Source organism: Anas platyrhynchos, chromosome 8 (assembly GCF_047663525.1).
Source record: "Anas platyrhynchos isolate ZD024472 breed Pekin duck chromosome 8, IASCAAS_PekinDuck_T2T, whole genome shotgun sequence".
Taxonomy (NCBI): Eukaryota; Metazoa; Chordata; class Aves; order Anseriformes; family Anatidae; genus Anas; species Anas platyrhynchos.
The window spans coordinates 1,590,413-1,734,591 of NC_092594.1; the positions used below are offsets into that span (position 1 = coordinate 1,590,413).

The 144,179-nt window shown below is 36.3% G+C and overlaps 2 protein-coding genes and 2 long non-coding RNA genes across 6 annotated transcripts in view; 2 read left to right on the plus strand and 2 right to left on the minus strand.

Moving 5' to 3' along the window:
* Window positions 1-12,452: 12,452 nt before the first annotated feature.
* LOC140003100 (uncharacterized) lies at window positions 12,453-16,957 on the minus strand. The gene is made up of 3 exons (XR_011811081.1): window positions 16,825-16,957; window positions 15,855-15,952; window positions 12,453-12,584 (listed from the first exon to the last, which is right to left on the minus strand). It is a non-coding gene; the product is annotated as an uncharacterized lncRNA (long non-coding RNA).
* Window positions 16,958-17,033: 76 nt separating this feature from the next.
* Window positions 17,034-64,945, plus strand: LOC140003099 (noelin-3-like). Of its 3 annotated transcripts, none has more exons than XM_072041907.1 (4): window positions 17,034-17,265; window positions 56,802-56,948; window positions 59,770-59,925; window positions 63,781-64,559. In XM_072041907.1, exons 1-4 carry the CDS (start codon window positions 17,197-17,199, stop codon window positions 64,027-64,029), a joined length of 621 nt encoding a protein of 206 aa, XP_071898008.1. In that variant the 5' UTR covers window positions 17,034-17,196; the 3' UTR covers window positions 64,030-64,559. The 3 variants fall into 3 exon arrangements, with proteins under 3 accessions (XP_071898008.1, XP_071898009.1, XP_071898006.1); XM_072041905.1 differs by lacking the exon at window positions 17,034-17,265 and adding an exon at window positions 52,029-52,174 and having other exon boundaries at window positions 63,781-64,571; XM_072041908.1 differs by lacking the exons at window positions 17,034-17,265; window positions 59,770-59,925 and adding an exon at window positions 52,014-52,174 and having other exon boundaries at window positions 63,781-64,945.
* On the plus strand, window positions 64,363-100,337 carry LOC140003086 (uncharacterized). The gene is made up of 22 exons (XM_072041885.1): window positions 64,363-64,386; window positions 67,030-67,083; window positions 68,007-68,060; window positions 68,164-68,217; window positions 71,185-71,238; window positions 77,524-77,631; window positions 77,826-77,879; window positions 78,175-78,228; window positions 79,461-79,514; window positions 86,131-86,184; window positions 86,602-86,709; window positions 86,795-86,848; window positions 91,102-91,155; window positions 92,096-92,203; window positions 92,757-92,810; window positions 92,900-92,935; window positions 93,043-93,096; window positions 93,834-94,083; window positions 96,171-96,283; window positions 97,092-97,160; window positions 97,825-98,058; window positions 98,587-100,337. Exons 1-22 carry the CDS (start codon window positions 64,363-64,365, stop codon window positions 98,731-98,733), a joined length of 1,845 nt encoding a protein of 614 aa, XP_071897986.1. The 3' UTR covers window positions 98,734-100,337.
* A 40,797-nt stretch (window positions 100,338-141,134) lies between these two features.
* The window catches only part of LOC140003059 (uncharacterized), an 8,990-nt gene continuing 5,945 nt past the window's right edge, over window positions 141,135-144,179 (minus strand). The window contains exon 4 of the long non-coding RNA XR_011811008.1: window positions 141,135-142,540. This is a non-coding gene — a long non-coding RNA (uncharacterized lncRNA). The remainder of the gene's footprint in view (window positions 142,541-144,179) is intronic.

Genomic DNA, 144,179 nt, shown 5'->3' on the forward strand with positions numbered 1-144,179 from the left:
GAAAATATAGCCCCCATTTTTAAAAAGGGAAAAAGGAAGGCCCGGGAGCTACAAGCCTTCCTCCCTTTGTGGGGGTGCAGAGCCTTCATCACCCTCAGGTGCGAGGAAGAGCTGAGGCAGGGCCGGGCTGGGTGGGCAGGGCCACTCTGGAAGGTTCTGTGCTGGGGGCATGATGTAGGGGTTCTGGGGGAGGAACACCACAGAGCTAAGGGGACACATGGGGCTGGGGGCACCTGGAGCACACAGTCAGGGAGAACTGTACTGTATCCAGTGCTGAGGACTGAATCCAGTTCGTGAGTTCTGGGTCCAGCTCTGGGCTCCCCAGTACAAAACAGACCGGGATCTCCTGGAAAGGGTCCGGCGGAGACCACAAAGGTGATACGGGGCCTCGAGCATCTTCCCTAGGAGGAGAGGCTGAGAGACCTGGGGCTGTTCAGCCTTGGGAAGAGAAGACTGAGGGGGGATCTCATCAATGTGCTTAAATATGTGAAGCGTGGGAGACAGGGATTTGGCCAACCTCTTTTCAGAGGTCTGTGGGGACAGGACAAGAGGCAACGGCCACAAAATGGAGCCCAGGCAGCTCCACACCAACAGGCAAAAGAAATTCTTCACAGAGAGGGTGCCGGAGTGCTGGGACAGGCTGCCCAGGGAGGCTGTGGGGTCTCCTTCTCTGGAGATATTCAAGGCCCGTCTGGAGGCCTACCTGGGCATCCTGCTGTAGGGAACTGCTTTGGCAGGGGGGTTGGTCCCAATGAGCTCTCGAGGTCCCTTCCAACCCCTACAACTCTGTGATTCTGCAAACTGTGGGGGAGACGTGGGGGGAGCAGCTTGGGGTGGGGGACATGGGGCTGCACATTGGGGGGCACATGTGAGTGACAGTGGGGGTCTGGCGGGCACACAGGAGTTGAACTGGTGAGGGGAAAGGGGGTCATATAAGAGTGGGGGTGTTATAAATGGCTCAGTCTTCAAAGTAGGATTCTAATCAAAGTTTACAATTTATTAAAGGAATAGAGGTAAGCAAACAGCGCTGGGTGCGCCGGGAGTCTCCGTTCCACCAGGACGCACACCAGTTACATCCAGTAGCTGATTTTTATGCTCCTAGGCTAATACATATTCATTACTACTTCTAAAAAAAACGGGTTATTATAATTAACTTCCGGGATCCAAACCCTCCTACTGGAGCATGCGTATCAGTCTCCAGTGGTCCCCCCTGGCGGTCTCTGGGGGTCTTTCATGCTGAAGGCACATTGTCTTCCTCTCAGTTTGTTTTTTTTTTTCTTGTCCTTCCCCTTTGTACTCCTTGGCAGCATGTCAAAAGCTTACACAGTGTCCCCTTGTCCTTGCCTCCCCAATACCTCCTTAATCACTACTTTCAATAACATCCTATAGAATACCCATTTGCATTCTTTTTGCCAGCTACAGTCAAAGGTTGTTGTTTTTTTTTTCCGTCTCCATATCAGAATAGTAATTTTTTTCATCATCCTCCACAAAATGGGGCATGAGCATATCTGACAGCTTTTTAGGGTATTTACTGTATTTTCAGAAAATTACAAAGCTCACTTAGTCTTCACATTCTCTACTCGTAGCACACTAGAGTTACATTCTTTCATCTCTACCACAGCACTGTCATTGTTACAGGGAGCTGGTTTAGAGCCTGCAGCATAAGTATTTTGTGAATCTTCCAACCAGGCCTTCAGACTGTGCCTATGCCTACATCTGTGGGCACTGGACTTGATGCTCCTTCTAGTTCCTATTTTCCCACTAAGTACAAAGAAATGACATATGATTTTATCCCCATCTTCTTTTATTGTTTGTTTTCTGCTATATTTCTTACTTTACTTCTTCCTTTCGATGATCAACAATTCTTTTAATAATTGTCAATGATGATGGGAGAAAAGGAGAACTTTGAAACAATTTACACCTCAAAAAGTTTCCCAGCTGAGATATCAGTAGCATCAAGGGAAATGCACTCTGTTCCCTCCAAAGCATTCCAACTGACATAGAATACAGTATCCATCCATTAAAAAATAATCAGAAGACTTCATTCCTACTAATCTGCCAGTCTTTTCAAAATAAAATGCAACATATGGTAACATACAGCAAACACAAAATCACCTAATACCACCTCAACATCATTCAGGAAAGATGAGTAGCATGTGACAAGAATGCCAAACATACTAGATAGAAACTGTACTTGGAAGAGGGAGTAGTTTCAACTTAACAACAGCACAGGAAGCCATACTACACTGTGTATATGGGAAATGTTGCAGTTTTGGGGAAAGCATGGAAAAAATCAGGATGCACTAAAACATCCACTTTAATAGGCATTGCATCTAAGACAAGCTTTCATTTAAAACTGAGCAACAGGCAAAACATTTAAAGCTTTGATACATACACTGAAGAAAACGTCAACCAAAGAATACATCTTGTCTTGTCCAGGTCTGAAATGTTTCTGTTTATCATGCTTAAAAAAAAAAAAAAAAAAAAAAAAAAAAAAAAAGCTTGATTTAGAAAAAAATAGTTATAAATAACTGGATTCATTACATGGATTACCATGTAAGTGGTGTTATGTGTAGGGAATTTAAGCTTGTTACACAGATACAGACAGCTGCTAAGACCTATTAAGTATGGGCATACACCAAGCCTGCCAGCTGAAAAAAGAACAGATTGAGAACTACTTTTTATGAATAATAATCTTAATTTATAGGCCTGGAAGAATATTACACTTAAAAAAGGTAAAGCCTTTTATCTGCAGCTGTTCATCATCTCTCAACACACAGCTAACAGTATAGAATATGAAATTTCTCAGCTGATTATGGAAGATTAATATTCTAAGCATCTATGAATTTTTTCTCACTTTAAAAGAAATACAAATATGCCAGATAATATAAACAAGAGTGGAAAGGGATCCAGAATTCATTAATAAAGGCTACGCTCTCTCTCTTTCACATACACACAAAAACACAACATAAGAAATTCCTGCAAAAATTGACAGTAATGAATAGTAAATTTTCAGAGGTATCTACAGTCCTCCTTAGACTAACTGGATGAAAGGGTAAACAAGTGTCAGATTCATTTCAGTATTAGTGAAATAAGTGTAACAGTACTTTAGTTAACAGAGGCAGAATGTGAAATAGTTCTCTTTTCTTGCAAAATTACTTACATTTCCATACATTTTTAGCTGCATTCAAACCTGACAGATTAGAGAGCACTTTTAAGTCAATATTTAAATTATACGTAAGATATATTGCAGTCTCTTCCATATTTCAACCTGAAAATGTTACTGCCTGAATCACTTCTCTTTAGCTATTATTATTACATTCACATTGTATGTGCATTTATGATCTTTCAGACGTAACACTTCCTTGCAGATGAGAAAAACATCTGTATTTTTATGTTTTCATAAGAATATACTGGAATCACTTTTAGGTTTCTCAAAAAGTTATCTCACAGCTTTCCGATTTGTGGACCTCTGATTAAAATTACTCTTGCACTTCGGTCAATAGTTTTAATGACCATAAGCTTTAATTTTTCCCTTCTATGTTTTGGACTTTTTTTTTTTTCTGCACAGGAAAAAGTTGGGGACTAAGAGGTGCAAAATTATTAAGTTTATATAATTGTTTTTATAAAATACCGTTCATGTTTCTGGAATTATGACAAAGGGGATTTTCTGCATATTGAAGTTACTCAATTAAAAACAAGTCAATGTGTTGGATTAGCAGGGTGTTGGGAAAAGACTGAAACAGTTACCTAGCAATTGATCAAGGAGCCTTGTCTTATAGAACAATACCAGCATAAAAATAGCTCATAAATCTGAAAGGCTGATTACTAAAACTGTTGTGGGAGCTTTATTTTTCAGAAGAATATTGAATTAATGAGAAATAATACAAAGGGGGAGTTTAATTATTCTGAATAGAATAATTTTTGAACCTAGCCTCTCAGGACAGGTATAATTATGTAGGTTATATATCAGAAATGACTTTTATGCATATTTCATTAAAAGCCACATTTTTTCATGAAGGATAGTAAGCAATAAGCCCTGTTCAAACAGAACTCTCTCTATAGTGCCTTAAATGAAAGATATTTCCTTTGTGGCTATGTAGCTGTTAAGATGGACGGTCAATAAACAAAAACCAGACTTGCTTATAGGTTATTGTTTTCACTAAATAATGAAGTTGTTTTGTTTCTCTCTCTCTCCATGGCCCCACCATCCTTTTGAATATACAGCAATTAGATAGTGGGCATTGTCATGTATATCTAAACAATGAGATTTTAGTTCTGAGTTGATTTGTAAGACTTTTGGTTTATTTTTACAAATGCACATGAAACAATGACGCAGCAACAATTGAATTATAGATCAAAACCACTGAATTTTCTTCAGTGGCACACACTTCACTGTTTTCAGAGAGGAAACATTTTATATCCCCTTTTAGTGTTTCTCTACTTTAATTTTTAACTCGATTTCATCATAAAAAAATATTTACCAGATTTAAACATGTAAATGCTTTTGCTGGAATATATACAGTCTTTTCATCATTGTTGCCACCGTCTCTAAGCTGAAAGACTGAGATTTTTTTTCCACGTACAAGCAATGGTGGAAATGTTTGGTCCATTGAGCATCAGAAAAAAAAATCAATTTAAATTACAATTTTCTGTTTAGAATTAAAATGCTAATGTGCATAGTACAGGATCAGAAAATTTATCAGGTACTGTCCTACATAATACTAAAACTTGGATCTCTCAGCTCAGTAATGGACTGAGGAATCCTAGTTTATCCAACACATTCAACTCATGAACTGAACTGCACTTCATCGCATGCCTTCAGAACTAAAGTCTATGTTTTGATTTACTATACTACCATGTTCACTTAAGAGTACAAAATAATTGTTTATAATATTTACATTTAGCAGAAATAAATTCCTGGATATTCCTGTACTCGTGCATTCACATACACTCAAACCTATGTATAAATAACAATAAAGACAAAAGTATTCTTGTTAAATTATGAAGAACCCATTTCTATCATATTTTGGTGTGGGCCTTGACTCTGGTACTTTTGTCTGAAATGTTTGATAGAGCTCCTGAAGTATTCCTCCAAAATTCAAATTACATTTACATTTATTCCATGGCTATTTTTGTAGCTGAAAATTTTTCCTCTTCTATAAGCACTAGTTTCAAGAAAAGGTAGTTAGGGTTAAATTGTTGGCCAAACAGGAGGAAAGAAAGACAACATGCAAGGGATATGGTTAACTAAGCAGAAACATTGTTAATTCATCAGGGAACTACTCATCACTGCCTCATACAGCAAAGGTTGTGGATTATTATTCGATTGTTTCCCTTGGCTAAAGAATTGTCATTGGTCCCTTTACCCACTGCTAAGACTGCACAGTCCTCTGACTACAGTGTGATAACTCTACTTCTCTTCTTTAACGCCATGTTCTATAGCTTATTAATGCTCTGGATCCCTTCTGGCCGAGCTGGGACAGCCTGATAAACAGACATTTTGAACTATCTTCCTACCAGACAAGGTGGTGCAAAGTGGCCAACCTGCACGAAACTGGACATGAGGGTATAAGCTTCCTGTTCCCCAAAGAGTCCAACACAACACAGCTGACAAAAAAAAAAAAACAAAAAACAGCCAACCTCTAAATCACAAGGTGTAAGGGTGGAAGCTACACCCTTCTCTCAAGATGGAGAAACAAGCTTTGTACATACTCCACCTTGTGTGCAGAAACTTACTCCCTATATTAGCAACCCGTTAATCTGCTTCCTCACTCAGACAACTCAGAGGAAAAAAAGTGGAAGGAATGTTCCTTATCTACCCCTTAGATCAATGACTTTTATTTCTTCTTCCTAACCCTGCAAGTGCATGCCACGTCTTTGTAGATCTGAAATCACAAAAGCCCCTGGGCAGGTTCCCAAGCAAGAGAGGACATGCCTTCCAAAGGACCCCAGCACCCTCCCAACAAGAGCAGGCTATAGATAGTCAAAGGTGGGGCTGATGAAATCACCACCTTCTCCTAATTTTTTTCCCCGTAGGAATTCATGATATTTAGCAAATCCCACACTAACATAGCCCTGTGGTGATTCATATACAACACAGCTGGAAAAGGCAAGAAATCTGAACTTCATAGTTGCAAGCAAATTTGGAAGGTAAAATTTGGCTCCCTTAGGGCCATTAAACATCTATAAAAGAGCAAGTATATGAATTCTCATGTCTGCTAATGCAAAGGTCCTAATGATATATACTTAGGCTTATGAGTACCTTTTGTGCTTTCCATTTTGCTAGTGATTATAAGCCTCTTTTAGATTAGTTTTCATATACTGTCTGTATTTAGGGTATTTAATCTGACATAAAAATTACTACCTAGTCTGTACAAGTCAACATGACACACTTAGAGAGCAGAGCAAATACAAATAAGGAGCTCTCATTTAATCTTTTATTTAATTTGCAGTGATCTAGACCACTGTGATTTGAAGGAGTACCAAACCACCACCAACATATACAATTGGAAGAAGAGTGCAGAGACCACTACAACTAGATCGTGCCTGACCTTGCACACATCTGAACTGTGAATGGACAGTACACAGTATGGACAGCTCATTGCAAGACTGATAGGAAATGAACATTTTTCCAGCAATTATCCCTCTGAAATGAATAGGAAAACAACAGCAATAATAATAGTAATAATGCCCAGGATCTGTGCATAGCACTGTTTCTCACTTGCTAAAAACTATCCTCAACTTCTTGCAAATGGTTAGACTCAGTCCCATTGTTCCCAATTTACTAACTTTATAACTGTTAGTCTGAGCCTGTTAGCCTAGGAAAGAATCCAGAAGACAAGAGTGCATTAGCTATTATGTAAACCAATTAAAAATGGGGAGGCTTATGCACTTATCAGCTTGGCACCACAGGTAAAAAGCAAGATTTAAGTAAACCTACACCTGAGGCTACATCTTTGACAGTTTAGCTTGCATGTATTTTCTGAGGCTATTTTACGATAGTAATACAGGGGATGTGTGTTCATGCAGAGCAACTGCTTCTTTCTCCAAGACATCTTGAACAGCTTTTGTACCCTAACAGTACACAATTCTTTACACTATTCTGACTATGGCTCAGATTTTTTTTTATCACTCAAACCTTTTGCTTCAGTCACATTCCCTCTTTTTATACCATTCACAGTCCCACCCCTTCTCGTACCTTAATTCTACTTCCAGAATCACAGAATTTCTAGGTTGGAAGAGATCTCAAGATCATCGAGTCCAGCCTCTGACCTAACACTAACAAGTCCTCCACTAAACCATATCACCAAGCTCTACATCTAAACGTCTTTTAAAGACCTCCACGGATGGTGACTCCACCACTTCCCTGGGCAGCCCGTTCCAATGTCTAACACTACACATATAAATACTGCTACTACCACTGCTACATATAAAATTAATAAGTATCTGCAGTGTAAACATCTTCTACATTTCTATTCAAAGGTGTGTTTTTTTTTTTTTTTTTTTTTTTTTAAAGAAAAAAAAATATCTTTAAGTGACCAGGTCAGAAAATATCAGGAAAAATTTCCTTCTATGTGATGTGCTCTTAATTACCAAACAAACAATATTTTTCCTAACAAAGGTTGAAAGTCCTTTACCAAAACTATGAAAACTGTTTCATTTGGTCTTTTATGTGTGTACATAAGTTATACATATATATACACACAAAACAATAATTTTTATAGAAAGTGTTCAATCAGCCCGAGTCTATAATCTGAAGTCTACTGAAATATTAACAGCAAAATGTTACATAAGTGCTTCTAATATCTCCCCTTGCTAGCCTGGATAGCTATGACATCTTTACTAATCTTTGTTGTCCTATGCAGAACTTCTTGAGAAAGCACCTACACTGCTTATACCTGATTTTTATCTTATATGTGTCTTTGATCCTGTTTTGACCTTCTTGTTTTAGTCAAGTCTCAATGAACTTAATATTCAAGCTGCATTAAAATCCTGAGTATGTTTTCAAAAGCTACAATTTAACACTTTGGGAAAAAAAGAAAGACTATTATAAAACTTTTAGCATGATATCTGCAGAGCTTTTATTGAAAGAGGGTAGTCTCAAGTAGTTTTAGTTTTTAGAATAATGTTTCAAATAATTAATTTTCTAAATCTATGTAGACAAAACATCTTCTCAGTTTAGAAGACTGAATAATAAAATCAAGAGCCTCTACTTCATTGTTTTCAAACAATTAAAATACGTAGAATGCCCACCAATTTCATCTAGGTGAAGACTTTTTTTTTGTGAAATTATGTTTCAGAATATACCTAACCACATTCTTACAGCATCTAACTAAGAAAAAAAAAATATGTTCTAGCCCAGTCAGGCTACTGTTTCAAAAGTACTGTTACTCCACTATCTGAATCATAATTCAAAAGTGTTTAAATGCAACTGAATACTACATTCTAATATAGTTAGAATACTTATATAGTTATAAATTTTTTCTTTAAAAAGCATCACTTTTTCTCTGGACAATAATTTATAAGTATTTTGTGTTCTATTAAGCATAAGCCTTATACCTTAATAGCATAAGTCCTATGTTCCTTGGCAGATGGGAACAGCATCTTCTCAACTAAAGATTCAGGGTTATCTTAACCTTTGTCATACTTATTAGAAGTTTATTTCTCTGTAACCATTGTGTGTCTCCTCTGTAATATATAGCACTGAGATATTTAATAAATAATATATACACATAGAAAATATTCTATTAACACATCAGGTACTTCAGTAACTTTCCAAATAACTAATTCACTTACAGAATTTTAGGACATTATAAATTTATAGCCTTTTATCATTCTCTTCCTGACTCAACTCACAGTTCTGCCCAATCAGGAATTTTTCCTCTTTCCCTATTAAGCTTAATTGCGTATAAGTATCAAATGTCTATGCACAAAAACTGACTATAAGAATTAGGACAGTTTTAACCATTTGTATAATGTAAACAGAATTTCCATTACAATGGGGTTTATAAGCAAAATATTCAGTAATACTGATCAGTGCCAAGAACCTATTGATTGTAAGCATCTCAGCATTTCTGAGGGACAGGTATTAACAGAATCTAACTGAAAGCTTGCAGTGGTCCACACTGTTGTTTGTTTTGTTGTGGGTTTTTTTTTTAGCCAAATGATTTAACCAAAACTGTGAACAGACTTAAGCAATTCCTAGTCTATAGGCAATTGTTGTTTGTTGTTTTTTTTTTCTTCATGTTATTCTTCTAATGCTACATTAATATTCTGAACTGTAGCATTTATTTTGTAACAGGCTCAAACATGAGAAAGCAAATATTTGCTTTTAAGTATAAGGAAAATTGAAGCTATTATTTAAATAAAGCTTTCCTTCCCCTCCAGTATTCTTTAATTGGTTAAGAAACTATTACACTTGTATAAAAACAGGAACACTGATTTTTCCCTTGTATAAACTAAATGCTGTCAAAGATACCATAATAGTTTGCTCTTGACTTTTACAGAAAATTCAGCTAAGCTCACGCTCCATATTAACTACAGAAATCAATTGGCTGGGAAAATAATATGTAATATATATATGAAAAGCATTATTAGAATTAAAAACTTCATTAAAAATTTAAGGAATTAAAAGGAAGTGCATAGTAATAGAAAGTCCATAAGAGCTACTTGTAAAACAACTTCCCAAACTCAGTAATGGTACAAAATTGTACCTGTTTGTTGAAATGTACTTTTGAATGAAATGTTTTGTATATATTTTGATTATTTCAGGAAGAAACAAATGTCAATTCCCTATGAAATTGAAATTCCAAGTTTCAGCTTGTTCTCTTTAAATGTAAATATTTATTCTATAGCAATAGCTGCAATGCAGTAACTTACAGAGAGAGATTCATAACTCCCCATTGCCTTTTCTTCACAAAACTTCTATGAGGTTACTGACAGATGAAAAATTTATGTTAAAAAAAAAAAAAAAAACAACATTATGTCTCCCATTTCTAAGATTCATTTTTAATAATGATTGCAAATACTGAGGCTAGAAATGGTGCTATTTACAAAAAGGATATTTAAGTGATAAAATGCCCACATTGCACTGGCCACTGTCCAAAATTCACCGTAGCTGAAAAATTCACATGTTGTTCCAGATTTTCTGTTCAGTATCTCATTATTCCTGTCTCTGCAAGGCTATGAACACTAATATGCAAAGCCTCTCAATGCCCTGTCTGTATCAGAAAGACAAGTTTGTTTGTTTGTTTTACCTGGCAGTTTGTCTTAAACAGTTATCATATGCTTTCGTTGATCTTATTCAGGGGTTGACAGTATGGCAACTACACCACACTTGATCTGGCAGGACACAAAAAACCTGGCCGAATTCAAAGCACACAGGCATTGCTCTTAAAAAGTCCCACACAGACATTTGTTTGGTCACGACATATGTATTTTGCATGGCTTTGCATGAGCTTTGCATAATCCTCAGGCCCTGATTCTGATATGCACAAGTGCAAACATGAAACCCTTGTTTTAATGTTTTAAATGCTGCAGTCCTGAATTGCACTCCTGTGGTTTGATATGTTTTCCTTCTCCCAGTACAGTTCTACCCTAGGAATAAACTGATATAATTCCACAATTAATTCCTACCTGCTGTGACAGTGCCCCCTCAGGGTAAAGATGATATTTTTACATTAACAGACAGGAAGCTTCCAGTGCGATTGACCTCAAAGACACTGACAAATTAATTACTTTGCTAGTCAATATGGCATGGCAGCTTAAAGATACGAGCAGATATCCAGCCGACTAACATGCATGCTGCCATCTGCTGAATATGACAGCCAGGGATTTGTACTACTCTGGAAGACAAGTAGTGTAGAGCCTTCCAAGAAATATGCTACCAAACCCCTCATTCACAGCTTATTTAACAAGTCAAATAAAGACAGTCTTCTGGTTCTGAAAGAGAACTGGTAGTATCTTAGGATTTTTTGACCTACATGTTTAAAATGGAAAAGGAAACTATCTTAGAGTATTCATTAAAACTTTGGTTTTGAGCCCACAGCTTAACAGCAAGAGCTAGGGTATATTCAAAAAGCTCATGAGATTTACGGGAACACTCATGCAGTGCAGATGTTCATAAGGGGTTCATAGTTTATACACCTCACTTGTCAAGCTTCAGTGTCACCCTGATTTAAAAAGCTGTCCTCTGGCTTGACTTAAAAAAAAAAGTAATTATGAGAAAACTTGTTACCATTTTTACAGGCTACCATTTTTTCAAGAAAAAAATTAGATATCTCTTATCACCATTTTTTTTTTTATTTCCATAATCTTTTTTCTTTTTGATTTTCAACAAAACCACATCAGATTAGAAAACTGAGTGATTTGTACCCTACTATTCCTGTAAATAATATTATACCTCAAAATGGCCCCAAACTATTTATACATAAAACTGTATGTAGGTAAAACTGTTTAAAGCTATATAGCACATATTATATTGATCCATAAAAATATACTCAGAATATATTCATTGAAATGAATAGAATCATTTAATTTGTTCCTCTGTTCCTGCTGTGAAACTGGGTAGGAGTAAAATCAAAACAAAACTAGAGCCAACAGTAAAGATGTATTTGGGGTAACACTGGATGAATGAAACAAACAAACAAACAAACAAAAAAGTAAAAGTTATGGTTTCCTAAATTTTGTATTGTAATAAGAAAACAGAAAACAAATAACACCGTACATTGTGGGACGCTGAATTTGCTGAGCTGTTCAGACAACCCAGTACATCTGTCAGTGAGCACAGCAAACACTGCCTTGAGACTTGCCTGGCACCAGTTTGCAGATGTCTTCATTCACAACAAAGTGTATCACCTGGATAACCTCACAGATGAAGAATAGTAGATACCATTTGATAACTGCCAGGAGACATATCAACTCACTTTACAGAGAGACTTGCACTAGAACCTGACAAATGTTGTACGAAGTAAACTGAAAGACCTTTTTTTAAATATTTCTCTTAATTCTTTTCCTCACATTTATCTTTAAAAAGCTGTCTTCCTTCTTAAACTGATCTCAAAAAGAACACCAATATATACCTTTCCTACATCAGTATTCAAAATCAAGCTCTACAGAAGCACCAGGGGAATGCCTGTTAAGCATCAGCTTACACAATGATTTTTTTCTAGATCAGTTACATTCTAGCATTCAGCTGGAATTAAAATATCTAATACATGTCAACTAAAAAATTATCATTAGAGTACCTTACAGTACCTGAGTTTATGTCATCAGCTATAACAAGCATCCTTGGCTATATGGGACAGAACCACAAATACTGCAATAGTACCGCAGAGAGTTCTGTACTGCTATATTCTTTTTAAAACAGAAACTGATTAAAAATCAAAGCAATGGCTTACTGTCTTACAGAAAAAAAAAAAAAAAAAAATCTTAAGATCATTTGTCTTTGTGGCAAGTCCTGTTCAAACTATTCTTTCTCCAGTCCAGCAGAAATCTCTGCACTGAAGAGATACATAGGACACTAGATGCACTGACTCTTCTTTTGGGGGAAATATAACAGGTATGAAGATAACACACATAACCTGAAAACAGATCAGAACACAAAATTCATCTGAATGTTTGCATTATAATTTATAATTATGACTGAATATTTCTTCTAAGTATGTGTGCTTTTAAATAATTATGAGCTGGTCAATACATAATACATACATACATATATATATATGATGGTAAAATCTACACAGGCAAATTTAATGATTTACAGTAGTCCAGAATTCTGTCCAGAGACCTACAATGTCTCTCTATTTCATTTAACATCTATGTACTCTTCACTAAACTCAATGAATTAGTGCTTTACTGAATCCTCTACTCACCCAAGTTTACAACACTTTAAGCAATCTGTGTCTCTAATGTTTATTACAAATGTAGTCACCTATCACAGAAGTTCAGCTTCTGCATCGATAGTAGTTTTTGTTTTCATTTTTATCTCATTTTCAGCTCTTCGAATCAAAATCTTTTCTTTAATGTGAGATGTAATAATGCTCTCCAAGGACATTTCACCTTCATTAAAGTCAACAGGGTCAGTATTTAACCCCTCTCTTCCCAATTTCCTAAATTCTTCATCCTTATCATAAACATAGAGAATGCCTCAAATTCCAATTTTGGACTACCTTCCTGAATTGGTGGAATATTCAACACCCACAAAATAATCAGTGAGAGTGTAAGATAGACAGATTTTATAAAATATTTTCTTTTCTAGAAAAACCTTTGATAGCACTGCAATTAAAACCAGCTTTCAGACATGACCTGCCATAAATAATTTTAGTAGTATCTTTCTAGGTATGTGTATATATGCCGTCTTTTATCATAGTTCCAGTCAGTACTTTTGAGCTGTCAAATTCAGATTGCAGAACTTGGAACATATTTATATATAATTCAGTACCTACCTCCAATTTATCAACTTCAGTTTCCAGTGTACCCAAGTGAACAAGTATCTGTCTTTATTCCAAGTGCTAGCAATGCTTCTTGCAATACGGTGTCAAAAAGAAGTTGTTATAACTCTAGCCACACACTGAGAATATCCTTCACTGTCTAGACAAGCTGTATTCAGCTTGCCACCAATTTGCTAATACGCCGTCATTGATGCCTGCAGGAAAGCTTTTGATATCTCTTTTTCTTCTTTCTCAAGACTGAGTATTTTACCCTGACTGCCAACTGTCTCCATACAAAGAATTCAAGAAGAAATGCCATACAGATAGAATTTGATAGGTTTTAAGGATATGAGTAAAAGCTTTGTTAGAAGGAAATGCTCAGAATGAGGTATTCCCTTGCCACTATAGGAGACACAGCAAAAACAAAACCTTCTCATATTAGCTTGAATTTTGTTTAATTTTTCAGATATGTTTTAACAAACTCAATTATTACTCAATTACAGGTAGCAATTGTCAGTAATTTTCATTAGTCTGATTGCAGTCTTTTCTGACTCAGAAATTACTTGTCAGGTTGCAGGAGGATGGACGAGTTAGTCTATTAGGTAGTTTCTTTTTCTCTGTAATGAACCATTAAAATCAAACAGAATAGAATGGGGTCTCTTTATGTCATCCTTATGTATTCTTTTAAAACACATTTTGGTGCTTTTGCATGTACCAAACAAATTAGTTTCTATAACAGGTGAAAAGTATCTGAAGAGTTCAGGAGATCTGATGTCTCACTTTTTTTCGGGGGCCTTGGGAAGCTTTTGTTTTATTTTTAACTTGTACTCTTCAATATTTTACTGATTTCATAGACAGATGTTCCAAGCAGCATGAGGAAGTGGGCAAACATAGAGCTTTTCTGAAGCTCCTCAGAAAGTTTGCATGCCATGATTAATAGTTCATACGTTTTGCCAATTTCATCTACAATAAAAAAAAAAAAAAAAAGAAGGAAGGGAGGAAGGAAGGAAGGAAAAGAAGAGTGTAAAGTGATAAAGTGTAGAGGAAGAAAGAGAAGGGAAAATTAAAGAACTAGTCACTGACATATTCTAGTAAAATTCTAAATACCTTTATATCTACCTTTGTGGTTTTAGAATCTATGTGTGTTTTTTCTTTGTTTTGTTTTGTTTTTGTAAGAAATGGGCTATTTTGAAAACACCATTCACTTCATCCTTTGGAGAACTGTCAGAGTTTTGGTGTTTTGGTACTGTTACTTTACCTTTGCTTGAAGCCACATATACGCAGCTATCCCCTTGATCGGCTCTTATCCTTATTTCATAGAGAATAGAAATGGCTGAAACCAGTCTCCTTTCTGTATCTTTTTGTACTTTCTTTATAGATGGAAACTCTAAAATAGGGTATGTATCAGAGGGTATTCTCTTTCCATTGTAAATTCATAGAATTTCAATAGAAACTCATTCATAAATTCTGCAGTTTATTATTATTTTGATCCACACTTTGCAGATCTACCTTACATAGAAATTTAAGACCATATCTTTGAAAAAGACAATTATGACTGAAAGAAGTCTTCTCTAAGTCATCTTACCATAAAACATACATTTTGATTCACTCACAAAAGCAAACCTGATTATTTTTATCCTGTAAAAAATTCAGAACGCAGAAAGATAATAAATCACTGTAGGGAAAACTGGCATCCTTGATCCAATTATTATGCCACTGATATACAATCCTTTCAGATAGCATGTGGGCAGAACAGATTCTGTTACATGTATCTTTCAGCAGAACTCCTGAAGACATAAGACACCAATCTTGTAGATTTGGAAACAGGTTAGAAAACAGTGCCATTTTCATACTCATTCTAATGAGCACTTAACCAAAACACTCTCCTGGGCTTGAGAACTCACCAACATACTGTACCTAAAAACATCCTTAAATAATATTTTGCACTGCTATTTTGTTTTTTATTGTGATGTTTTTCTTCTTTCTTTAAGAATATTTTTGATCCTATTTTCTTTGTTAAGATTACACAGCACCTGAAAATCCATGACAGCATTAGCTTTTCTGTGGTAGCTGCTGAAAAAGTACAAAGGGAAAATGTAGACCCCAGAAAAGTTAACATCTAATCAAGACCAAAACCAAACCAAACCAACCAACCAACCAAAAACAACAAACACATGCCAACAGTAAAGCTGATACATTTTGCCATGCAAAACTGGAAAACTTATTTGTATCTCACAACAGAAGCGACTGGTCTGTCTTATTAGTTTCCCTGAATCAATTCCCTTCTCTCCTCTTTAATCCTAATACCAAGCCTGATACAAAAGGAGCTTCTTTTCGTTTCACTTCCTACGACCCCAACCCATAAAACCAAATCAAACCAAAACAATGGGGACGCAGACAAATAATCCTCTACCTACTTACTGTTTCTACTGCCTGCACACAGGAGCTCAGTCCCCAGTTAGCAGCTGTTTCTTCCTCTACTTTCATGGGAAGATGAAAAGGAAGCCTCCTGCAGGTTCCTAAAGAGAGAGGAATGGTGCTCCAATCACACTGTAATAGGAAAATATGGAAACTTTTCCTTTTCAATCAGCCCCAAGTAGTAAAAATGTGCCAATCCCTCAGAAAAGATGACATCTTTTCATGAGATGACATCTTTTCATCAGTTCCAAGTTTATTTCCTCTCTGTGAGTACTTAAATTACCCTCAGGTTGGTTTTGGTGAAGAGAAGGATGTCTGCTACCACTGAATACTGGAACTGCTGTATGTGTTTTAATAAAAGCTAGTAAATCTTACACCGCATCCAGGACCCGGGGCTCTTTCAAACAGAACAGCAAATACTGTTAAGTTCACAACAGCATTTAGAATTGCTGCTATAGGATAGAGCTGTGCGGAGAGAATGAAGAAATGTTTCCTGGTCATCAACTACTAGGATGAAGCGAGCAGGAAGACTCGCTTTTTCTGATGACCAGCTAGGCTTAAGTTCTCTGGCCAAATCAGATTATCAGATTAAAAAAAAAAAAAAAAAAAAAAAAAAAAGGAACTCAGTATTGTATGCATATAAAACAGGTATTTAAAATTAACGAATACCAGTAACAGTTGTAGGAGAGAAGCCCTTGAGAAAGCACGGAAGGGGACACCCCAAGGCCTCTGGGCACCCCGCTGGGGCCGCTTGGTACCGGGGCTCTGCAGCCCCTTGGGGCTCTGGCAGCCACCTCAGGCAGCCCCCGGGTGAAGCGGAGCGCGGGCTCGGGCGGCTGCTCTCCAGCTGCACCTCAGGCGTGCCCCAGCCCGTCTGAGAACCACTAACGCATGAAACCTAAGGTTATGCTGACTATGGGTCGTGAACTTGAGCGCTGTAAGGGCAACTAATTAAAGCCGTAACCCATTTTACCAGCGCTTTGTTACAGGACGGAGCCGCCACAAGCTCCTCCGCGCAGGAGCTGCCCCGCGAGGGGGCGCCTGAGGGCGGGCGGGCAGCGGACGGGCGGCAGCCATGATGTCGCATCCTTGCCACCGCCTCCCGGGCCCGAAGTTTGGCGGAGGGGCGGGCCGGGGCGGGCCGGAGGCGGGCCGGGGCAGGGCAGCGGAGCCGCTCCGGCACCACGGGCAGCGCCGTCCTCGCTCGCCCGCGGAATGAGCGGCCCCCGGGCGGCTGCCGCTGCCGCCGCCGCTTCCACTCGGGCTGCGGCGGGAGGCGCGGTGCCCGCGGGGGGAGCGGCGTGAGGCGAGGCGAGAGGCGAGGCGAGGCGGCCCCGGCGCCAGGATGCGGGCGCCCGGCAGCGTCCCCAGGCTCCTGCTGCTGTCCCTGCTGGCCGCCCTGCACCCTGCCCAGGTAGGAGCCGGCCGGGTGCCGCGGCCGACGGGGCTCGGCGGGCCGGGGCGGGGGGGATCGCGGCAGCAGGAGCGGCCCCGGGCTCCCCCGGGGCTCCCCCGGGGCAGGTGCCGAAGCCGCGGCGGTGCGGGTCTGGAGGAGGTGGCTGAGGAGCAGCACCGCGCTGCGCCGCTGAAATCGCCGCGGTGGGCTGAACCCGGCGGGCCTGCGGCGCTGCGGGAGCTCACACCTTGCCAGCCGCCTCCTGGTGCCGTGCCGCCTCCTACCCGGCAAAGTGAGGAGAGGGAGAGGATCGCGGGGCACTGCGGGCAGCCCCCCAGCAGCCCGCTCCGCTGTGCGGGTGAATGTCCCCCCCGCGGCACCGCTCGGGTGCCAGGCAGCCCCGCGAGACAGGATTTGGCTCTTCTGACAGTTTGCTTTTCCCTTTTAAATAATTGACATAGTCGTATAAAATACGCACGGAATTTCCAACAGCGTGAAAAGGGTATTCCTCCTACGAAAATATAAAGACAGAACTTAATAAGCAATTCGGTGAAAAACAGATTTACAGCTGCAGTAATCATAAGATACGGTGACAACATAAAAGGAGATGATATATGATTAATAACATTAGCTAATAATGAATTATAGCCATCTGATATTAAATAGCAGCTATTTGACAGCATCGCTATCGCTGTGTTCTGCAGAGACTCGTATCAGGCGGGGAACAGGAGTTCCTCAGCTGTGTGAGCCCGAGCACATGGCCACATCGCAATCACAGGTTTCCAGTCATTGCTCTGTCTTCTGGTACACTTAGATCTGTTGCAGGCAAAGAGGCTGCCTGAAGACAGGATAAACACAATTTGTATCACTGTCTATCCACAGAAGAGTAAAACCACTAATGAAGTGGATGACCTTCAGCTGGCAGAATTTTGCTTAGTTTAGGTGTCAGAGATATGCCCCATAACAACACTGGGAAGAAATGTTCCATCATAGGTGTCTGTTACCATCGAGCACTGAAAAGCAGGATGCACCACTGGAATGGAACTGCATAAATTATCTCTGAAACTTTGCTTCTAGTCCTTTGTGCTGTGGCACACTGTGCAGAGGGCAGAAAAATGGCCTTTTAGTCATTGCTGTGTGTGACATTTTCAGGGATATTAAAATGTTCATTGCAGGCCCTTTTAACTCCGTGAAGAGGTCATGAGCCAGAAGCTCTAAAGTCCTTAAGAATATGTAAAAACAAGAGCCCCTTAATCCAAGTCTGCTTTTTATCAGAGATAAATTGGGTTTTCAGAAATTAAAACAGGAGAACAAATGGTTATTCAGATCCTTGATTAAGATACTGCTCCACTTTAAGCATATGAAAAGGTGCCACATATAGATGACAGATGATAGTTGAGTTTTGTTGATGTATTTCTGTGAAAAATGATGTATGCAAAATGACTACAAGGTCTGTGGGTTTGGTTTTGTTTGTTTGTTTTCAGCAAATAAATACAAGTTATGATTGAAATCACTTTAAAAATGGAAGCAATCCTCAGGTATTTAGCTTACTTTATGCTAAATGGAATAACAATGTTCTGCCCTGCAGGTTTGGAAGCAAATATATTACGTGAAATTAGTATTAGGAAACAATGAGGTGATTATTTCCTTCTTTTACAAATAATTGTGCAACATGCTCATGACTAGACACAACTTTTTAGATGCCCTTGACACACACAAATGAAAATAAATCATGACAGATGTTTCAAAGCATGCCACAGTACATTCCTATTAATGTTCTGCATAATATCTAAGTAATAAAGAAATAATTTCTGTAACTCATCTATTACTTTTAAATATTTCCAAGAAAAAAAATAAGAAAAAAAAAGCTTTGATTTAGAACTAGCTATCACTGACTTTAAAGACTGTTGTCCACAGGCACTCTTACTATGACAGGGGTTTTATGCTAAACTTACTGTGTTATCTACTCATTGTAAAGTATTTAAGTATTGCCATCTTATGGTAATATATGCTAAAAATATGTATAGTTTATTCTTAAATTTCTGGCACATTAAAATTTTATTTCAATTGCAGTAACTTATTGCCCATGTTGTATTTTTATGTCTTTTTTTCTGCTAAGCTTGATGTAGAATATTGACCTGCTCTGGAAATTAGCCTTTAACAAATGGAAGACAGCTCACTAATGATTAATTTTAAATACTCTTAATGCTAATTGTAGAATATCAATTTTAAGACACTTATTAAAATGTCACATCTGTTAATTTGATTCTAATTTTGCTCTGTATTTATACTGAAAAATACAAGGAAACTATTCATTATAATGTGTTTCAGTAAAGTTTTATTTCCAGCAGGATGATTAGATATTCAGCAGGAAGCCAACTATATAAAAAGACTTGGAATATAAAATCTTTCCTTTCTCCTACATGCAAAAGCAGTATCTTGAAAGAATGATCTATTAAGTACTAGGAAATTTCTAAGAGTTACTGCTAGATGGCATCTCTGTGCTGCTTTTCTGCAAGCCTGGAGTTTTCTGAAATGACCTTCATAGTATACAAAGTGGATTTCTTTTGTAAGTGTTATTTTGGTGGCCATCATTTGATCGCTATATCCAAATAACCACAGCAGTATAACCAAGTGAGCATTTTAGAGTAATGTAATGCTGCACCAGACAGGGAACAAGCTCAGCAGGTCTAGATGCTGTTTTTTAAGTTTGATTTTTGAAGATTTAAACAGATCTGAAAATAGGTATTTTTCAATGCAGTCAATAAAATTTATGTCTTTAATTTTTATAATGGTTGTATATCCTACACCTGGTGGGTTTCTATTCTTTGAACTTTGCCAAAAGAAGTGTTTCAAAGGAAGACTGGTGGGTCCAGTCCCAAACAGGAGCTATGTGTAGTATCATTAAGGACAGTTGCAAAAAGCATCTGTTGTCTATGTTCATTGCTTGCGATAATAGGATCTTTGGGAGCATTAACATAAAAAAAAAAAAAAAAAGCAAATTTGAAAAGTTAACTGTTTTTGAGTGCATTCGTACCTTCTGCAGTTTGATCTTTGGAACAGCCATGTTTCTAGATTTCAAAAATCCACAATTTTCACACATCAGCAGACTACGCAACTAGCTGCTAAAATCCTTCTTTTTCCCAGAGACCAACAGAACTTGTTTGTAGGAAGAGTGCATTACTTTAACACTGCTTCAGAGTATAATTTAATTCATCTCTACTGTGAGAGTGTATAACAAGGATATTATGTACAAACAAGGGTTACCGTAATACACAATTTTTGTTGGAAATACTGAGTCATAGTACTATAATACAGCACAAAATTGTGTGGAAATCTCATTATCTTTTTGGAAATTAATTGACACTGTTTTCCACAGTATTAGTCATTAGTCAATATGAAAATCGTATAGAATTATTTAACCTACAGGATTTAAGAATGCTCTAAATAAAGAATTGCTGAATATATATGGTCAACTCTTGCCTTAACATTTCTGAGCAATGTGATTCAAAACCCAGTGAAGAGCAGTCCAGAGCTGTCTGTGTCCCGTGTCTTCTCCCAGATACGTTACTCTCAGTCCAGTAACTTCAGTCAATGGGTAACAGTTTGCAGAAATGCAGTTTAATAGCTGTCGAAACAACACCCAGCTATAACTCTAAAAATGTGTTTCTAGTTGCCTACAGATTGAGCAATTATAAATTTCCAGTTCAAATCCTTGCAATTCGTAAGAGACCTATTAAGAAATGAACAGGAAATCCTCAGAGAAGCCCCAGTTTACTTTGGGCACTGAAATACCCTTTTTCAATACTTTAGTATGACACAAATGCTTCAGGGCATCACTTCAGCGTTCTTACTGGATCTTCACTGAAAACCAAGTAAAATTTAAAAATCCTTGTGTAAATCTTTGCAGCAATAGTATTTTGAAGACCATCTTTCACCAAAACGTCAATCTATTGTACTGCTTCACTTCACAGGGCAGTAGATTTCTTGTCTAAGATGAAATTGAGAGAAGTGAGGACTTTGTATGCCTGGGTATAAATACAGAACTCTTTCCACAAAGGAGAATGCCAGCATGCAGGAACACACAGATAGCTTTACAGATAGAAAAACATTCAAGAGTTAGATGTTTTTATGTACTTCAAGAATGCCCAAAGAAGATCAAAGAGCTTATGTTGTACTTGTTTAGCATAATGAGGTCATGTGTACTACTTTCCACATGGTCAGCTAATAAATGTGCACTTGGTGCACCTGCAGAACAGAACAATTTGCTGTTCACCTGATCGATCTGACCGTCATTTTTCAAAAAAATCTTTTTCAAAATATGACAGCTCCGAATCTGCCTCCTTCAGCTTTTTTTTACTGACTTTTTATTTTTCTAAGAGGTAACGATCTTAATGTGTTCACAAGGGGATCTCTTAAGAACCCTTGAAGTGCACAACATCAATCTTCATATACTTAGTCTTGGCATTAATGATGTTTTTGGTGAGTTTGCTAAGAAGAAAAAATGGATGATAAATATCTTAGCCATTCCTTTATTCAGTCAACTGGGAATTTTTCCTAATACTAGAAAGAAATACGTTTTCTAGAGGACATAACTCCTCTTACTTCAGTACTAAATTATCTTTACCAGCCATTCAGAAAGTCGATTCTTCTGTTCATCATATTTGCTCTGGGACACACTGCCTATTAACTGCAAAGAATGGCACATCTTACCCAAGAAGTAAGAATATTAGTAAAACAAAAGTGCAAAGGTGTACAACTTTGCGGAGAACTCTTATTCAGAAATTGATAAAAAGTTGCAACTTTAACAATTCTGATTATGACACATTATTTATCTGAAGGACACTGATCCACCACTGATGGCCACTTTATACCTTTCACAGGCTGAGATAAAATTAATTCAAAATGAAGGAATTCAGCATGACAAGTTAAGGGAGCATTTGCCTCTGGGAATTTAAAATTCACATTACAATGTCTGGGTGATGGTGAAGCCTAGGACAATTCTTAGATTGTTTCTTAAAGTTGAGCACAGTGTTGAGAGATGTATCTCAGAAAAAAAGGAGTGAACTCAGATGTTACCTGTTATGTCGGAGCATAGAGAAATCAGAGACACTTCACTCCGAGCATGGACTGCAGCTTCAGTTATTTTCATTAAGTGGTTCCAATCTTAAAGGTAATTGCACTCCTGTCAGCAGCATAATTTATCAGAACACTTGAAACTATTTCCAAAATGTTACTGTTTTTAGTGTCTTTGTTTTATTCCTGTCATTAAAGGTGTTTAAGGTCTAACCTTGGTTTATCTGAAATTAGAGAATTCATGTCTCTGCCTGAAAGGACACCAGAATACTAAATTATAAGGCCCTTTGTTACTGTGTCCTGCTTTTATTACTCACTTCTCAGTATTTTTAAACTTGTTTTGTGGCAAACTGGACTACTGGCCAGCAGATAACTTGTTTAATATGCAAATAAAAGAGGCATGTAACCTTGTTTACAGTAACACAGATTATTTTATCCCTGTTGGGAGCAGTTCTAAAAGATTTTTTATTAACAGGGAAATACCGTGTGTTGTGTGTACCGGACAAAGGAAATCGTTACCATTTGTCTAGCTAGCTCTGTGTAGACTAAAACTAAATGACCCGTGGCCTTCATTTTTACTGACCACCTTCTAGAAATAGTTTCCTAATATTTTTTCTCACAATACGAGTGATTCATATTAATGAACTCAACATACCACGCAACTTCCATACTTAGAGGAGGTGACAGTGAACACAAAATGTTGGTGGTATAAGCAGTTAACATTAAGGACAGAACTCTGTTAATGATGTATAGGGTATAGGTATATAGGGTATACCCAGCAATTTGATTCCTTGAAGTTTCATTGTGGTATCACACGTACTATATGCTTTTCCATACCATCCTATACCCTCTTCAATTTCATGACAGAAGCTGACCTATCACAAAAGCAAAAGAAACAGCCAGGCATATTTGTCATAACTCACTAAACAATCATAACTTGGAACTTCAGTTATAGCCAAAAGGAGGCTGCATAGGAAATACCAGGCCTGCAGGTAGGAATTTTGTAAACTCTTACCTAGCTGCTTCTGTATGCACTTTATGTACTTTTTTTTTTCCCCACAGAAAATAAAAATGTAATATGAAATTATTCACAAAACATCCAGTATTTATTAAAACTTCTTCCTCAAGAAAAAAAATAAAATAATTTTAATATTCTGACCCCCTTCTGAGCCTTTCTCACTTAAATTAAACCACTTCAAGCAGCCCCAAATAACACAAATGTAATTTTTTCATCCTTCAGTTCCTTCAAGAACAAAGTCATCTGCCTGCTGCACTGCCATCTAAACAAACAAATCCTTGCAACTGTGGAATGCAGATTTAATCTTTTTATTCCTTCTATTTATTATTTCACTGAAAAACGTATGTTCATCAGCAGAACAATAGCTTAAGCAAATGCTGGAAGCAAGTAACCCACTTCACTCCTGTGGTTTGGGGAAATACTGTTAACATCCTCCTGCAGCTGTTAAGTAACTCATAAGGGAAGGGGAACAGGTAGAACAAGTGGAAAAGATTCTGTTCAGAGGACTGCATCTTCGTGAGCTCTACAATTAAGTGCCTATCACTACATTGTAAATAATGTTAAACTATTGGTGCATGTTATTAAAAAATGCAGTTTAAAGATATTTTAATGAACCCATTGCTTCTTTGTTTGTTTGTTTGTTTGTTTAGAACTCCTGCTTTAGGAAAATACTATAAAATGTGTTTCAGTGTATTGCTTTCAAGGTGATAACTAAGCATTTAAATCATTTTCCACATCCGAAATTGTAAATGCTATTTGAGTTTGGCCATTAGTCTTAAAATTGGTTTTATAGATATACAAACTTCAATGTATTTAGAATATATTACTACATCATTATTTACTCAAATTAAACTGTTCTGTGCAAGTCCTAGCCTCAGTACTGCAATTATTTTTTTCTTATTCATTTTTTCATATAGCCTTTTACACAGTATTCTAACAAATCCACCTTCTAATAAGATTCTGAGCATTTTCAATATACGGTATTGAGACTTCTCCAAGAAAATATGAAGTAAACAGTGTAGCTGTAACACCAAGATACTTTACCAAGAAACAAACAATACATGGAGTACAGACTGCGATTCCAACAACTGCATTAGCTTTCTCAGATTAGATGTAATTTTGTAGTGAAACTTACCTGCTTTTCAATGTGAGCTATCAGTAATTTGCTTTCATTTTTGGCTGCTCTGGGTCTAAGTGAACCAGAGCTGAAGTGAACCCCCTGAACTGAATAGGCATTTCATCGTTCTTATTTTGTAGAGGTAAAGACAGCCCATTAGTTGTAGCTTAGTGGCAGATCATTATTTTCAAATTATCTATTGTTAACATCATTGAATCCAAGTTCTTAAGAGCTGAAGTTCCCCAGCAACACCACACTGCAAATTGCCCCAGGCCCAGCATCACCTCCTGACCCATCCCTGTTCCACCTCTGCTTCACCAAACTCATTAGACCTTTCACTGTCCATTTTAAGGCACTAAATCTACACAGCACTGCCCTTTTTAGAAGGGAGATATGGTCTTCTTTTTCACTATTCTGCACTATTCTCAACTTTTTAATAATTCTAAAGATACACAGGATCGTACTTATGACATTCATTCTGTTTGCATGGTCATAAAATTTCCAGAGGCTATGGCATGTGAGCTTGGCAGAAAAATTACAAAGAAATTGTCTTAAAGGCAAGATCTCTCTTACATATCATAATTTACTAAGCCATGTAATGCTGGAGGGTGTTTTTTTCCTTTTTTTTTTTTGTTTTGTTCTTTGCTTTTCTTCTTTTCTTGCATATTAGCAAGAGCTGGCTAATTCTTCAACCTTGCCACTGCAAGAGTACATATATAGTACTTGTACTAAACATGACCACAGATCCTGCTGTCCTCTAGTTTTTACAGTAAAGGTCCTTTCAGCTCTGTGCCCTGAAGGTAAGTATCTTAACTTTTGAGTGTGATATGAATTATCATATAGATGATGGTATGAAAAATTCAGGTGACTGGTTTGCCTTTATAATGAGATTTCAGATCAATATTATTTGCTGTCATCGCAGGTATTTATGCCTGAGATGCATATCAGGCAGAGTAACGAACAAGATCCTTCCCAAGCATAAAGTAGGGAACTTTTCATATCTAATAGGTAATTCAGATCAGGAGAAATCAACAACCAATTAAGTCTGGTATCCTATTACAAAAGTCACATAAGCTCAGACATGACAAAAAGCTTCAACTAAATTAATAAAGAAAAAAATGTTATTAAGTAATAATCACATTAGTCTATCATTAAGATTACTGCAGAAATGAATGGCAAAAAAAAAAAAAAAAAGTCAACAAAATCAGAACTGCTAAGCTTTGACATTCCTGGAGAACTGTGACCTTGTGCATTATTTACAACACTCCCTGCACAAATAGTCCTCAAACTGACAACAAATGGAGAGCTTGTTGGAAACACCTTATTCGGAGAAAAGATTTCTGCAAAATAGAGTTGAGTCTGACACCTCAGCTTAGCCAAGGAATTATTTTAAAATATAAGTTTCATTGTTCAAAGAATGTTCAAAATTGTGGTTGTTGGCTTCTAGGTAAAATTACATGTCCTATGGAATCAGCATCATTCGACATACTTTTCTTTTGAATTACCCTTCCTAATACACACATTGATTTACTTTTTAAATCAGTGTCTATTATTCAGATACACAAAAAACCTTGTTCAAAGTGTCAGTTACAACGTTATATTCACTTTATTCAGTTTGGGCATCGTTGCTATTCTGGTAACTGATTTATATTGAACAGCAGTTACTCAACGTGCTTTCAGACCAGTAACTTTGCTTTTGTGGGTGTCACCGGGAAATAGTTCGTGGAATTCTGCACCGGGCAAAAAGAAACCCCTGCAGAAGTCTCTGATACAACCACTGTACAAGAAGCGACTAGGCAATAGTGAGAGCCTTGAAATTTTGGGGGAAATGAAAGAAGGATCTTGATGTAATACTGGCAGTAGCTGTAGTATTCGGATTTGCTAAGCTTTAGATTTGACAAGTCAGAAAGCTACGCTAATGGTAAGGTTCACCTCTGTTGTGTATACAGAAGAAAAAAATTACCAGATGCTACTGGTATTCAGATTATATCCACAGGTGACTGTCAAAAATAGAATAAATTGCTCTTGCTTATAGCTCTCTTCCATTTAGAAATGAGATTTATTTAGGAGTATGCAGTTGAAGCTATATCTCTATATGTTTATTTCTAAACAATTTTGAATGATTCATTCAACTTTGAAAACTCCCTTTTTTTACTAACATTCCTATAAAATCTTGAGCTAAAAAAAAGATCTTAGATTTCTTACTGAACATTCTGACTCATTCAATAGAAGATAATTCTGACACACACCAGAAGTAGGAAATCAGTATTAAGACTTGGAATCCATCTCCTGGCTAGTATCTGAGGGATAAACCCTGTTCCTTTTTAATACCCACGGGTATGATGTTTAACATGCCTTTCAGCAGCTACACTTTAAATTCAATCTGGTGCTCCATCAAAAAAATATTTCCTTTTTATTTGTGAGGGTGATCAAATACTGGAACAGGCTGTCCAGGAAGGCTGTGGAGTCACCATCCTTGAAGATGTCCATCCTGACTGGACAGAGCCCTGAGCAACCTGCTCTAGCTGACCATGTTCCTATGAGAGGCTGGATGCTGCAGAAATGAAGACATAAGGTTAAGCAGGTTAAGTTACTGAGTTCATCTCCATACAGTGGAAATGAACAACCAGTTAATGTTTTCTCAAATGCTTCCACAAATCGGTTTCCAAATGAATGTAACAATAGTGGTAGATAATAAAAAATAAAAATAAATTAAAATTTAATAATAATAATAATAATAATAATAATAATAATAATAATAATAATAATAATAATAATAATAATAATAATAATAAAAAATAAGATAAAATCCTGATATGACCTAACTGCCCAATTCTTCTGTTAAATAGAAACAGTCATGTTTTTTCTCTTTGGGGATTTTCCTGAAGCACATGCAATTAAGTATTGTCTAATGCTTACTTTCTCCTTCTCATTAGTATTCTTGGACATAAAACATTTGCACTGTGTGATTTGACTGTTTTAATTGACCCTAACTCTTAAGCACTAATGTTATCTTTTCACTTGCTAATTATTTTCGCTCTCTCCAGAAATTAGTCTCTTAGGCAATATTTTTCTTGTTAAAATATCATTGTTTTCTTATCCACTGTCGTGTATTTCAGTTCAGGTTCTGAAGACTTGCCATATCATCTCATCTTTGGTTTCCCAAACATTCATAGTTTTTAGGAATATAAACTACTACTACAAGTGATATCCTTCTTTTCTATCTTTTTTTTTTCTTCTTCTTCTGTGCAAAATATGCTATTATTAGTTAATTTCATACCAAAGCCCTTAGTTTTCTCCTTTCTTCACCTTTCAGAATGCTGTTATACTCCTTGTTTGCAATCGGGATGTTTTCTGACCAGCTGTGTTCCTTATAAGCCCTTTTAGCTGCTAAGCATTTGCTTCTGCTATATTCAGTTGCCTTCAAAGAATGGCCTCATTTTCTAGGAATCTTTTTGATCTTTTTCAGTTTTAGGAGACCCCTAAGCATTTTGTTTTGACAAATTCCTCCAGTTGTCTCCAAGTCACTTAATGTGCTTAATTTATTTAATAAATTTATTTTAATAAAAATTAAAACCAAATCTTCTGAGCTACATGTAAGTGCAGCTAAGAAAGACATCCCAAGATGTCAAGAATTCATGTTGATTCTGGTTCATGCACCATACTTGTCTAATTTTACTTAAAAAGGACAAAACAGACTGATCTGATAACTTGTTCCTTGGACTGGAAGGACATTCAGCTATCCTTGCAAGGGCATGTATCCAAACTCTGAAACTGTTACTCCAATTAATATCAGTTAAACTAAAATGTCTCATGACAGGCGGGGTATCGCTGCCCCCAATATATATATTTGTTGCTGTGAGGAGGCCATGCTTTAACACAAGCCTGCTTAAAATAGCAGTGACCGTAGGAGGAGGAACTTATGATCAGCATACCTACCACCACCCGTTTAAACACGAGCTTAACAAATGTCTTAAATAATCTCCTTGATTATTTTAAATAGTGCTTAGGGTTCCACCAAAGGATTGACTTGCTCATTGATCAGTCAGAGACGACCTGGCCTGTGAGCAGTGAGACATCTTTGCAGCTCCCCTCAGGTTTGTCACCCACTGAAACCAAGGTCCAAGGGCAGCCTGATGAAATGCCCGTAACTGTTCCAATGTGGCATTGTAGCCATAGCACATACCCAAGGCTCACAGCTTGCAAGCACTCTCAAAAACCCAAGCTTAGGAAGTCAGTTTAGCAGAAAAATGCATTCAAACACTTCTTTGCTACTTCAGTTGTCACATGGCACATAGAAATTTTTTCTTCTGAAGCATGTTGTTGGAACAATGCCTGCATTATAAATGCCAAATATATGAGATATCTGACTATCCTATAGGGCAGACTACAAGATCAATCTTAAATAGCAGGCTGTGATGCAGTGATAGCTGGTGATGGGAAGAAGGATGGCAGGTATAAGTTAGCACACTGTTCTGAACAGTGGGCACACTGTGAAAAAGGCACTAAGTACACTGAACAGTGGAAAGAATAGTCCTGCCAAATGACATAGTGTGAGATTAAAGTAAATAATTCTGCTGGAAACACTGAAATTTTAAGTATCTGAAAAAACGTATCTTCAGGACTGTTTTGTCTTTCATAAAGGTACTCATCTATTAATAAAAGAGCATATTAAAAATAGGTCTATACAGTACCAAAGTAAATTGGAACTGGGATTTATTTAATTTAAAAATACGTTACTGTTTGGCCAGCAAATAGCCACAGTAGCAAAGCTAGGTTCACTTCTCACTTCCAGATCAATCAATCCTGAGTTAGAATATGTTACTGTGTCTATTACTAGTCAGCCAGCCCATGCCCATCAAAGATGATCTCCTACTGGACGAGCACATCAGTGCAAGATGCCTATAAAAGAAAATGAGGATGAACAAGATGAAGTGATTCAATGTTTTCCTTTCCTAATGCAGTGTCCACAGTAGATAGGAAGAAAACCAGAAATAAAATCTTCCACAAATACTCATTCCAGTTTTAAACAAGCATAGCTTAAAAATATTTGTGCTCCTTTTTTAGCAAGCAAAATTAATGACAGAGGAGAACGTTATGTGAATATTGTAAAATATTTTTGACAACGAGTTTATAATTTGTACTTGCATATGTACAGTTTTGCCTGCTCATTAAAGAAATATCAATACATTTTATGGCTTATCAACCCAGAGTAACTCAAACTTTAGTATTCAGATTTGTGAATTATTCATAGAAGCTACACATCAGGAACTATTTATGGAAATGTTGCTGAAAATAGTACTCTATGTTTAGACTGACTCTAGTTAAAAAGGAAGCTAATTTTGTTAAATTGTTTAGATCACAGTATCTTTATATTTATTTTGAGTATATAGTGCAGTCTATTTTTAACTCTGCTGGCAGTGTGTTTCTCAGCACTTCTTAGAAGCCTATGATACAACAACACTTCTACTACTGCAATTTTTATTTCCCAGTTATTCATACTCAGGTATTGAGTATAAATACTCAATATTCCCTACTACTGTTTGTAGCAGAACCACCCAAAGTTTATGTGGAAACAATTACCTCTCTCTCATTCCACTATCTAACGTTTCAAAATCAGAACCTGTAAGTATCACTTAAGTAACACTTACAAAGCAATATCTGTTTTTACTCACTGCTGGGAAGGGAAATGTATTCTCCTAAAGTTCTTGCTAAAAAGTATTTCCATACCATTATGGAAGACAGCAGAGAAAATAGGCAAGGGGTCTCTGACTCATTGCGTAGACTCAAGGATAAAAAGGGATAGAAAAGGTACAGTCACTGAAACCTTGCAGGAAAATATCAAGTACTATTCAGTGGCAGGGAAGAGTGAACGAGTAAGGGGTAACTGCTTTTTCTTCAAAATATATCTGAGAAGTGTGTCAAAAAACAAACAAAGCAAGGAACAAGCTACAATCTATTTGAAATAGAATCTTACACAGTATGATTTACAGCTGCTCCCAAGTTTTTATCATTCTCTTTAGCCATCACTTTAAAGTACCTTGCAACAAGGAAAAAAATGTTCTTTCCTGCTACTTTTCTACTTTCATGCCACAATAGACTTTGAAGTCACTTATTCAAACCTTTAAATAATGTGCACAATTACATAAATATGTTTACAAGGATAAGTGGAAATAATTAGCTGCTTAAATTTATTTTTTTTTCACTTTTATTTGCTTATTTTTTTCTTCTGTAATTATATAGATCTTTGAAAGAAGTGTCTATACGGATAGATAGCTGGATATTCATGAACAGAAGGAAAAAAGTCTCATTAGGTGTTGTCATAAATGAAAACACTACTTTAAGATGAAATGGCATTTTCTTTGCTGCTACCAAGACATGAAATAGCATTTCTAAGTCTTAGTATTCTCTCACATTGCACTGACTTAAGCAAACATTAAGGTAATACCTTAATACCACCAATATTTACAAAATATATATAATATATATATATATATATAATTTATATATATATAATTTAATATTAATATTTAATATTAATATTAATATTTAATATATATAATTTATATATATATAATATATATATATATAAAATTCTTACTTATTTTATATCTTACTCATTTTGTTTATTTCAAGACCATTTTTCTATTAGATTTTCACTAAAATATGTATACATACAATTTCAAAGTTGTGAGCTTCAGTACTCGCAGAAAAGCAAGAAGGCAACTTCTATGTTTTCTCATCCATCTAGGAAACAAATACCATACCATGGACTTACTATATAACATATATTTATGTATTATTATTATATGTAATATTATTATATAACTATTATATGGGATATGTAAGTGAATATATAATTATGAATGGATACGGTGTGTAGATTTGTCTTGAACTCAATCTTTAAGCTAAAAGAACTTGAACCAAATCTTTAATCATGTTCCTGGGAGATGCTAACCCATCCTCTTCTGTGTCTGTCCAATTTTTTTTTCCTCCTGAGGAAATCCTACAGTAGGCAGAATAAACTACAGATAACTTCCATATGAGAAAGTGTAAAGAAGACTGCTATTTTGGGATCCATGGGGGATGCATATAGCACAATTTCAAAGTCATAAGTTTCCTTATGCTGTAGCTACAAAAGGCGTGCGTTGGAGTTAAGTTAGTCTGAGGTACAGTTGAAAAGCATTAGAACACCTAGGCCAATGTTTCTGCTTGAGGATCGATAGTTGCAAACAGTATCTGCACTGCAGCAGGCAAATAGAGGCAAAGACCAGGGATTGACTTATGACCACAGAACATCAGACAGGCATCTGATTCTAAAAGTTCTGTTTACCCAAGGGAGGCAAAGGCCTGAGCTGTTTTACAGCTTTTATTTATTTATGCTGGAAAGTTATAAAGACATTGTATCAGAAAAATACAATCACACTGCACTCCAAAGCAAGTCCTTGGGGGAAAGAATGATTTTATTTTCCTATTTCAGAGCTCTTTTTCTTTTAGTGCCTGAAAAAATAAAACTTTTTGAAAGTTTCTCAAACTTCAGATTGCTTAGTTACTTTTGCTCTGGGATTTCTGAAGATTCAAAAGGGGGACTGACGGGGAAGCCCTCTTACACTGAGAACTGTAAAAGCCAACATATGAGTGCTGCAGGAAAGGGAGAATGGAAATTAATTCCTTCATTAACACCAGATGAAGTGACTGTGCCCAAAGGGAAGAAGCCAGGCACAGCAGATCAATGCAGACAGCATACTGCTTGAATCATTCTGTGACTTTGGATATTTCCAAGAACAGACCAGAATTTTACTAAGGATGCCAGAAGCTGTAACCCTTCTGATAAGCCCTTTTGCTTTGGCCGTTCAGGTTGTATGTGGTACAAGAGAATAACATAAAATCATCTTCTCTTCTCTCCGGCCTCTGCTTCTAGCTGGAAGGTGCTCCAGCCCAAAAGCCCTGTTAGCAGTCAGGCAGGCAGAATTGTACCAGTTGAGGGTCTGACCCTAACCAACCTCTGCCATAATTTTGTGGTGCTACCAAGTCCTAAGGTGATCCTGCCATCCCCAAGCCAGTAATTACTGGTTATACGTGGAATGACACCTACCCATCACTAAAAAGCTCAGGGAATGGTACAGAATCAGGCCACCATTTAACCTCCCAGCCCACATTCCCTTCTCCTCAGTAAAGTAATACTACACTGAAATAAAACGATGTTCTGGGAGGCATTTCTGTCACCCATTCTAGCACTAAAGAGCAGTCTGACTGTTTCATGTGCGGCAAAATTCTTGATCATCTTTTCTCTTCTGCTTGAAAGATTTTTAACAAAGAAAACAATGCTACCATTTGTGACAAACAGTTGTCCATTATTACAGGTTGCTCTGAGCTGACCAGACATGTATAAAGATTTTCTTCCCCTAGACAGTAAACAGAATTGTTATGCTTTGGAAGGGATAAATCACCCAGAGTGTTTTCATTCTGTGTATCTGGTGAGCCAACAAGCAAAAGCAATGTCCAAGAGAACAAAATTCTAACATCCCATAAACGGGTGTGTAAACAAGGCAGTATTCTGATGACAGCTCTCAGGTTTGCTCCCAAATAGCTAAAGACACAGCAGGGCTCTGTTTTTAAAGACAGATGAACTTACATAATCTGCATTCATTTAATACTCAGAGGCACCACTGATGATCACCTTAAGGTAAGCTCAGAGTTGTGTTTCATACACAGAAAAGCCTACAATGCTAGGCTCGTTGATACTGAAGATTTTGCTCTTCCTTTTTTCCTGTCAGTTATCATGCAGGCACTGTTTCCCTATCTGCTAACACTAGGACTGAAAATCCATGAAATACAAATATGGTGGTTTTGAATCTCAATTTTCAAAGACTATTTGGAGAACAGTGCAATAGCAGGATGAGAAAAATGGAATGGGATCTTTTGTCTCTCTACACAGTGACAGGCAACACCATTTCTCCTACCAGGCACACTTGCAGTCAAGAAAGTACATTTAGTGAGAGACAATATGGAGCAAAATCCTCAATCCTTAACTGAATAAGAGTTTAGAGATTTAGCTCTCCATAACAATTGTTTCACATTATTAATATCTGACTGCCTTTACCACATTTAATAAGGTAATGGTGTCATTAGTGACTAGTATTTGCATAATTTAGAAACAAAGCGCATTTAGGTGATGTCTCACACATGCCCATATATTCTTCATACACTATGAAGTAGTGTATAGACATGCTGAGAGTCACACAGAGCATACATTTTTATCATGTTTAGGGCACTCCTTCTATCCCAAACCTACAGCTTATGGGCTAGATTTCATCACAGGAGTACTCCAGTACAACCAACAAACTTGACATTTAGTTCTATCACTATTGCAGTCACTCCCATGCTTCAGGAATTTAACTGTAGCTCCATCCCCATGACAAGAACACATTGTCACAATGTTCATGTCATATTGGAGGCTTTTAGAACTGCTTTTTTTTTGGGGGGGAAGGGCGGAGGGGGGGGGGGTGGCTGGACTGACCATTTTGAAATACTATGACATCCTTAGGTTAAAGTTGATATTTAAATTAAAATTATTGTTACTACCAAAGAGAAATTAAGGAGTAATTTGTAAGTGAAAGTCAATGAAATGGTAAGAGTTCAGTCCAACTTATTCTGGTCTTAAATGCTTAATGTCTTTCTGTGAATTAAAATTTCGCTGAACAAAGAACCTGAGATTGGATAACCTACAAGTAACCCATATGCGGTAGCTCTGTGGAGTCCCTTTGAGGAAATCCCATGGTACTGGGGAGGTTGGCTCATTAACTGGGCTGCTGGGCCAGCTTCCACCTCCCTGGAGTTCCCACAGCATGCCTATCATGAAATCCTACTGTAAAATTAGTCTGCTCTTTACTGACTGAACCTGAGAAGTTGAAAGTGCAGTAGAATTATTTTCCAAGTGGCACAAATTGATCCCTTATCCTTAATGAAATTTGTGTTCCAAACCCTTCAAGCTTTTCTAGTGTGTAGGGCACAATTCATTTCCGGATGATCTAAGAGCACTCTTCCTGTCATTATAAGATTAAGCCTTTGGAAACTATATAGGTCATCTATATCTAAATTACACTGTCAGGATGCAGTTCTTAATGAGCATTACGTTGTTTTACTATTACATGAACAGCACAAAGAAATAATTGTTTCCCCCTTTCCTTTCAATGGCATTAATTATAGCTATTAGTGATAAGAAAATTTATTATTCTTGTCACACTGGCTCATCTGCAAGGGCAGGTATCTTGGGGAGAGAAAAGGCAAAGCTATATCTGTTCTTGAATCCCTCCCTGCTCTGTAATTCTGTATAGCTCTCTGTGGGAAGAACAGGACTCATTCTTCCTTATTTCCTTCAGCAGGCACATAGCTGATTTCATAATATAAGGCTGAGTTTTTAATGCTTGCAGTGTTTAACAAAATAAGGAAGAGAATACTGTTTGATTTCAGATGAGAGTTTTCAGGAATATATATTCCTTTATCAACTGGAGGAAGGAGGGAATCATCCAGAGCTGCTTGGATTTGAGTGTTTCTTCCTGTTTCTATTCTTACTCCATCTCTGACAACTAAAGGAGTAATGTGGAAAAAATATTTGTAAAGGGAAACAGGAGGAATCCTTCCTTTGTTCACTCTGACACTTCTTTGGCATTTATTTTATCTCAGTTTGGCAAAATCACAATGCAGCTGTTTAGAAGTGTTATTTAGTCCATTATGAGCTCTGCATGAAGTATTTTTAGAATTGATTTTGTTGAGCCTTCTCTGTTTTAGTAGTTATTTCTAATTCATATGAGTTACATGAATCTGAGAGCTCCATTAACCTTCATTATGCCATCTCTGCAGCTCATAGCCTGAGCACACATGCAAACACAAAGAAAAGATGAACACAAACCAGAAAGTCTTAAAGGGATAAAAATGTAACAACTGGTTTGACGAGAAGCTAAGAGGCATGGCTAACTTACATATACTAAGATAACACAGTCTTTCTATTTGACTTTTTCAGGTACATTTTCTCTTAAACTCTGAGCCCTGCATCATCCTAGAAATACAACTGAACTGAATTATCTTTGAGTGCTTTATGCTGACAGAGGCTGTCATAAGACCTTTTTCCTTAAATTGGAAATGAGCAAATCTGCCTCAAACTAACAAAGACTTCAGGCCATGCAGATCTTTCCTTTTGCTCTGAAGTCTCTGAAATCACCTGATGGAATTTATCATCTACGAGTTACAGAGTTGTCACTTGCAACTTGTAACTATGCACTGGGGTATGTGATGGAATGTGCCACTGGGAATGAGCAGATCTAAAAGCTGGTGCTATGGAAGAGAGAGGAAAAACAGTCATGCAGTCAGTGCTGTAAATTGTGTGTGGCCTGAAGTTCACAAACTTTATTCTGAACACACAGCTGGCACACCCTGTGCTCCCTTTAGGCTTTAAGTTACTTCCAGTTCATTATTTTCTTCATTAGTGTTGCCTGAATTATAAAAGAAGATATACCATATTTATAGTTATACTTTATCCTATGACTCTATTTTAAATACAGTAGTGACTCTCCATTTGTTTCCCACAACAGTTTCTTAGAGCACTTATATTTCAATTGATATGAAGCTACTTGTATTAAAACAACCTCAGCCACTCTCACAGATGCATCCTCCCTCTTACGGCACCGTGGAAGGTCTAGGGCAAGAAGCTGGGGTGTTGCTGCCCTCTGGAAGTGCTCTTCTCACCTGCACAGCACAGGAAACACATGTGCCTGGAAAGGTCTACCTCAGTGCTTCTGTTTCACTAAACACAAGTACACATCTTTGAAACCAATGTTATTTGATCATGTGACATTGAAATACCAATATATTGAGTGATGATAATAATGTCCTATATTTTTAGAAATTCATATTGTGTTTTACAAAACGCTTTGGGAAGTTCCATACACAGTTTCCTCAATTCTAAGTATTCTTTTCAGTTCCTGTGAGTAACCCATAATTTATGTTTATGAGCAGAGGCAGAATTTGTATTTCACATTCTGGAGCATATTCTGTTAATTAGAAGATATCAAAGACTGTATCACAAGCAGGGAAAAAAAAAAAAAAAGCAATAATAGTCATGGCTCTGTATGGTGAAATAAGAGGTTTTCTGCCATAATTTGATTCTTGAAATACAGTCAACTTGTAGCAGGAAACTCTCCCCAGTTTTTCGTAGGAGTGAAAGAGGTTTCACTGGGTACTGGTTGTAGGAAATGTTATTCACATTTAAATTTATGCTTCAGTAAAACTAAATCTAACTTGGGTTGTTTGTTTTATGCATGGAATAAAAAACATCAAAAAACAACACTATACACAAGACTTTTTAGTGACACATGCACACTCCTTTACTATTGATAAGGAACTCAGAAGAAATGGTAACACTGTTCCTTTTCCTTCTAAACTGTATTTTAGCACTAGAACCTGGCATTTGCGCTGCAGTTTCCTAAAGATTACAGCTTTTTCACGAACCATTGACACATATCCAATAAAAGACCAGAGGAGGAGGACTAACATAATAATAAATCACTTGCACTACTGAAGTCTTGGTGTTGCCAGGAGAACCTGCTTGTCATAACATAAATCAGAGCTGACTGAAGCACACAACACCAACAAATGATCATCTTAGAGGTCCAGGAAAACAGTGAGCAAAAGAGTCACATTATTATAGCCTAGAGACCTCTTCATGCAGAGACATCCTTCCTCAGCCGGCTCAGGACAGCCTGAGAGTCCCAAAGCATCCAAACAAACCAGAAGGTGTCTGTTTCTTGAATTATGTCAGCCCCAGTTCTTACTCTTCTGTTTCATTCTGCCTCAATGTGAAAGGGTTCAATTTTCAGCTACAGTAGTTTTCTTTTCGTAGATTGTTAATATATTACCTAGTGGGAATATTATGCCAGACTGAGGAAAAATCTTATTAAAAAGGGTCACTATAATAACGAATAAAGAATATTACCTCATTTGGCTTTCCATAATTACATTCCACCAATTGCTCTAAGCCCATACACCTACTGCCTCTCTTGTTTCTTTACCCTGACTGCCTCTAGCTGAAAAGAGGGAATTATCCATTAAATCTCAGGTTATTCTATTACTGCATACATCTCCTTCCATTTTAATTTGCTATTTTATTGGGATAGCTCTGTTTTCCTTCTTCCCTATTTTTCATGTAATCTTGTAAGTCTTTGCCTACGTAGTATATTTTTTCCCCTTTTACAATAGATGGCAGACTGTGTCCCAGACCCAGAAGGCTAAAACTGAAGTACAAATACAGCCTGTGAATTTTCTTAGTTTCTTCAAAATTACTGAAGACTGACTTTGTGCATTAATGTAACTGTCCATACAGAATGCTGGAAGGCTTTTATCCTAATAGCTACATGCACAATGCATGAAACAGCAAACCGTGTTACAGTTGCATTGCAGTTCATATGCCTTTGGCTGTAAGTAATATGGGGTTTATCATCTGTCCTTCAACATCTGATAAGCCATATTCTCCTTCAGGGATGCTTTTCTTTTCCAAAACACTGATATTTGCCACTGTCAATCCTTTCAGTTTCTATTTCATTTGTAAAGGGTCTGTGTGGTCATTTTAGCCAATTTTCTCCGGATTATCTCAGTGCTGGGTAATATGTTTAATTATCTTCTCTACAATTATCTAATACTTAAAATTTTAAGTCCATGGGTAGACTGCAGGGCCAGTTTTCTCTCTTCTTCTGTTTAGCAAGCTCCTGAAGAATTGTTTTGTCTAATGAAGCAGTACTTGCATTTTGTGCTCTGAAACAATGTTATTTCCAATTCATTACATAAGGAGAAATGAGGCATCTTGTGAAGTAAGCATTAGACTGTGAGGTCAGAAAGTCTGCATTGCTAAGACAGATTGGTCTTTGGGGAAATTGGATATTTCCACCCTACTAAAAAGCCATTATAATTACATTCTTGTGACTGCCAAGCGAGCTGCACTAGAGACTCCATTCATTCCCTCTTAAATGCATACTTAATGCATCTGACTTCTAATACCTCACTTCTAAGTCAAATCAAGAGATCCAGCCATTCCTGTGACGAATCTATTTGATCTCCTGATTCCCAGCATTCACTCCTGTATTGGTGTCGTTTGGCTCTGGCCTGCTTACCAAGTCCAGGACAACATAAACTTGCAGCAACACAGGAACAAAGTCTTCTGAATTAAACGCTAATTCCCCAAAGGCACAAAGTACAAAAAGAAAGAACAAAAACAATAACTGGCTTTTGTAGCTAGACAGTATTTGTAACCTTTATATTTATATTTGTAACTCTGGCTTTACAACTTTATCCCTAAAGTAGAACAGAACGGAGAGAAATGGTGCTGAAGTTCCTCTCATCTTCTGTATAAACCAGTCCTTTTCTACCTCCTCCACTCTACCTCCTTGCTCTGATATTTTCAGGTATAGAATTGCCTGTGATCCCACAATTCAGGCTCAGGAAAATACTCCATTTAAGGCTGCAGGAGTCAGACATACTTTCTTCTATACTCATAATCAAGTCATTGTTATTTCAGCCCACTAAAAGCAGTTTACCTCAGCCTTACTTTTACTAACATTTCATTTCCTAAAAGTTTCAAGTTAACTATACGCATTGAGAAGGGATAGCATCAAACACATGAGCTCCATTAAAATACAGTATCTTATTGTATTTCAGAATAAATACTTACAAATTCTACATGTTTTATTTCCTTCTAGGACTGACAATCATCTCAAGGGATTTAGAGCCATGACATTTTCCTGTAAACATCTGGAAATTTGTAGCAGGAATGAAAGTCATCAAGGCACACTGCTTGGGATTCTGCTTTATGTTTTGTTATTCTAAACATACTGCACAGTCCAAGAATCATTTTTAGGTAATTAATCATACCCTCAAGGAACTACTAGGGAAGTCCACATAAGGAAGGCTTGGGCTTTAGGAAATCTAAGTCTATGCTTTCTTAATACGGGTATCCTCAAGCTACAACACCTTATTAACATATTGGATTTTGCTAGGAAAGTTGGGAAATCTGGAGACAGATTTGAAATTGGAGAGTCATGTGAAAAGAGATCTAGACCTGGGAATCTGATTCCGAAATCAATTGTTCTAAGCACAAAGCAAACTGCAGTACAGAAAATTAATCCATGTTACAGGAGCATGTAAATGAGCCAAGCAAAAAACGAACAAAAAGTCATATAATTCATTAAACTAACTGATAGAGTTGGATAAAACAATTTGCTAAGGGAAAAAAATCTGGCAACTTATATTGCTTAGGAAACCATAACCACAAGTTCTGAAGAATCAAGAAGCACGCATACTGCAATCAGCTTCTATGCAGCTCAAGCATGTATTTTAACAATAAGCAAACATGAAAGACTGCCAGCAGCAAAACATTCAGTTAGATTTCAGGATAAAACAAGATTGCTTGAGTGTCACCAGTAAGTGTGTGTTTGTGGTCTGCTTTCCCAGGCACTAACCCATTCCCATAGACTCACTTTTGTGTTTATAGTGTGGCTATATCCAGTATCCTGTTGTACAATGACCAAAGAATTTTTCAAGTCTCTACCTATTTGTCAAAAGAACAGAAGTGTCTAAACTGATATTTATTCTCATCCCTTTGAAATGAGAAAGTTTTTCAGCCCAAAATATCTATTCATATTATTAATAAACCATTAAATGTATGTGTAATGACCTGATTTGAAAGCCTTCCCCAGATCATTGCCATTTGTAACCTAGGGACTGGCTTCTTTAATGTATTAGCAATTAATTCAAAGGTAGCATTCCAAAATGTTTGTTTTTATATCAAACTTGTTTAACAAGATCTTCACTGATTGTTTTGAATAAACCTCATGCCACATTCCATGTGACCAGCTATCACTTGAATATTTGCCACACAATCTGGTATTTCACCCTACTAGTTTTTGACCATCTCCACTAGTTTTTCTCCTCTTGTTGCTAGTTTTTTTTTTGTATTCTAATAACTGTAACTCATCATCCCTTTTCACATCTATGCATATGGCATTTGCCCACGTCACTTTATTCTTGCAGTTCCCCTTGCCTGGAAAAAAATCAAGTAGAACAGATTTGCTTTTGTGTCACCATGATAACACAGCTTTTCTTGTTTAGTGATCCATAAGAGATTTGTTTTTACATATTTTTTAAATGATCTGTGTATCTTTGCAAATTATATTTATACTGCTCCTGAAATTCCATTTTTTCTGTGCTCCTCTATTAATTTGATATACAGTCCTTATTTAATTACTATCTCTATTTGCATAATAGAAATCATTTACCCAGTCCCAATAAAGTGCACTTCTGTTTCAGTGCATTTTCAAATGGCTGAGCTTTGTGCTTCTGTGTGCTCTAATGCTTCTGTAGTCTTTGCAAAGTAACTATTACCTGATGAGATTTTTTTTTTTCTAACTTCGCATTGCTGGAGAGAAATGATGGAATGGTTTAAGTAAAAGCACAGAGGTGGCACCACGGTGGCTATACCATTGTGGTATAGTTTTAGCTATTCTTTATAAAGTATAGATGCACATAGTGACCATGTAGCGATTATCCTTTTCCTAAAGCAACTCTTACAAGTTGGTACGGTTGATACATATGGTATTTAGAGAACAGCACCTGATTTATGTTAACTAAACACACTGCTCCAGGACTTTATAGGCTGCCATATATGTGTTTTTAAGATCAGAATTTTTATTTTTTAACCTCTAATCACTATGAAATTCTGCTGGGTGTTACACTGGGTGACAGTTCTCTGAAGAATTCTGTTTAATCCTTCAGACAGCATAAAGAAATACGATATTTTTACTTGTGCTAAACTTGGTGAGCAAAGCTACTCGATGTTCTATAGTAGGGGATCTCAACTTCTCAGTCTCTTCTATTAAGAAGCAATATTCATCACAGGGTCATGGAAGTAACAGTCTTCCTTCTGATTCTGCCTTAAAATATTAAGCTGATGATTCCTTTGTAAACATGTACTGTAATTTCAAAGCAGCCTATTTTCCAAATATCACTATTTAAAGTCACTTGCATTTTGTGACTTCAGAGAAAGTACTTGAAGCCCACCAAAGTCATGAGTAAGGAACAGCAGCGAGCACCACTCTGGCTTCCATGTTGTAGCAGTACTGTTGCTGTAGCCATCACAGCATAATAAGCATGACAGACTTTGTGAGGAAATCTGGTGTTCCCACTCTTTGATAATAGAAATCATTTACCCAGTCCCAATAAAGCGCACTTCTGTTTCAATGCATTTTCAAATGGCTGAGCTTTGTCCTTCTATGTGCTCTAATGTTTCTGTAGTCTTTGCAAAGTAACTATTTCACTAAGAAAAAAAAAAAAAAAAAAAAGTGTTCAAGGAGTTCTTGGGAACACAAGCTCAGTTTCCAGTCCAAAGTAGCAAGAACCACTCCAAAAATTAAAAACAGTTGAGAAGTTTGAAGATTGCTCTTGCTTCTGAGACAACTTCTGCTACTGCTTCAGCTACTCGCCTAAAAAAAAAACAAAAAAAGAAAAAAAAAAACAAACTTGACTGCTTCTCCTAATTGTATCAGCTCGTCTAATAAAGAACATAATAATTTTCTAATGAATGTTACCAGCACTTAATCTAAGCCTCTGCATACCACCTACTTGGATTCCTCAAAATTATTCTCACCAAAACAACTTGAAAGTCACAACAGTTATTTGAATGACCTTGTGCAATTCTGAGTTATTCAATATTCTGAAAAATTATTTGGTTAAATGCAAAAAAAAAAAAAAAAAAAAAAAAAAAAAAAAAAAACAGAAGTTAAACATTTTAAACATCCAATAGTTTAGATATAATAGCTTTTTTAAAAAAAGGTTGTTCAATCTTTTTTTCTTTTTTTTCCCTGAGATTTTCAGAAACTAAGAACAACATTACACTTCATATGTTTAAATACAGATACATCATCAAAGGTAGCTACTACTTCATTCAGGAGAATTTCAGCACCAACATTACTAATGAGCTACTGCTAATTAATAAACTATTACTGAGCTATTACTAATATAGCTCAGGCCACCCAAAGCTCTTTTTACCTTTTGGGAAGGCTCAGGAACTCCATGTTACATTTATGATGCTGATGTTTGTCCACCTCCAGCAGATAGTATTATAGCCATTCAACAGCTTACAGAGATGAACAGCTTTGGGCTGTACCAATCCAAAATATTTTTAATTCATCATACTATAAATGAAAAAATGTGCATGTTGCTAACTTTATCTACTGAGTTTCCCTTTAACTCATTTCATGCGATAAGTCATCTGCATCCTGAGCACACTGAACAACAAATCAAAGATCTCAGTGTCCAGAGGCACAGCTTAAAAAAGTAATTAAGTAATTCATCCAAGCCAAAAGAACTGTCATGTATCTCTTGTGCAAATCATGCAAGTCACGCTTTTCCTTTAAACTGACTGTGATTATTTGACTATAATGAGCAAAAGCTATTTGCAAAGTGACTGTCATTTAATTAAGTTACTCCAGAGCTAAAATTTAGCACATTTTAAAACTTCATTTAAATTCTTCCATGAAAACCTGGCATAAATTCAAGCTGGGTTTTGCTGAAGTGCTTTTCAGGAAATGACTTTTATTATCTGTAAAACATGCATGTTGTAGTAAAAGAAACAGAGCTCTTGATGGAGATAATTTATTAAAATATTAATAACAGCCTTCAGCCTGAAAAAAAAATTGCCCACTGCAAATTTAAAGTCTGCAGAACTTTGTTTGCTAAATAATCTAACATAGAGAAACTGCAACAGCTAAGTATTTGTTTATTTTATTACTATTCACAGAGCAAATTTCTTTAAAATTACGTACTGTCTATGCATCATGCAACTTTTCTTGTTATTACTGACTGATCACTTAAGTAATGTATTAATATTTCTACTTTCCTTGCTCCTTTTACTCTTTTCTTCCCCTAACTGCAAGAAACCTTATGAGAAGTACACAGGCAGCAAAAGTTTTCCTAGAGCAAACATGTTTTCAAGTTGGAGAAAGTACTTTCATCTTTTTTCCCCCCCTACATTATGTTTCATTAAAGAAAAAACCCTACTTCTTGCAAATGGTCCAATGACATTCATCTAGTGTGAAAATGATGAACATCATCATCCCAAAGCACTAGCTGAGGTGGCCTCCATCTGTCCTTATTTGTGACAGACTGACTATGGGTTATATTCATAAGAAAACCAATGAACAATAATTTGCTAGTCCATCAAAAGTGAAAAGTCAGTAAGAAAAGAAGCATCTGTGAAATGTAGTTTCTTCAGGTTCCCACTTCCCACTCAACCACTGCAATATTTTCTTCAGCTTCTTCCTATTTCTGTCAAACCAACTCTTTTTATAGAGATTTTAAATCATTTTATTATAGTTATAAATCTAAAAGTGATTTCCAGAACTAACAATGATGGACATGACTGCTTTCTTATTGCTATTTAATTGCTTTAACAGCACCAGCACTTTGACAAATTGGCTAAGACATAGCATTTTTTTTTCCAGTTTCATTTTAATAGTCTTTACATTTATTGTTTAACCTCTTGGTGCCTTTACAAAATTATTCTGTATATGGTGATGTATTCAATGCCAGAAAACGTAAACCTTGGCTTGGAATGTAGTAACGCAAGGCAAAAGCTCAGAACAGAATTTTTGCTTGGCCAGGACAGACTATTGTAAAATACAGAAAAGAACGGTATAGTTGCAATCATTTCTACATTATGCTTATTAAACTGCAGAATGGCAAGTCAGACCTCTTTACTGGAAGAGTGCCTTACCCACAAATTGCAATGTACACAGGGTTTTTGAGTTCCCTTAAAATAGAGTATAAATATCTATTCCCTCTTTGTATCCATCCTTCTTTGCAGTTAAACTATTTTCATAGTCCGAATGTTTGTAATCCTGTAGTACATAGGATTATAGAAGCTTTAAACATTTGCCATTTTGATCCCCTAGCCACCACACTCCTGCCTTTGAGCAAACAGTGCCAGCTCCCTGTAATCACCGACTGCCAAACACTGCAAGCACACATCGACCTGAAGAAGGTTCAGTTATACCAGCCACTTTCACAGGGATGGACTGCTGTTCTTAGAAAATACCTTCCCTCTGTTTTCTGACATGCAGGTGAATTCAGAACCATCTAAAACACTGAATTTACTAAATTATAACAAATTCACTCATTTTCATGGCACAAGCCCTACTCCAGAATTATATGATCTACCTGCACAGCGAATTTCAGCCTTTGAATATCTGAGAAGAGCCAAGTTCCTTTTTAAATTTACCTTCTGTGAAAGCCAGCTTCCTCAGCTGCCAACATCACTGAGGCTTTGTTCACTCCCCAGCAGAATAACACGTATTTTGAGAACGGGAAAAATTACAAGTGGTTAAAAGCCTTAAGCAAGAGGATTACCGCAGGAGGGATTATGCATAAATCCTTATATGCAGCCATAGCGGTTTTCAAAAGAATTAAACTGCAGTACTGTGTTGAGCCCAAGCAACGCCAGGTCCAGGAGCATATCACATCGCACCCAGTTGTCCTGTGTCCTGTCGCTCACGACAAGAGGAGGGACCTCAAGGTTTTCCAAAGCATGCAGATTCTCAGCCTTTGCTGGGGGGAAAGGACTCTGCACAATCTTTCATCATTCTCGACTAGGTAGATGTTAGTCCTCACTTCTAGCAATTCACACCACCCACTAAGCCCCCTGCAGACGCACTGCTTCGTTACTCTGTGCACTTGGGGGTTGCTAACTGCACAACACAAGGGAATAGGTGAGAAAGAAAATGAAAATGCTCTCCAAGAACAATGTCCCTTCATTCAAAGGGACTAAGAGCATCCTGAAAAATAAACAAACAGATAACAAAGGCCACTTACTTTAAAAAGAATGTCACCTCGAGCACCAGTATAAGGATAAGGATAGAACAGACTTCTCATAAGCCCTCCCCTCATACTCCTCCCGTCAGTGGAGATGCCTGACCAGAGTAACTACCATGTATGTAGGCAAAGACAAGGCTGGTGTAAGAATGTTCTCCAGAAAGGCCACACGCCTCTCGATCCACTCTTGCAAAGAGCCTGGACATTACTACTTACAAGTCACACTGCCGAGCCAGAGGTTTTTGTTGAACATAAATGGAGTTAGATGAAGCAGCTCGGGATTCCCCCGGGTTTCTAAATTCAGAGAACTAGAATTGAACTGAAAGGGCAAAGATGTGCTTTCACTGAGCTGAAGGTGGACTAAGAACTGTAATTGCTATTCAAATTTTGAGAATTTGGGTTTATACACACATTAGCCTCACTTGAATAATTACCAGTGCTCAGGAACATGACTAATGCACTTTTTTTTTTTAAATCCACATATTGCTGAGCCACCACCAGAATACATTACATGAAGAAAAAGAAAGTACACGCTACAGAACAACACCACGGTACCATGGGAAGCTGTGACTTCCATGCATGAGCTTAATTCCTAAACCTAACCTGTCAAAGTACTAACTTAGAGTGGCTTAAGTTTCCTGACTTTGCTCTGCTTCAAAGGAAACTATTTAAGAAATCTGAGACGTGACTGTGCAATCACTTTGATCTCTGTCTACATAAAATGCAGTTTTAGGCAAAGCTTTTATACAGAAGTCATATATTTTCATACCAAATAAAACTTTTTTTTTGTAGCATTTACCCATGAATACAGCTTTCAATTCTAAGAACTGTTTGGGAGGCTAACATATTTTTTCACACACATTTATAAGATGATATGAGGGTTAAGTGACTGCTACTGAATTAGCTATTTCCTCTTTCTTACAGTCACTATTCCTCTTCCTCCATCCAGGATATAATTAGACATTTTTATGCATTTGTGTGTGTGTTCCCATATTTATGACTCTCAGAACATTTACTTTGTTAATATTCCTAATACTGATGTTAATTACTTTTATTATACAGAGTTTATCATACTTCAACGTGACAACATAAAGTAGGGCTGTATTCTCATTTATATTAGACCCTGTTTAAACCATATGAAAATCTAACAGGAACTCAAAGTAAATTGAATATCATAGACTAGAAAAGCCTTATACCTCTTATTTAATAGCAATAAATTGGGGCATTCATATGCTATCCTTAGTAATACCTTTTACACTGCAAATAATTTATAAATGAATAGTACCAAGCTGGCATACAAGTATCTCAGCTGACAACACTGAAATTGTTAGATTTAGACAGTTCCATATAAGATAAAAATATGGCACGTGCAGTCATTCTGTATAAATAATTTAGCTTTCACTCTAAGATAATTTGGCTCCAAAAAGAGAAAATTACTATGCCAGTAAAATAATAATAATAAATCCCAGTAACTTGTTTTAAAAGAATAGTGCTTAGATTTTAGAAGCATTATTGCTTTCTAGCTCTTGTTCATAAGACTATTTCTTAGTAGCATATCAAGAACTGGAAATGTGAAATTGCACTTTTTTTTCTTTAAAACAGAGCTTCCGTGAAACATAGGAAATAAAACAAAAACTTATGATCTAACTAGATGAGAACAACCCTTCAGTTTTTCTATGGTTTCTGAAAAGGTCTTTGTATATATGATTGCAAGTATGTTTCTCATGAAAATTTTCTATTTGCTTGCCATTTTTTAATTTCCCCAAACGTTTATGGCAAAATAAAGCTAAAATTATTTCAAAGTTTCTGTTCTTTAACAGAAAGGTTTTTTAAAGCATTCCTCCAGTTCTAATAAGAACACAAATAAAATGTAGTTCCAGTGAGCACTTCCACTGTTTAGGAAAAATGATATTTTAATTGTTCCCATGGATGGGTTCCTTTGCATACCACTCTGGAGTAGCTATTTGACAAATGGGTGCATGGCATAAGAAATATTGCCTATGCTGATGCTGCACAAGTCAAGTCCATGTTTAGGGGAAAGGTGTAGCCTATGTAAAAAAAAAAAAAGTCTAGCAGCAGCATAGGACACAGCTTCTAAATACTTAAGGTCCTAGAAAAGCATTTTTGCAGCTTTCCAGTGTAAGCTACACTACCATCAATCCCTGGGCTAGGGTTGCTTTAGGAGACTCGTATCTCTCTACAATCTGCAATCACGTCACTGCACCGCAGTGCAAATGTGCTTTAAAGCCCTTATGCACTTACAGCAGATCTAACTTCAGCACCGTGGGGAATCCAGATATCACCTGCATGGTAATTTGCAATTATAGAACCAGAAAGAATACTAGAGGAGAATCTCCTGGTATGCTACCTTTAAAGACATATCTAGCAGCAATACTGTGAACCACACATCAGCAGGTTTTCACTTCAGCAGGCAGACTAGTTGGAAGAAAATAAAATTCTAAAATATGTTAATGAATATTCTGTATGTAATGAATATAATGAATATACACAAAAGCCAAGCAGCATATCATCTGTAGAAAAAATCATGTGCCCCCAAACAAACAGCATTCTTTGTGGGAGCTGACAATACATGGGATTAAGGATAATTAGCAGTAATTACTCATCTGAACTTCAGAAAAGTTACTGTCTTTGCAATGTAGTTCGTCAAAGGTTTAAGTCAGGAAGGGACAGACTATGGTCTTTTGTGGATCAGAAAATGTTTAAAAGAAAAACAAAACTATAAACAGCTGCAGCTCAATGTGGTATAAATGTAGCATGACTGTTCTAGGAAATGTGTTGGAACTGGGGGTATTCGTGTGCATATTAAACCTCTAAAGAACACGGGAACAAAAAAGGTGATAAAACTGGTGAACAGCAGAATCTTTTGCGGTTAGTCAGATCTAGAGAGAATGCTGAAGTGCTTCAGAAGAACCTATATGAGAAAATTATACAACATGGAGAAATGATAATTCAGCTCTGAATTAAAAAAATAATAATAAAATAAAATAATTACTTGTGAAATTGTCAGGCTGGCAAGTAATTGCAAGAATTCAGCAAAGAGACTGACTCTCGATGTCATTCAGAACAAATGGGGATACAGGAAAGGGGAAGAAATTTATAGGACATTCATTATTTCAGAGATAAAAGTAACCATTGAAATTATTGAATAAATATAAATTGTATGTATAAGTATAGGGACATGATAATATGTCTACATAACTATGGTGTGCACATGTTAATATACCATAAGGGCTTTACTCTACTTTTCTCTTATGCACTTGGTACACATATCTTGGATTATCAGGCATTTAGAATGTGTGTCCTACCGTCTGCTCAATGCCCAGCCTCTGACAAGCTGCTCTAACAGTTTTAACACTGCAAAGTTTGTAAATACCTTTACACAATGCAGGGGCCTCTTGAGAGCAGATCTTTCTTGTTCCTTCATCCAGTAGTCTTAATGATTTCTCATGGACCATTAAGTTTTCTTGTTGAAGAAAACTGTCTCAGATGTTTTCTCTCCGTTTTTAGGGCCTGGATATTGTAATCTGAATTCTGCACCTATAATCATATTAGAGAAAAAATGATTATTATGTTTCTGTCTACATTTCTTCATGATACTACATTGTATGCTATGTTGTAGGCTGACTGAAATCATGGCCCTGGGCAATTGCACTTGACTGAAATTCACTCCCTTCTAATCTTACGTAGAACTTTAGAGGTGTTAAAGGTCCAACATCGCTGCTGTTCTGGTCTTCAACATTCTGATGACATGGCACTCACATATCTGCTCTATAGCCTTAGTTTTCTGTATTTGTGATTTACATTTTATGTAACTACACCCTAAAATGGGAAAGAGAAAAAAAAAAAGTCAATGCTGAAGGTTGAATTCAGTGATGTTCCATTACATTTTCTGTCTCTTGCTGCTCTAAGAAAATGTTATGCTTGATCCTTCAAGTCATGTTAAAAAGATCTTATTTGTACTTCTGCCATACTACTTTGCACAGCAACCTCATGCTCAGAGGGGAAAAACGGAGCCTGAACACAAGCCCATCTGCTCCACAGGACAAAACCCAACTTTGAGCCACAAAGTATCTCCATAGGTACAGGAACTCTATTTTGGACACTCAAACACCTCCACTCACTCTGCCCTTCTGCTGAGGTAACGCCTGACCAGCCTTTCAGTCTCATTGATGATTTTTTTTTCGTTTCTACTAAGTAACCAAAAGATGTTCTGGCTATTAGATCAAGGTTATGCTTACCAAAAATGCATTTTTCATTGGAAAATAGCAGACTGGAATTAAACACAGCATTTCTTAAAATTGCAGTCTAATCACAACTTTTGGTAAGTATACTTTTCACAAAGGACATAATTAAACCGCAGAACTCCATATCAGTAGATGATGTGCCACCCCAAGTTACCGATGAGTTAAAAAGTGATGAGAAATTCACGGAGGAAAGCTTCCTGGAAAGGCCACTGAACACAGTTACAACCTCAGGCCTTGTAAGCACCACACTTTGCTGGAAGGCTACAGCAAGAAAAGTATTGCAGTATGTTTGCTCTCTTACGCTCCTCTATTAAGCATCTGCTGCTGGCTGTTGCTAAAAAAAGGAACTAAATGAATCAAGGAGACTGATCCAGTGCAACTCTTTTCTTTTTTTTTTTTTCCCTGGGATTTTGTTTATTTCAAACTGAACAAAAGAATCACAACGCTTTCTTATTCAAACATCAGAATTATTTGCTATTGACTCATAATCTGAAAGCAATTTGAATTCTTTGGAGAAAATGGCCCTTGTACATTATTTTGTCCCAAAAGTTTTGCCAAAATATGTGAAATAAGTCAAAATGCACACAAGTGTGTGCATTCAACATGCATCAGATAATTAAAACTACAACAGGTTTAACACTTTAACTTATCCTTTTCAGATAGATCTTTTACTTTCATGTCTATATATGTATATGGAAATTAGCAAAGAGCTTATTTTTCTGTGTAGAATCTGCATATAAACAAATAAACTCATTCTTTCAGTTTTCAAGTGCACCTCTTCAGTGAATTCAGCGTGTTTTTGTTTTGAGTACCTGAAACATTTTGCAGCTCACCTTACTGTGTGACTCCCAGAAAATATATAACGTTGGGATGCGAGAAATTTCTCTGTGAATTCATTCCATTGCTGAATCCTTGTGCCTGAAGACCCCTTGTAAGATTAGATAATAGCCCTCCACGTGGTTTTCTGTTTCTTTTTTAAAAACTAGTTTTCCGTGTGTCTTTGTTAAACAAGAGATTGAAATCATCCCAAATGAATGTTGGAAGAGAAAATTTAGCCTGACTTCGGTGTACAAGACCTAAGAATCTGAAATATTGTTTGCAGGACTGATACTACAAGTTTAAGTTTACACGTAAACTATAAGTTTATACTTACAGTAAGTATAGGAAGTTTGCATTTGTGATGGCACACTGCTCTAAAATGCAACCCTTTCCATTTTATTACAGGTTTCCTTCATACAAACTTTAAAAGTTCTTTAAGAAAAATATACTCCTTTGGACACAACTTCAGAAACAAACTAAATCCATAATTGCCTCAGGAAGCACACACAGTAGTCCATCTCTGCAAATTTTTAAGCAAGTTCTTTCTAAAATAATTGCCATTAGAAATCCCTGCTCAGCATTTCTTCTTTTTAAAATAACTCTTTAAAAAAAAAAAAAAAGAAAGAAAAGGAAAGCTACCTCAACACAATGATTTATATACTTTTTTCCCCCACAGTTACTAAGTTTCTGAAAAAGATTAATTGCTACTGAACCTGGAGATCAGTCTACAGCACTAGAGAACATCAGATTTAACAGCAGATAGAGCCAAGAGAAGCCTCCAAATGCTATATGAGCAACCCACAACTTATTTTCTATTCCTAACAACAGTGAATACACACTGAGTCTGCCAGCCCTGTAATGCAAAAATTTTCAGTGTAAAACATGCACAGTAAAAAAAAATAAAAACAAAACACTAAATACTATCTTAACATGTATCTTAACATGCCTTGCAAATTATAAAGTTGCCAATGTTTGTAGTTTATGTGAGATCAACAAATCAAGGGGTATTTGGGGAGGTTTCTGGGAATGCCTGCCTTTGTCTTTTCATGGGCATGCTTACAGCTCTCACCCTTCCCCTGTCCCCCGGGACAAGTATAGTTCCTGTATCATCTTTTGAAGTATACCTGAGCATATTTCTACCAAAACAGCGATGGGGAGTAGGGAGTTTTTTGTTTGTTGTTTTGTTTTCTTTGTTTCAGTTTTGTGATTGTGCTTTTGAATTTCAGACAGGATGACTAAATGTACTGTTTTAGTCCATTCTGCAAGGACTAAACTAATGAAGTGCTAATTAACTTTCCAGCACCTATAAAGAGGTAATTCACTCATCCCATCTCCCACTGTAAACTGCAATGGCTATTAGCATGTAAAGGACTGCCAAGTCCTATAATAAGTGTTACAGTCATAAATAGCAAATAAATACTGATAAGCATTGTTAGTAAGAGCAAAGAAAGAGACCAAATAAAGATAAGAGTGTTCTTAACAGATGATTCAATCTGGGTACCTTGCTCTCCTTCCCCGCTGAGGCTGTCGTGTGCTCCTCTCAGCGCCAGCCTGCACTGGGATGATAATCAGTCACTATGAAAACTCATTAGCTCCACAGCAATGAGCCCTCCACTGCTGAAGCTTGGTGCTGTTCTTAGTACCGTGGCAATGATCTCTAACTGGATGTCCCAAACTCTCCCATCTCTGGTAGGACTAAATACCACCAGACTACCCACTTCAGTAAGTAGCTGTGATGTGTTGCAATCCATCTGAATGCTGAGCAAATATAAGTGCCAGCAAAAGCTTTACTCTGTTGCCTCTCTGTGAATCTTTTTAGAGTACTAATCTTCCTATCATCACTTAATGCATGCTTCTTTTTGGGCATCATAAATCTGCACATTGGTGAGCATGTTGTGGTCTTACTATGAAAGAAAAGATTTTAAAATAGCATCCTTAAATATTTAAGAACAAATGCCTTCATCTTGAGGGTGAAATGCTAAAAATAGCACAGCAATGCCATTTCTTTTGCTTCGATATTTTGCCTGTTTACTGCTCCAGAAAAAAAAAAAATGTACTGCATTATTAAGGAAAACAGGTATCAGAAGATTTCTTTTTAATTTTTGTCTGATTAGTGCTATACATAAGCTATTGACTACAATATTCAAGGAGCCTGATCCTTTCTTATTTTTTCCTTTATTGGAGCATGGTTAAGCAAATAAATAGCTGATAAAATAAAATTGGTACTAGGAAGCTGGGTATCAGAACTTTAGAAAGGTAATTGTACAAATAACAAATATCAGCTTGTATGTTTGATGCTCATATCCAACAGCCTCTGTTAATTAAGACCTACAGAAAAGCTGTGATTAGCTATTAATGAAAAGTGTAAAAATTAAAGTAATAGTTTAGCTAGGAACACTATCCTAGTTATAAGTTATCTGTAAGTTAAACTAGAACACATTTTTTCTAGATGGTTAGTAAAACAATTTTATTATAACTGCAGTCAGATGTTTGTATGATAGTGTGTTATGTAAAAGATATAGTTAACTGTTTGTACAGTAGAGCACAATATACAGAACTTAATTTTTCAGTTGTAAATAAAAATGCATTAACTAATCAACATTTAATTAATTGAATATATGCACACAGGAAAAGCATTACTGCAGAAAGTCACTTCGTTTAGACTTTAAATACCACTACTTTAAATTTAATTATATTGTAAGAAACAATTCTTATAAGTTTTAGAGCATCAAGGTGAAAAGACAAGGAAAAGCTCCAGTTTGTTTTCTATAAATGGAGTTTATGCCCACTGACCTACAATACAGTTTGCTAGTTCTTGTGGCAATGTGATATTATAAGAAATAAGGTTCCCTATCTAATTTAAATCCAAGTTTAAGGTTGCAATTGAGTGGCAAAGAGGTGCACACTTGTTGTTGCAACATGTAGGCATATGTATATTTACACACTAATATATGATTATATATATTGTCATTTTCAAATTCCAGGTAGTGTAAACTGCCATGCCTCCCTTGGCTTCATCGGAACACTGATGTTACAAATGCCTCCTGAGTATTATTTTAGTAATGCTCTTCAAACTCAAACATTGGAGTTATATGCACATTTTGGGTTTCAAGAGGGCTAGCAGGAGTGCCTGGAGAGCTGGGGACACAAGCACAAAAACCCGATTATCTGAGCTTGGCAACATCTGCCAAGTGGAAAAAATACCATCTTCAATCAGGTGGCGTGTTGTTATAGAACTAGCACCACAACTCTGCTGCCTTTTTCTAAACTTCAGCTTCTAGCTGAGACTTTATGGCCCAGGTGCTCAGCGATGCTGTGGTCATCACTACCTGTTTTTTAATTGGCAGCAGTCAATTAAAGTTAGCTGTCAAGTTAGTGTCATCCCCTGGCAGCTTCTCTAGTGAACAGTGCTGCGCAAGCGGTTCTCCAGAAGTTCTCTCCTATACACAGCTCAAAAATTGCACATCTTGCACCAGGAAAAAAGAGCAAAACCTCCCCATCTTTATTAACATTTTCTCCTCCCCTTGCTGGAAGAAATGTAGGGTCAGGGGAAAGACCCCCCTCTTCAGCAACGTTTCACTCCCAGGACCAAAATCCTACGACTGACAAGTATTGTTCTATTTAAGCACTGATACTGAGTATACGTGTTTCCATTTGCCCAATTACTAGTAACAATGGAGGCAGCTATAGCAGCTTTATCAGAATGTGAGTGCAAGTGAAAAAAATTAATCTTTGTAAGGTAAGTAAAGTGACTGTAACTCAGCAGCCTGCCAAGGCAGATTAATATGGCTCTTTGTAGAGACTCTTCTGTTTTCCCCAGATTTCCAAGAACTAGAATGATTTGTCTTCATTGCTGCTGTTCACCACTCGTTATTTCTTTTCTCGTTTGTTGACTAAGGCCTGTCAGCAGTAAGCCTGCGTTTGGAGACTAGATTCAGCAGCTTTCAAAAGGTTTTGATGCATTCTAGCTCTTTCCATGTGGCACAGCAGTTTCTGCTTGAGATAGGCATTAAATGACAAAGAAAATTAAAAAAAAAAAAAAAAGAGAGAGAGAAAAAAAAAGCTAAGTGCACCTACCTGCACATGCTTATTTTTCTCTGTAATTATTCGTATTACCCATCCTAGTTAACAAAGGTACCCCAATAGCATGCACACAGGTAACAAAGAATACCAGAAAAAAAAATGTAGCCCACACTGGAGCTGGTGTCTCAGCACTCATTTCTGCATGGGCAGCCCATCACAACGCATTCATATTATGCCTGAAGGTCTTTCACTGTGAAAAATATTTTCCCAAATAGCTACTGCATTTTTTATTTTTTTTTAAATCAAGATATACGTTAAGTGCCATAAGAAAATATCAGCCAAATTAATCAATAAACATTATTTTCTCAGACAAAACACACCAATACATATTGTTAGCATATACAAATACCTTTGACAACACAGCGTGGACTGTAATTGCTTTACTACAGACCATGCACAATCCTGCTATCGCATCCATTCTCAACTGCAGAGAACTCTATTCACTTGAATGCAGTAAAATCTGTTGCTATCAACCAAAAATAGCAGGTATCGCAAATATCACAGTTTATTCATAAACTATACGGAGTATTTCTGTTCTGTAGGAATTATAATTGCAAGCTTTAGGCTCCTGAACTTCAACAAGAGGTTGCTCTTGTATGGGCACACTGGGCAGCCTTTCTACAGAGCAGCATGGAAACTTGTGAACAGAGCTTACACTTCAAAGGGTCACCAGCTATAAGGTTTCAATTGTTCTAGCTTGCCATTTTAGTAGCTGCTCAAATCTAATTTAAATTATCTCTCCAGTTGTAAGTTTGGTTAGATTTTATTCTTCTCCATGTGTTAAACTAGATCACCTGTGCCCTAAAAATTAAGGCTGCAAGAGCACAACAATTTAGCACTGACCTTTGGATATGCCTTTCTGTCAAACCCAGGTTTGACTGTCCTCTGTTTAGTCATCTACGCTATGATACCTTATTCTTCCTTCCAAAACAAGGGAACAATACAGTTCTGAATTGTTTTAGTTAACTCCACAGTAAAAGAGGTCACTGCTGTCTTCAATGACTTCTTCAAAATAGACACTGTGGGGGACAAAAAGTCTATGCTCTTCTCTAACATTGCGCTGATACTCAGAAAAATATTGCTACCTTCCCGTCTGACCTCAGTCTACAGAGATACTGCACCTTTTCTGAGGCACGGAACTATGCAACTTACTCCTCACTAAGCATCAATATCAAAGCTTGCCAATTTTAACAATCACTCTTTGTGCTGACACCGAGTAGAATTTCAGAATAAAATTAATTTATTCCAACTTTATCCAGACCAAAAATATTTCAGTGTCATCCATTAGCAACTGCACTGTAAAATTCAGCAGCCAATATAGTATTATTAGAAAAGAATAATGCAGAATATTAGCTTGAAATTACAGCCTGAAAACAGTCAAAATATTTCTGGTGCCAATTAGTTTTCATTCCCTCACCTGAATTTGTTCGATCATCTGATTATGGTGCTTTGTCTCGTTCTGATCTTGTGCATTTCTATAAATCCCATTAAGCAGACAGTTACCTACTCTTGCAAGGTATCACATGAGTTTTAAAGGCAGTGTAGTGTTGGCCTGCTCTGAAATACAGTTTTTTACTTTGCTCTTGTTTGTGGTGGTGGTTGCTGAAAAAGAACAGGTTCGGAATTCCTAAAATTCTGTGCCAGTAAAGGACAGTGTGATGCCTTTCCTGCCCTGTGCCATGCCTGCCATCACCCCCGATCATCTAAACTAACCTAGTACTTTTCAGTACTGCCCCTGTCTTCCCTTTGGTGTACGTGTAGCTGAAGTCAACCAAGAAGAGTTTTCTGTGCTGCAAACCTGCTAACACACCTCCAGAACCGCTTCCCAGCCAATTCCCTATTGCGTGAGTCACACAGACTGTGCTTTCTCTTTGGGATTTTGTATTTGTTCTTTTCTGTCTTTGTTGTTTCCATTAGTCTAAAGTAAAAGTCATTCAAGCTGAAAGGACATATTTGTTCTCTGTTAATGAAAAGCCTTACCGTCCCTCTGCAAAGAATTACATCAACCACTTGTGCTGAATCACTAACAGGAAACTGCTCTCACCCACACTGGAAACAATGCTCAGAGACTCTGCTGCAGATGTGCAACATGGCAAAACTGTGCAAAATCACCAGCCTAATTAGTTAAGAGGATAATGAGTGATGACTAGGAGGAACCTCACTGCAAATATATAATGCAAACAATAAAGAAAAATAGGTGGTGTTTTCAAACAGCAATTAAATCTATTCTGTTCCCTTTATTTTTATTGTTGTTGTTGTGTTACAGACTCAGATTAGCCCCAAGGAAGGGTGGCAAGTTTATAGTTCAGCCCAGGATCCTGATGGCCGTTGCATTTGTACTGTTGTTGCACCTGAACAAAACCTATGTTCAAGAGATGCCAAGAGCAGACAACTTAGACAGCTGCTAGAGAAGGTAAGTCTTCCCAATGAATTTCTCCTTTTGATCACTGAACTTCCCTGGAAATCCACTCCTGCCTCTCTAAGTTTAATATATAATGGTGCCCTGAAGCGTTATCTATAAAAACATTCCTTCAGGGTATATCCCCTACCTGTGTTTTCACCACTTATCGTAATTTGTCTGTTTCCCTCATAGCACACCTCTGTCAACCCAAGCCACTTATCTAGCAAACTGAAGTTGCGTTTTCTCTTGCTCATTCCCCAAACCCTTTCTTACACACATACAGGACTGACTTTCCCTGTGTCAAAACAGTTACAAATCCCACCTTAAACTTCCTCGTTGTTGTGGGATTTAAACTACAGCTCCTGCTTCAAACATGTAAGTCTCTTGAAGGTCATTCCTTGTCTCTTATCAGCAAATAATGAGATACAGACATGACAGCACCATCAAAGCAGACCGTACAGATGAGAAACAATTCTAAGTTATTTTTATTTCTTATTTCCTCAGTTAATACTATTTATTTCATTCTCCGGTGGTGCAAATTTTGTCTAAACAACCCAATTCTTATTCCCACTATTATCCACTCTTGTTTATATATTAAAATTGGTAAACTGTTATTTTGTATGAACCGAAAAAAACACTGCAACCATGAAAACACAAACTATTATTCTGCATTCCCTGTGTAGGTAACCAAGTTTATAGTTACTGTGTAACAGCTAGTAGTTCATACCCTGAGGGACTGAGACAGAGCATTTGAACAGCAACAGCAGAAAGCAACATAAAATGTAGACCCCCCCCAAAAAAATGCATTTTTCAGCATACAATTTTCAGTATTTTTTCAGCTATAGAAAAATCACTCCAATGCTAAATCCAGCAGATGTTCCCTTCATAAACCTCCATGAACTTCAGGAGGGACTTAATTTCAGTTTTTGACAGAGTCCATAGCATGACATGTAACTAAGTAGTTTTAGAAACTTCCCAAAAACAATCCCTTTCTCAGAAGAAAGTTTTTCAACTTATGTAAAATGTAAAGGAGAAAAGTAGAAATGTAGAAAGTAGAAATGTAAAGGAGATGGGAGGACAGGCAGTCATGTTTGCTCCTGATACCCATCTTCAGTTATTTCTCCTTGCCCTCTCCTCCACAGAATATATTAACAGGTTTTAATGAGCTATTTTTCCATCTCAGGGTCCCAAGGAAATAAAACATCAGAATTTTTCCAAGCTAAATACGTTGGTGAGGGTAGAGTCTCCTAGAATGGGGTTCACACCACCTTCATATTGTTCCAAAACTGATAAAAATCCCAGCCAAACTCAATTAGTTGGCTTTCCACTTACCATCTATGACAGGAGGTAGGAACGATCAAAATTCAGGATAAGACCTAATTCAGTAAACGTGTTAGCTATGACCGCCAAACAGCCAGTAATTTTTAAGCCTAATTAATGTTTTTCATCTTTAACAACAAGCCTGCCCTCTTACTCACCATTCCTACAGATTTCATGGTACTCAGCAGATGCAGCTTGAGAACAGGTACAAAATGAAGTCACAGAGAAAAACCTGTGGCTTTGTGTGTCAACAAAAATACCTACAGACCTGTGGACCATGTGTGTCACCACAAAACCGAAGAACTACTTGCTTGCTCAACAGTTGGAAAGCAAAGAAGAAATAAAAACGTTACTTTTTCACTTAAAAATACTTCTAGGAACTGCCAATGGTAACCGTCCAAAAGCTGATTTGTACTATTTTAAGTATATATTTTTCTGAATCCCCGCAGTCTGTAGGTTACAACATATTAATTTCAAATACAAATATTAGTTTAAATTTTACATGCTCTTGCAGACAACAGGAGTACTGCTACTTTTGTGGTTTATTAGGAAGGTCAATTTTTTTTTTTGAGACAAAACTTCAATACAGCACTTAATATTCTTTTTTTTTTTTTTCATAGTCCACTTTTTTCCCGTTTTAGTGGACGGAACACTTACTGTCAAATAATAACTGCATTTGCAAAATGTGTCATGTTTATGACTGGGAAAAACATTGCTTTTATAATAGGCACTGCTAGATAATTATAATTATCTATATATAGATATATATATCCATATATATTATATAGATATATAATTAACTCCAGATGAAAAGTCCTTGCCTCATTTTAGTGAAAGTGCTAAATGAGGTCACTTGCAGTACTACAGTTTCCTGAACAGTCACTTATCTATAAAAAATGATTTTCTACTATTAAAACAATTGGCTGAAGTTTCTAATTTTATACTTGTAAAACCACAAGCAAATCCCAATTTAATGATGGCCCCATCCCAGCTTATCTCTGGACAGTCTCATGTATTCCTTATAGTGAATTATTATACCAATGCCTACTAGGTATGAAAATCACACTCTTCGTAACAGCCCAGAAATTTTCTCCTAATCTTAGTCCTGTTCCTCAAGTGGAGGAGGAAACACATGGTGCATGGAGCATCCTGAAGAACAGGCAGCATCTACTACAAAAGACAAAGTAGCCTCTAACAATTAACAGCATTTTTCCAGCCCATTGAAAATGGTGCTGAAAGGATCCCCCTCTCTACCTCAAAGAAACTATCCAAATACTCTGTGGCTCTAAGATCTCAGTCCCGCTAGCCCTCTGTTAGCGCTGTTCCCCAATTTTTGTACTGTCATGCAGTTATGGAATTTAAAACCTATACTGTGGTATAAATGGCTCACAGCTAAAGCCTTGACATAAGTACATTTTATTGCCTGACATTTAACTATCTGAGCAGGGAAAAAAAAAAAAAAAAAAAAGTAAAGCAACAAAAAGTGCATTTAGAGAGTGTTCTTCTTTAACAGGTTCAGAATATGTCCCAATCTATTGAAGTTTTAAATCTACGGACTCAGAGGGATTTCCAGTATGTTTTAAAAATGGAAACACAAATGAAAGGGCTGAAGGCCAAGTTTCGGCAAATTGAAGATGATCGGAAGACATTAATGACAAAGCATTTTCAAGTAGGTTTTATTTTAACAATAACTTTGAAAGCCTGCTGGAAGCGATGTACTAAGCAGCAATGCATGGACTGCTAAGATCTCAGCTTGAAATGTTCATACAAGAGCAACATTAAAATGAAAAGCGTAATAAGATTTCCTTTATGATAATAATCTTTTGCTCTGTTCAATTTAATTGTACTAGGAAGTAACCATTAATTATTAAGATATTGGAGATATGTCACTAGAAACAGATTCCTGTTTTTCCTGTATCATTGTGCATGTCATACTGAGAAATTTATATTCATTCAAGCTCCAGTGATAAATGGGCAGATCCAATGGAATTAATAGCAAGTAACTAGAGAGTTCTGCACTTTTACTGCTGCCTGACATTCACTGCAGTTGAAGGGAAGAAAGCCTATAATAAATCAGGTTGTTGTAATTTTTATCCAGTAGAATTAAGATCTAATTTCGTGTCTGAAGGTTTGCTATTCTGAGTTTGGGATAGGGGAGGAGGGCAATCATTCCCAGTCGCATCTGTATGATTAAAAAAAGACTTCTAAGGAATTTTAATGACAAGAAAAAAACACAAGCCAATCTTTTTGTGAGGAAGGAGAGTTGCAAAGATTACAAAACAGCTTTGTGTATTCTGAGAGGAAAAAAAAAAAAAAACAAAACACCTATTTGAAGTACTTTTAAGGAGAAAAATTTACAAAAACATAGTTAAGTTCTTCAAATATCAAGTCTGATAAACAGTATTTCAGGTTGCAAGACAGCAAGGTAGAATCTAAAAAATATATTACAAAGCTTACATTAACAAAATTTATATTTAAACCCTTCATGAAACACAAAATGGACATACTTTTCTAATCAGCATTAAAGTTACATACCTAAACAATTACATAGCTAATTTATTTTCCAGAGACACTGAATATTCTGGACTTAATAGCATCAGGAATTAAATACTTTAATGATCTGACTACCAAACATTATTCTTTGTCATCACTCTTCATATAGGAGGCTGAACACATTCTTCTAGTAATTTTCAGGTAGTAAAGCTCTGCAATTTTTCCTTTTATCACTCATTGCTACAACACATTTCTATAATGCCATTATATATTCTTTATCCTCATAATAGTTTTTCTTGAACAAAATATCAAAATTTGACTGTCTGATATGTGATGTCAAAGGTAGCAGACTCCTGCAGTATTCTAACCTTTTAAATATTCAGCATTTATATTGGTCAGACATTTAACCTCAGTTTGATAGTTTGCCAGGAGCATAAAGCAGATTTCCAGCCAATCAAATGATAGAGGAATTTAGAAGGTCAACATCACACAACATGCTGCTGGCTTTCTGAAATTCAGCCTACTAAAATTCCAGTGCTTTATCTTACCTGAGACACAGGAACTTCTTGATATAACAAAACCCCTCACACCAGCAGGTGCAAAGCACCAGAATATGCCTACCACCCATTCATTTTGCAGTACAATTTAGTTCCTGTGCCACGGATCACAGCAACAAGTTAGGAACGTCAGCAAACACTATGGTTTTGGTTTTGTTTTGTTTTTCATGAAAACGCCAAAAACATCTTTATATCATTTACTGAAGCGGGATGTTTTATGCTATGGTTCCATGTTTCTGAGAGCCAAATAGAACAAATTTGATCCAGGTCACACTTGAGAATATGGTCATATTTCTGTCAAATCAGCATTCATGCCAGGCAAAAGATATTTGGTCCCCCCCAAAAAAGTTACAGCAGTTTGCTCAAATGATACCTCATCTGACATAAATTCTGTCAGGAATAAGTTACCTCCACTAATTCTCCTAAACTCATCATCTTGCTGAGTTTTGTTTTTCCATCCATGATTTACCCATGATTTTTGACTGCTTACTGCCCCTAGAACCAAAGCCTAAGTTCATCATTTCAAAATCAAATATAAACTTTTGGCTTTTTGTGCATTCCACATCACAAAACCTAGTCTCGTTATCAAGAAAGACACAACTGTTTGTTTTTTACAGATATATTAGGCTCAAGATGAATTTTTAATAAGGATAGTCAAATAAAAAATAGTTTTAACTGTAGACAAAAACTCTTCATTTCTTCCTGTCCACCTCAATAATTCTGCTAATATTCTATAATTGGAAGACCCTTTGAGAACAGAGCCAAAGATACAAAGAAAACTTCTGATGGTTTCTAATCCATTTATAACAACATATCTCTGTAATTTAAAATGCCACTTCCTAGATATTAAGATAACCTGCATGCAAACTATTCTTTCCAACTCCACATATAGGCCTTTATTTTGAGCAAATAATAATTCCAATATGAAAACCATTGTTAAAACTGCATGGATGAGCTGAGCACTGAAGAGACGTAAAACTCTCAAGCTGTTCTAGAACACGTTTGAGAGGTAAAAACTCAGAGGCAGATCTTCAAGCAAATCTAATGCCAACCCTGACTATCAGCTTCTTTCACATCTCCTCAGTAGAAAAGCATTCTGTTTGACATTATGTTATTTATTTTGAAAATGTTTTACCATGCTTATTGCATCCATTTATACGAGTGATGTAACAAACTGTACGTATCTCCGTGCATCTCATTGACTATACTAACTAATGACCACATTTGCTTCTGCACCTCTTCTTTGTGCTTGGGCATCCATTTAGTTCTCTTCTGCTTTCCCTTTTAATCTGCTGACTATTCCATCTATTCCTTCAGGACTCCATTTTCTAATCTCTTCAATAGCCTCTCCCTGTGTGTCCTCATCCATTCTCAGTCTCTACTATCACCTAATATTAGTGCCTAACAAGTCTCTATTTCCACCCTTTTTCTTGTTTTGTCCAGGCTTGCATCTCCTCATGCCTCTGGCATTTGCTCACAGAAGTCCTGCTGTTTTCTCAAAATATAAACAGATATGCAAATCAAGGGCAAACCTACAAGCTTTTCATAAAGCAAAACCTTTTGATTGCAAGGATTATTGAGGTTATCTACAGAAAAAAAATAATAATAAAATAAAAATAAAAAGAAAGAAAAAAATAACCTCAATCTAGACTAATTTAGTAAAGATTAAGTTTACTGCATTTAAAAGAATTATTACAAAAACAAAATATAAGCAGTCTTTATAAGTTACAAAGAGAAATTCTCAATGTACATGACAAAAGTCTGAGAAAGGGGCAACCAAGAATTCCCAAGTGGAGCCTTGCTTTCCTTAATTGATATTTAGGAACAGGAGTGGTGACAAAATACCAATTGCACATAGCAATAAAATGATTTGCTACAGTCCAGAACAAAGAACGCCTGAGGAAGTTCAAAGGCACCTAGTGATGTAGAAGTACCACAAGTACAAAACAGTTTAAGAACCATGGATTTTTCACTTCAGAAGAAAGAGGTATATATCACTGTGTCCAGATCAGAACTAAACAGGGTCCAACAGATATTTAGGAAAAAATGAACTCAGTATTTCTAAGGAGTGAAATAAAAATGAACAGCTTACCCACTATAGATCAGGTGTGATGTTTTTGACTGTCACCAGGTGTTCAGGTCTAATCGCCTTTTCTCAGGAAGATACAGTCCATGGGGGTTTATATCCTCTGGATGGAAAGTCAGACCCTCAACAGGTCTGGTTCAGATCACTGGAAGGTAATCATATACCTCAGTAGAAATAAACTATCATCTCACACATTTTGTCTACTGCTTACTGCCATTAATTCTGAGATTTCTAAGACTTTCACAGTACACTGAAATAATAGCTCTAACTAAAATCAATAGTCATTTTTGAGTCATTTTAATAATCAGGCATAAATATTACATAACAGGGAATAAGAGGATTTAATTCCTTTAAACTGCTCTAATACGCATTTGATTACCTTTAACAGGAGTTGAAAGAAAAGATGGATGAGCTCCTGCCACTGATCCCAGTTCTGGAACAATACAAAACTGATGCCAAACTAATCACCCAGTTCAAGGAAGAAATTAGGAATCTGTCTACTGTACTCACTGGGATTCAAGAAGAGATTGGTGCTTATGACTATGAGGAACTACACCAGCGGGTGCTCAGTTTAGAAACCAGGCTTCGAGACTGCATGAAAAAGCTCAGTAAGTTTACTGTTTCTTGTCAGATTTGATCCCACAGCTGTACATTTTTGGTTTTCTCTATAGCAGGATGAAGTTTTCTTTTTTGATGAAAGTCTGAGCTATATTCAGGAAAATTAAGAAAACATTTAGGAAAAAATTCTTCACCAAAAGGGTTGTGAAGCATTGGAACATGCTGGCCAGGGTAGTAGTTGAGTCACCATCCCTGAAGGTATTCAAAAAATGTGTAGATGTGGTGCTTACTGGCATGGTTTAACGGTGGACTTGGTAGTGCTAGGTAAAAGGTTAGACTAGATGATCTTAGAGGGCTTTTCCAATCTCAATGACTCTCTAATTCCATACTCTGATCTGTGCTACCCTAAAAAATGTCAAGAGTAACTCCTCTTAAGGTTAGTCATACCCCTCAAAATTTGCGCCAACGTATTTTAGATAATTACCTACCCTACTTTATACAAAAGGAACTGAGATGGAAAATTATAAAAGATAGCAACTTTAAATCTAAGAGACTTACAACTCATTGGGGAGATACAAAGGTTCTTTCTAAAAAGTTCAGACGGGCTTTTCTATTTAAGTCATTTTTGGTTAATCAGTGTGAAAAAAACAATAGTCAGAAGTAGACTGGAATCAGTTTGGCACTGTCCATGATACAAATCTTGCTATGACACCTGAGAGCCCACTCCAACTGCACTGTCTTTAGACCTGTAATACCAGCATTAAGACAGATATGCCACTTTCCCATCTGGAACACAACAAAATTAGCATTATATCTAATTTAGTGGAGTGAAGCATGATTTTTTTTTTTGAAAACACAGCAAAAATCCATCATGAGCACTGCACTAGATTTACATCAGGCAGCCTCCATCTTTATTGCTCATGTTGCTGGCTTTTGTTAGAAAAAGTTGATGTTCAGCATCTCCAAAAATCAGCACTAGCTCAGTATTAGCTACCAAAACTAAAAGTCTGAAGTATCGTTAAGTGTCAACCTTAACTTCCATTACGCAAGCAGGGTAATTGGTACCCACCCACTTTGCAGCCATGATGCAAAGTCTGCCCTCAGAATGCACGCACTGACTTTGAGAAACCTGATAAAAATAAATTAGCTTAAAGAGAGGAATTATTTTTCTGATTCTGATTGTCTTTTATGTATGTGGACCAAAATGCTAATTGTATGAAGTATCACTGAGAAATTAGGAATTTCTTTTATCAAGTAATGCAGTTCTCATGGTAATAATGAACTATCGAGGAGTAATTTTTTCTTTCTTATATATAATATTCCATGGTAATTCTATTACACTTATTTCAATTAAATTCTAGTGATAATACTTAAATTGGTCATTAAGGAAAAGTATTTTTGTTCATAAAAGTGAAAATGTGTTATTTTGAATATTTATTACCTTAATTATGAATTTCGTTGCTGTTCAAAATATATTTTATAGTATTTTTAAAGAAGGGTATTTCTGACAAAAGGAGTAGAAAATCAAGAAAATCTGAAAAACTCTACTAACATATTTAAGTTACCTCACAGTTTATGGCAATTTTACTTAAATATTGAAATATAAAAATAGCAAGCACCTCAACAACATCTTGCCAAAAGGAACTGAAAAGACTCCCAAAATGCCATGTCCAATAATGAATGAAATAGCAATTCAGTGAAATCAGTAGGAAATTTTCAGTGTTACAATTAAGTGTTCATTGAATGGCTTTTGATAATATTTTCAAAGACATAAATATCAATTGAATGTTTAATTGCCTTTGAGGTTTCATAAATATGGCCTCTGCAAGCAGTGTAAAATGTGCTTTAAATTTAATATTTACAGAAACAATTAGAAGAATCAGTACCTGAGATTGCAACTTTTAAAACAAGCAATGGATATACCTACATACATATAGATAGATAGATAAACAAACAACAAACAAACAAAAAACCAGCAGTATCTGATGAGTTAACATTGGCTTTTTCATGTTGAATGTTTAATAATAAATAAGTTTTCACAACAACCACAAGGCACTGACAGGTCAGCCAAGTTTTCACTGTAATAGACAACAGAGACATACATCATTTTTAGAAAAGGTATACCTCTGAATTTTAACAAGTCTTTCTGTTGTTCAGATTGTGTCAAAGTAGGAGGGCAGCTGAGAAATAGATATGGTGTTGGCTATGTTCGTACTTCCTAATTTTTATACAGCTTTGTAGCTAAGATGACAAGTTGCCCTTTCCAATCTGGTGGGTAATATTTTGATACATACTTTGGAAGTAGCAGAACACTGGAGATGAAACTTAAAACCAGACCTTAATATAACGTAAATCACTACAATGCTATTGGACTCCTTGGCTTGATGCAGAAGCCAAGTAACCTACATTTAGGATTGCCCAGCTTAGTGGTGATAGTGTTTCTAGCTGGGGGAACATTATGCTAGGTATCAGTATTAGCATCATCTACAGTTTCCTTCTCTTGATGTTTGTTACTAGACAAACTTGGACACTTTGCTTGTAAGAATGTTTGCATAACGCAATGCAATGCCTCTCAGCAGGATTCATTACCTCCAGTGGACACCTTGCTAAAGCAGTTTTACGGCTTCCAATACTGAGGTAGCTTAGACATCTTTGCATGCCACTTCACTGTGCTGCATTGATCATGTTTTGTTGACATATATATGTATCATAGCATAAATCAAATTATCCAAACGCCCACTTGGGTTTTGGATAATGATGACACTTTTTCAAGTCAGCCACCCTAGCATTTATGTGTGTCCATTATTTTTTTTTTTTTAATTTTCTGAGGTGAACAAGGTGAAATTTTTTTAAATTTCACCTTGTTTATACATCCCAGGACTACATATACATTTGCTGTAATATGAAAAATTAATTTTATTTATTTATTACAAATAGGTTTGTTTTGGTTTGGTTTTCTTTTGTTCCCCCCTTCCCTGCCCAAGTTTCACATGTATATATATATTGTTTTATATTGATTTATATCTCATCATTCCAGATAACCCACTAATAGTTTTCATATATCTTCCCTGTGTTTTAGGGTCTGCCTGGCCCACCAGGTGAAAAAGGTGAAAATGGTGATGTGGGCCCAATGGTAAGACTTTGTCCCCATCGGTCACTCTGGGGGCAATGAGTATCATCTTTATATTATTGTATTTTCTCTGTAGCTCACAATTTGATAATTTACTCCTGAATTTGTTGCCTGAGCATGAAACATTTGTGCATTTTGAACTGCCTCTGGGATTTATTTTGCTTTCCTGCATCCATCTTAACTCTAAGATAAAGATTTATATAACTTCAGAAAATACTCTGAAAAGTAGGTAGCAAAGCAACCAAGTTTGCCTGACAGGATAGTGGCAAGCAGGGTCAGGAAAGAAAGAGAAAAGACACCACTGCACTGAAGAATTTGGAACTGCTTTTCTGAAATAGGAACTTCAGGCATTGTACCATAGCATCAGGGATCAATGGCACATTTTCCATTGGACTGTAATTGTATGACAAAAGATGGTAAACATTATTTGGTTTTGTTTCTCTGGGTCATCTTGAGACTACATTCTTCAACTGTTTATGCTGTTGTCACAATGCCTTCTGTGCTGGTCTTGACAGAATTGCAAGCTATCTACATTTTGTGTGTGCCTCCAACACCTTATGCCAAGGCTGCCTGCTTTTTTACTGCCCATCTGTAGTCACCATGGTACACTACGGCCATATGGGTGCTACCAGACAGATAAGCTACTCTGAGGTCTTTGTGCAGTGGAAGGGATATGTAGGTAATGCACAGGGAAACAAGTCCTCATGATTCACAATCATTATATCATTTTCAGCTCATGTACTATGTATCTTGGATATTTTTGTGAACTCATGCAGTGGGCTGCAATCTAGCCCTGCTGTTGTTGTAGCACTGTGAAGATTAAAAGTCTCTTACAGATTGAAGATATGATTTATAGTTGGCCAAAGAAGCCCCACTGGACTTTTATTCTATGATTTTAAATATACCAAATTGTCTCTTTGATACAGGGTCCACCTGGTCCTCCAGGTCCAAGAGGTCCCCAAGGTCCTAATGGAGCTGATGTAAGAATTAATCTATTTTTCTCTTTAAATTCCTTTTGAAATTCAGTAATAAGCAATATATTTGGGGTAACTGTACTTGAAATAACATCTTGTATCATTGCAGGGTCCCCAAGGCCCACCAGGCTCAATTGGCTCTGTTGGAGGTGTTGGTGAAAAGGTGAGAATGTTGATTATGTCATACCTAGAAGGAGAAAACGTTGGAATAGGAATATATATTTTGATTCTTCTTTGGTGCTATACAGATATGTTACAGTTCCAAAATATCTTTCATTAATAATTATTAATAGTAATCAACCAATACTTCTAATGGCTGATTTACTATTGTTGTTTGTTTTGTTGTTTGTTTTTTTTTTCTTTCACATTTTACATCACAAAATTATTTAAGTATTAGGCAAGAGCTTTGGGGGAGAAGATGTAGTTTTTGGAATGATTAGTAAGTATAAGGCTATGGTGATTTCCTTGGTTACACAGTTTAAAGTAACATAATTGGCTTCAACAGTATTATTTTATACTGCTGTGGCTTAGAATATCATGTAGCCTTCTACCTGGAAGGTTAAGAATATAAGATACTGTGGTAAACATATCTGTGAGGTGAAGCAAAAGTCACATCAATATGTGTTTGTTCCCCATAGAAATAGATATAGTTCCAATAAAGTTAAAGGTTTGAAGATGATTTAAGCTAGTTGAAAATCTGGAAACAGATTTAGAATCCCAACAATCATCCCACTAAATTTAATTCAACATGACATTCAGATTTGTGTATCCCTAGTTGTCATTTTTATTTCCTCTTGCTTATTTCCTGTGTTGTCTGCATTCATACAGAGAAGCTTCCACATATATTATTTTGGAGGTTTTATTTCTTCTAATTACTTCCTTCCTCCTTCTCGAGTTGTAGCATATGACTGTTTGTTTTCCTAGTTAAGACTCCTTTCCTCTTAATTTCAGTTCCATTTAATGAGTTCTGCAAGCTGAGAAATAATGGAGAGTTGTTTTTGTCAGGAGGAGTTTTGTTTTTATCACATTGTGTTACTGCAATAGGAGGACTGTTCACGCTTTTAAACAAAACCAAAGCCTTTTCCCTTTTCCTCCTCTTCCCACATACTTTTTTCCCCCAATGTATTATTATTATTGTTGTTGTTATTATTTATTATGTCGGCATACTTTGGCCTGTGCCCCCCCTCAGGAGATATATCATACTGTAGATAATATAATGCAGTGCTGATTGGAAAAATATTTTGGCATCCTTCCTGTCATTGTTGAGGAGTAGCAGAAGATCTTTTATCATTAATACAAAGACCCCTTCTGTCAAATTATAAACACTTTTTGACACATTTAGTGCCATGTATTTTTAGCTAGCTTGTTTGTTCACCTGCTGTACACACGAAGGTTTAAATGTTCAAAGAAATCTGAAGCACAAACATGCATGTAGCCTTGCATTATTAATGCCTGTATCCTCCATGGAGCAGTCTAGAAGTTTTGAGACTTACACTCAACCAGAACCACCTAAAACCAGCTTCCGCCCAGCCATTATTCTCTTTGTTCTGCTTATAATTAAGAAAAAGGGGAAAAACAGAATGTACCAGCACACGCTGATCTCTAATTTGATATCAAAAGCCTAACATAAAGATATTCTAAATATCCAGTAAATTGCTCAAAACTTTGCAAAGCTGGGCCTTGGATGTTTACGTCAGTTGAAAGCAAAACTACTGTTCAGAAAATAATAAGGAAATGAAGATTATGAATTTTCTTACAAAGAATACTCAGTGCTTATTGACCTGAAGTATCCATCCACCAGACATATTTTAAAATATGCTTTATCACATAAACAATTTTAAGTACTAAGAGGGATCATTCATTAAGATCACTGTAAAATTAAGTGTGTCTAATTAAACATACCACAGTTTCTAAAGGCAACTTTACCCTTTAGAAGTGTCCTTTCTAAAGGGTATGTTAATATTGCCCCTAAAATTCTGATAATCTGTTAATTACCTTATTCTGGAATTCACCTGGGTAGTCATATCTTATTTCATTTATCTAACTTAATATTTACATTTGGCCAAGTTTTGGTCCTAGTGAGGTCATCACGTTGACGTTAGCTTCTATAAGAAAAAAAAAAATGGTATCTACAGTATGAGGTTTGTTTAAATTTCATGTTTTATGATTTATACTTTTCCATTGCATAGAAATGAGAAAGATGCACACTGCATTAATTGAACTGTCACAGGGGCATGCAGGTCATACAGGATATGAAGGATACACAAGTTTAATGAGAAAATGAGGGGAAAAATCCCCTATTAACAACCACAAATTGAAAAAAATCCTCTGGAATAAAAATCTATTTGTTACCGCAGCACTCCATGACAATTGGAAAGCAAGTTCTGTTATCCTTTCACAGATTTGTGTATCTGTGACACTATTAGCTAAACATTCTACTAACAGAGTAGTTTATATAAAGGTTTATTTATCAGTCCACTGAGCTAGAAAATAATCAGTCATAACTAAATTTGAAAATGAACCATGACAAAGAATCTTTTACATGTATAATATTTTGTATTGGCTCAAAAAAAAAAAAAAAAAATTTTATGGCCTGTGGTAAAAGTTTTACTAACGATTATGCTATTACTTTATCCTAATAGATTTTCTTTATGTAATTATTTATTTTAACAGTAGCTTCAGCAATAATGTCTCTACTCAATTGAAATTAATCTCCAAATAGTATTTTCTTATTTGTAGGGACTTACTTCCAGGCAAAAATATATCTTAAAGGGAAAATATACATATATACATAGTCAATATACTTCTTTGGCTTTTTTGTGACTAGAAAAGAAGAAGACAAACAGGAAATTTGTAATGTATGGGATAATAAAAGGGAAGAACTTCCAAAGCCCACAGGGAAAGTTTGTCTTCCTGTCTCACTAAAAGCTTAGTTTGACAGATTCTTTCAAAAATTTCAGATTCCAGTTCTGCAAAAACACATGTAACAACTGCCTTTAGGTAGTCTCAATAAAAGACAGTTCCTATAAGCTGTTAACATGAATAAGCATGCAACAGTATGTAGTAACAGAATAAATTCATAGAAATATTCTACCTGATGACTCATTAATTTATCTTTACACATGTACAGGGTGAACCTGGAGAAGCTGGTAACCCTGGACCTCCTGGAGAATCTGGAACATCCGTGAGTACTTTGATTTTGTCTTACTAACCTGTATCATGGTTAACAAAGGTATCTGGTAGTGCTTGCTTTAGAAAGCATTTAATCAGATTAATTGTGTATGTTGTCTTTAAATTTTCAGTGAAGAACTTGAAATGCAGTTTGTATCCTTATAATTATAGCCACATCTTGTACTAACTGTTGCCGACGGAAGGAAGACCCAGCACATCAATATGAGTGAACAGTGAACTTCAACTTTAATGGATAGCTCAGTCGTCTTTTATCTAGTTTGAACATAATCAACTCATACATATTGCAGAAACTAAGCTCAGGATTGGTTAACACTTCCCGGGCTTTTCAGTCTGGTCCTCCTTCTTTTGGCTACCTGTCCCGCCTTAGGGACTTTCCCGATGGCCCAAGGGCATCGTGTCCTTGAGCCTGATTGGCTCTCAGCCAGCTGCATACGTGCCAAGGCTCATGTGAGTTGAGTTCGGTGCTTCACCAGCCCATTGTCTCCCAACTGCTCAACATTCACATGTCCTTCCTCACTTAACGATTCCTCCACAATTCCCCCGTTTTTATTTTGCAGCAACTATAATCAATATAACTGTAAGTAGAAAACGAAGTTCCTCTTTGACGAAGAAAAAACCATCCACCCATGTTCCCAAAAACAGATTTAAACCAACCTTCAAACCAACTATCTTGTACTACAATTTTTTGCGTATGATCCCTTAACCATTTCAAACATAATCAACTCATCAACAAAAGGATCAGACGCAGAAGCGAGGAATAGGCAAAATGAACTTTGTCTGGTTTAATTTGCCCAAGTGACCCACATATTGGTTTGAGGATCGATTTTGCTTAGGATGGCACTATTACGTCCAACCGTCATTGTCAAAGATAACGCAACCAGAATCCCTTGTGCCGTTAGATCAGCCATGGTTGCTGTTATTCGTACTTGATGACTTTTCTTCAATGGCTGGTTTAACACACCGACTAGGCACCCAGGTTGGCCCTGTAGGGGAAGAGATACACACATAACCTCGCCCCATATAAATCACATCAGCAGGCCCCAGCCATTGTCCCGTTTTCGTATCTCGGTACAGTACTCTCATAATACATTTATTATCATTTTCAGACTTAATGTAGTGACGTGTCACGGGTGGTTCCTCATCATCTCCAAATACACACAAATGATTGAGAACAAATAAGGTTTTATCCACCCTCTCTCTAATATCTGTAATGTCTTTAAACTTTTCCAAATACTGCTTAACTGTTCCATTAGCTCTTTCTACTATAGCTTGACCAGTTGGTGAATGTGGAATACCAGTTATATGCTTAATGTCCCACAGTTCCATAAATCGCTTAAGTGGCCCACTAACATAGGCTGGACCATTATCTGTCTTTATGGTTTGTGGTACTCCCATTACTGCAAAACAACTGGCAAGATGACGTCGTACATCCCGAACTTTTTCCCCAGGCTGCGGTGTAGCCCAAATCATGTGACTAGAAGTGTCTATCGTTACATGCAGATATCTCAATCTGCCAAATGCTGTGACATGAGTGACGTCCATTTGCCACACTTCGTTGGTTTTAATCCCTCTCGGGTTTGTTCTGATTCCGATTCCCACACCCGAATTGTAGTGACTACACGTTGGGCAAGCTTTTACTGTCGCCTGCGCATCAGCTCTAGACAGTTTGTAAGCCCGCGCAAGTCCTTTAGCGTTCTGGTGAAAAATAGCATGAGCCTCCCGAGCTCTGCAAAAGGGTGACAGTGGTGCTTCAGTGGCTGTTGCGGCGACTAGTCGGTCCGCTCGAGCGTTGCCTTCTCCCAGGCCTTCTTCCCACTGATGACTCCTTATGTGTATTACTGCATACAGTTCACTTCTTTGAGCTATGGCGATCTGTAGACTGATTATTAATTCTGACAGCCGTTCATTTTTTAAGTCTCTCAAGGCTGAGTCTTCTATACCATTTGCTATGCCTACTACATATAAGGAATCGGATACCACATTTAACGGAACATCTCTCCATTTTATAAATGCCCATACTACTACAAGAAGTTCTAGTGCCTGTAATGAGTCTTTATCTTGGGCTTGTAAAATTTGATGTTTCCAACCATGCTCATCCTTCCAAGTCACTGCAGCAGTTCCAGAACGTTTTCCTGCGTCAGTGAAAACTGTCACTGCATTCTTAAGTGGGATAGACGATCGTTTTGGCTTAGTTATCCATCTCTGGTTTTCCATCCATGTCAGAGCAGTTGATTGTAACGTTTTTGCTACTATAGTAGCGCCATCCTGTAGTAGTGCAGCTTGTAACTCTTCAGAGTTTTGTATATACCATTCCAAATCGCCTGGCTTCATGGGTAACCAGATAATATTTGGAGGAACCCCATCCACTTGCAATATTTGATTCCTCCCCTTCTTTACTAATTCTGCTAATGTTGCAATTTTTTCTTGAATTGTTCATCGAGGTTGTAACGGAGGAGCTATCCATTCTAATACCACAGTTTCTCCTCCCTTCTCCCCCGTTTTTATTTTTTGCTGTGTTATGGCACCCATCAGGCATTTTGAGCCACATAGAATGGTAAGATCAAGTGGCTTGTCAGATACACGTCGATGCGTGACACTCGTTGTGATCAAAGATGCGATTTGTTGTAGTATTTCTTGTTGTTTTTCTGATAGTGTCACTTTTGAAGCAGGATCAGTTCCTTTTAATAACGGCCGAAGGGGATTTAACAGTTCATTCGGAATCCCGACTACTGGCCTGATCCATTGTAAATCTCCCAGCAGTTTTTGAGCATCATTAAGAGTTTTGATATTTGATTGGATTGTAAGTTTTTGAGGCTGAATGGTGGAATCTGTAATTTTCCAAACCAAAAACTTCCAGGGACTTGTCTCCTGAACCTTTTCCGGTGCAAGTATGAGTCCCATTTGTTTTAAGGTCAGTGTTAAGTCATTTTTCTGTTGTAGACTTGATTCGAATGTAGGCCAATGTGGTGGCCAACTTTGCGCACTGATTATTGTCACATCTGCGCCAGTGTCCAACAATGCCTCAGTTTGCAGTTTCTCATCCTTTAAACATACTGTGATTTTTTGTCGTGGTCTCTGCTGCATGCCAAGCGTTAATAACGCTATTTTTCCTGTGGAGCCAAATGCTCCAAGTCCTCGGTCCTTATTGACCATCGGTGGTAGAGATGCCGCAAGGTGTGGCAACGGAATTAATTGAGCTATCTTTGTATTCCGTGGCACATGCATTGGAGGAAACATTGCAGAAACTATAATCTGTATTTCCCCACAATAGTCTTTATCTATAAGTCCAACCAATATTTGTAATCCATTCAAGGTAGCAGACGATCTTCCGATCAATAAAGCTCCTACAGGATCACCATTGACAGTAACCGGTCCCATAACTCCTGTTCCTACCCTGGTGGGTTTAGAGTCCAATAGCGTTACATCTACTGCTGTTGCCAAATCCAAGCCGAGACTCCCTCTGGTGACTGGTCGGAGGTAAACGGTGTTGTTCCGGCCGCTGTGGTAAAGGCCGCTTTTTGTGTCATCGCGGGGCGGTCCTTCCTGCTGCTCTGGCTGTTTCCCGACGCACCATACCGACAGATGACACCACACTGATCTCGTTTTGCACTCTCATTTCCTATGTCCGGTGATCCCACAGCGAAAACAACGCGGTTGCAGTGAAGACCCTCGGCCAGTAGGACGGCCTCCGGGCGTTTGCAAAGGAGCAAGGGCAGCGAATACTTGATTCTGCGATTGCTGTGCAGTCTGTCTGAATACCTGTGCCTGTTCTTTCATGCTATTCCCTAGTTGTTTTATTACATCTACCAACATAGCCTGCGGACCCACGGGTACCTGAGCCATCCTTTCTAAACCCTCCTCAATTGTCCAAGTTCCCGGTAACGTAGCTAATATACTACGAGTTGAAGGGTTGCAGTTTTGAATTGCACACTGCTTTAGAATAGTGCCCTTTAGATAATCAGGTACCCCAGCCGCTTGTATTGCGTTTGCTACTCGATCAATAAACAACCCAAATGGTTCCTCCCTTCCTTGCTTGATGCCCATATAGGATGGTATCCCCCCTGGCTCTCTAATTTGGTCCAAGGCTCTTCGAGCCAATCTCATTGATTCTTTGGCTTTGTCTGGACCCAGCAACGCTTGTGTCTCTAATCTATAATATGGTCCGAGTCCCATCAATTCCTCCAACGTGACACCATACAACGGATCTCCAGGTGCCCTTATCACAGCTACTGCCTCTTGACAAGCACTTTGCCAATGCGCATTAAAAAGAAGCTGTTGATGTTGTGTTAGGATCAGCTTCATTATACCACGTATGTCCCCAGGGAGCAATATATTAGTTCCCCAAATATAATCTAACATTTGCCGAGTAGGTTCCCCCTTTAAACCAGAATCATTTACTGTAGATCGTAATTGAGTTAATAGTTTCCAGTATAAATTTGTCGTATTAATGGTCACATTCCCCTGTGCATCTGGTGGCGAGTATACTACCGGAAAAGCTTGTGTTAACTGTGCTGCCGTTTCATCATTTCCTCCACGCACTGCCTCATTTGCTATTTGCCTCCATCGCTCCTTTTCAAGGCCAATAGGGCCTGGGTCAAAAGGCACGTTCAGGTCAACAGGGGGCGTAACAGCAAAGGCCTTCGATGGCTGCAGACCTTCTCTTCCCTGCTCCCCCGTTGTGAAGGGATTTATATTTGATAGAAATGAGTTAGCACTGGTCCTTTCACTTGCTCCTTCCTCACTTTCTATTGGAGCGGTTGGAGCTGCTGGTAATGAAAGCTCCTCCTCTGTATCAGAGGACATTGTCACAGGCACCTCCAATTTTCCCGAGGCCCCCTGTGCAATAGTAGAAGTTCTAACGGAAGGTGGCAACGGGCAATCTGTTCCTTCCATATTTATTTGCTGTGGATTAACATTATTAACCCTTCTTGGTGGTCCTGACCACTCTGTTGCAGCAGCGGCAACTCTTTGTTCATCTTTATGTGTGGCTAATGCATTAGCCACTATTCTCCATGGCCTCATCAAATCTCCCAGTAAACTTAACATCGTTCCTAACATCATCAAACAATTTATTTCCAAATTTACGCCACTCTGTTTGTTCAAAAAACTGTATCAGGACTTGTAAAACAACCTTTAGCTATCCCATATACTAATAACCCTGGCAAATCTTTTTCTACAATCTGTATCTAAAATGCTCCGCTTTTCTAAAAAGCATTTGAGCAAATAATACGCCGCTTATCTTTTCATACCTTTATATACGTCGATTGCAGCCTTTGCAAAGACCTCGGCGGCGCTTTTCCGGCGGGACCCTAAATAGGCTCATCCCGGGTGCGGGGACTCCCTTCCACCTTCCGACCTGCAGATCTCGGCGACGCGCGACCGGCGGGATCCACTCCCGGGTGCGGGGGACTCCACGTCCTTTTCACCTTCCCGGCGCGGGTGCGGGGATTCTTGTGCTTTTCACCTCCTGGACTGCGTTGCAGGACCGGCTTCTCCTTTATTCCGTCCAACCGTGGCCCTGGATCACTGCCAGCAGTGTCCAAATCCCGTTCAGAATTGTCCCTGTTCGGGCGCCAATTTGTTGCCGACGGAAGGAAGACCCAGCACATCAATATGAGTGAACAGTGAACTTCAACTCTAATGGATAGCTCAGTCGTCTTTTATCTAGTTTGAACATAATCAACTCATACATATTGCAGAAACTAAGCTCAGGATTGGTTAACACTTCCCGGGCTTTTCAGTCTGGTCCTCCTTCTTTTGGCTACCTGTCCCGCCTTAGGGACTTTCCCGATGGCCCAAGGGCATCGTGTCCTTGAGCCTGATTGGCTCTCAGCCAGCTGCATACGTGCCAAGGCTCATGTGAGTTGAGTTCGGTGCTTCACTAGCCCATTGTCTCCAAACTGCTCAACATCCACATGTCCTGCCTCACTTAACGATTCCTCCACAACTAACAATTAGACAATAAAGCTGTGAAGATTTCGTAAAAGAGTACCTATTTGTTCTTCCCAAAGTATTAACTTTTATATACGTATTTATCTCTCTGGAAACAGTTCACTGATGCAGAATAGGTTCAGACTCACATCTGGGTGCAGATGTTGGCAGTCAGACCTGAGATACACAGGTTTTCCAATCTGAGGCTGAGGGCCTGATTTCCCATTCACATGCAAACCATTTATTGAATAACATTGTCCAGATCTGAAAAACAGTTTTGCCACTAATGTGTTTTTAGGCATTCAATTCCTAGACAATATTTTTTGTGTTCACATGATTTCTACAGGGTCCAAAAGGTGAAAGGGGAGAAAAAGGTGAGGCTGGTCCACCCGGAGCAGCCGGACCACCAGGTGCTAAAGGACCTCCAGGTGATGATGGCCCTAAGGGTAACCCAGTAAGTAAGCTTAATAATTTTAACAGAAAGCATTGTGAAGCACTGCTGAAGTTCTGCTAAATACAGAGCTACAAATTAAATTCTACATTTGAATTAACTTCATTATATTCTTCACAAAACATTTCTATTGACTGCTGTCTGCTTCTCAATGGATGACATATTCCTGTGTGTTTTTTTTTTCCTGACTTATTTAGGGTCCGGTTGGTTTTCCTGGAGATCCTGGTCCCCCTGGGGAACCTGGTCCAGCTGTAAGTATATTTTAAGAACAGTTTTAGGTCCTGGTCTTAGTTTTCACTGAATTCTAGTTACTCTCACCTCTTCTCTGTTTGAGAATGAGGTCTTTCTTGTCAGAGCAGTTGTTCTGGCTGTTCATATATTTCTTAAATCTAACAAAAGGTTTGGAAATCTTTAAAAAGTTTTGAAAATGACTGTCCTTAGAAAAATTCCTTATAGAAAAACTGTATTCTTATCTTGATATATGAAAGTAAATTACTTATTTTGTCTGAATTTTGTCTTTTGTTTATTTTCACATGATTTCTGTAGGGTCAAGATGGTGTTGGTGGAGAGAAGGGTGAAGATGGTGATCCTGGTCAACCTGTGAGTTGTTTCATTCATTTTGTTTTGGCTGCATGTTCTCTCCTACGCTAAGAAAGTACTTTTTGCTGAATCAGTGGTTTCTATAAATTCATGCTCTTAAAAAATATTTTCTAAATGGATTCCTTTTTTTGTATCGTACTGAAAAAATATCTCATTCTTTCCTTGTAGAGATAGAAGTATCTATATAATACACACAATCAAAAGCAAGAGGTCAATTTCTTTTAGAAGTAGAAACAAACGATGTGTTAAGAATTTGTGCTGGAGCTGCTGAGAAGCACTAAAAATAGAGCAACTCTGAGCATAAGAAAGTAATGCTGCAGCAAAATAGTCTTCATTAGCCCACTTGTTGAAATGAAGCAAAATCTAGGAATTTCTGCTGTATTTCATGTTAAAGCTATCTGAGTAATACCCATATTAATCATAAAAGCTCTTACCTTTCTGGAGATTTCTATGTTAAAGCATTATGAATTTCATTTTCTGTTGCAAAAAGCTAGGGCTTCCATTTTGGAAAGTCTCTTAACAGCTCTGGAATTTCTAGTTATCAGGGAAATACAGTACAATACAGTACAGCTTGAAAGAAAAATGTTAGTACATTGGACATATGGTTGCAACTAAGTTATAAACTGGGGTTTAACCTGCAAACTTCAGGATGAGCATCTGTATGTCTTACTCAAGAATAAGTACTTTTAGAGTGTTGTGTTCATGAAGAAAAAAAAACTGTTCAGCAACCCCAAAATATTTAAAAGATTATTACAGGTTAACCTAAATGAAGTAGGCAAATGGCTTATCAGTGCACAAAAGATTTTCAATAGAAGACCACATAGGGGCATTTATTTTACAGATGTTAGTGAAAACTGTAGCAAAAGTAGCAACTTGAGCACCTGAAAACACAAGAAACACTTCTTAATAGAGGTAGGCAGTAGTCTAAGATCATATGCTACTTCTGTGCAGCCACATTCTGGGCTGAAATGATTTGTTTTAAGCAGGAAAAGAAAAGAGTGGTTGCATTTTGTACACTAACAAAACCTTTTAAAATCTCCAAAAACTACCCTAAGAAAGTATTTGCTGATTAAGCAAGTATCATTTCTGTATGTATATTTATGGACTACATAAACTTCAACAGACTTTCTGTCTATTGAAGGGGATCAACATATTGCAGACGTATGTTGAATTTAAGAAGGACTATAACTTTTATCTTTCGTTACCACTAAGCCTACCACTTTCCACTGCAGGGTCCACCAGGTCCTTCAGGTGAAGCCGGCCCACCTGGTCCACCTGGAAAGAGGGTAAGTCATTTCTCATTGTCTCCTGTACATTTCCCTTTCTGAGACATGTTCTAGAGTACTTCAGCTACTTGTTTACTTGTAATATTAAGTAAATTTAAGGTGGTCTAGAAGCATTGTCAGAAGTAAATTTTGTTACATTTAGAGCTGCATTTAGATCATGACAAATCACGAGAGGTATATATCCATCAGCACAAATGCCCTTATTTGCCAACATCAAGCAGAACAAAAACACATGGGGAAGTGTCTATACTTGTCTATAATAACATGTTTTTTTTCACCCAAGTGAATTCAGTGTCTGCAAGGGTAAGAAACTAGCATTTTTCCTGGTTTGCTAATAGGAGTGTGACAATGAGAGTAATATTAGACATCATCTTTAGACATATGACTGCTGGCAGAGAACAGAAAGAAAGTGCCTGTTTTGGTGTCTTTCACTTATGAAATAAAATAATTTGAACACAACTTCTGCACAAATCTATGTCATCCCCTCCACATGCAGAATTAACAAGCAGACATTTCTATAGCTTATGAAGCTATTTCATTATTTCTAAAATCTTTGAAGCTTCACAGGCTTTACAAATACAGTTAATCAAAACCACTAAATAATGTTATACTTACAGAACTGTAGTAGATGTATCAACCTTTAGATCTCTCTCAGGCAGCAATTAGATGCAGTTTTTACACTTTAAAAAAAGATAGGGGGAGCATCATTAAATGTAAGCTGAGAGCTATTTAACAAAATGTGTTAAATTGCTCTATTTAATGGGCTTGAGTGAACTGACATGCCTAATTAGTTTTATCTATTTTACACAATAATCTATTTGCTCCACAAGCTTGCAAAACATTTAAAATATTATAAATTATTTTGGTAGCATTAACAACCTTATCACTAGAACTGCTAATATTCAGTTGAGCCATAATTCAATTAGTATGTTTGTTCTACATCAGATTAGAACTTCCTACTTTATTATATGGAAGGCAGTAGTTCATTCCTAGTAGATAGGATATATTGCTATTTCTAGCTAGGTAAAAAACACTTCAGAAATGCAAATGCATCTGTCACCTGGGCTTTGACACAATTCCAATTTATGAATACTGTGAAGAAAAAAAAGAAAAATGTACGGTAAGATACCTGCTATAGTGGTAGGTGTTCCTGCCCATGGCAGGGGGGTTGGAATTATATGATCTTTGAGGTCTCTTCCAACCCAAACTGTTCTATGATTCCATCTAAATATTGCCAAGTAATCTCACTCCTGTATTCTGAAGAAAATTCTGAAGTTTTTAGAATCACATTCTACATTACTTGACTACCCGAACATTTCAAGCTTGTAGAGAGTCTGTATGGTATTGATGTCATATTAGAGATAAACAGTGAATAACTGAAGGCTTCATACTTTGCTAGCAGAATGAACAGTAAAAAATGTTCTTCATTATTTTTCATCAGTAGTGTAATAAATGGCTAAGTCCCAAATAGGATTGCAATCAAAGTTTACAATTTATTAAATGAATAGAGGTAAGCAAACAGCGCTGGGTGCACCGGGAGTCTCTGCTCCACCAAGACACACACAAGTTACATCAGGCAGCTGGTTTTTATGCTCCTAGGCTACTACATATTCATTATTACTTCTAGAAAAGGCAGGGTTATTATAATTAGTTCCCAGAATCCAAACCCTCCTACTGGTGCATGCGTATCAGTCTCTGGTGGTCCCTCTGGGGGTCTCTTGTGCTGAAGGCTCGTAGTCTTCCTCCCAGGCTTTTTTTCTTGTCCTTCTCCTTTGTCCATCTTGGCCAGATGTCAGAAACTTGTGCAGCGTCCCCTGCAAGCTTTGTCTTTTAGTCATCCTTCAGCTTTCCCCTTCACCTTAATCTCTTGGCCAGATATCATGTTCCATGCAATAGTCATAATAGTTAGCAGTTATTCTGAAACCCCTTTGTTCTCTTATTGACACAAATTGCTGGACTATTCCTTTGCAAGATACAAGAACTGTATACATTAACCACTCTGTTTTGCTTAGACTTGTGGTTATACAAGGGTATGTAAGACAGAAGGTCACATCCAGCATACCTTGTGGCCCTAGCATTGTTCCATATTGACACGAATCAGATGAACTCATTTCACAACAGCATGGTAGAATCAGTTTCAAAAAAAACCTCAGGCAGTGTCCTTTCATCCAGATTTGAAGGACACACCATTTTAATGAAGGTGCTATGACCAAATCAGATAAATACATGTTCAGAAGGTTTTATACATCTAACTAGTTATGGTGCAAGTAACTATAGCAATTGTGCATGCAAATCTACCATGGATTTGTGCACATACTGTTTAGAAAATTAGATCATAAATCCATCAAGGGAAACACTCAACCAAATCGATTTTATCATTAACAACCAAAAGGCCATATTCTCCAGTTCAACAGAAGAGAGGATCAATGCAACAAAATAGTGACAGATTTTAAAATACATTTTAATTTGATCAGACTTTCAGGAACTACTTTAGTATTGACTAAACTCTGATTTTGAATTCAGCGATAAAACTCCCATTAACTGTAATGATAGGAGAATTCCGAAATAGTAATTCTTTTAAGGAGCATCTTGTCAATGAAACAAAAGGCTTTACTCAATATTTTGAATGCACAAGAAAAAAAATATAGCTACATATATACACACCTCGCTTTAACTGGATAGTCAAGACAGGTTTTCTTCTATGTAGGTTCTATCTTGGTTTATAACTTCTAAGAAGAGATAGTTCTAACAATGAAAGTTCAGGAGTAAATGTTGGAAGTATTTGGAGAAAATGTATATTCTTTGGTTTAAAAATGTTGTCTTGTATATATATATATATAACCTCAAAGGATATAGATCTAAAATAAAAGGGATGTACTCAGAAACATTTACTGATCTTTATTAGTTAAAAATAGTCAGCTACTGGAATACCGATTGCAGAATGTGAATGAAAGTAGTGTTGAAGTAAAAGCATGCCATAATTATTATTGAAGTCAGACACACCATCAAATCTCTTAAGTTCTCCACTGATGGAAGTCAGCCTAGATTCTCTAGAAAACTCGAGGCATTTGCATATATGCATATTACCTTCCAAGCTGAACAGACAAGTAGTCTATTATAGGTTTGGTACTAGGAACCCCTTTTCCAACTGTTTTCCGATTATGTGTGTTAAGCATTTGTAGTATTGCTGTCTGAATTTCTCTGTCTGCCAAAAAAAGAAGACTGAAACTTGCCCCACAGAAGGATGGGGTAATTCTGAAAGTGTTGTTAAGTGCTCTGAAGGCAAAAATTGCATTAAAGTTAACTGTGTTCCTGGAGCAATCTGAATCAGCCAAGGAATTCACAAATTGCAGTAAGAGTTCTCTGCTGTATTCTTGTTGCTGATAACAGCATCAGCATTGGCCAACAGCACAATGTATGAAGACTGAATTTCTGGAGAGGTAGAATGTTTTTCAGTTTCTGCTTTCAATGTGGGAGATAAGTGAGTTCTCATCTCTGAAAAGTGGAACATCTGAAAAGGCTTCCGTAGGTCAATATTTCCTGATCCAATGTCTGCTTGTCTAGAAATGTAGACACAAAACCTAAATCACTCTACAGTTAACATGATGCTGTTATTTTTTTTTCTGGAACTTAATTCTTTGCACCTACTCTTCGCACTTTTTTTGTTTTGCTGTAGAGTACTGGGTAACATAGTATGGGTAGCATAGTTTGAATGCTTTGATTTCTATCTGACAAATGACAAAAACAGCATGAGGAAAAGGCACCATAAAACAATATTCATTTTCTTATCCATTCTTACAACAAATAACATACCCAGTTGATAAAAGTCAACACAGGAAGGCTTTGCTTACGTTTCTCTCAGCCTTTCGGTGTGCTAGGCCATTCAGCTGTGTAATTAGCTGCTTGGCCATTTTATTAGACTCAATTATATGTCTAGATCACATACACCTAAGGTTCATATATTACTCTAAGAAGTTAGAATTTAAAGAATTTCAAGTCTTAGATACATCGTTATTCTAATGTGGAGCATGCACTGCCTGCTTTCAATAAAGGAACAGATGTCAATACTGCACCATAACCAACTTCTAAAATTGGAGAACTAGAAACTTATTTGGTTAGTTCCCTTTATGTACTATGTTGAAGAATTTAGAAAAAATAATAAGCATTTCTATGAAGTTCTGCATATATTTGTTCTATAATATCATACTCTCTCAGCAGAATGCACACACCACTTAAAAATTAAGCCATTTTGTGATTGAAAATACATGAAATACCTAAAAATATGGCAGACTAGGTTGCTATCTTAGCAGACTGATGAAATGTGATCATGTTTTTCTGTGTTGGAAATCATGGTTTCGGTTAGAGGACAGATAGCTATAAAAAAAAAAAAAAAAAAAGTTGAAATTATTTTAATGAAAATCATAGATATGGAAGAACAGACAGAAATGTCCAGTAGGTTCAAGTAACAAAAATTGTGAACAGGTTTGTTTTTATATAAATTCTTTTGTCTTCTCAGTTCTGTATAAGGCAATACATCCAAACTAAAGTGTAACAATCACTATGGTAGCTGGGTGGTGAGGTTGGGGAGCCATGCATTGATGTAAATTATTGCTATCGAGATCTTTTGTCACCTTAAATTTACCAGACACTCCAACAACTCAAGTGTAGGAAGGTAAATTAAATAACAATTAGCAGTGTTTCAATGTAGAAGCACCATCTGTGCCATGCCAGCAATCACAGCCTGTTAGAAAGTGCAGTTCATTTAGCTGCTTTGCGCTTGGTGCAGCACTGGCACTGTTTGATAATGAATGTACCCTCTTTGTTTAGCAATCATGATTCATTGTATTCGCAATTTAGTGATCACAGTGTTTTGAACTCTGTTAATTCAAGCTGCAGCTGCGTTTCTAGATTATGTAGAGACGTTTCTTAAGTACAAACTATCACACTTTTTTTTAGTTTCTTAGGCAAGATAGGTTATAACTGATACGTGAACTTGAGTTAAAGGAATTTCCTAGAAGTAAAGACAATGGTCATGTAAATTAATTCATGTAAGAAAGATACACTCTACTTCTAAAATATTCCTGTGTGTTTTTTTTTTATAACCTGATAATCGTTTTTCAAATTATCACGGCAAATTGTGATCCACCCAACCTATCACAACCTACACATCAGAGACTTATTATTGTAACAATGTTGATGCAAATTTTTCTTCTGGAATAACGTATGTAAAAAGAAGAAATATGTGTAGAAAGAAAAACTGGTGGAGTTGTTCAAGGTATGTGGAAATAATAGTGGGCAGTGATTTATAACAGGTTATAAAAGCTTTGGTCTAAATTGAGCCAAAAATAAATAAATAAATAAATAAATAAAGCTATTAGATCAAACTGAGATCCAAAGCCTTGAGTTCACTTTTTTTTTTTTTTTTTGTCTATTATGAAATTAAAAGGACTAAGTAAATGGAAATAGCTGGCTTTCCTTTTTTTCTGTTGCTTAGCTTAGAACATTTTTTTAATATTTCTACATTACAAACTGTTGAATTAATGAATAGATTATTCTTAGAGGGTTAGTTTATAAATTCAGAAAATCACTTTGTGTTTGATTATGGTCCCTTTTCTATCCCTTTGCTTTAAGCTGTTCATTGGATGGCAAGAAATAACTATTTGTAGTAAAAACATTTCCCAGGCTAAAAATTAACCTTGTAGGAAAATATTTGGTCCATAACCTTGAGTGCATCTTTCTAAACTAAGTATATGTAAGAGAGCCATTTTAAGAACAGTACATTAGATTCTAGATACTGCCTCTTTTCGTAATTGAGGCTATGAGTATTAATCCCCCAACCTGAAAATTAAACTGTGATGTTCTGGCAGAAAAAAAAAAATGCTTTTTTATTTTTCATTGAAACCTTAAGAAAATTAAAGATGGGTGACATCAGCAATAGGTAGACACAGTGCTGCTGGACTACTGTCCAGCAACTCCTGTCTTATGGCCTTCACCTGAAACTTACATGTAACCCATTATTACATCCTCCTTCAGTACCAAGTTCTACTTTCTTAGTAAAATAGAGCTTTTGTAGAGCAATAGCAGGAAACCTACTACCAGGAACTGCTTGTTTGCTGTGTATTTTATTCATTCCTTACAACCACTAGTCATGTGATTTATTTTTTTCTCTTTCACATTTACTGGATAATATTGAGGCATGTATCAACTTTTGGCTCTCCAAACACATTTAAAAGGCGTATAACTGACTTTGAGAATAAAGAAGTATGTGCCATTCTGGGCATTGTATAATGCAAGATTTTTGAAATCAGTGGATAGATTACAGTGAATAGATATAATACAATGCAAAGCAAATTTGAAACTGTAATTGTATATGTATAAGAAGCATTGTTCTTATACTTTTACTTTTATAACCTGTTTTGATTTTTTTCCGAGATATTTCTTTGTTTTTAACCTTACCTGTCAGAGATATTAGGTGATACATATTCTTTTAGAAAGAAATATAATTTTGTGGGTATTTTTTAGCATTTATTACTCATTAATACAGTGGAAATGGCCCTTTTTCACTGTAGAAATATCTTAGAAAACAGATTATGAGCTCAGTCTTTATCTTTCACAGGGACCTCCTGGAGCAACTGGCGCTGAAGGCAGACAAGGTGAAAAAGGTGCAAAGGTAACACATACATTTTATTTTTTTAGTAGGAGCATGAAAATATAAATTATATATAAATGAAAAGTAAGTTGCTTATCATTCACTGAGTGTGAAACTTATTGAAGTAATAATATGTAAACTGTAAAATCCAAATTAGGATCCAGAATTAGTAGCAGTACATAACAGAGCCCATGGTGGACTCTGACCAGTACAGGCCCAACTTAGCTCACCCCTGTGGAAAAGAAGGATAAGCATGCTTTGCTGAAACCCCCCTGCTTATATGAGGCTATCATAATTTCATTCAGAAAAATGTTTTGGAACACTGTTTTGGAATATCTTTTGAAAAATGGATTGAGGAAACTTTGTTCTCACTTTGCAGCTACTGTGCCAATCTTAGTCCAATTTTCCTTTCTGACCTCTTGCTTATGTTCTTTCTAGGGTGAACCTGGTGCAGAAGGGGCTCCTGGAAAAACGGGTCCAGTTGGTCCTCAGGGACCTGCAGGAAAACCTGGCCCGGAAGGTCTTCGAGGTATTCCTGGCCCTGTGGTGAGTAAACTGAACATATAATAATATTTTAAATGTTGTATTTCTCGTATATTCTCCAGTAACACAAATATTATGTTCTCTCTAGGGAGAGCAAGGTCTACCTGGAGCACCAGGTCAGGATGGCCCTCCTGGGCCTCTGGTGAGTACCTTTCCATTCAGTATCAGAACAGAAAAGGAAACTTTTAAAGGACATCATTAAGATGTCTGTGTATATTACAGAAAAAATAATTTATAAGTCAGTTCTTAGCACAAAGTTTCTATTCTTCTGTCGTGTTAGAAACTGATGCATATGACTTCCTTCATTCTAGTGCTCTACTTCAGTAGGTAGCTATATTGATTTATACCAGCTAAAGAGTGAAATAAGGCAGTATAAAACCAAATTCCTGAAATCCCCGCAGTAGAATTCAGAATAAAACCAGTGAAGCTTACTATCAAAAAAATCTACTTTAGTGTCCACATCAGCAAAGCTTAATATATTAAATCATTTTGTTTCCTTAACAGTGATAAATTCTATACATCCATTGATTTTAACGACTGCCAGTGTATGAAAGCATTATTCCTAGGGAAAAGATTAGATCATATCTATTCTTTAGAGAAAGAAAAAGATTAATTCTGAAGTAAGGCCAAAAAGATACTTCTACCTAAGAAGAAAACATGCTAGTTTTATAAAAATGAACAGCAGCATCCAGTCTGTTTTTCATTGTGGCAGACCCAGGAAATAAAATTCATGAGCAAAGCATTTAAAAGAGTCTGAATGAACCAAGCTCCCGGTTTCTAGAGCATTGGCTAGAGCTGGATACCCCATTTCTCTTGGATTCAACCCCCTTTGCTTACAGCAATGCCAGTAGAATGACATACACTTTGTTGGCCATTCTCGTTTTCTTTATGCTCTCAAGCATTTATATTAATGCTCTTTACATTAACATTGTTTTATAATGTAGCAGAAGGTACTGAGTGGTGCAGCTGTGAGACTCATAAAATATCGTTGCTGATACATAAGCAGTATAGATCAAATAGGAAGATATCAGACAAAATAGTTATCTGCATTGGCTGTTCCTATGAGCAAAATAATGCAACTCCAATTTTAACCATGCTGTTAGATAAAATCAAAGTCACCTTTCATGAGGAATTTTTCTGTTATTTCAGCTAGAATTGAGTTTATATGATTTCTGGTTAATAAATTTGATAGCAACCTGTTAGTCCTAAAAAGCATATTGAGATGTTTTTAGAGAACTGTTTATACTGTAAGGCAAGTTATTGGTAGCTTTGTAAATTACTTCTACGCACTGACCTAATTGCTGTAAAACTTGGACAAAATACCTTCTTGTTAGGTTGCCTTGAACATTGTATGGCAAACTAGCCAAGTATATTTTGCTATGTGTTATTAATATGATTAAAGCAAGGAAAGCTTTTAGATGACATAACATACTATAAAATTATATCATTATTTCTATTTTCACTTGCTATTTTAGTACATTTTTCTACAAAACTAAAAAAAAAAAAAAAAGCACTGTGAGCACAAATTACAAAATATTGATGATATTCAAAAAATATTTTGAATTACAAAATATTGATATCATTATGTGTAGAAATTCAGATCCAAACTATATGGCCAGCATTTTATTTCTTCACAGGTCAAACAAAGGTGATCCAATTTAGTGAAAAGTTCTTATCTCTCTTTCTCTCCAAATTCACTGAAGTAGAATTTACCTATATTATCACAGTTGAATGACACACAGGGAATAAGTAACTTCAAAACAAAACATAAACTGTTAAAGTTAGGTGGAAAAAAAATAAAGTTACGCTCTGAAGACATCTTACAGTCTGCGAGCAGTGCTATCACATTAAATTTTACTAAATTTTAGTAAAATATACTCTTTGTTATTTTGAAGATTAACTATGCTAACATGGATAATAAGATTACCTTAGGATACTAGGTGTTAAGGGCCTATCCTCTATTTCAGATATGATATGATTCTTAAAGGCAAAAGGAAAGGTTGTGTGTATGAAATGTGAAGGAAATCCCATGTTTCTTTTCCTGTATGGCCTTAAGAGGATACAGGTCTTTGGGTAGCAGTAACACTGAAAGTTTTTGCTCTTATGCCATATACACAAACTGAAAATCTTTCCAGAGAGCATTCCCCAGTAAGAAGTTAGAGTCCAATAAAACATTATTCGGCAGTAAGAAACATCCATTTCTCACGTCAGTCACCAAAAGCCTCCAAATACATCATCAAAATCAAAATCTCCCTTTTAACATTCAATTCAAATATGAAGCTGAGCGTATTATCTATCCCAAATGCACTGGCTTCTTGTCAGCTCAGCAAGAACTTTTTTAGATGTACTGCTGCAACTTAAACTTTTTTTTTTTTTTTAAGTAAGTAAAATTTATAACATAAATGTTGTTGAGATGAGGTCTCCTTCCTCCCCAGCAGTTTGCTATCAGGAGAAGAGCATGAGAGTAGATTTACAGTAGAGCACAATACACTGCAGGTGAGAATGCCTGATTCTGTATTCCAGAGGCTTTAAAATTTCACCTTTTATTCATGAATTATGTATTTGTCTGGGCTTTTGCATCTAATGATATTCTGAAGTAGAGATGGAAAGGATACACACTGAATAATATTTTGTACATGAAGTGTTATGGCACTTTTGAGTTTGTGCCAGGTTGAAAAGGTCACTTATTACTGCTATCCATATCATAACTTCACAGATGTCCACTGCCAGCAGGAGACTAATAGTGATGAGATACTGACTTAGTTTAGCGCTCAGCTCCTAATGCATACATGTTCAGTGTGAGATTAATAGCCTCTGAGAAATGAATATCTTTTTGGTACTTGCATATACGTTGCATAGCCTGAATTTTTCACCTCATTCTGTTCAAATTGTAGAAAGCTATCATTGCTATTCATATGAACCTCAGAAAATATCTTGGAATGGTGTCTGTATAGCAGTAATTCAAGAATATTCAAAATTCAATATTATTGTATCATTTATAAGATCTATAAATATATATATATATAAGTACATGCTTATGACACACTGTCTATCAAATTCTCTTATAATTTTATGTGAATTTTATAAATTTTATAAAATTTTATAATTCTCTTATAATTTTATGTCATCAGTTTTAATTTTTTTCTAGGTATCTTCTAACTTCCAAGGGGTCTAACTTTTTAAAAATTAGAAAATGGTTGTAGCAAAATAGGGCATAATGTTTCTCTTATATTCCACCACATAAAAAGTTTTTAGAATATTGAATTAAAATTCCTAAACAGTGTCAAGGAATTAAAAATCTAATATGGTCATAGGTTGGATTGCTATTAGAGACAGGAAAATATTAAGACCCCTTAAGTTAGCTGAGGCTAAAACGTCAGAAATACTGATTGCAATTCTGAACATCATATTCAAAACATTAATTCAAACTAATGACTGGTAGAAATTCTGAACTTCTGAAAGCCTACTGAAATACTGCTCTGTGAATATTTTATTCATTTCTATCCTTCCAGGATACCCTACAAGTGCATACTATGTAGCCGAATATTCTCATATGATTGGGGAAATAGATGAACTCTACTTAAGCATGTGTTTTAGAAGAGTTTGTAGTCTACAGATCCATTATCATTGATTAATTTAAGTATGTTGATAGTTCCACAGCATGTCTACCTTCTCAGGACCAGTTAAGTCAAAACCCTTGTAAATCTGAAAGAAATAAAACCACCAATGTCAACTGGATTACTCTCACTTTTAATCTTTTTTTTTTTTTTTCCTGTTAATCAGACTCTCAGCCTCTTAAGGTATGATTCCATACCTTAAGTATGGAATCAAACTATGAAGTAGTTCTCCAACAAAAAAAAATATTGAGGAGCAGTTACTATAAACAATCTGATTTTTATTCTGCAATAATATTTTTGAGCTGTAGTAAACTGGTAGAAAACAAGGGATATTTTATACTGTCTTATGATATAAAGGGCTAAAATAAGAAACTGGAGAAGATACATACTACTGTCTGGATAGGTACATCAACTAAGGTGGAAGTAAAAATAAAGCATATCATGTAAACACAAGCAAAATTAAGCTAATCAACAAAAATTCAGTTGAAATGTTTGAATATCATATAGCTTACTGAATGCTTTCAGTGCAGTTCAAAAATTTAATTGACCTTTTCCTTCTTTATAGATTTCTAATTATAGAGAAATTTAAATGCTACAGCAGCATCTTTATGCCTTTTTAAACATACACATCAATATTATCTTGAGCCCTAAATCACAGCCATCAACCACTGAATGCCTCCACAGTTTGAATTACTCTGCCTTTAAAATATTTCAAGAAAACATGATTTGTGCAGTATGTAAAAACTTACTTTTACATTTCTTCCCTTGTTTTATTTAGGGTCCACCTGGCTTACCTGGCCTGAAAGGAGATCCAGGTTCTAAAGGAGAGAAGGTATATGAGAATGTCTATATTTTTATTCATTGTTTGTACCTTTGTTGTTTTGGCCCAGTCTAAAGGACTATAAAATTAGGAGAAAGAAATGCTGTGGTGTTTTGTTTGTTTGTTTGTTGTTTTACTTGTTGTTGTTTTGTATCAGAAAGCAAGACAACCTTAGCTATCTATCAATCAGCTTTCCATAGCTTTCGTGGTAATTGTGAAGTTTTCAGTAACATCTGATATCCTGGAGATATGTAGAAAGAAAAACATTACTGCCTGTATGGTAATCTAATGACCATACAAATTTTTTTCCTTTCAATGAAAACTCCAAAAACTGATGTAAAGAGAACCTTTGGTTTCACAATAAATAAATAAATAAATGGAAATTAAAATTATTAGAGAATTTAATTTTATAACAACAAAATGCAAATATTTTTCAGCTATATTTTCTTTTTGAAATAATGGATCGAGAGATCTGGAATACCATTTTCTAATAGAGTCCCAACAATTTATTGATTGCTTGTTCATCAGGGAAGAACCGTATAGAGAAAAGGATATGAATATATCTTGTGAATTATGATTTTTGTTTATATGGTTAGGTCAGCTGTTTATACAGCTCTATTACCTGTGGAATCCAATGTGCAACTCTGTAATATGCTTATAAGTATCAAAATATAAAAGGTGGTATGTAATCTGTATCTATAGGTATTATTATTTCTGCATCCGTTTCAGAAAGGACTATGGTGCACTTTGATCTCTTTCACTGAATAAGCATTCACAGCTTGCAAATAATCTTAAAAAGCCAACTAACATTTAATATGCTCACAGAGTAATTTTTTCAAGTTAATTGATAACTAGCAACTGTGATGTCATTTGAAAGTTTTAATTTGTGTGTTTGCAAAGCACATCTACTTTATATATATTGAGTTCTCACTCTTTCTTCTATCTTGTTTAGGGACATCCTGGTTTGATTGGCCTGATTGGACCTCCAGGAGAACAGGGTGAAAAGGGTGATAGGGGTCTTCCTGGCCCACAGGGGTCTCCTGGAGCCAAGGGTGACGCAGTAAGTAAAACATGTGCTTTCATTCAAGTTATATGCATGTCTTTTTTGAAAGAGACATATAAAGTTACTATAAACACTTAACACCAGACTTTCCTCCTAGAGGTTAAAGCTTTCCTAGACAATGGACAAACACAGTGAAGCTATACAACTTAAAACCAGGTCATAGAGCATTTCAGGAGGAGGAAACATACACCTAAGTTAGGGATGAGATAACACTAACAGCACCAATCTTGTTATGTACTACCCAGAATAGCCTCTCTTCTCCTAGTTATAAAGTCATGTTTTAAGCCTCTATGTAAAAATTGAGGCTTCAAAGATGATCTGAACGTGAACAGAGTTGTGACTATAAATGTTGGAGCATGAGAACAAATATATGCAACTCAAACTGTCAGATCATATTTCAAAGACTATTTTGGACACTAGCGAATAGCCTAAATTAAAACTCACCAGGGCTGGACACTTACTAGGACTACCTTTTTGATACATATGCATTTCTGAATCCAGTCTACTATGTAAAATGTATTTCTGGACTTATTCTCTTATTCTTTCTTAGGGAATTTCTGGTCCTGCTGGTCCACTTGGACCCCCTGGTCCTCCTGGTTTACCTGTAAGTTACTTCATCCAGTCCTCCTGTTCAAAACACTCACATGTTGTGTGGAAGATACTCCAACTATGTGCCTATGTTCTTCCCCATAGGGTCCTCAAGGTCCAAAAGGTTCCAAAGGATCCAGTGTGAGTAATTCTCCTCCATATTTTCTGTCTTTGTACTTAATTTCCATGTGTTATTTTTTAACATTATGTAATATGGTTAATATTACATTTCTTTCATTCCTTTATAGGGCCCTGCTGGTCAAAAGGGTGACAGTGGTTTACCTGGTCCACCTGGTCCTCCAGTAAGAACTCTTACTTGACATAAAAGCACATTGTACTGACATGACCTGTTTTGACAGGCTTTGAAAACAACACTTGTGAACTTGCAGATAAGGAACATATTAATGATTGTTTGAAAATAAATTTGTCAGGAAACAGAAATCCACCACACATATAAATACATTGTCTGCTCTGAAAAAAATCCATTAGAAATAATAAAAAATGCAATGATGATTTAATGTATCATATGGAAGCACAGAAAACAGAATGATTTCAGTTTCCTGCTGTTAATACTCTCCTGTTTCTACTACTTCTTCTCCATAGCATAAAAATCTAAAATGAAAACAGTCAAAATCTGAATGAATTGTTTCAATTTTCTGAAATGAAGTACTGCTTTATAGACCCCAAGTGGAATTTTAAAATTTTATCATAGGGAACACCCACAGTTTTGTTCGCTATAGGCTATGCCTCTGCTTCAGGTAATTGCTGGGGATGAAAAGGCAATCACAAATGAGTTCTTCACTTGCATGAGGGCAACATACTCTTCCCCAAACAGCAATGGAGTGGGATGAGTTTAGAGCAAAACAATGTTTTGGTCTGCCACGATCTGTTTTGGCATAAATATGAATGAAATAAGTAAAATAAATAAATTGTAGAAGCTCTGTTCAAAGCATCTTCATGTCATGTTCTTTCGTCTTCCTCTGTGTATTTACACATCTGGAAAACCAACAGAAACGGTAAACATATGTTTTCCATTCAGGGTCCTCCAGGTGAGGTAATCCAGCCACTGCCAATCCAGTCACCTAAAAAGACTAGAAGATCTCCTGATTATATGGTGTCTGATGCTGGTGATAACATTCTGGATTATTCCGATGGCATGGAAGAGATATTTGGTTCATTGAATTCACTGAAACAAGACATTGAACACATGAAGTATCCAATGGGCACTCAGAACAACCCAGCCCGAACTTGCAAAGACTTGCAACTCTGCCACCCAGACTTCCCAGACGGTATGTTAATATTGCATGATGAAGGCAAACAAGGCTGAAGTTATGATCTGCTATGATACTTTGGCAGAATTATTAATTATTGATAGATGGTTAATATAGTTGCTCAATAAATACAGTGTCACTAAATCCATTTTTGCAGGTATAAAAGGGTTCTGTTTATAAAATGTGAGTATAGATATGTTCTGTTGGTAACAGCCGTTATTCTTTAAATACAAAACCAGAAAAAAAAAAAAAAAAGATTGTTCAGGAAGGTAGGCCTTGCATTTCCAGAATTATCTAAACGGGAGAGGAATAAAAGATTGATGCCATTTAGATCAATGAAAGTAAAATCACAAATGTCAGCATACTGACATACTGCATAGATTCTAGTTTTTAAAAGAAATGACAATTATTTTAGCAACTGCTTAGTATAATATAGGAAGCAGCACAGATATTATACTCTCAAGAAGTTACTACTCTTTTATCCTTAGAAACAATAATTCAGTCCAGAATGGCCTCTGTTAGTTCCATGTCATTCAGCAAATGGACATTCAAGTTTCTCTAGTACTGTTTAATGCTACTAAGCACTAGCATAAAAAAATGCAGAATAGTGTGAATTCACTGTGCTCTGAAGGACTGTTTTTCATTATATTCTGTTTTCTTTTTTTTATAACTGAATTTACCCCCTTTGGAAAAGTTTTCAATGAAAGCCAACCTTCACACAATTTTCAAGCTTTCATACTTTTTTTCTATTGCAATGGATATTTTTTCCCAGTTCAGAGCAATATTTTTCTGTTTTTAAATGGGAGAAAAAATAGATTTTGACAGCTTAATAATACTCTGTTGTTTTCACTCTAGATAGATAAAAACAGATGGTTGCCTTGAGGAGTAGTTAAGCAGTGTGTGCGCTATATAAAAAGTACATATTTTACAATTCAATACCTCTGTAATAATGAATGGTTTTTATAAAACACGTTTGTCTTCTTCATTTAACAGTATTTGCTTATTGTTTGGAGCTTTCTTCAAATCAAAGGAATTTTATTCTGGTTAAAATAAAAGTAAATGCAGTCATTAAAATACAAAATTCTGCATGGGCAAGGCTTGCATGTAGGAAAGACTGTTTTCAATAAATACAGCCTGAATAAATAGAATTTTAAAAATATGATAAATGATTTTTCTATGCTCTGTATTCAGAATACAGAACCAGTAAAAGGATTTGTCATGCCTCTTCAAAACCTCTACTATTTGCCTGAAAGTCGATTAGAACATTAGTGTCAGAAAATCTTTGCTTTCCTGCTGTGAAACTATCTGGAGATAAGGATCCACATCACAGAAATCATCGTTATAATTAGAATAGTGGATTTTAAAATGTGCTGATTTTAAATGGACCTCAGATTGACTGCACCTCTCTTTCATCCCCAGCCTTTACTTGCCCTAGCATTCTAGGGCCGGAATCCTCAATCATACCAATCTGTTGTGGTTTAACCCTTGCAAGCAGCTATGAACCACACAGCAGATTGCTCACTGCCCCCTTCCACCTGGCTAGATGAGAATTGAAAGGGCAAAAATCAGAAAACCTGTGGCTTGAGACAAAAACAGTTAATAAGAGAGAAGCAGAGAGAGAGAAGGAAAGGGAAAAGAAGGAAGGGAACAGAAGGAATGAAAGGGAAGGAAGGAAACAAAAGGAGTTAGATAAAAGTAGACTTTGATCCTGGTGTTATATTCCATAAACAGCAGCAGCAACAAACCACAAATGTAGGAGGTTCCATCAAAGAATCACGAAGCACTTCTTTCCTGTGATGATGACTGACCAATACTGAAGGTGACTTGCTCAGGAAGATTGTGGAGTGTCCCTCCTTAGAGATATTATAAAGCCACCTGGATGCGTTCCTGGGCAGCCTGCTTGAACAGGGGTTTGGATCAGATGACCTCCAAAGGTCCCTTCGAACTTCAACCATTCTGTGATTCTTTGAAAAGAACAGGTTGCTTTCACATCATTCAGATAACTTCACCATATTCTCTGGAGGGCTATTAGGTAGTAAAATCTGACTACAATCTTCCAAATACCATTTTTATGATCAAAGGCAAATCTTCTCTTTATGTTTTAGGGGAATACTGGATTGATCCTAACCAGGGCTGTTCTGGAGACTCCTTCAAAGTGTACTGCAATTTCACAGCAGGTGGGGAAACTTGCATCTACCCAGATAAGAAATCTGAAGGAGTAAGTACCAATCTGTGTTTTCAGTTGGCTGTTGACATATCCTACTATACTATTGCAATGTTGAACTAAACAGGATAATTACATTGTCACATTTTCATATAACTGTCTTTCTGATTACATTTAAATTTGCATAAATTTGAATGAAGCAGTAAAATGGTACACTGAGTTGACAAACAGCATTTCTACTCTTTTGCTTAAATAGAGCTTTTGTGCACCTGTTTGCTAACCTTCCGCTGCATTACATAATGTAGCCTAGCTGGGTGACAGGTTGAAATGCATAATCTAGAGTTTGTCACATAAAAGTTAAACTCTTACTATGTTTCTTTTGTGAGTTCATTTATATCTATTCATTTATAAGTATATGTAGAACGCTGTATATAAACAGTGTCCTCTGTCATTGGTATAAATTACCCCTGAGTGGTATATGGTATAGAGGAAGGCTTTCTAAAAGCTTATCCAAATGAGATAGATCTATCAGAATCAACACCAGTGAAAACTCTACTGTAGACACTCTTCACAGGAACAATTTACACTAACAATTTACCTGAATCTTATCAGATGACAACAGTGTCTCCTTTAAACAGAATTCTCCCTCTTTATAAGCTATCACCTTGGATTCCATTTAAAGTCACTAATCTGAAGGCATTCTATACCAGAAAAACATCCTATTTTAGTGTTTTTACAGAGGCTGAGAACTCAGAAAGAACCATTCTTTACTATCTTATGTGAAATTTGTCCCAGGTAATTAAAAAACTTATCTGTTAACATATGTTCTAAATATCTATATTTCCACTGTTTTACCACACAGGTTAGAATTTCATCATGGCCAAAGGAGAATCCAGGATCTTGGTTTAGTGAATTTAAGCGGGGCAAACTTGTAAGTGGCCATTACAGCATCCAGTTTTTCACAAATCAAGTATCAAAAATCCTTCAAAATCAATGGCAGGATCAAATATAAACAATAAGAAACTTAATACTTCTCAGCTCCAGCTCTTTTGCCCTAGATATTGTAGCAGTTACATGGCCTCTTGCCACTGGACAGCAGGCACCTGCCACTGTGCAGCAAACACACAACAATCCCGGTACTCACCCACCCAGCTGACAGTGTGATCTGGCTTCTGGCAGACCACACATTACCACTGAACCTAAGTAAAGCAGCTGCAGCACAAATCCCGTGCTTCAGTCTAAATAACTGGAAATATACTGAATATGCAAAAATGAGCCTGCAGGCTGACATAACTTTATAATTAACTAAAAACAGATTCCCAAAGAGATTCTGCTGTTTTTCGCTATATAGGGGTAGTTCTCTGTCTTGCCCATTAGAACAAAGCTAAAATATATAGTTCTTCGTCCTAAATATATTGCTATGACATGAACTACAGAGTCATAGCTTCATTGAACTTAAAAACCCCATAAAATGATATGTGTCGGTTTACTTTTTATTAAGGACAGTTATGTGGTTCTTCTGTCAAAAATAATTTTGTTTTGCATTTTAACAAAGGGAACAAATAAATGTTCATGTGAATTCTTCTATTTTCCAGCTTTCCTATTTGGATGTTGAAGGCAATTCCATTAATATGGTCCAAATGACATTCCTTAAACTACTGAGTGCCTCTGCCAGACAAAACTTCACTTACAATTGTCATCAGTCCGTAGCTTGGCATGATGCATCTTCTGACAGCTATGACAAAGCACTAAGGTTCTTAGGATCAAATGATGAAGAGATGTCTTACGACAACAATCCGTACATCAAAGCGCTTCATGATGGCTGTGCAGTAAGTAGACGTTCAGAATATTCTTTACAAAACCAACCTTTTGATTAAAATAGAAATCAAACATTCATTTATTTTACAGCTTTCCCCTGACAAAAAGCTTTCTAAAGGCTTTATTTTTAATAGACTACCTTTTAGTAGTTTTTAATTGCAGTTCACTTATTCAATTTTTATATATGAACAAAAGTCATTATTATTTTTGTAAGCCAAGCAACAGAAATGGAACAAACCTGGCATGAATACAGGCTGTCAGCACCAATGTGCTGAAACTAGACTATTTGCTAGTATGACCACAATATTAAAAGCAAACTAGCATAACAAGAGGGGGCAGTCCATGAGGAAAATATATTTACGTTATAAATAAAATCCTATGAAAATATAAACTTTACAGTTTGTATCATCTGATGCATGAAAGGTAATCGTTTATTAATTCCACACTACAGAGGTACAGTGTGGAGAGCTACAGCATGTTTACTCCTCTGATATATAACCATTTGCTTTTTTTTTTTTTTTTACTTTTTTTTTTAACAGTCAAGAAAGGGCTATGGAAAGACCGTGATTGAAATCAACACACCCAAAATAGACCAAGTGCCTATAGTTGATGTGATGATCAATGACTTTGGTGATCAGAACCAAAAGTTTGGATTTGAGGTTGGTCCTGTCTGCTTCCTTGGTTAAACTTAAGACAAAGATCAAATCAACAAAAATGTTGCACTTTGGTGCTACCAACCCACTTCCTGCCACATGCAAGTTTTGAATAAGGATGGCATAGAAAATGTCTTGCTGTGTATGTGTGTCTCATCTAGAAAGTTATTGTTGCCCTCGTAGGGCCAGAATCACATGACTTAAACTAACTTTGCAAGAATGCTGTGGCACAGACAGACAACATAGAGCTCACTTTATCAACACCACCCTTTGAATTCTTTTGGTGCTGTAAAAAAAAAAAAAAAAAAAAAAAAAAGACATGGTGCTCCTTCGATTACAACAGAGGTGTTATGAAAGTGTTTAATAAATTGTAATTATTCTATGTACAGTACTATACTGTTATTTCTCTGTCCATTTCCAAAACTTGCATGTGTCTCTGAATTGCATCTGGCTCTTATTTTATAATTACAAAACTACATTGTCAATACCGTGTATGTATTCTGAAAAAATAAAGATGTAATTGCCAGTGAAGCCAATTCCATTTTTGATTAATAATAAAATCCCTTTGTATATATTTTTGTTGAAGAGCTTTGTTATTTGAAGTCGCCAAAAAAACTTAAGGTGGCAAAACTGGAAGATCTTGAGCAGCACACTCAAATCCCTTTTCTGCTGATATTACTCCGTGATGATGAATTTCAATAATGAAAGCACTCTCAAAGGTGCTGTGTTCCATGGTGCTATACCTCTGACGTTTTTTTCTTTTCTAATTCCAGAATTTCATAAGAATCCTGTATATACCTAAAATAAACAAGTTTATATTTTTGGGTAGGGGAAACAAGTAAGAAAAAAAAATAAACAAAAAATTTCTGTTAAAATCTGTATGAATTAAATCATTCATATAGCTTTCTTTTTTTTTTTTTCTTAACGTTTCTCATCTGATTTTGTTTCCATTGTGCTTATTTGGTCTGCATAAGTATTAAAACTGGATTCAAAACAGTTACTTATGGATTTCTTGCAGTGTTTACTTAGATTTTTATGTAAGCAATAATGGATGTTTGCTTCTTGAACTGGATACTAGAAGTTCCACAGAATGGTCCTATACAATATTTGCCTGTCCCATTAATATGAATTATTTTTTCCTGTTATTTCAACTGAGGACCAGGGATGCAATATGTCTAGGTCATGTGATTCTACATAGTTGCTAAGCAACACATAGGGGACTGCTTCCTACAAAGCTGTCTTTGACCCGAACTGCTACCATTAGCTCTTAAATCTCACCCAAAAAGTTGGTTTGGCCTTCCCTCTGAATATTTTATTCAGGTAGCTGTAAGTAGAAATTACATTTTAACTTTGCAACACAAATCCTTTTGTAATTATTTTTCATAATATATGTAAGACTTGAAAATAAATGTTTGTTTCTATTTCTTATAAATTGTTAAATTAAATAGTACTAGCTTCTGCTGGCTCATTTCCAACTGGTTCTTTCTCATGCACGTTTATACATGTAAAAGTGAGATTTCAAAGGTCAACTTCTTGCTGTTCATATTTTCTTTTATTTTTGAACCAAAGTTTGTAACTGTCACCTCAAAGAGGAAAATACAAATTTTATTAATAAAATCAAGTCTTGTCTACCTGGATTGGCCATTCTTTTTCTTTTCATTGTCCAGACCTCACCCACTCTCGTTACTGTAACTTCACTCTGCTTCCAGACCATCCAGCCTCAAAAAAAACAATCTTACTGCATATCCTGCCAGGTACCGAGCAATAGTGCTAGGACAAGAAATGTTACCAGAGGAGATACTGATCCTGCTATTTATTGGCAGTACACAGCAGGGGCTGATCTATCTAACTTCACATTTACTTAATGCTGACCGCTGCAGCTACAAATCCATGCAGTACTATCAAAAGTCTTATGCAAGACCGAATCCTGAACTTCTTTACCCAGACACTGTCTTGCAAGCTACAGTGTCTGAGTGCTTCATCATCTTATTCTTATCCCTATAGGCTCCCACACGGTAGACCAATGACCCTATTTATTGATGGGAAACAGAAGACAAGAACTAGACCATGACCTAGAACATACTGCAACACATCTCCTGTACTTTCTTTTAGCTAGCTCAAGCAGAACTGGTGAGGAGTCCAAGGTAGAGACATGACTTATGTCACCTGGGACTACACAAGTTAAATTCCGTTTTCAAGCAAGCCTATAAGAAAATAAGGATCAATTTTTTTCACACTTCAAGTGAAAAACCTGTTTAATCACAGAAATACATGACAGCTGGACTTTACCTCTAGAAGCTAACTAAACAGAAATTGGATGTTCTGTGATCTTGAGGTTTCATGCTACCGCAGACCAGACTGGAACGTATTGCTTTAGGCTGCTTTGAGCCTCTCTTTAAACAGAGAAAAGCCATAGTGGAGACGGCATACATTTTCCTCACTGCAAACAAGTATGTCACTGTAATGTTGCATGGAAATGCAGCAAGTAGACACACAGCACCCTCAAGCCAACAAACAAAATTACGGACGGGGGCAATGTTCTGTCCAGCATAACATTGACACATGATGGAGATCTAAAAGACAAGCCATGCCTGTAGAAGTATAAACTGTCCTGTATTTAGACGTAAAGCTGCTTCTCTTTCTCTCTCTTTCTTCTTCCTTATCCAGAATAGGAAAATATCAACTCATCATGATCAGCACATCTCCTGTAAAACTTCCTAAAATTCAATTAATCTTTTCACTCTAAACAGGCAGTCATTATGCCTAAGACCAATAATCATCTTGTGAAATAAAAAGCTATAATCTCTCTTAAAAAGCGAGCACAATTATTTACTTAAGACTCCTCCCCCCAGAGACAACCTTGTTAATTACAAAATAGAGCTTCATGTGCTAATGACTAGTAGGAGATGCCATGATAGCAACTGATTTTCTATTATACACACACATTTTCTTGTGAATGAACATCCACTATGATATGAGACACCAAAAATAACTTGAAAATGAAAAAGACAGGATATTGAATGTCATATCTACTATATTTACCCCAAACCATTAATATTTGTGCTCCATTTCTAGGCATATAAATTATCAAAAAGTCTCATTGTTGATTTGGTAAAAAGCAATGCCAAGAATACTGCAAAGAAGTAGGCTGCTCTAAAGCTATACACTCTTTCTTTTTCCTTTTTTTTTTTTTTTTCAGTAAGGACATCAAAGATTATTACAGTGAAGAAGGCTGCAAACATATAGACATGCAGATGTGCTGCTTTAGCCAAAATTGGGCTTTTTTTTTCTTCTCAGCTATGAGAATGAAGGCTCTGTTCTAATGACAGGATGAAGCCAAAGCCCACAATACTACCATGGACATATTTTGTCTAGGTTCTGTCAAGACTTTTGCCACCCAAGCCCACAATACTACCATGGACATATTTTGTCTAGGTTCTGTCAAGACTTTTGCCAGACCCTGACTTTGTTTCCAGTTTCCCAAAGGTGGAGAGACATTATCCTCATCAAAACACAGCTAACTTCAGTAAGACAGACAGGATTAAGGATTCAGCATCAGGACTGGGATCTAACTGTCTTCACTGATTCCTGGTATGGTCTAAGATTTATTTATTTATTTATTTTAAACAAAAACATCACAATGACATCATAGCTAAATCTTGCTGAAGCATAACAAAACCGAACTAGTCCAGTGATTAAACCACAGATGAAAATTAAAATTTGGTTGATCCAATTTGCCTCAATTACATTATGCACTACTAAAACATAATTTCTATAAATTGCAGATGACCAAGAAATCAAGGACCAGTCAATTGGTTATGATAAAGTATGCAAATAAGCAGTCAATGTATGTTTTCCCTCTCCTGGTTGTGCCATGCCATCATTTATTCATGCCATTTGTTCTGTTCAGACCAGAGCTCATTCTCCAGTAAAAACCTCAATCCTGTTATCAGATTTCCTTTCATCACTTTTTGTTAATTTGCATTATGGTGGATAATGCTGACCACTTCTTTGCCTTTCAACGTCTAATATATATTTCATGAGATATTACAATCTAATAAGGGTAGTAGCTTCCAATTTTCTGATTCTCAGTCCTTATACACCCAAGTGACTAATGTTACCACTTTTTCTCATACTCAGCTCGTATTTTCAGAGCAACTGAAGACTCGGCATGGAGACTCAACCTCCTCCATGATTCTGAAACAAAAAATATCTGCCATAAACACTGTCAACAAGCCCTCAATAGATAACAAGAAAATGGGAAATTAAGCACTCTTCAAATGATACAGTAAACAGAATAGCTGCTGGAACATTTATCATGTCTCCCTCTGCATACATCAAAGATGAAAAATGTAAGTACTCGTCAGAATTATTTTACAGCATGCAAAGCCATCTACTGATTCTGTGTTCGCTATGTGCCTTATGTGATGGTCAGCAAAATTCTTTGCAAGAAGAAAAACATTTTTGCTCTAGTCTCAGTTCTCTAAACTAGATCTTCTGCTGTGTTTTCACTGTAGTGAGGAGGTAACAGATAATTAAAAGAATCTTTCCAAGTCCACAGGGCTGGAACAACAAAGCTGTCCAGAGCCCCAAGGCCATCCCAGTGACAAGGTAAGAACACCAAAGACTCCTGTTCAGTTCCCATCTCACTCTAAAATACTTCATACACAGAGATACTCAAGTCACAGCACAGCAAGTTCTGTAACAGCACTAGGCCCTGATGCTGTGTGCGTGGCTTGCAGGGGCCCAGCCTCCAAACTCTGTACCTCCCAGAGCAAAATAAATATAGAGTAGAGCCACAAACCTGAGTTTTTAACTGGGAAATATTTACTAAACGTTGAGATTGTCAACAGAGCTCAGGATCACAGACACCATTCTAATAGTTACTGTTTCTGAAACCAACATACTGATTTACTATTTGTTACTTTACTCAGAATCTTATACAGAAAGGCAAGTGAAGTCACGCAGATCATTAGCACTGACTTGAATGACTTCTGTAGCAGGCACCATTCATTAAAACAGCTAAGGTAAGTGCATGAAAAGTAGAAAGGTTTAGAATTATTTTTACTGACATAAGAGCTTCCTTCTCTCAAATATTGTCACAAGGGGACAGGAGTACAGTATTGACAGTTAAATAAGGGTCTATATAAAAGGTACAACAAAACCAAGCAAAAATAGTTCTCCATGTACAACAGAATGAATGATGTTAGCAGGACTTGGCTCCCTCCTCTCCTCAAACCTGGGTTACAGGGTGAGAAATCATGGCCCTATCTGGGAGCATCTTATGTGATTTCTGGTGTACAGCAGCGGTCAAGGTTTGCTTCTCGCAGTCATTATGAAGCAGAAAGGTGCACCTGCCACCTAGTTAGGAGGTAGCAGCAAAACTGATACATAACAACCACACCTAAAAGGAGTAGCAACCATCACAGACCTCTGTGGGAAACATGGTGTCACAAATGTCTGCAGGAGCCTGTCTGTCCCTTGCTTTCCTCTCCTTCCCTTTCTAAGTTCACCTCTAGCATTCCCTCAGCTTTTTCCCTCGTCAGAGCTCTTTATTCCCATGGAGCAGCCAATTTTATGGTGTTACTGAAAAGCACAGGGCATCTAAAATGGAGGACGAGAGGCTTAACTTTTAAGGTCAGGTACTTGGAAGAGAGGAAAATAAGGGAGGAAGAGAAGACTTGGAAATCTACGCAGAGCGACATTAACGTGCTACCAGACACATAAAGCATAAAACTAATCTGAGTAATCCACATATCTACATTAGGAACAGAAATTAAGCAGCCTTTTTCATTGCCTGTGTTTTACCAGAGATGCAGGTGGGTCAGGCAGGGCTACTCTATCTGAGAACTGTCTCTGCAACAAAGTCAGATGAAAACAACAGGGTTCATGCTGATGACTGTGAAACCTCCTCCTAAAAGTTGGTCCATTTAACCACATGGAACCACATCAGCTTCAAAACAAAGCCGTAATATCTTGAGGAACCACATTTGATCTAGTGTCGCATCTTTGTGTGAAAATTTCCCTGGAGAAAGCAGTAAATTATAATTAAAAAAAAAAAAAAAAAAAGAAAAAGTACACATGAACCTGAAAAATTTCCCGATTAAATGATTCTTTACTATTTCAAATCATTATGAGTTCTGCATGTGTGCATTCATTTCTCATGTTTTGCATAATCTTTCTGATGACTGTATGCACAAGCGTACCATGGAGAAACAGCAGCTAGCCACTGTGATTACTCATTAAATTTAATGAGTAAGTTAGAATTATCTACTATAAAAGTAAAATGAAAGCAAAATCACAAATCTGAAAGCCAAGCTGAAGGCTGAAACATACACATGCAGTTAGTTAAAACCTTCTTAATATGCACAACGATAAATACTTCATATAGATATACAGCAAATTTGGATACACAGTACCCAAGCAGAACTCAGCTGCGATGGTATCTGAAATGATACGTTTAACCCTAACGAGACACACAACTCTGAGGAAGCAAAGACACCGAGGTACTTTTGCAAAGCCTGTTCACAGCAAGGCTTCGGTAACTCGGATAGAACTCCTAAAAAATTCACTTTACGTGGAGGTAAAAACCGCGGGACCGTTGGGACCGTTAGGACCGTTAGCCGGGGCCGTTAGGGCCGTTAGCCGCCGCCAGAGGGCGCCTACCGGCTCCTCGTCTGCACCGCTTCACGGCAAGGGGCTGGGCTCGCCTCAGGGGCGACAGCTTTAAGGCTTGTGAGGTAATTTCTGAGCCCCCGCGCGTGCAGGGGTGTGTGAGTAAAAGAGATGCACCCCAATTCCCTCTTACCCGTGATCCTGATGTTATTTCGCAGGGTTCTTTTCCTCCCTTCAAGTCTTACTTTGCTGCCCATGGCACACAGAGGTCAGTGGCACCTCTCACACTTGTGTTTTCTCCCCTATCACGTCAAACAAATGACATGCAGCCCATGAGTTAGCATCTATCTGTGGCTTGTCTATGAACACAAGAAACCTTTTTTAAAAGTAAAGGTGGAAAAAAAAAAAAAAAAAAAAAAAAAGGAGTAATTAGTAATTTTAAGATTAATCCTTTACCTAGGTCTTTCTGTGGTAGAAAAGGCTGCACACTTCTGCAAAGCCTCCGTAGCTGTGTGACCTCTGACAGCAGGTATGCAAATACTAACAAGTATTTAAACAACTCTGCATAAACTCAACAGAAAGTTGTGTCATTAGTTTTGAAACAGTTTAAAGACGTTTCCACTGAAAAGTCCTCCATGGAGACATGAATCAGATTAATCAGTTTTGTGGTGAATGTGGTAGCTCCTGTTTCATGTAATCTCTTCCTCTGAAAGCTTTGATTGAAAACTAAGCTACATTCAGGGTTTTGTGATAGCCTGGGAGCTTCCTTCAGTAAACTCAACCCCAAAATTAATTGCTGCTGGAGCTCATAACCCATTATAATGCTTCCAGAATCCTTCCCCTATTATCTTGACCTGTCATGTTAAATTCATCTTTTTGACATGACACCATTAAACAGTGTGAAATAGAAGTACAGAATTCATTACTCAAACGGAAGAAAAAGCACACAGTCCAGTTATTGTTCACAGGTCTGCTTTTGCACTTCTGAAATCAAATGACATTTCATCACAGCTTTTAAGAGAGATGTTTGAGAATAAGCAATCATCTGTCCACCGTCCCTCAACTTTAAGGATCATGACAAGGATTCTTCTAAATTCACACTTTTAGGACATTTCGGTGTAACACATACAACAAAGTAAGAGATCTGCACCAGTTCTACCCATAGACAAGCAATAAATTAATGGATATGGTATGCTCTGGACTCTCATTTCCCTTAGCTATGAATTGTCTTAGGTGAAGGTTATCCTGAAGAGAGACACGAAATGATAATTCTTGCTTAAAGTATCTGGCTGCCAGAAAGGCAGGTAGGGATTGTAAATTAAAACATGACAGAGCAGGAGAGGACTCCAGACCATGCATAATTTACATTAACACATTTGTAAAACATGAATTCCTGTTACGTGTTACATATTACAACTGTTCTTACATGAACTGCAGAAAAAAAAAAATCTTACTCTTAATGAACTAGAATCTAGTTATTCAGAAAATGCAAGCACACATTTTAAGCACCTAGGAAGGAAAGAAGAAAAAAGTTAAGATAGCTTTGAGCTGTATCCCTCCTAAAAATGCAAAATCTACATTGGTTAGGTGCTTTCAGAATTACTGAAAAAAATATGCAAGAAGGAGGAAAAAACAAACAAACAAAAACACAATTCTCTAGTATGCTCTCATGAAAACATTATTGAATTGAAAATATTGCTTGTGTTATAAATATAAAGCTTGGTGTATATTTCTCCAAAACTTTCAATGTAAATCTAAAGAAACTACTTCAGCAAGCTTAGGTTTCCTACACAATGATGTAATACATTTCATTTTTTTCAGCTTATTAAAAGATTTTAGTTGATGTTTGGAAAACATAGTTAGTAACTCATCATAAATACATACCGGTGTAAAACATATAAAAGATACTTTTATAGGAGTGATTCACAAGGAGTACATACAAGAATAAAAGTATATTCACTCTTCACTGTACTGATATCAGCTACTTATAAAGATAAAGAAATCTGGTCTAATATCACATTATTTCCATGTTTTATGATAATATTAAACCAAGACTTCAGAGAACTGCTGAAGGCTGATGCCAAGGTAAGTGAAAGGGGAATCAGAGACATTCTGCTTATTTCAAATGCCATTACAGTAATGCGATCCATACCTTGACAGATGCTAAGAAGAATCATTTTGCTGATTGACTTTTCTTCAAACGTAAGTCTGTGGGCAATCAAAGAAAATATGAACATCTGGCTGAGCTTTTGATTGCCATGCTCAGTGATACAGCTTACCCAAATAAGCAACAATTAGTCAGTACAGCTTGTGTCAAAAGACCCATCAAGTTAATTCAAATTAACTCAGAATAAATTGAATCCAACTGGCATTCATACAAATTTGTATGCATAGTTTAAATAAACTTCTTTTGTGCTATACTATCCTTTATTTACAAGCAAAACACATGCAAAGCTTTCTGGTTTAAGTAAATATCTTTAAACTTTTTGACTTCTTAAAGGCAAACTTCTGGGAAAACTTTGATCCTTTTCTTCAGAAATGCATTTCTAGACTCATAAAAATTTGTCAGCTTTTTCATGTTAACATTTTTCACTTGCCAAGAAATATCACAAATTTGTAGAAGTTATTCATCAGCGTTTTTTCAGTAGCAGTTACAATAGGTGACTAGCATTTGAGTAAACTTAATAGCTAGAAGGTGGTCAAGATAACTACCAGATTGTATTAGGAAAGGAAAGTTCTAAAACTCAAAACTGTTTTCTGATGTTTTCACTTGATTCTCATTATAGAACCCTGGGAATGCTTTCTTTAATCAGTCTGTGATTATCAACTTGGCATGCTGTGTCATCAGCTGCCACAGGTGCCACAAGTAAAGGAGCTTTTCTTTTTGTTGGGAGTCCACTCTCTTTTAGAGCCAGGAATTAGGTTTTTCCTATTCAGAGACTCTTGTGAATACAAGGAATCCAGCACCCTTCGGAACAATCAGATCAATTAATTAGGAAACTGTCACTGTGCTTCCTTAACAAATCAGAGGATTAATTTATGATCCATAACTTCAAACAGCCTTTTAGCAGCTGTTTCTTGGAGTTTTTTTCCATTAAAATACTAACCCCTCGCACATATTTCTTCTGATTCAGAGGTTAAGAGTTCTCCTATTAGCATTACCTTTGGAAATATATTTGATGAAAAGTCCCTTGGATAGTCTAATGATACGGTCCAGTTGCTGTCAGGTGCACAGGCCCTTTGCAAATTCTACTGAAAAATCAATACCAATCCTTCAGTGCTTTCAAGGGATGTGGGATTAGTGTCATAATAACAGTGACTGTCTCCAGCAAATGACTGTTCAGTGATCATTTTGCAGTGGCCTGGAAGTCCAAATCCCCCTCAATAACTTTCAAAATCGACACTTGCTGGAAACAGTGTAATCATCCCTAGCATAAAGACCAGTAGCTGCACTTACTGGCTAGTCAAGTACCTGCTTATTTACTCCACTACTTGCTCATTACTGGCCTAAGGTTTTGGAGAAGAAAATCTGCTAAAAATGTACATTCCCAAACAGCAGTTCAGCGTTTCAGATGTGTTCAGCAAACAAAGGAATGCTATGTACCAAGGAGAATCAGCAAGCAGCTCTCTACATCACCTGTTTTATTTAGAGATTTAAAGGTAGACTAAGGAGAATAAATTTTCAAAGACTGTGGTCCCGGAGGGGGGAAGGGGGAATAAAAATCACTTCAAATGATAAACAGCAGAACAGCATTGGGTAGTTAAGGTCTCTGATATTTATTCTCTGGGTAAAGCAGCCTGCTTGCTCAGAATCATTAGCAGGAACAGGGGGATATTTAGCAAAATTTGAAATAGCGTGGCAGTTACTTTATGAATAGGTCTCTGAATGTAGTATGTTACATGGACCATTTTTAAAATGAATTCACAGTAGCATCTGATGCATAAACACAACAAAAATATCAAAATTTATTTAAATTTTTTACAAAGCTCACCCTTATTTTCACTATGACACAAACCACAGGAGTTGTATAGAGATTTCCCATTCTCAAATCTACATCAATTAGAGGAATAATTTGAATGTAACTGGCAATCTTCTGTTTATTAAGACATTTATGAACACCATTCTTTATACTTCCTATCTTGCTACTATTGATTTTCTTTTGCATCAGTTTATCAAGGAGTTGCAGAATAGAAACTGTTAGCCATGAACTGAAATACAACCATTTATTGTTTCTGATTAAAAGCAACAAATATTTCATAAGAAAATTTCCTCATTAGTGGCTGACACTTTCCCACTGGATCAGGGTCAGTAAAAATTAGAACACAACTCTATAGAAATGTTAAACATAGAGGGTTGGAATTAGATGATCTTTAAGGTCCCTTCCAACCCAAACCATTCTATGATTCTGTAATAATCATCATAAATTGTTGCTAATATAAATTATTTTGAGTTATGACCTGCCAGGAAAACTTGTGAAGGTTTCCAGAGCTTCTGATCTGACTAGCATTATGATTGATTTTATAGAAAAATAAAATAAAATAAAATAAAATAAAATAAAATAAAATAAAATAAAATAAAAATAAAATAGTGAGTTCTGTTATTTTTTTTTTTAAGGAAAAATCATCTATACAAGCTTATGTTTCTCATTTTTATGGAAAAAAGCATAGGTGATACCTCAAAATCAGGGGATAACAGGGGAATGGGAATGGGGAACCTGAAGAAATTAACTTCAGAGAGGGTCAGAAATAAAGACAGGCCAAGTCCAAAGTCTCTCTGAAGAGGCAGGTGGGACTGAATTTTGGGGCATAGAAATGCTGTTTTTAGAGACTTTCCTCTCCCTGAGCAGATCCATTTTGGCATGCAGGGGCCCTTCTTTTCTCCCTCTTTCCACACATTTAATGGGTCCTGCCTGATTGCAAAAGGGACACATTTGGGCATGAGCAAAGAGTGTTAATGGGGAGATAGTTGAGTGGGAAAGCAAAGATTCTCTAAATACCTTTTTAACAGAAATTTGCAGGGTAGGAATTTATGTCATTAAATTGCAGACCTGTGCTGACAGAATGGACAGAGAATTGCCTGCTTCCTGGCATCTCTACATTTAATCAGAGATTTTTCTTCTCATCCTAAGGCAGGAGCTGACACGCTGCCAGCCTGTGTGCAGACACAGCGTGTGCTACAGCAGTGAAAAACTTGCTGGGGTGGGAACACGAGCTCATTTCCAACTGCCTCCATGAAGTTTGTTGTCCATGTTGTGCAGCAGAGTGACAATTGTTGTGAAGTCCTTGTTGTCCCTGAGCTTGTCATGCTCATCTGTTATTCACAGTCTGAGCAGTGTTCACTCAGTACTGTCTGTATCTGTGGTTGTTTTTCTGTCAACATGTCAGATTTAGGTGATTTCTACTAGGATTGAGACCTGTATTTATTTATTTATTTATTTTTGCAATGGAAATTAACATAATAGTTTAATTTATGTAACTTATGTAAGTATTTTTAAAGATTTGCTTGCACCATACTCAAAAACATTTGTGTCTATTACTTTGGGTTCTTCTGAGGTTTGAATATCTACCAATGTTTAAGTGATTTCCTTATAGGAAATGTTCCTGATCTTGTTACGTTTCTCTTTATTTTTTTTCTGGTTATCTCTTCAGTTAATCCACACCTCTTTTTGAAGAAAAAAAAAAAAAAAAAAAAAAAAAAAAAAAAAGGAGGTGCTAGAATTAGAGAATTAGACAGCTGAAATCTCAGCTGTAACAACAGAGAATAATTATATCATAGGATTTATATACGACAACCTCTTTCTTGAAACAGCCTCTCATTCCGAGCCAATATTGAGTTTATGACTCATTTTAAGTGCTGATCTTTTTCTGCCTTGCTAACGCACAGACAATGAGACTATCTGTATTGCACAGGGAATGTCTTCTTCCAGGAGTAGGACTTCACTTATTGTTGAATTCTGTTTTACAGCCTTCACGCCAAACCCACCCCACTGTCTAAAGTATCAACAGCAACAACAACAAAAGGTTCTTTTCTGCTTCTGGTCTGCTTTTCCCCTGTTAAATAAAACGAAAAACTGAACTTCATAATTCACTTTTATATGGAATGACATAAAAATGCATGAGTCTACTCCCTGTTATCTGCTACTCCTCCCATTCTCTGTTCAGCATCAGATTTATATTTTCTTTTTTCCTCTTTCCTTTTTAATGGAATTATTAAGAAATTCTCATTGTCCTTAAGTTCCAGATGCAATTAAACTTGTGACTTCATATTTCCTGGGTCTGTTGCACATATTTATGCCATTCCTCTCTGCTCCTTCTCAAGCGCGCTTCTACTTTTTATACAATGTCTTTATTTTCAGATCAATCAAGAGTTTCTTGTTCAGTACTATCAATCCCTTACTGCACTTCTCTTTTTAGTGTGTTGTCTCTTTGCATATAACATAGCACACACAAGCTGCTTTGGACCAATAGGGTCTTATAACCACTAGTCACAGATAACCTGAACTCTAGTAGTGTGTATACACTTCATCGTGCTACACTACCATAGCAATCCTAGAAAGTAATGTTGTGACTGAGCTGAACATGAGTAGATGTTCCACCTTTAACACCATTTGTTTTAAATTACTGACATTCTCAGCATCTGAATGTGAATCAGTTCCCTGTTCACTTTCAAACTGACAGGAAGTTCCAGTAGTGGGGTCTTAAAATTTCTGGTATTTGCACTTATACATGATACAAGAATCCATTTAATCTAATAGCAAGTACAGTCAATGTGTGTGTGCCATAGGAAGTCATCCAACTAGACTTTGTTGCCTAAAGTGATTTGCCCATCCTGAAAGATATACAAAGAGATTTTCAGTATATCTTCTTTCTGTTAACACAAAACTAAACAAACTGTTTTGTTGTTGTTTTGCTTTGTTTTGTTTTTTAAGTCTGCTTCTTGGTTGTATCAATCCTTGGCCAACACATACAAGTTGTCAAAAATGAGTCACAGCAATGATATCCTGTGTTGCCATTGAATTCTTGGAAAATATGTGGCCCAACTTTCTTAAGAAAGTTCTTGAGGCACAGAATAAAAACACTTGATACATTAATGCTACACCTCTCTCGAGTCTTCTGTGTAAAAATGTTGGATGAAATTGTCCATGTAGACAGTGATATCACTTGCTAAACACACAACATAGTAATAATATAATAAGGAAAATATATTTGAAAATATAAAGTCAGTGATGCTTTTGTATTTTAGCAGAAGTATAAAATAAATATTTGAGAATTCCCACCTTTTTTAATGCTGCCTTGGATTTAAAGTATTTTTTCCAACCATCTCTCAAGCATTAAATTTATTTGCTACTAGTATTCCTTCCAAATCATCACCTGTCTTAGTAACTTAAAAAAAAAAACTCTGTACAGAAATGCTGAACAATCATGCTGAAATCTATAGCTCCATTAACCATGATAAAATCATTATCATTCTTTTTTTCTTTGTGTGTAATATAGTGTTTGTATAAATGCTTGTTGCAACTGGAAAGTGTATTGTGCTATCTAGCAGATGACATTTTAAGTTATGCAACACATAAATATTAGACTAGAGAAAATCTTATTGTGATTTCACAGCCAGTTTCACTGTAAACAATTCTCTGAACTGCCCACTTTCTATGTTCTATGTTTCTATGTCTATCTGTTCTCGTAGGATGCGCTGGTAGGTTTTTTTTATTTATTTCAAAGTTTTGAAGGGACAAATGTTATGCCTAAATATATTCTCTACAATAAACAAGTACCTTTAGCAAGCTATTGGCTGAATCAATCAAATCCATCTCAATGATATGTTAGTGAAAACATCTTATCCTCACAAGTTGATTTCAGGCCATTAAGACAGACCTTTTGCTTTGCAGTGTAGATATTCGTTACATTTCCCTCTGGTCATTTGTCTTCATTCAGAGCAGCACTCAACCATCTCTGGTCCTTATTACTGTTAACAAGACTGTGGTCTACCTTAATATAGTGTCAAATGAAATCAGAAAGAGTCATGTGGATGATAACAAGAGAAAATGCATCAGTGTGTGCAACATTATCATTAACATTATGTAGATGAGAAATATAAATGAGGGATGAAATGCAATTTAAGGGAACACTCAGATGGAAAACAAATGTGCCATTGCAGACAAACAATTTCTGAAGCAGCTGCATAGTAATCAAAAGAAAGAGGAAAAAAAAAAAATAACACATGAGAAACATGTCATTTCACTTGTAATTCTTGTTACAGGATTGAAAATCAGAAGAAATCTGAGTTATTAAGCAATCAGAAAATATCAGATATTCTCAGTAAAAGTGGTTCTGTTATAATGAAATCCTTATATTTCTCTGACAAGACCAGCATCATATAACATACTGTGTTAACTGCATGAGCATCAGAAAAGGTTCTGTTTTAAAACTGTTAATTTGCTAAAGAGACTAGTAGGCCTAAAAGCTTTCTAGATCATTTTGACACCTTCTGTTTTTCTCATTAATACTGGCACTGGTATTCAGTGATTATTGTAGAAGTTGACCATATTTACAAAACATAGATTCTTTTTTGAGACCACATTTGAATTGTATCTGAATATCTCATAGATGTTCAAGATATTCTGTTCTTGGAAAGATGCAACAAAACATCTAAACACTAGGCCACTGGAAGCAACTTTAAAATGTCTAGCCACTGTGATCAAAGAGGAAAACTTTTCTTGAAGATACTGTCTCACAGAAGTACCAGCCGCTGTTTTTATACTCTGAAGCAGCTCGTGTCAGTCATTGAGGAGTCAGGATCCTAGACTAACCTAATCCCCTTCAGCATTATAAAGTCCATATATTAAATTTGTCCCCAATACTGATTATAGTGAACATATCCATTGCTTCTTTTGGCATTACAGCATTTTTTACTATGAATACTTGGCTTCCAACCTTTCATAATGGAAGATAACGTAACTACTGAGGCCTAAGGGTATAAATGGAAGAAGATAGTTTTGCTTTTTACAGAACTGAACTTCATAAATTCAAAAATGCACACCTAAGGAAATATGCTAATTTGACTAAATATTCCTCCCTTCAGTAAAGAACCAACTTTTATCAGTATCTCAGATTTGCTTCTCAGCTCACGTATATAAGAACTCATGCGGTCTGTGCATAGCTAAAAAGTGCTTCGTCACCATGCAGCAGCAGATGGACTTGAGGAATCGAAGGACTTGCTGAGATCAGACCAGATGTGGGCATGTTTTAGAAACATTTGTCATTTTCATTTTTCACTGAAATACATTTAAGATTAAAAATGTCCACATAACAAGAAACATCTTCATTGAAGATGGATGCCTATATGCACTCCTTCCTTTCTGTATACCTTACTCTCTTCTGCATTAGCCACAGAGGAGTTAATACAATGCTCAAAGTGAACTCTGCAACAAAATGCATAAGGAACTAGTAGCCTAGAAATTATTAATTTCTTATTGGCATAGTAGTCACATATCTGTACAGGGAGACAACCACAGACATAGAACTGGAAATAACAGTTGATGTTACCCAGACTCAGAATACCTCAATCCACCATCTGGATCAAATTACAAATAGCACCCAACTAGCACCCAACTAGTTCTAGCCACAACAACCACAAACTGAGCTTTTGTGAGTAAGCAACATTGTCCAGTGGATGATATACCTGTATCTATTTCCTTGAAAACCTGTACCTATTTTCCATGAAAACCTGGTTTTATCCAGAAAAACATCCAGACACCATTTTGGAGACCTTCTCCAAAAGAAGCTCTCAAAATAAAATAAAATAAAATAAAATAAAATAAAATAAAATAAAATAAATCTAGACACCATTTTGGAGAGCTTCCCCCCTACACACACCCTTCTGAAGAAATATATTCCCAGGTTAACTATTTATACTTACAGTTCTGAACCCAAAATGAAAATACATAAATCAGACCTAATCTCCTACACTGCTAACTGCTAAATTAATCTGCTTCTTCTATATACATACATGCTATTTTAGATTCCTTGAACAATTAATTTTATTGATGACTCATTCCAGTTTTGGCATTGAATCTACATGCCTTGACTATCTTGGCCTATTCCATTCTCGGTGGAGAGAATAAAAGCATCAACCAGATATAGTGAGATTTCTATCCCACTACCCTTGTAATCTCTCCAAACCAGGGACAAGCTCATGTAGGACAGCATGCTCTGATTCTGTCAGCATTTACACTGAAGGCAAAAATGGAGCTGGCTCTGATGACTTTGATCAAAAATGGTGCAAGGACACTAATATATAAAACATTGTTTCTATCACTTAAAACAAACAAACAAACAAAAACACATACTTATTTTAAAACCTTTAAGTTATAACCAGAAATCTGAAAACCCTTTTTCTTTCCAAATTAGATTACAGACTTTATAGTAATAATAGTAATTTTATAGATGAAAAAACACATATGACTGACCTTCATATCAGCCTTCAGCCTGACAAACTAGATGAATGTATTATCCAGACCTGTATTTCTCATTCTGTTTCACCAGTCAAATAGAATTTGCTTGTTATTATAAATAAGAACCCTCAGATAACAACGAAAAATAAATACATGCAACTAGTTTCCAATGTACCTGTTCTCAAAATTCTCTTTTTGAAAGAACTGCAAGTTTACAAGCTGTTTGCATGAGTAATAATTTCATTGCTCAAAGGTACACTACAGTATTCATAATAAAGTCACATTTGTTATTAGACAGGGAGCTGATTTTTTTTTAAATATCAGTCACTAAATCATTTAAACAGTTATTTGGATTTACAGGCTTCATATGTAGAAATCATCTGTTTATCATGTTTCGTTGAATGTTCAGAGTTGACATTAGTTACAGATTGACCGTTAGGTTCTCTGTGGGGGAAACTCACAGGAGATTTCAGATTATATGGGGGTCTCAGCTTCAAGAAAACGAAACCAGTGACAGAAACTCCTGGCCAGAGACTTAACTCAGCTGCAAAACAAGCACCTGAGTGACTTGCCACCATTTGGTGAAGCTCATCTTGGTTCTAATGTGTTAAAAGATTTGAGTCTTGAGTAGAAGGTTCTCTTGATTTGTCTTTATGGATATAAAATGATTGAGAATTTGTAAAACGAAATTATCTTAAACTCCATGTTGAGATGGTAGGGATTCTAACATATGAAATTAATTTAAACCCAGAGTACTACAAAGCCATAAATATCATTGAGATTAGGTTGTTGTGAAGACAGGTAAGGGGGGGGGGGGAGGGTCTCTGAAGTCATTCAGATGCCTTAATACACTTGCATTCATTGTCATGAAAAAACTCGGGTAGCTACAGTCCTTTGTTGAAGTACTTAAGTTTGGGGAGAGAACACATACTGCAAGCAGGAGTCCTTAGGCCACCAGTAATCAGTTCCCATAAGAACACTGTACCCATGGGATACAGCTAGGATTAGTTTATACATTGCTCTTTGAAGATGTAAAAAGATTCCAAAGAGCTAATTGGTACTAGATTATAGGACTTCTGTATTACTATTTTCAGCTATTTCACTCTAAATATAAAGTGATAAACAGATATTCATACCAATTTGGAAGTTTTTTGTTTGTTTGTTTTGTTTTTCTTAACAACTATTTAATTATCTCATCTATTACTTGAAAACATAAAATAAAAGATTTGATCAAGAATGTCTCTTGCATATAAGGAAACAAAAGCTTGTTTTCAATGTTTAAAGGATCCCGAAAATCTGTTCATTTTCCTCTCCCCAACCCCCAAACCTCACTTTATTTATTCCCTAAATAAATAAATAAATAAATAAATAAATAAATAAATAAATAATGTTTGAGGTCTGTATAAAATAACAGAGTTATTACGAATAATGTTTTCTTCCTTGATTATATTGTGATATTCACTGAAAGAAAACCAAACCAAAACAATATTTTGTTGGCTTTTTGGTAGCAGATCAACAGAATTGAAATTTAAGCAGCAAGAATTTTTCCCCTTCAAAAGCTCAAGCTTAACATGAGATTGAAAGCAGAAAAACAAGCTGGAGAACAGTTACTTGGAAATTTTTTTCTAGGCAGGTAATGCCACACAGGGACAGGTTGCTCACCTGGAGGTATTCTCAGCAACACAAAGCAGGGTTAACCTGACCAACCTAGTAATAGTTCTACCATCCTACCTCAAGGAGGGGCCTGGACTTGATGATTCCCAGAGGTTCCTTACAAGTCTGTGATTCAGTGACCCCCTACTGCACTGCTGAAATTAAGCAAGAATCATCCAACCAAATAGATTATAGGGTGCTGATAAAAAGGTGTAAATAATGCACAGCCCCCAAAATACAGGATAAAACAAAACAAACAAACAAAAACGGAAAAAAAACGGGGGGGGGGGGTGTGGATTCAAGTAAGAAAACATATGCAATCCTCAACCTTCTTTACAATTTCAGCATTTCCATTGAATTATACATACTTAATGGAAAAAAAGGAGACCCATACCTTTTTTTCCTTACAAGTCACCTTAAAAGAAGTGGGATATATTTACTTTATCACAGCAAAACTCTGCGCAAAGGTTGAGTATTTCAAAAAGGCTCCCTGCATCAACTGTAATTTCCTTTTCAAAAATAATAATGTAATTTTATAATCTGTGTGGTAATTTGATGTAATACAATTCTTTTAAAGATATTATCCTTTGGGGATTTTCCTCCCTAGAATTTCAACTTCAATCCTTTAAATTATAACAAGAACATTTCTTTTACTTCTCTCATTACAGCACCCTTTATATTAAGACATTGTATTAAAATTTTTAAGCTGACAGGGTTTGTAACTGGTTGGACAGCCCGTCTGTTCTGCAAGTAAAATTTTAATAGTTATTAAATTCTTCTCTAATAGTTGTGTCAATGTTGTACTGCCAGCGGCCAAGAAACTGATACTTAATTCTGTCTACCTGAGAGCACACCTTAATGCAGACTTGGTAGAGAGAACTCTTGCATGAAATTCAGCTTTCTTCCCTCATAGGCACATGTGCAACCAGCTTAGAAGAATGCTCTACCTCTTTAATGAATAAATAAATCATGAGTCCACTGCAGTTTCAACTACAGCAAAAGACTCATTTTTGGTGTGAGAAGAATTGGCTCAGGCTGTAATGGTTCATATTTCTAAAATCTGGAGATTTATGGTTCCGCTTGTCTAACTGGTTAATATCAAAGGCACCACATATGTAGCAATAATCCTTTCCTTGCATTGGGATTTTCCCATGTTTGTTGACTGGAATCTCAGAAAGAATACTTGAATTGTGGCAATTTCACTATAAAACAAGAAAACAGGATCTGTATTAACCAGACTCAGAATTCAATGACCATATCCATTCCCTATGTGCACAAACGTGTCCATAAGCAATACTATTATCTCATGTTATTTCTGTGCCTATTTCTTCCATGTTGCCTTTAAATCCTTTCTCCTTATACACATATCTCCTCCTTATCCACATATTTTTAATTTATGTCTTCCAGTTACTGCTTGGCTGCCCATCTCATCAACATATGGTAGCTCTGCTGGCTGGTGGCACAGACCTCGTATCTGGGGACTGATTAATGTACCATTTTGTAACTGGCACAGTTAATTACATGCCTTAGAAGCAATTACAAAATATCACCACCTCAGAATATTCTCAACAATGAATTATCCAGATCTACTTAGTACATTTGGTCTTAAATTTATTTACTGTGTAGTAGATTATATTTTCAAAATTTAAAGTAAAGCTCAATGATCTGTCTGGCATCATCATTCTAATCATCCCATTCTAACCTTGAATTTGCCATATGATTTGGAAATTTCTCTTATATTCAAAAACATTTTTTTTCTTTATTATTCATAAACAAAATAATTATGTTTCTGTTTTTGTTTTTGTTTTCAAAAAGAGGAGGAAAGGTACATTTCTACTCTTTATTTGGAATACTAGGCTCCTTATTTCAGATGCACAGTTAGAAAAGTGCCCAGAATGACTGTTCTCTTCTAAGAACAAAATCTAAGGATGTTTGTAATCTTGGAGGATATTCCTTGCTGAAATTTGTGTCTCTAGTGATAGTCTCACAGCTGTTCAATAATGATGCTGTGTTTTTTACATAAATGTGTAAAGTCCTTCATGCATCTAAGCCAAGAAACAATGCAGACTGTGCACCTGAGCTTTTCTAACTGTTCTTTCTCCTGCACCTTAGGACTTCTTGCAGATGGGTTTGTCAGAATACCTTGTCGTTTTTGTGTTTTTGTTGTTGTGGTTGTTGTTTTTAATAACAATTGCAAACCCTGGAGAAAAATAAAGCTGCAGTGAATACAGATGCAATGTTAATTAAAATACACTCTAAACTCTAAATATGAATACTTTTTAAAAAAATGTATCGACATGTCAAGCAGCCAGGCATTACTTTGAAAATCAAGTTTTATTTCCCTGAAAATTCAAATCTGCATTAGGATATATTGAGCTGAAATGCTACACATTGAATTAATTCAAGGCTTTTGTGTGTGCAGCTATGCATTATGGCTCTGGTACCCAGCTGCACTTTGGGTAGATTACAGAATTTGTATAACTATATAATCTAATGGGTGATTTCTAGTCTCTAAAATAGTACAATACAAAGTATTAGTAGCAGTCTTGTGAAAGAGATTTCCTAATTGGGCAGTCAAGTTAATTATTAAAGATGTGCTAGCTTTTATGCTGCTATCTGTCTCATGTCTGTAAGCAAACCAAACGAAACAATGTCAACAGTAGATATGCTTTGTTATGTTAAGTTCCTTCAAAGAATTCCAAAGCACCTGTATACAAGAACTGGTTAGAGAAACTTATGTGAGCTTCCCTGTAGGAAAAATAAATAAATAAATAAATAAAAAGTTAATAAAAACATAGTTTTATTATGATTTCAGTAAATAAATGAAAATAACTAGTTCTACTACTATATTTAGCCCTGGAGACATCTGTGATTGTTGTCATCAAGCAAATAGCACTGCTAAGCTGTAATGTTTAAATTAATCCTGTCACAGAGGTGAGGTCTGGAGATAGATACAGAGATTTTATTAATCTTCCCCTAGAACTGATTTTACTATGCTAATATTTGCTCTTTTTTTCTCCATATCATGCTGTCTCTACCTAAAATAAATACTGTCTAAAACGGAAGCAATGATAGAGATGATGGGTTTGGTTCATTTTTATGTAGTTAATTACTTTTCCAGCCTGCATTGTGTTTCCCCTTTTCCTTTACAAATTCCCAGACCAAGAAAATAAAGTGTTATCGCCAAAGGAAAAGGAGAAACAGAAAAGGAAGCCATGACAAGAGAGACGGGGGAAAGAGTCTTCATTCATCTGCATCTCACTGTCTCTCTTAACTTCTGCTTTGCTTTGGGACAATTTCAGTGCTAAAAAACAAGTGCCTTGTTAATAGATAGTACTAACCTTTTAACTCTGTATAGCATTTTGTCCCAAAGAAAAGCAAAAGATCATGCAAAGCTACAATAACATTATCAAACTTTGGGGATCATTTCACCAAAGCAATGGATTTTACCTCACCACTGTAGCCACCTCTGTTTAGAAACATATCAGCTGTTTAGTAGCGCACTAGTACAACATGATGAGTTATTATCTCAACATTTCCTAGGAACATGCTTTCAGTCTTACACTAGAAGACAGGTAAAACCCACATGTACACCTGAGTTACAAAAAAATCAGTTTTTTTGTAACTCAGTTCATATGATCTCCAGTATACCTACAAGAAATGTAGTATAAAAAGAAGGGAACCCAGCTGAAGATTTCATAGTTTTAAGATAATTAAATAACTGAAGTTTGACTGTGAACCCTAGAATGCACAGGTACCTGGAATGCCACATCTTACTTTCACTATGTACCAGAAGAGACAGCATTATCTGTTGATGTTGATGCCTTTCAGACACTATTTCTGTACTAGTTATTAGCAAATAATTTTGGCTTTTTCCAAAAGTGATGAAAAATCTAGAATTGCAATTACCTCTCAGCAAGCAACTCAGCAATTTTCTTCTCACCATGTTGCTGGTTTTGGGAAGTTATATAAAGATCACACATGAATGGAATTAGCCTTTCCTTTCAACCACTTTATTCCCTCTTATGTAGGTTATCTGTCTTGTATTCCCATGATCAAATATTCAGATTTTGCTTTAAGGCTTACATTTCCTGAGAAACTGTAATGCCAGGTACTAGAAATTTTGTCATAAGAATGGGTTCTGGCAGGGCAATGCAGCAAGGGAAATTCATTCCAGCAAACATGCTACATAGAAAAGCGTAAAAATGTGTAATATACCCAGCTGGACAATACTGGAGCCCCAACTGCTGAGTAGCAGCTGCCATTCTGATTGGAGCGCTCATTAAAAGCTGCCAGCTTTCATGTAATAAGCCAGACATGGCTGGCTCTAGCGACATAATAGAACAGAAATTGCCAAATAATAAGGATTCGAAGCCCAGACTGCCAACGATACTTTAAAACTCCTACATCTCACACAGATCTGTTTTGAACTGCATTGCATTTGAAGTATGTTAGCCTATGAGCCTGCCTAACTTCCCTTGCTGTGTCAGTGGAGAAAGCTCTAATAACATGCAGGTGTGAAACACAGAATTTCACCTACTTGTAACCAATCAGTCAGAATTTTGAATAGGTTTGCAAATGTTGAAATAGATTCCTGGATCCCAACATCTCAGGCCAGTTAGGTACATTTTGGCAAATAAGTCTGACTAGAAGCACTCAGTGACTGTACAGATGACAGCACTTCTCTGAATATGAACTGTCGCTGGTTTTGGCAACGATGATAGCCTGAGGTTTTATTTTTCCCCTCTAAATCAAGACTCTCCTAAAAAGCATAAATCACAATGTAATTAAATCTTTATCTGATATGTATGAGAAAGCGAAAACATGGAAATGCCTTTGGTAAAGAAAAGGTTTCTAGCACAGCCAATGTAATGTGAAATAATATTTGAGAGTGTGAGCATCCTTACGGAAGATTATTTTTTTTTTTTTAGTTTTTTAGTTGTGATGCAGCTGTTTTTCAGAGGGCAATTTTTGAAGGACTTTTTTTTTTTTTTTCCAACCTTGTAATGTAATACCACCTTCACCACCTTCAGAGATTAAAAAAATTTCATCCTCTTTCTTGAAAAATCAGAAAATTATACTGATACATAGGGTAGGTACCTAGTGTTAAAAAAGGAAATTAGCAAAAATGATTTTATTTTTTTCTGATGATAACAGGTTTTCATACACTGGCTGATTTCTTGTATATATAGAACATACTTCAGAAATGATAATAATGTGGTCATTCTTTTAATCAGAAATCTTAATTTGTAAAAAAGTAGGACAAACTAGTGACATACTCACTGAAAGCATTGGTTATGTCTCTGTAAAACACTTCAGCTACCATCTTATTTTAGACAGTCAGAAGAGTCCAATTGACTTTGATCTAAGAAGTTGTCATTAAAGAGATCTGAAAGCATGATGAAGTACAGAGAAATCAATTTTTGAAATCTCGCCAAACTTCACCTTTAGTACTCGGGACACACAGCAGAATAATTTATTGGCATAAAGGAAAGAGAGAAGATAAATTATCTTAATCCCTCTAGATATGATAGGATTTTTCTCATTATTTGTTCTGTTACCCAGTTTGAAAACATGAATATTTTGCTCACTGTACTTTTATTTTGTTCTTTCCAGTAAATAGATAAAATGAGCTCAGCATCTCCACCATTGCAATATCACTTTTCCCCATTTACACACATTGTATTTACAAAATAATTGCTTCATTATGATGTTGCACCTTCCCTCATTTTATGCATTATTTTTCCCATGAAACAACTTTTCTGATACCCTATCTGCCTTTGAGATACAGATTATCAGGAAATATATACTGAATATATATATTGATTATAAGGAAACATACACTGAAGCATCCTTAAGCATAAGTTTCTTTCACAAAGAGAATGATATCTTTCCAAGGAAAAAGAAGCAATTAAGTGCCATCTTCGTAAAGAAAACATTGCTAAAATTCCATTTTTGCTTCTAAATGGTTCACCTATGGTATTGAAATGTATTTCAAGTGTCTAACTTCTGCTGAAAGTCAGTAGACTCTTCAAAAAAAAAAATAAAAAAAATTTACTTCACCTGTTTTATGGAAAATACAGTCCAAAGGGCCCAAATCACTTCTGGGACTGAGAATCAACATTGTTGTCTCATGTTTTCCCATTGGCTGCTGCTTAATTATTGTGTTGTTTTGGTGCCAATGTCTTTAAGTGATTTACATAGGTTTTAAAATGTAACCTGAGTTCTCCTATCTACAGCTCAGCTCCAAAGAATTCTCTGTCTTCACATGTAACGTTTTATTTATCCCATGACCTCCAGATCAGTTAACAAAACCCACAGCTGCATTGAAACTAATGGATTTCTCATTTTTGTTTCAAGTCCCCTCAAAGAATATTACAAAGGGTGCCCTTACATATAACATTTTGCAATTTCTTAGGGTTGGGTTATAAAAATTACCAGATTTCAATTACCAGCAATAGCACTGCAGGACCTCCATAATTTCTGTATTACCATTTCCAAATATTTCACTCTAGATATAAAGAGATAAATAGATGTTCATGCCAATTTGGAAGTTATTTTTGACAACTATCTGTTCATTGAGTGTGAACTAATCTTTATTGTTTTTTCTCTTGTTTCTTCACTCTTTGAAAAAACAAAAAAGTATTATAATATTTTTATTATCTTGCTAGATTATTTTTAGGAGAAAAACATTTATGATAAAGCTACTTTGTGATGATAAAATAGAGTAGTAATACATTACTATTTTTCCATCTTTGCAGTTTTTTAATGTTCTGTCCTACCTTGCTATGTACGAGATACTCTGCACCTTTTACATACTTAATTTTATCATTTTTAACTATTCCTATATTTCTTTCTAGCCACATCAGATAAAATTTTTATCCTTATTTTTATTGAAATAAATGTGATTTCTTTTCTCCCTATTTCATAAGCATCTCTAACATTCCACAATAAACAGCAGGTTGTTCTAATCAGTCTCTTCCATCCATTCCTTCAAAGTTTGTCTTTTAAACATTCAATATTTTTGGTGCTATATACTTCATAATATCCTCATGTAATTTTCATAGCTAATGATACCATTATGACAAGATACCAGATGTTCAGTACTTCTCTCTCAATGATCATACTTAGCGTTTATGTCTCAGGACTAATTGAGATAATCTGTGATCTGGGTATTTTCTTCCAACACTATGAAGACACAATACTATGCTACCTCAAGATACTCTCAAGTAGTATTTCATAGTTGCTGATAAGATCAATTTGAATGTCTGAGCCCCAAAGAGAAGCCTGTAATAGTTGCTTTTCCCATACATTTCTCAATCTCCTAGAGTCCATAGGTTTTCTAAGAAAATTTCAGAACAATGTTTTTAAACTGTAGAAAGCAAATTTTTGTCAGGGAGGAAAAATATACAGACAGGAAGTATTTAGCAGTTCTGAATGATATATTCTTTTAAATATTGATTCTTCTCTCCTACTATCTCACAGCCGTTAGCAGGAATTACAGAATTTGTGAACTGAAATTCCTGTGAAGGAATAACTTGCCTGTTCTCTCTCTCTCTCTCTCCCTCTCTGTATATATATATTGTTATTATATATATATATAATATATATATATATATATATATATATATATATATATATATTGTTATTATTTTTTCTCAAAAGTAAATAGAAAGGAAATGGGGAAATGAAATCTGTTGTGGAGGCACTGGATATTTGTTACCATCATGTTATTTGCAGCCTGATTTGACAAGTCCATGATGTTCATATCACACAATAAACAGAAAATCTTTCCAAAAGGTATTGATAGTATCTATCATGATAGCCTGGGAAATAAATATTTAACAAGACCCCAGTCGAGTCTACAGCTCAAAGTCTCTTACAATGATTGCTTTCTCTTCCAAGAGGTGCAGAGAATTTTGAGACCAGCACTCCACAGCAGTGTTAATGTTACTATTCAACTGTGGCTATATGAGACCTAGATCTGTTTGCAGTTTGTATGATCTCACCAGATCATTCACATACAAGTTCTTCAAGAGCTTAAACTCGAAGTGTCAAGGTTTCTAGTCTTGCAACACGAACCATTCTACTATCTGCTACACAACTGTATTTTAAGTATTTATATCTTATTTGATAAGTTATTCAGAAACAATTATTCTTTGCTGTACGAATACACCAGTATCATTCAGTTTTTCTCCTTATATGTGAAGGCATCAAAACTGTTCTCCTGGGATGAGGCTTTTGTTCATAATTTTCAACTAACTAAAATTATTGGTTTGGCATAAAGTACTGATGAGATAGACAGATGATAGTGGTTCTCTAAGAACTCCCTCACAAGCCCTGTGTAAAGGAATATGCCTGAGATGAGACAGAATGGGACAGTTTTTCAAAAACAAGACCGTAGCAGGTAGCTCTACAGAGATCTGGGCAGTGGTGCTGGCCTGTAGGCAGAGACAGAGTGCACTAATTTATAAAGCTCCTAGGGGTGTTCAGAACTATCCCAAGGGCCACTCCATGGGTGTGAGTAATGAGCTGCATCTCTGAAAAAACATCACTGAATTTCATCCTAATGTATAAGCTCTGCAGCCTGGCATATACATGTATCATGTTGATGGGGTCACTTCTTTCACAACAGAACTCTGTTCAAGTGAATTCAGAGTCTATTCAGGTTAGCATATGGGTCTAGTCCCTAATTTTCTGAATTCAGCAGATATATCTAATACACTTCAGATCAAGCTCTAATTCAGATTTCTATCCTTTTATGTCTTATACTTTCTTCTGTGTTTATGTTTCAAACACATGGTAAATTACCTTTATTAAAGAAAAATTCTACTGACAGATTTATTACTTAGCTTGCACAAATAACACTCAATTCTAGTAGGCCAGATCATGAACAAGCCTCAGCAGGCTAAAAAAAGATGAGAAAGGCATCTTCTTTCCCTGACACGTTACACCAGCCTCCTTCTGCGAGTTTTAGCATTTCATTTCTTCCCTTTTCAAGTTTTAGTTTTTTACTCCCTCATTTCATTTCTTCTCTTTTCTTGCATAACAATCGAATACTCACAGTTTGGCTTTCATACTGAATGATATTGTGGTCACATTTTCCATCGATCCATTGCCATTGGGATAAGTGATAGTGATTTCTAGTACTAGTGCATGTTACTATTAAAATCAGAAAACATAAAATTATGAACCCAAGGAACAAACAAGTTACTATCAGATTAGATTTCTGATTTCTGTATAAGACCTTCTGATCCAGAATATTCCTTCATGTTGTAATTAATCCAGGTGGCACCCAAGTCATTAAAAAAATTCAACCACATATTACTTCTACAAATAACCTTTTATTAAGGATGGAGATATTACAGTTTAATACAAGTACAATAGTCAAAGGACAGAAGAGAGAGACTGAAAGGCATTTTGGACAACAGTAACCAAAATTCACCAAAATATCACCAACATTTTGCAGAATTTTAACTTTGTGTAGCTGACTCCAATTCCCTAAAAAATTTTGGTCTGTATCTACCATCCCCCTGCCCTTTATATCTACTTGTATCTACCAGTTCCTACAAAAAAGTCCATACTTGTATTCCTAGTGTTAAGGAGTCTAAAGAATTTGTGCATCCAGGAAGCAAGACTGACTGTACAAAGAGATCTTTTGTAACTCTCACCACTGCTTGTCAGCTACAGCTAGAAAAAAGACGAACAGTCTCTAATTTATCGTTGTCCTTCAAAATGACTAATTTTCCCTTCTAATTTTAAAAGTTTCATGGGGCTTTGAGAAAGAAAAGCCATATGTTGAGTTCTCATGTCCTCCACAGAAACTGAAAATTAGGCCTGAAACCCAGACTCTTACTGTCCCAGGATCATGGTTTGTGGAACATATTATAAGACAGATTCACTATTTCTCAGTTTCTTTTCTCACCTTTTGCTTAATTTCACATGGTACTTTGCTAGGCTTTCAGTAAGCATTTTCCCCCTTCTCTTACAATTTGGGAAAAGGGGGTAAAGTTAATTGAGAAAATATTCAGTTACCATGATTTATTCTATTAAAGTTTAGATAGGCAATTTGCAACTACTGCTACTGTTAGGAATTTTATTCTGCTTTACCTCTTACTGAACTATTCTAATTATTTCAGTGTATAAACCAGCTTTTAGATTTTGTTCATTTGGTTTAGTATTATATATTACCTGGTTACTGTGGATGTTTTTAACTGCTCAATTTTTTGCTACCAAAAGCATAGTCTGAAAAATCACCCCTTCCAAGAAATGAGTTTATGATCCAGTTAATGTAACTGGTTCTTACCAAAAAAAAAAAAAAAAAAAAAAAAATCATCAAAATAATAATAATTCATTGAAATTAAAACTTTAGAAATATCCTCAAAAGTCTGTCCTTTCTAAGTTCAAAACAGTAAAAATACAGCTAAGTATACAAAGTCTATTAAAACAGACATTTCTCCTGAAAAACTGCTGTTTTATTCCTTCTGTCTATTTGCTGTATATAACAACTAAAATCAGAGGTAGGTCTAGAGCAAAACCACTTTGATTGTACTTTAATACTCCTCAGAGAGATTTTATCAAACAAAACTTTTTATTCAGTTTTATCTTCTTTCCTTACAAATCAATAATAGAGTTGACAATATCCAAAGTACAGGATTGGAAATTATCTTATTTGGCAAAAATACGCCTCTGAATCAGCCCTCAACATTTCTTTCAAGCCATTGCTCTTTCAATTCAAGTACTGTATTCCTCCACTTCCAGGGCTGTGGCTTCCTACTCAATCCATCTCTTGCCATAGAATGTATTTTTCTACATCTTCATTTGAATAAGATTTCTGTTCATGTTATAGAATAATTAATGTCATTATGAATATAGAGCTATCTTTTCTGACAATTAGTGACTGGTAGACTACATGTTGAGCCTAATGATTTTTGATGTCTTCATTTTCCTGTAAGAGTCTGATTCTCAGTTTCAGACTGGTTGTGTAAAGCTTATTGAAGAAACTCTAAAACGGTAGGCAAGCTGAGCTGAACCTCTCACTCTTCACTCATCACCAATTCACCCTAGGATGCTGTTAAATAGCTGTATGAATTGTGTTATTTATCTAAGTAACTGGAAATGGTAATCTATAGTTTAGACATAAATGAATATTTGCATTTCTAATTTAAAATTAGAAATTAGTCTCTATTCTTTCAGCCTTCAAATACATTTATCTTCATTTTGGCAGTCTGTTATACTTCTCATGTATTTCTTCATTTAGCAACTGTCCTTCCATTACTTCATTGGTTTGAATTCACTAGCCTGTTTTTTATCTGCAGCAAGCAAATATAAGAGTGTTTTGCATGCTGATCCTGACAAAATCTGCCATTACTTCTTTTTGCTGTTTATTAGAAATGGCTAGTGGGATTTCAAAGATCTCACCTTGGAGTAAAAGGAGCTTATATCCTTGTTCCCCCATTCGTTTCTCTTTCCAATCCATACAAGTTAAAAATAGGCCTTTAAAATTAACTGCAAGCAAGGCACAAAAAATAGCACTTCCAGAATGAGTAATACATTAAAAGAAAAGTAAATCTAGGAAGGCTCCAAAGAGATGAAGCACATGAAATGACGTGCCAGGATGCATAAATAAGTTTGCTATATCTTTCCCTAAATTGTCTAGTTTGTATGCATTTTATTGTCCTATTTATGGGGTGCAGTTAAATCTCAGTATGCCCTATAGCATGCCGACTGCAAAACAAGATCCAAACCTACATAAACAGGATTCTTTCACAATAAAAGAAAAGGCATCAGAAACCCTATTCTTCTTACTTAGTCTACATAAGTTGCTAGCAGAATGGGATGATGCTCAGGCAGAAGGCAATATTTTCAAATACAAAGAGGTGAACCTAATCAAACAGTGAGAATTACTCTATCCCACTTCTACAAAACCCTGCTCTACAAAACCAATCAAAAACTATCTAGCACCTCACTGTAATTTCTCTGGAGAAATCATTTGTCCACAGCTGACTCCCTGTTAGCCTGAAAATCTCTGTCCCAAGAGCAGATAACTGTAGGTATTGCTTCTTGTCACCAACTTCTTCCATGACCTTCTAATGACAGTTGATACACCTGTAACATGAAAGGCAAAAGTTTAATTAAAGCAGAGGAAGCAGAGATACATCTTTGATAATATTAATCTGTGACTTGATCAAACCAAGCTCACAGAAATTTCACCCTTTACCCTGAATAAAGGGAAAAGTTCACCTCTAAATCACATTTTGACCCTTCACAAGCCACTCGAGTTAACATCAAGGGATTTAATATACTTGTCCAGGAGACAATAAACTTGAATCTTCTCAAAAACAAACAAAAAAAATCCTTAAACATTCTTATTCCACTCTTCTCTTTTTTCTTTTCCTTTTCAGCTTCTTTCCACTTTTCCTGACACAGATTGAACAGTCTAATTCTTTCTTATATCCGCTGAGACTCAAGTAGGTAATTGAATTAAGTATATTTCCAACATAGTAGATATCCCCGTTTGTCCATTGTCTTGGACATTGTGTTTGTTTCCAGAGACCTTCCTTACCCCAGCTCCCAGTAAAGGTTGTAGTGAAGCTGTAGAGGGAACTCAGTGGAAAGTTGCTGTAGGTGGTCTGGCATATACAAGCCTTTTGCAGGCGAAAGCTCTCTGCATTTCTCCTGTGGACCCTGCAAGCCCTGCTAACCCCAAGAAAAGGAAACCTAGACATACCTGGGTTTAGAAACAGGTAAGTGGTGCTTTTTTCACCCAGTTGCAGCAAAGTACCACTTTCACTGCGTGCCCAGAGATGCATGTATAGGAACTTGAGTAACTGTAAGATCTTAATGGCTACTGGGCTAACAGTTTTGATGAACTAAATCAGTTGCCTATAGCCCAACTTGACTTAAGACCAGCCCAAATGTTCCACTTTTTTGAGTTGCATGTACCAGCAGCTTAAGCAGGACTGAGCCATTAATTTCTACTTCAGTCTCCCTACACAGATGTTTCAGTGGTAGAGTAAATCTCTCTCATAATAAACCTACAGATTTACATTAATAATTACTCATTCTCATATATCTTTAATCAGTGGATAGTCATTCTTTTATTAACTAGTATTGCTAAAAGTTATGTACTGAATGTATACACTGTTAAAAAGATGGAAAAATCTCCCCTTCGTGTTTGTTTGGAAGTACATTGCCCAGTTTCAAAATATTGTCTTTTCCCATTCAACCCTGAAGGAAGTTAGAAATTGTTGGTAGTCATGGCAATAAAAGCACTTGAGTGGTAGGAAAAAGAAAGTAGTAGATTCCATCTGAAATTACTGTGTTAGGATATGTTCCCAGGAAGATCTATATATCAGGTAAAGATTGATAGTACTTAGTTTTGGCATAGTTGAATGTTTCGAAAAATCAGTCAGTATGATAAATGTCAGTTTCTTATTATCTGATATTATGTTACTTAGATGTCTGTGTGCCAGAATACTCCAGTGATTGATTGACTAAATGTCTTTTTTAAAGTTAGTCTGGTAAAATACATAAGAAACTAAACATGATTTTTTTTTCCTTTGAGGGTATAGTAGAAAAGTATATCAATATGAAAATAGTAATCAATGGCTAATTTTTTATGGCATTTGTTTTGCATTACTCTACATGTAATTAAGAGTAAAGTTGCTTTTAAAAGCAAAAAGGAATAAAATTGTTAATTCAGAAAGTCCTATAGGCTTTTAATAAAGCCACCTTTGAGCTATACAAATAGGGACCGCTTGCATCACAATGTATGCAACTGTCCTGCTTTATTGTGAGTACATTTAATTTAAAAGAATTCACATGCGATCAGACACCCATAGCCATTTTCTGGCTTGGAACATATCCATGAAGTTTTAGAAATGTTACTGTGTCATTTTTCATTTTCACTGATCTAAAACAATTAATGTGTGCATGAGAATATGCAGACAAGAAACATGTTGCTCTTTCCAAGTGCAGACTTCCTTTGGCGGATCCAATCCTATAGCTCCTTTTAAATGAAATCCTAGTAACAGAGATGGCTCAGAAAAAAAAAAAAAAAAAAAAAAAAAAAAAAAAAAAGAGAGAGAAAGAGAGAGAGAGAGAGAGAAAGAGAGAGAGAGAGAGAAAGAGAAAGAAAAAGAGAAAAAGAAAAAGAAAAAGAAAAAGAAAAAGAAAAAGAAAAAGAAAAAATAAGAAAAAGAAACTCATGTACCAGCTACACCTAAACAATTCCTTACAGATTCCCTTCTTCCCTAGTGTACTCTTAAGTATCCTATGTATATGATGGAGATGATACAGCCTTCCCAGAAACATCTGCTTCAATACTTAACAATCCTTATGGTTGGAACGGAGATTCTTTTCAGAATGTCTAACCATTTTTTCATGCTGTAGTTGAAGCCCTTTCCTGTTTTCCCACACATAACAATGAATATGGAGATTAACATATTCTCTGCAGAAACCTTTGTCTGAAAACTTACTGTCTCTTCACAAGGTGCATCCACTGAACAAAAAAAATACTAAATTTATCTCAGGTAATGTGTTTATCCCACCCATCTGCTCACCTGGTATAACTCCCCTGTTCTTTGCCCTCTGTAGATGTGAAGGAAAGTACATGAAGCCATTTTAAGCCACATACATTGGGTCCCCACAAAGAAGACTTCAGATAGATATTTTGTATTACAAGCTGGGCAGGTGTAAGTGCAATCTCATGATTTTCAAGAGGCAGCTGACAGGAAATAGTTCTATTGGCTGCAGTACAGCAGCTGTATTTTTTTTTTAACAAAACAACCTAGGGTTTTTAATCTTTTCTCCAAGATCTTGTTTTTTAATCTACCCTTTTCCTCTAATTTCTTCTTTCCTTGCTCCAACTTTAAAAATTTATTTTCTTTATCGCAGTCTAGTACCCACACCTGAAGATAACACTGAAACTTCTGTAAAGATTGTACGAAAGAGTATATAACTATATTAACTACTAGACGATACCCATTATAGTTTGCTTTTTTCTTCCTTTTTACAACAGAATGACAGATGATCAAAGGTCTGGAGCACCTCTCCTATGGATTGACAGGGTTGTTCAGCCTGGAGAAGAGAAAGCTCCAGGGAGTTTCAATACTTCTGTGGCCACTTTTATGGCCTTTCAGTACTTAAGGGGAGCTTATGAAAAAGATGGAGAGTGACTTTTTACATGGGCAGATTATGATAGCACAAGGGGAAACAGTTTTAAACTAAAAGAGGGGATATTTAGATTAGACACTAGGAGGAAATTCTTCACACAGAGGGAAGCACTGGAACAAGTTGCCCTGAGAAGCTGTGGATGCCCCATCCCTGGAAGTGTTTGAGGTCAGACTGGATGGGGCTTTGGGCAACCGGGTCTAGTGGGTGGCATCCTTGCCCATGGCAGGGGGGTTGGAACCAGGTGGTCTTTAAGGTCCCTGCCAACCCAAGCCATTCTATGATTCTACAAAACTATTGCCAAGCCAGGTATGCCCCATCTTCTACTTGTGCAGTCAATTATTCCAATCTTAAAAAGCATGATGTTTTGCGCTTGTTTTCATTGAATTACCTTCAGTATTTTTCAGATTTGTTTTCCTACTTGTCCAGATCATTATGAATTCAACTCTAGTCTTCCAATTTGCTTGCAGCCCCTCCCAGTTTGGAGTCAAGCAGTGAATGCTCTTTAGAGTGCTCAGCAATTACATATCCCACGCAGTGCTCAGTTCTGCATATTTGGCACAACAGGGTTTGCAGACTCATCTTGCTGCTATTAGATATGGTCCTAATTATATTATGGAGCAGATAGAATGAAAAGCCAAAAAAATATAATAATCATGAAAATAACACTACCTTCTAATTCCAAGGAATGGTAGCATGGTCACACTTGAAAATAGGCTTCATATTGAAAAAACAGTTGTGTGCATTTTTGCCTTGAAACAGGAGATTTAAATCTCTGACTTTCACGAGAGGGACCAGCAATGGCATGTTGTGAAATATTTGGCTCTGTTTTAATGTATTTGCTCTTATTTCCGGCCTGGTATTACCTTAAAAATGGTGACTGTTGCATTTGTATCGTTGGAAAAAATGCATTTTTGATCTAAGAATTTTGCATCATACTTTTAGAACAGTGTGTGGGGGTGAGGGGTACCACACACAAAACATAGTCATTGTAATGTCTTCAGAGACATTAATAAATAAATAAATAAAAATAAAAAGAGGAAAAGACACAGGGAAAGTTCTGAACACAAGTGATGAAAGTGATAAAACTGTTGATCTCTACTAGTTCTTCTCACTCACCTATTACATGGAGGAGGAAAAAAAAAAAGAAAGACTATTGGTGAATATTTCTGTATATTTCGAACACACTGGTTTTGAAGCACTGGAGAAAAATAATGAAAGATGACTTCTTGGTTCCCTGTCCATGATGGCTCAAGGGCAAAACTAAAGTTCTGTGTAAAGGCTAAAATAAAGACATTGAAGCTGACATTAAAAGACAGATATAGGAATATCCTCACAAATTTCACTACACTTCACTCAAATCTGTCTGCATTTCCCTCCAAGAGCAAAATTCAACCACTATAAAACTCTAGAGACATAGGAAACTCTGGAAAATTGCCTGGTTTCATTTGGCTGAAATCCAGTTATTTTAACTCAGAGAGCAGGCAGGCTGAAATTCAGGGGCCATCTTCAAAGTCAAACCATTTAAAAGTAATGCTTAATTTTACAATTAGGGAAAATAAATGAAATTAAACTCTGTCCTTCTGTCCAGCTGATATTGAGTCATAGTTCTCAAGAGTATTTAAAAAAGAAAAAAACAACAAAACACAATTAAGACACCTTTGTAATATATTTTTAATGTCAGTAATATATAATAACTTATGATCACGTAAGAATTAAAAAACATAAGCAGTGCATGGGTATTAGTTGACCATTACCATTTCATATAGTTCAACCAGTGAATGGGAAGGACACAAACAACCTTATTCTTTGTTTGTCATGTGCATTTTCACTTCCTGTTTTGGTCACGAGATTTTATTTGTGTTTGAATGACTTTTATTTCTCTACTGATTAATACTGAAAAAAAATAATATATATATATATATGTATATATATATATATTTTTTTTTAAAAAAAAAAAAAAAAAAAAAAACAATATTGTGATCTTGGAATATGGAACCAGGTCTTGAAACCACTGTGTCTCTATACATTCATTCATATTTCCCTAACATATGTTCATTTTTTTATTTAACTTTTTTATAACGGTAGGTTCTTGATACAGGCAAGCTCATTTCTCTCTTACTGCAGGAACATGTTAGTGAGTAGTTTTACTTCATTTGGCTTAAAAGGTAATAACCAATGCTCACTCTAAGGATTTTATTTATGCAGATTATTCTGCTTACTGCAATGTCTTCTTCCTAAGGGTTTATCAGATTTTCAAGACAAATGATTAATTGTTGAGTGTAATGTTTCCTCTACAACACTGAAAAATTCATGGGTTAATGTATTCATGTTAAGCAGGTGACATGAATATGTCACCTGAGGTATCCACATCAGTTACTATTTTAATTACATGCATTTTCTTGCCAATGCCTAGCCTGTTCATAGCAAAGCTATCAGCAAGACTAAAAGATTTATTATTGGTCTATTCTAAAATAGCTTCGTTTAGAGAAGAATCCAAAATAGTGACTGAAGAATTAATTGGAATGATTGTTCAGCATATCATACATATGTACAACATATTGCATAGCAGGAAAAAATATTCAGAATACGTTTCCTGTTTTCCAAAATTCATGCAGCTTAAAGTACAGTGATTAATGGCACATTCTCTTTGTAAGACACCATACTGTTCTTAGGTGGGATTCATGTATTGAACAAACACATTAAACGCAAACGTAAGCAAAATCTGTCAAGTGTTTAAAGTCATGCTTCAGGCTTTTGTGAACCAAATATTGTTCTTAGAGGCTTGCTATGCAATAGTCTATGCATATTGTCTATAGTATACACTAGTCATCTTCTAGGTATATATTATGCCCTTGAAGTAGAACAAGAAAACTATACAATACTGCTCAAAACTTAGGGTAACAAAAAAAATGTTTTTTCCCAAAAATGGCCAGAACCTCTCTTCTTGCCATTGCAGTGGTCACAACTCTTTATCATGTTCCAGTGTTCTCACAAAAGGAAGATGAGACCTTCTTCTCTTCCACCACCTGATGACTTGTATCACATCTATGCAAAGTGCTATTATTTATGTGCCCTTGGTCTTTAAATTCTTCCTGTATTCTAAAGCATTGCCCCAGTTCTTACAAACATATTTATCTACAGTTTTTATTCAATAATATTGGTTTAGAGAATAAAAATATTAGGAGATCATTGATCATATTAAACACCAACCCTATATATGCTAACATGAGAATTGTGTAAAATAACGGGATAAATATACTTTTTTTTCTTTTTTTTCTTTTTTTTTGGTGCATTTGTGTGTAGTTGGTTTTTGTTTGTTTGTTTGTTTGTGTTTTTTTTTTTCTTTTAACATGAAACTTGTAGTTCTTATGGAGTTTTTAGTTCTAGGAAGAAATAGTCTTGTTTGACTGGCAGGAACAATGTTTCTTTACTTATTGCAACCAGACAAGGACAGTATATAAGAGATTTTGACTAGCATTAATGTCAGCCCAAGGGCTAATTCCTATTGAATGTTAAAAGAAGATGGACATCCAAATGCCATTTTGTGTTACTGAAAATATCTCCAATCATTAATACTCTTATCTGAAGTGGATAATCTCCTTCTCTCTGCCTAGATCTGCATGCCTGTATGTGTGTGAGCATGAATATACAGATACTAACTTAAATTCAGAGTCTTAATATGTTAAGATGCAGAAAGTGAGTTGAATCCATATTAGTGAATTAACATGAGGTAAGTCTCTAGCCACTGGGTGTCAATACTGATACGTTACATCAAGGAAGAAGAATTTAACAGGCAACAAAAACAAATATTTCTAAGTAGACAGTCGAATATTTAATATGATTGGGAAATCTTCTTACTCCTTCCCTACTACACAAACGTGCACATACAGGAATTAAGCAGATATAAATATGCCCATTTCTCCTATATGAGAATATGTTTGTGATACAATTTGATTGTGGAATTTGGTGCTTACCCAAATTCATTGTTTCAGCTGTGTAGAATACCACATTTAATTCACAGGAAAATTTTCATGAGGACAAAAGCTTTATTTTTGAGGAGTGGGAGGTGGGGAGGGTGGAGGAGTACCTGAAGTCTTTGCAAAAATCTGTGAAGGGGTATCAATTAACTATGTGTGTTTTTCAGCTCTTTAGCACTCATATTCCTAGTTTCTTCCAAAAGAGCTATCTAGGCCTACTGATTTTCAAGACAACAAGGAATCTTTGCTCACTGTGGTGCACATAGCTATGCTGGATTAATGTATTTGTGAACACATATTTCTGCAGCCATTGCAATGGTAGTTTTTACTTTGAAACTGCTTAAGTAAAAATGGTAACTGTGCTGATACAGTCTAGAACCAGTTTGCAAGAAATAACTCAATACATTTCTAAACCTCCTTTTTTAAGACTGTAACGACAGCAATGTTCACTGTTATCTTTAAATACCAAAGTATTAGCTTCACAGCAAATTTTAAAATACTTGAGTACCAAAATTCACAAATAGGATTTTTTTTAATCTCACACAGTTGTGAGGAAATATTTGTAGTCACCTTCATCCTCCCCTACATTTTAAAGGAAATTACATTCTTACTTTTAAGCAAGCAGTTATGATTAAAATGATTTGCTGCCAAATCACAAAATTGGCAGCCTGAAACTGCTGCAAACTTCTAACATCCTCTTATTTTTCTCACCTTTTTCTTTACTGTCATAGTTTCACAGCATATAGTAACTGTATTTAAACCCAGTCAGGATCATGTCCACGTAGATTCATGGCTACTTATAACATAATTATACTGTTCATAACAGAAATTCATAATTACGCTGAGCACTCTTTGTTCAATTTGGTACAAAAACAGACACCCCATATGCCAGTTATAAATACTTACCTGGAGATTATCACAAATGAGAATGATCTGGGAAGAACAGACCTTTTTGGATCCCATAAATTGCTTTTCCACCAATGAAGATCTCTCAGTAGAAACTTTAGAGTAGACACGTGATGATCAAAGGAATGTTCCATTGTTTGTCCCCCCCCCAAAAAAAAAAAAAAAAAAAAAAAGAGAGAGAGTAATTAAGCATTCTTATTCTCCTCCCAGTCAATATCCAACCTATACTAGAAAACTGAAAATTCAACCAGCTGCCATGATCACTGAGTGTAAGTCATGTATGTATGTTAAATACAGAGAGCGCTAAGCTCATTTTTTGGTCTACGTATTTACAGCATCTGAATACACGTCAAAACAGAACTGTGAACCTTTAGGCCTCTGGTACATTCACCATAAGTTTAAGAAAAGGAAGATTTAAGTTATGGAATTGCAGTGCCAGTGCTCTAAGAAGTTGATAGAGAGTCAATGTATCCCACATTACCATCTACTTTTTCCCAATACATCTCCAATAACAGCAGAAAATTGAATTTCACCATAGTTCATGTGCAAGAGAAGGCTATCCCAACAGTGCCAGCAATATTGGATTTCAAAACAACATACAACAGCTGCACTGGGACACTTTTAGCAAAATGTATGGAGCTGACAGACAAACAGTGAAGACAGTAGACTTAACAGAAGAATATAGAGATTGTATCTGGCTGTCAGCCAGTGGAGAAAGAAAAACACCTGACAAAACAGAGTACATCAAACTCCCATCCCATCAAGGGTGCATTACTACTGATCTCAGGTGGAGGCTGACAGCTTGGTCTCAGTGTATTTTTACAATTCTAGTACTAATCAACAGAACTCCTGTCACTGAACTTGTCCATCGTTAGGTCAGGCATGCATCTCACAGGAATTGTTAACTATAGCTGATACTGCCTGAGGGCAGTGGGGTGGAGTAGGTGCTATCTCAGGTCCTTCCATGCTGTTTCCTACTTGAGAAGGCTATTGATGCCCTACTTAGGCACTGTGATTTATTCTGTCATTGTGAAGGTCCTCCCAAGGTCATTAGCTCTGTCACTGAGAGTTAGATTATATCAATATTTTTCCCGCTAAGGATTATATTACATAACACACAGCCCCATTGAATTCAGTGATATTAGGGAACCAATATTAATGCTAAATCTGTGAAGCATGGAGTATCACAAAGGTATTCAGGCGACAAAAGCTAACAGTAATGTTTGTCAGTTACTCAGTTCCAACATTGTGTATGAAATTGTATTTATGAGTAGAACAATTCTCAAGATTTCTACATCCAATGAAGGACATAAACACCTACAAACTCAATGCTTTGATCAAAACAACTTCCACAGTCATAAATTAGGTATGCAAGCTACCTTCATGCTGCACTGGGAAAGTTGATGAGGTGGTGTGGAAACTTCAATAGAAGTAATCTTTTCTGGCTATGTTTTGCAGCAAAGACCTGATACTACTCTATTAGTTCATCAGGCACAAGCAGAAAACCATCTCCCAGGAACCTCCTACTGGTATTTGACCCATGATGGCCTGACCTCAATACTCTTTTCATAACAATTAGAAGTTGATCTCGTTGATATGCCTAAGAACTACTTTAAAGAAGGAAGTAAATGTGAAATACTGCCATTAACCATGCTTTAATTCAGGGAATGAAGTTATTTAGGAATTTTTCTCAAAACCAATTTAAATCCATTGACTAACTGCTCATCTATGATACCTATTTAGTCTGGGATCTTCCTAGGTTTTTAAAGGCAACAGGCACCTATGCCTCACTAAAAGTCAGTGGGATATTAGTTGCCAAGCCATTTATGTTGTTTAATGAGACACTGCTAAGCCTTTGTGCAACATTTGCAATGGCAACTTACTCTTACACGCAATTGATCATAGTAGGACTATCTGTAAGGGTATGGGCTAATAAGAAAGTACTGGAGACATTTAATTTGCCCTTGTACCATAGCACTAAAATGTCCAGTAGGGATCAATATGGCGAAACTGCTGTGAAATCTGTAATTTTGGAATTTTCCAATTCTGGCTCTGCATTTTTCTGTAAATTCACTATTTTATTTTAGAATAAACAAAGAAGCTTAATATCTTCTTTGAAATGTCTTGAAAAATAATTTATTCTACTTTAACAGATCATTAAGAGCCTGTGATATAGTTTAAAAAAAAAAAACAAAAAAACTTTTCATTAAAAACACATTCAAAATAAGATCTTGCTGGAGTTCCTGCCTTGAATCAAAACGTCTCCTGACAAATCATTCTTAATCACAGTTCACTACACTGAAGAGTATTTTCCAGAGGTTTATGGTGAGCTACATTAAAAAAAAATAATACTAATAAAATCATTTAAGTGAAGATTTAGCATATTCGGTATTCCATTCCACAACAGAAAAATAAAGTAGAAAATAGGTAATTAGATGTTCAGAGACTAATTCATAAAATAATACAAAAGTTGTCTAGAGATCTTGGAGGGTGGGAGTGGTATTTTTATTCTGACAGCAAATATTTCTAAAGGCAAAAAATAGAAAACAACTAAGTAAATACACAGCTTCAAATGCCATAGCAGTTTCATCAGCAAGGTGAGCAAGGGTCTAGAGCACCTCTCCTATGAAGAGTGGCTGAGAGAGCTGGGAGTGTTCAGCCTGGAGGAGATTATGGTTATAGAGGATCTTATCAAGGTATACTTAAAGGCAGGGTGCAAAGAGGATGGAGCCAGGCTCTTCTCAGTGGTGCCCAGTGCCAGGAAAAGAGGCAATGGGCACCAACTGAACCACAAGAGGTTCCATCCGACCATCAGGAAGCACTTATTTACTGTGAAGCTGATGGAACACCGGAACAGGTTGCCCGGAGAGGTTTTTAAGATCTCCCCCCACAGACATCTTCAAAAACTACCTGGACACATGCCTGGGCAACCTGCTGTAGGTGTCCCTTCTTGAGCTGGGATTTTGACCAGAGGACCTCCAGAGGTCCCTTTCAGCATCAGCCATTCTGTGGTTCTGCGATTCTCCTAAGCATTCTACCTTTATTATTGCTTTTCAATACACAATATTTTACTCGTCTAAAGCTGCTCATCACATTGCAGTAAACATGATTATTTTCAGCTCTGTCACCTTCTCTCTCACTTATTCCTCATACTGTTCTTATGTGAATTCATTCAGGTCAGACTTCTCACAGCGCTGCCTCTAAATAACTTGCACAGCAGTTGGGTAATCCTTTAATAGAAGAATAAACTGGTGCATATTGATCTCTACTCCTTCCAGTAATTAAAATTAATTAGTTTTTCCATCTAAGACAAATATAATAGTTGGGACTGTACATATAAGGAAAGAATCCGAAATAATAAAATACTTAGAACCACACTGTGTCCTTTTCATCATCCAACTACTATGTATAACAAAATCATTTGTGAGCATAAAGTTACTGTCAGAAGATGTGCTTTGTGATGCAGACTTATCCTTGGTAGGTCAGTGAAGGAGCTTCCAGTAAAAAAGCTTCCACCTGATAAACTTATTTCTCTTATAACAACTAATCTCTCTGCATTTTCTCTGAAATTTCTAATTTCTGTTAGAAAATTGGGTAGCAATGATGGAGCTAAACCTACAGTCCAGAGAGCAGAACACACTTGCACGTTAGGGTCATGTAGGTATCCTATGAATTAGGGAGTTTTCAAAGAAGTCAGACTGTAGTTGCTGAGTTTGAGTGAAAACTGAATGATTTAGTTAACTGAATTAGTTAGTCTGAGGCTCTGATCTCAGTGCATGTTAAATGTTTGCTTGTTACAAAGAAAACATTATGTGTTGTAAGTATAGTATTTTGCTCGAATTTGCAAATTGTGACAAGCTATTTGAACAGATGTCTTTCATAAATACAACTTTCTGACTCCTACTCTTAAGTATTCAACAAAAAAAAGGGTAGAATAGGTGGTAGAATTCTATTCTTCTGCTTTGGATAAAATGGGTTACTACAGGGCACCAACTGTGAATGTTTGGTGTTTGACTGCTGTGTTCATTATTGTTCAAACATGCTTGAAACACCAGCAAAGTTCCATGACTGTTTCATATTTCTAGGCATTACCTGTGTGGAGCTCTCTTCTGAGGCTGTTTCAGACCTGAAAATTATTCTGCTAGGCAATGTTGGGTTGGAGTTGCCTCTCCTCAACATCCCTTACCACCTTAATTAAAAAGCTATAATTGTCCAATGAAAATATTCTATAGTCCTTTTTCTTCATAGTAACTGGCTATAGGTAGTCTCAGGTATCTCCCTGTTACTCAAAATGTCCTTGTAACTCAGAAGAAATTCTTGCCAAAAAAAACCACAGATCTGAACTTCGGTAGTCTTTTGCTAAGAAAAGACATTGTCAATGTAATTTATATTCTTGGCTGACTCGCAGAAGAAGCTGATTGTAGAATTCAAAGGCTACAGTTTACTACTGCATCCCTGTTTCAATGATGTGCAGCTCAGACAGTTTATTCAAGTATTTAAGAAAATGGGGAAGAGGTAGCACAAGATGACACACTGCTCATAATATGGATTCCAAGAATGTTTCAGCTCACCCAGCTACATTTGGGCAACAGCTAGGCTCCAGTCAACAGCATTTAGAAGGTTATTGTCAACCCAAATAATAAAAGCAGGTACCTCTAATTAGCTTGGTAACTGTCTTGGTTCCACTGAATAAACTGATTCATTTTATTGACATGGGAACCTAGACATACTGGTCAGACACGAACTTCTACATTTTAAGCATCAAAATTAAGGAAAGGTGAATCCCCTTAGTGCAGAGTGAGATGAATCCTATCCCCAATGCCCAAACCCAATATTCATATCATATTCCTAACCACACTGCTTTGAGTTGCTTAGGAGCCTGTGGATCCTAATCACAATTTTACACACACAGACATGCACAATATGGCACACAACAGTTTCAGTGATATCGTCAGCACTCAAATATACTACAAACCTCATGGTAAAATTCATCTTCCATCACTGCAGTATGTCCAAAATACAGCTGCTCTTACGCTCTGTGCTTCCACTCTGAAGAAGCTTCGTGCAGTAAGAGCAGAAAAGGTAGTTATAGTTAGGTATAAAGGTAGTTTTAAAGGTAGTCATTCCTTCTGTCCCACTTCCCATGCATTAACTCCCATGTAAGCAGTAGTATAACCCACTGAATGGGGACTACCTTATCAAGTGAAACCAGGAAAATCAGCGTGTGCCCAGTCCTCTCCACACTATTATATCTTACGGCTACATAGACTGTGAACTGTTGTGTAATGCCTTACAAGGCACTGAAAACAGTGGCTCCTCTTCTAATATAAAGCTTCAAGTACTATAATAATGTTTTAATTTGCTTCTCTCTCTTCAAGAAAGTGTAAAGATTTTCCTCTAAATCTCAGACATTCTGCTGCATTAAAAAAGTGACTCATAAAGAATTTCATTTGACCTTTCTCTGCAAAACACATTTTCCTTTTGGATTAAACATTCTTTTCTTGATTGTACTTTCTTTAATCCAAATGCTTCAAAAATACCAAAACACAAGAGGGAGATTCTTGTGATATATCATAAAGCCAAATGCTATTTTACTTCATACTACAAAAAGAGAACTTTCTTATCTTAGAAGATATTATCATTTGCTTTTCCCATAAGCAAAGAGACTACTTTAGAACACAACAGTTAGAATATTGAATCTTACTGATTCAGCAAAACCCATTTAGCTGTACTCAGTTCAGCAGTAATAAAAATATATTATCCTTCTTTAACAGGAAACAAATTTGTAATTGTCTTTTAAAAAACAAACAAAAAAAAAACAGTAGTTTAGTAATTATTCTACAGGTTCACAATAAAGTCTGTCATTTAAAAAATGTCTGCCTTTCCTTCCTGTGTTACATTATTTTTTTTCCCCTTTAGACACATGGTAAGGGATAGACTTGAGCTATGAATGCATTTCATATCAGCAATTCACCTAGATCTTTGACTAAGAACCCCACTTTGTATCATTTTTAGAGATTTTACACTTTAGAAATTGAGGCTACAGTTTACAAAGACAGAAATCTTAAACTATTTTCTACAATCTGTATTTTGTCACAAAAAAATAAGTAAGTAGAGAGCCTTGCACCCACTGCTAATTATAGTGGGGTTGAGATGAAAATTTTAAGACATTTAATCATGGCCATGTAGAATTACTGACGTTGCATTAATTGTGTTAAGTACCTATCTAATAAACCAGAGTTACTATCCACTTAGCTCTACAAAGAGCAAAATCAATTTTAAATTAGTTTATGTAATATAATAACTTACAATAAAACAACTGAACACAAAGAACAATGCAGATACCCATCTGCCTTGCTGTCTTTCCCATGCAATGAAAACAGCTGATGAATTCCAATAAAATTTGAACTCTGATTTCTAAATTAATCACAAGCCTCTTAGTTTCATGCAGTCCATTCAGTACCAGGCTCTCACTGGCTAATATGATCCACACATACAACTATGATTCATGAAGCAAAGAGAAAAATATAATTCACATGAATATGAGGAAGTACATACTGTGACAATGGAAATGAGATAAGTGATATATTAAAACAGAGACCATGAAGAAAAATCAGAATTATTTTCACTCTAGAATAGAATGGTTTCCTCCTAAGCAATATGGGACACATGGATGACTACTGCACAATTGTTTAGA

Bases quoted from the DNA above. Each gene is read 5' to 3' on its own strand.
- LOC140003086 (XM_072041885.1), top strand. From the start codon at position 64,363: ATGTCAAGAGTAACTCCTCTTAAG. The intron at 86,849-91,101 runs GTGAGTACCTTT...TGTTTTATTTAG, and splicing joins ATGGCCCTCCTGGGCCTCTG to GGTCCACCTGGCTTACCTGG. The intron at 97,161-97,824 runs GTAAGTGGCCAT...TCTATTTTCCAG, and splicing joins AATTTAAGCGGGGCAAACTT to CTTTCCTATTTGGATGTTGA.
- LOC140003099 (XM_072041905.1), top strand. From the start codon at position 52,055: ATGAGCCCTCCACTGCTGAAGCTTGGTGCTGTTCTTAGTACCGTGGCA. The intron at 56,949-59,769 runs GTAAGTCTTCCC...CTTCTTTAACAG, and splicing joins TTAGACAGCTGCTAGAGAAG to GTTCAGAATATGTCCCAATC. The intron at 59,926-63,780 runs GTAGGTTTTATT...TACCTTTAACAG, and splicing joins TAATGACAAAGCATTTTCAA to GAGTTGAAAGAAAAGATGGA.